The sequence below is a fragment of the Narcine bancroftii genome, chromosome 2 (genome assembly GCF_036971445.1).
Source record: "Narcine bancroftii isolate sNarBan1 chromosome 2, sNarBan1.hap1, whole genome shotgun sequence".
In the NCBI taxonomy this organism is placed as follows: domain Eukaryota; kingdom Metazoa; phylum Chordata; class Chondrichthyes; order Torpediniformes; family Narcinidae; genus Narcine; species Narcine bancroftii.
In genome coordinates, this window is record NC_091470.1 from 338,079,998 (window position 1) to 338,224,176 (window position 144,179).

Here is a 144,179-nt window from a genome sequence, read left to right on the forward strand (position 1 = left end):
TTTCTTGGATGGTAATGAAATAACTAATTGTTCTCAATGTCTCTTGCCATCTCATCAATTCTTCTAGAAACAGTGAAATTAATCAAAGGAATTGCCTGAACAGTTTATTTGGCATTTAAGTTCATGACATGGGATATTGAAGGCAAAATAAACGACTCAGTGACTCACTTAAGATCATTTCTGCTTTTAGCAGTCAATTCACTTGGCTTGTATGGTGCAAGAGGACCATTTTTTAATTTTTATGATGTTTCTGTAATCTTCTGTTTGAATATTGGCCTTCTCTCAAAATTCTCTCAAAGGGTTTTGAAGTAATCCAAGGGTTCATATTTCATCCCATTATGTGTGGTCTCTCGTCAAGTCAAGTTTATTGTCATCTGATTGTATAAGTACAACATGACAAAATAGTGCCTAAATGTGGTTTCAGTTTGCTTGGCCTCATGCTTTAATTTGAAAATGTATTCAAACATATAAAACACATGGACAGAGAATGGTTTTGCAGAGATGTAATGAAACCATAAGTATTCATTTGAATACTGCTGGCATTTTTATTGCCAAGGAACTCTTGGGTTGTTATTTCGGAAAGTAAAAGAAATAAACTGTTACAAAACAAAAGCACTTCTTACAAACGTTAGCTCAAAAGTTGACTTAAATGTTTTGGAAAATAATAAAAACCGGTACATACCTTCTTTAATAAAAGCTAGCAGAAGGAAACGTACGTTCACTTTCTGTCACAAAAAATCAAAGCAAAATAAGGGTGCTTGCGGAAGTGAGAAATATGGAGTAAAACTTTTTTGACTTCCATGCTTATTTCCTGGAATTGAAAGCAAAGAACAAAGAACAAAACTATGTGGAAGCCAATTCATAGCCAAGCTGGTTCCATGTCAGTCAAACCCAATCATGTCTAAGCAAGGAACGCTCTGAAAACATTGTTACTTTTCCGCATTCATCCTGGTCATTCCAAACCTTGAAAAAAAATCTCACAATTCTTGGCAACTATATAGCGAAGTCCAGCAGCAAAGTCCTTTCTTCTCCACAAAATGTTTCATCTGTTCAGTTTCCTATACACCTTGAGGCTGCTTATTAACAATTTCAGTGCATGGCCCTCTTAAATGTGCTGAGGCCCCCATGTAGCCCCTGTTAAGAATGGCTGCCTTAAACAGTACATCAAGAATGTATTTTCAAATACATATGTGCAGAATTTTGTTGCATTCTTTTGCTGTTGCTCTACTGTAAATTCATTAGAAATGCAGGTGTAAGCAGGGTTTCTATTACAGATCTAATGACATTGTGGTGCCACATTGAGAACAGATCCACTAAGATTCATGGACATTGTCTATTTTTTTTTCCAGGTTTGCTATGTTAACATCATTATATTGTATCCAGGGACATTGCAGGTGTTGGTTTTAATTTGAGCAATAAGATTATTTGCAGAACAGATACTGGGTCTTTGCCAAATGCCCTCAGGGAATGCCAGTCTTTCTCTTCCTCCCATTTGCCATTTATGAACATTCATTGTTTTCCATCCTGTAGCCAAATTTTCTATTGGATTTGAGATGAGAGAGTACTGAGGGCAAGAAGGGCCTTTTCTGATCAGGTCAGAGATTTGGATCTGGACCAATGAATTGAACAGGAGTGCAGGAGGCAAATCCAGGGAACACTAATGGTGACACTTTGTTTGCATTATGGCAGGCAGAAGATGATTTCATGTAATATTAGATGTTCTGTCCTATTACATGACAACAATGGAATCTTGAAATCTTGAAACCTATCCAAGCTGTCACTTAACCCATGACTTGATATTGTTATCAAGCCTTTTTATGTGGCTTCTCTGTCAAGTGGTTTCTAAAATTCCATCACTTTTCCTTCTTTCCTTCCATCTGCAGCTTCAGAAAAATTATTAGTTAAACGTGATCTGGACTTCACATTTCCTTGCAGGCTCTCCATAAATAACTTCAAATTCATCAAGGGGGCAGTACATTTTCTCAAATGCCCCCCATTGATTTTAAAATGAGCTTCTTACTTTCTTTCTTGAAGAGGAGGTGTCACGTTTGCCATTTTCCAATTCTTTGGCTCTTCCCTAGGGATGATCATGGCAGCTTCTTCCACTACTTTGGCATGGTTATCCAAGCAATTATGCAAAGCTATTACAGTACTATCTTCTCCCATCTGTCCATATCTAGCTGGATATAACTGAGAACACATGATTCATATTTTAAAGACTTAAATTTTTAAACTCACTGCATCAAACCCCATCTGATAAAACCTATTGTCCTGAATATCCTGCCAATCTATCTAACGCAGTGGTACTCAACTTTTTTCTTTCCACTCACATACCACTTTAACTTTTCCCTATGCCATAGATGCTCTGTGATCAGTAGGGATTGCTTAAGGTGGTATGTGGGTAGAAAGAGGCCGACAGCATCAAATCCACACTGCTGAAGATCAAACTGCGCTGGGTAGGTCACGTCTCCAGAATGGAGGGCCATCGCCTTCCCAAGATCGTGTTATATGGCGAGCTCTCCACTGGCCACCGAGACAGAGGTGCACCAAAGAAGAGGTACAAGGACTCCCTAAAGAAATCTCTTGGTGCCTGCCACATTGACCACTGCCAGTGGGCTGATATCGCCTCAAACTGTGCATCTTGGCGCCTCACAGTTTGGTGGGCAGCAACCTCCTTTGAAGAAGATCACAGAGCCCACCTCACTGACAAAAGACAAAGGAGGAAAAACCCAACACCCAACCCCAACCCACCAATTTTCCCTTGCAACCGCTGCAACCGTGTCTGCCTGTCACTTAACCCATGACTTGATATTGGACTTGTCAGCCACAAATGAGCCTGCAGCTGATGTGGTCATTACCCCTCCATAAACCTTCGTCTGCAAAGCCAAGCCAAAGAGAGAGAAGAAGAGGGTAGAAAGAAAAAGTTTGAAAACCACTGTTTTAATCGTACCTAATTGACTCATTATGTGCACAGTTTCATAACTCCAAAGGAAATGGGCCAATGACAATTTTTCTCAAGCAAAATATTTCAGTAATAATTGGGTCTAGAGCAATCTTCCCCTCTCACTCACATACCACCTTAAACAATCCGTTACTAATCACAGAGCACCGAGGGCATACAGATTACTTAAAGTGGTATGTCAGTGGTAAGAAAATGGTTGAGAACCACTGAATCTAGAGTTAAAGAGCCATGCAGCACAAAGATGTGTTCTTTGGCCCACTATGTTTATGCTGACCATCAAGTACCTAACCAATGCCTATCCCATTAACCAGCACAGCTCTACTCTTCTGTGTGATGGCAACTCAAATATTGGTCTACTTACTTTTTCGTGAGAGTACCTGCTTTCACCATCCACTCAGGCTGTGTATCCCAGATTTTAACTCCCTTCTTCATAAAAGAGTTGATTGCCAGATCCCCTCTAAACCTTTTACTTCCCTCGCTAAATCTATGCACTTCAGTTTTAGATACCTCTGCTGTGGGGAAAAATTCTTACCACCTGCCATTCCTGTGCCCTGCATAATTATGTCCACCCCAGCCCTGCCTCAGCCCATGTTTCAAGGAAAACAAATAGCCTGGGTTCAACAGCTTAATTTTTGTTGTACTTTGATATCTTTTTTTTGATGGAAAAGGCTTTTGGACTCTTTGTTTATTCTGTATCTTTTTATTATTAAGTACCTTTTTTATTCGAATGTTTTTCTTGCCAAAATCAATTTATTCCCACCTTTTTAGTTGTAGTCTTATTCAAATTAAGAACGCACTTTTGAAAACTTGACATGATTTTCTCAGAATATCAATTATACTCTCTCCTGATAACACTGCTAAGATTTCCATTTCGACAGCTAAGTGCTTTGATGTAAAACCACAGCAACCTATGCCAGTCCTTATTCACTTCTTGAGCCGAGATGTCAAGGCCGCCTTTAGGCGCCTGTGGAACTGCTCCACCAACCCATTGGCCTGATAGTGGTAAGCTGTGGTATGGTGGAACTGGGTTCCCAGAAACTTGGCCAGAGGCCTGAAGTGAACTGTATACTGGAGGTCATATGCTCCAGGACTCTGAACCTTGACACCCAGGTGTCAATCAGTGCCCTGGCACGTCTCGTGGTTGTATCGGCCAGCAGGACTGCCTCCGATCACCTCATGGAGTGGTCAATCTTGGTGACGAGATATATTGCCCCATGGGAGACTGGAAGTGGCCCTACAATGTCAATATGGATGTGGCTGAATGATGTCATGCTGGCTTGAAAGTCTGGAGGGGTGCTTACTTTGGACATCTGGCAGAGCTTGCAGGTCTTGGCCCACTAATTTACTTGCTTCTGAAGGCTGTGCCAGATGAATGCACTGGACACCATTTTAACAGAAGTCCTGTTAGCTGTGTGTGCTAGATTGTCAACCATGTCGAAGACCTGCCACCACCATTTTTTCAGCATGATGGGGCGGGATTTTCTGGTGGAGATATCACAGAGGAGCATCTGGTTGCCAGGAATGATGGTGACATCCTCCAGCCTGAGGCCAGAAGCTGCTGTTCTGCATGGAGGGATCTTAGGGTCCTCTTGCTGTGCCCTGGTTAGGTCAGAATAGACTATTCCCTGGGACATGGCCTGGATGGACTCGATCGTGGGACGGGACAGTGCATCGGCCCCAACATTGGTCTTACCCGCAGTGTGTTGGATATTCGTGGTGAACTCAGTCACATACGAGAGGTGTTATTGCTGTCTGGCCAACCACGGGTCTGAAATTTAATGGTTTATGGTCAGTGAAGACCTTGAATTCCCTGACTTCCAGTAAATACCAGATGTGTCTGACTGCCAGATACAACGCCAATAGCTCCCGGTCAAAGGCATCAGGTGGCCAGAGGTGCCTGCTAAAGAAAGCCAGGGGCTGCCATTGCCCTTAGATCAATTGTTCCAGTATGACCTCTACCGTGGTGCTGAAGGTATCTACAGTGAGGGCGGTTGGCGTATCTGGTCTGAGGTGAACTATAAGGATAGCATTGGCCAGAGCATCTTTGGCTTTCTGGAATGCCTCCGAGGTCTCATTCTTCTGAGAAAGGGGCACATGATGCGAGCTGCTGCCGGTATGAATCAGTGATAAAAGTTTATTATAGCTGTGCGCTACTTGAAAGAAGGCACACACACACATAGTGTAGTCAGGTTAAGCTGTGAGTTTTATTAGGGCTCAGGGACGACTTTTATCTTGCTCTGTTTCCGCCGTGACCACCCTTGGCTGACATCACAATATGCATAACAAATGCGGGTTTCCTGTGCACGGGTACTTTCTTACATAGCAATTCCCTTCTTCACCACGCGCTGTCCCTGTCTGTTGGCTTTGCAGCAAGGTTGGTGCCTTTTTGGGGTCACTGTCCTTTAAGCTGTCCTTGCCGTTCACCCGTTGGTTCACTTGTTGGGGCTGCTGGCCTTCGGTTGCGCTAGCTGCCTGGAGCGCTGGCTCGATCGCTGTGTCACCACATGATGCCCCCCACGGAACTGGCGGTATTGTCCTTGTTTTTGGACTTGTGCCAGGAGGCAAACTTTCTGCAGCCTTCGGTGGTCTGTCCCTTCAGTGTGGTGCTTGTGTCTCGACTGGGTTCAGGTGTGCTGGCTTCAGCCTGTCTGTGGTGAAGACCTCCATCTTGCCTTCGACCTTCAGCTTGAACGTGGCCCTTTTGTTGTGGATGACCCGGAATGGACCCTAGTATGGCCTCTGAAGGTGTGGAATCCTGTGAATGAAAATATACTCACAGTCCTGAGGTGAGGTAGTTCAGGTGTGAGGCAAGAGGAGAAACGCCAAGGAGGAGCGTGGAGTGAGTGACAAGGCCGGTAAGTGAAAAAGGGCACTCTTATTGGTCTCGTGCCTAGTTCGAGCGAGAAGCAGCACCGAGGAGGAGCATGGAGTGAGCGACAGGGCCAGTAAACAAAAAGGAGAGAGCAGGAGAGAGAGTGGGGTTTTAAAATAAAGAGCATGGTCAACAAAGGGTTAAGTTGAAAATTTTTTTTGGGAGTGAGTAGTTGGGGCAATTGAGTTAATTGGCAGGGGCCAATAAAAGGAGGGGGTGGGGGAGTCAGTGAGTGCAGAGGCAGATCATGTTAAGGTAAGGCTGGTTAGTTTATTATTATTATTATTATTATTATATATTTTTTCCATTGCATTTGAGGAAAGGGAGAGAGAGAAAGGATGAATATGAGAGCAATTTTCTGAACTCAGTGTTGAATGGCCAAATTGGCCTGTTTCTGTGCTGTAATTGTTAATGTGGGAGGTCCTGGAGTCTTTTAGCCTCCTGGATGTCCATATCTGTGCCAGGTATGCTGACTTATGGCTTCTCAGGGACTGGAGCTGCAGCTCAATGACCTCACTAGGGTTGGGGAAAGTGAGAATCTCATTGAGAGGGGTTACAGCCAGGTGGTCACACCAAGGCCATGGGAAGAGGAAAAGTGGGTCACAGGGAAGGGGAAGAGTAAGGTGCTAGGGAGGACCTCTGTGGCTATAATCCTCAATAATAAGTACTCCTCTTTGAGTACTGTTAGGGGTGGGAGGGGGGGAAGCAACAGTGGTTGTGCTTCTGGCATAGGGTTGGTCCCTGTGGCTCAGAAGAGTAGGGAAAGGATAAGGAGGACAGTAGTCATTGAGGACTCAATAGTTAGGAGGACAGATAGGTGATTCTGTGGATGCAGTAAGGAGAACTGGATGGTGGTTTGCCTCCATGGTGCCAGGGCAGACCCTGTTCCTGCTTGTGACCAAGATATCTTGGTCAGAGGGAGATGAGCCAGAGGCCATGATATCTATAGGTACCAATGACATAGGGAGGAATAGAGAAAAGTGAGTATAGGGAGTTGAAAAGAAAGACTGAAAATGGAGTAATCTCAGGTTTACTCCCTGTGACAGTGAGAGCAGGAATAGAATGAGATAGAGGATAAATACATAACTGATGGGGTGGAGCAAGGGGCAGGGATTCAAGTTTCTACATCACTGGGACTATTTTTGGGGTAGGTGTGACCTGGACAGAAATGACAGATTGCACTTGAATCCCAGGGAGACCAGAATCCTGGTGGGGACATTTGCTAAGGCTATTTAGGAGACTTTAAACTAGAATGGTTGGAGGGAGGGAATCCAATGGAAGAGAAAACCAAGGAGAAGGTTAGATTGCAACAGAAAAAGCTTGTAGACACTGTTTGTGTGGAAAGGCAGGTGAAAGAGAAAAGAGATGCTCTGTCTGAAGATGGAGGGGAGATGATAGAAAAAGAACATAATAGAGTTGTTTGTAAAGATAAGGGCAAATAGACTAAGAAGTGGAAATCTCTGAAATGCTAGAGTATTGTAAGAAAGGTGGATGAGCTGAGGGTATAGATTGATGTGGTAGCGATTAGTGAAACATGTTTGCAGGAGGGATGTGATTGGCAGCTAACTATTCCTGGATTTCGTTGCTTTAGGTGTGATAGAATCGGAGGTGTAAGAGTAGGTAGTGTTGCATTGTTTGTCAGAGAAAATATTACAGCGGTGCTTAGGCAGGATAGATTAGAGGGCTTGTCCAGAGAGTCTATTTGGGTGGAATTGAGGAATGGAAAAGGGGTAGTTACACTTTAGGGTTGCTAGACCACCTAAAGGAGAACAAAAACTGGAGGAGCAAATTTGTAGGGAGATGGCAGATATTTGTAATAAGCACATGGTTGTGATTATGGGAAATTTAAATTTTCCACATATAGTTTGTAATCCCATTTTGTGAAAGCATTGGATGGTTTAGAGTTTGTCAAATATGTGCAGGATAGTTTTTTTTTTTTACAGCGATATGCTCTAGTACCAACTAGAGAAGGGGCAATGTTGGATCTACTGTTGGAGAATGAGAGGTCAGGTGATGGAGGTATGTGTTGGGGAGCACTTTGGGTCCAGAGATCATAGTGCCATTTAGCTTCAATGTAATTATGGAAAGGGATAGGTCACGGTGTTGGGTTGAGGTTTTTGATTGGGGGAGAGCTAGATTTGAGATGAGAGAATTTGTGAGGAGTGGATTGGGACAATTTGTTTTTTGGGAAGGATGTAGTAGAGAAATGGAGGTCTTTTAAAGGTGAGATTTTGAGGGCAAGTTGAAAGGCAGGGTTAAAAGATTGAGAAAGCCATAGTTTTCAAGGGACATTGGAAACTTGGTTCAAAAAAGGTGAGAGACCTACAATAAATAAGAAACCAGGAATAAAAGAGATGTTTGGAGAATACATTGAATGTAAAAAGAATCTTAAAAAAAAAAATTAGAAAAACTAAAAGCAACCTTAAAAGAGAAAGGAGAAGAGCTAAGGGTACAAGGGTGAAAGTAAATCCAAAGGGTTTCTACAAATATGTTAATAGTAAAAGGAGAATGAGGGATAAAATTGGTCCCTTAGAGAATCAGAGCAGACAACTGTGTGGGGAGCCAAAAGAGATGGGGGAGATCTTGAACAATTTGAAGAGATGGGTCTTATCAGGAAGACACAACATTGATTTGTATGTGGAAGGTAATGTTTGACCAATCGTGTTGAATTTTATTTGAAGAGGTGACTAGGAATGTTGATAAGGGTAGAGCAGTGGATGTTGCCTATATGGACTTCAGTAAGGCCTTTGCTAAGGTTCTGCATGGAAGGTTAATTAGGAAGGCTCAGTCATTGGGTATTAATTTTGAGATGGTCAGATTGATTCAACAGTGGCTGGAAGGGAGATGCCAGAGAGTCATAGTTGATAACTGTCAGGTTGGAGGACCATGAGAAGTGGTGTGTCTCAGAGATCTGTATTGGGTCCATTATTGTTTGTCATGTACATTAATGACCTGGTTGATGGGTAGTAGATTGGATTAAATAAATATGCTGATGATACTAAAATAGGTGGAATTGTGGATGAAGGTTTTCAAAGATTTCAGAGGGATTTGGACGACTTAGAAGTGTGGGCTGAAAGATGCCAGATGGATTTAGCTGGTAAGTGTGAAGTGCTCATTTTGGTAGGAATGATCAAAACAGTACATGCGTAGTAAATGGGAGGACATTGAAAAATGCAGTGGAACAGAAAGATCTAGGAAGGTAGAATCCCTGAAGGTAGAATCTTGTGTGGATAGGGTGGTGAAGAAGGCTTTTGGTATGCTGGCCTTTATAAATTAAAGCATAGAATACAGGAGTTGGGAAGTGATGAGACTGCTCAATGCATTGGTAAGGCCAATGTGTGCAGTTCTGGTCACTGAATTTTAGGAAGGATATCAACAAGGTAGAGAGAGTGCAAAAATGTTACCTGGTTTCAGAACCTAGATTACAAAGAAAGTTTGAGCAAATTGGGTCTTTATTCTTTGGAGTGTAGAAGGTAGGGGATTTGATAGAGGTATTTAAGATTGAGGAGGATAGATAGAGTTGATGTGGAAAGGCTTTTTCTATTGAGAGTAGGAGCGATTGAAACAAGAGGTCATGAGTTAAGGAGCAAAAGTTTAGAAGTAATGTGAGCAGGGACTTCTTTAATCAAGAGTGGTGGCTGAGTGGAATGAGCTTCTGGGAGAAGTAGTGGTGGCATTTTTCATTTAAAGAAAAATTGGATAGGTATATGGATTGGGGGTGGGGAATGGGGGGTTATGGGCAGGGTGCAGGTAGGTGGGGCTAGAGGAGAGTGCTTAGTTCGGTGTGGACTAGAAGGGCCAAAATGGCCTGTTTCTATGCTGTAATTGTTATATGGTTATACTGGTGAATTCTTGCAACCTCTTTCACTGTTGGGCTTGGTGAAATACCAAACTGCCTCTATCTTTTTGGGCAGAGTTTTGCTCTGTACTAGTTGATTTGATGCTCCAGGAAGTCTATTATTTCCAACCTGAACTGGCATCTAGCAGGATTTTTAGTTTGAATACCTGTAGCCTGGCACACAATTGGCTCTTCCATTTTTAAAAAACTCTTCCTTGGCGAGGATGAGCTTCAGTGGGAGGAGGGAAGGAGGAAGGCAATGTGCCCTGGCATGGACCGGGGGGCACTTGGTGATTAATGCTTTATCCTGTGCTTTGGTTCAGCGGGATCGTGATCGAAGGGAACTCTGCTAGGATCCACGTGAATGCATTGTCAGATAGTGTAATGGAGTGGAGATGGGGTGGGCGGGAAGGTAACTTGGCTTACCCCAGTGGCATGGTTTGAAAAGTCCTGACATGCACCAATTGCTGCCCTTCCAGGTTCACCAGCAGGAAGTTTGCTCCCAGAAGTGGTTGCATCACTGCTTAATCATGAATGTCCATGTGAACTGGTTGCTGCCAAAGCAAAATGAGACCGTATGGGTGCTGTATGGTGGTGCTGTTCACTACATTCAGTGCTGGGCCTCGTTTTCCATTCTGCATGTCATAGGCTGAGGTGGGGGGGGGGGTGGGGGTGGGGGGGGTATGGGGGGTGGGAAAGGATGCTTATTTTTCTGGTATCCACCAGGAAGCACTTTCCAGACAGTCCCATACATGGAGGAGGTTGTCACATTGATCAACTGCTGCAGCCTTAATGACAGTTAGCTTTGGCATTTCCCTGAAACGAGCAGGATGGGCTGTATTGATGGGGCCCCAGCACGCCATCATTGGTGATAGTCGCAATACTATTGGGTGGGGTGGGGGTCCATTTGCCTCTCTGTTTGGTGTGACCTTGTTGCTAGCTGTGTGCAGGGCCTAGTGATCTACTCCCACTGATGTGCCGTTTTCTTTCTTTGCTCTCCAGAGCACAGGCTGCGACTTTCCTGGGGTCGCTGAAGTCCTCATCAGTGAGCACGAGTCAAATATCCTCAAGAAAATCTGCTCAAAAAGCAAGCAAGGCCTGTATCCCTCTGCAAGGCTCATTAGGGCAGATGGGGGGCCTGTCCCTCAAACCGTCTACATGCAGCAATTGGGCAGTGTGCTTGCACCATTAGAGCCCAAAAGTGCAGTAAATAGCTCCTTGAGGTCATTGTATTAATTGGCTTGCTCCAGAGGCTGCTGAATCAAGTTGATGACCCTTGCTGCTGTCTTTTGGTCGAGCAAGTTCACTAGGTAGTAGTAATATCGTCGGCATTAATCTTTGGCCTGTTCAAAGCACATGTGGTTGCAATGCCCAGAACATTGGCAGTTTCAATGAAACCACATGAGATTTTAGTTAGGTCATCTTTGGGTCCAACTGCCAGTTGGACCTGTTGGGGTCACCGATGTAGTATGTGCACTACTGCAAAGAGTGGAAAGAAGAGACATACATGAGGAGTCAGTCAAAGACTTATTTAATGTGCTGTCAGCTTGCTCTGCTTATATTCTCTCCTTGCTGCTGATATTGGGAGTGATGTCCTGCCATTGCTCGCTGCTTCCTGCCATGCAGGTGGTCATCCAGGATGAAGGTCATTGGCCCCTCTGGGGTCTGTGTGGTTGCTACGTTCATTGGCCATTTTGTGTACCACGTATTCCCGGTTAGTGGACTGCTACATTTAATAAATGTTGTGGCCTAATTATTCAATTCCGTAGTTGAATGTCATATGTACAACACAATAGAATTTTTTTGTCACTGGTGGTTAAAAATATTATGAATTTCCTTTCACTTTTGTGGTGCTGAGGTGTGAAGGCACCAGGATATATTCAGTAGCAAGGAAGGAGTTGGGATGTTATTGTACAGTTGTTTAAGATATTGGTGAGGCCAAATCTGGAATATTGTGTGCAATTTTGGTTGCCTAACTAAAGGAAGGATGTCAATAAGATTGAAAGAGTGCAGAGAAGTTTTACTAGTATGTTGCCAGGTCTTCAGGAGTTGAGTTACAGTGAAAGATTAAATAAGTTAGTGGAGATTTGATAGAGGTTTACAAGATTGAGAGGTATAGATAGAATGGATGCGAATAGGCTTTTTCCCCACTTAGATTTGGGAGATAAATATGAGAGGTCATAGCTTTTAAGTTGAAAGGGGAAATGTATGGGGGAACATTAGTGGAAAGTTCTTAATTCAAAATGATGGGAGCTGCCATCTGATGTGGTGAATGCTGGCTTGATCTTGAGTTGTAAGAAATTGGATAAATGCATGGAGGGGAGGTCTGGAGGGTTATGAAATGGTTCAGGTCAATGCGACTAGTAGAAAAATGGTTTACACAGACTAGAAGGGCTGAATGGGCTTTATTCTGTGCTGTAGCATTCAGTGGTTCTATGGTATCTATGATGTCACTTTCAGGGAATTATGTATTTGTATTCCCAGAACCCTCTGTTCTACCACACTCCTCAATGCCCTACCATTTACTTTGTATGTCTTACCTTGGTCCTTCCAAAAATGCAACACCTTGCACTTATCTGCATCAAATTCCATCTGCCATTTTTTCTGCCAATTTTTCTAGCTGGTCCAGATCCCTCTGCAAATCTTTGGAGGGGCAGTGAGGAAGGCTTTCAATCTTAGTGTCATCTGCAAATTCACCAATCCAATTTACCACATTATCACCCAGATCAATGATATAAATCACAAACAACAATTTTCCCAGCACTGATCCTTGAGGCACATCCCTAGTCTCAATCATAACACCACTACTCTCTGGCTTCTCCCACTTAGCCAATATTGAATCCAGTTTACTATCTCACCATGAATACCAAGTGCTTGAACCTTTCTGACTCACCACTCATGTGGAACCTTGTCTCCCTCCCCACTACTTATCATCGACTTCTAGTCCCCTTCTCTTGGACTTGTTCATGCTATGGCAAGAGATGCAACATCAGCTCTTTGACCTCCTCTTGCCAGCATCTAATAACATAAAAGGTCCTTTCAGGTGGTTTACTTGCCATCCCAATTACATCTGGTTCTCAATATGTCATCTCTACTTTTGAGAAGACCAATGCAGATCGATGACCCCCTTTGCAAGAAAACTTTCATTGAGTCCACAAATGTCACCTCGAGCTTTCAGTTTGTAATTCAATTCTACATCGCATTCCCACTCTAATTTCTGTCTTGGCCTGCTGCACTGAAACCCAAATGAGGCTGGGGTGGGGGGCAGCACTTCACCTGCTCACTGGGCATGTTGCAGCCTTTGGGATCTAATATTAATTTCAGATAGCCAGTTTTATTTGTTTCTGCAGTTGCTGCTCAATATTTGTTTCATTTTGCTCTGTTTCTTATCATTCTGGTCCATATCTACTATTATTTCCTTGGAAAAACTTGATCTTCCTCCCCTCTCTGAAACAAAAACATTTAGGAACTTTTCCTATTTTGATTAAGGGTTGTTGATCTGAAACATTGACTCTGATTCTCACTCCAGATTTTTATTTGGTGCTCTGTGTGTAAACAAGAGCAGAACTTATTTTCATTGAGTTCTTCTGTATATATTCCACAAGTTTATTAGTTTACTGATGACTGAGCATCATGGCAGCAGGACCCGACAATGTGTGGTTTTTAGATGTCCAAAAATGAGTCAGGAAATGTGGAGAATTCTTCAGTAAAGATTAAGCCTTTATTTGCAAACAAAAGCTGAGACAAATCAAAGCCTGGACTTTGACATGCCTGTTGCTATGAGACACTGCCCTTTTTGTACAGATTTTCAGTTACTTATCAATGTTTAACTTTGATGTTTTGAATCAATTAGCTTATCCTGGATTCATTTCTCACTCATGGTACTCTTATTTCTCCTTGTGTTACACTTATCTTGTAACTGGCCTGTTTCAGAATAAATCACTTGCCACTATAGTTCCCCTACCTTGTCCTGACTAACTTCTCCTATCTGATCTCCTGTTAATCCCCTGATCTCATTCTGTTTGAATGCTTGTTCTTCTGGTGTCTGTAACCACTATTTTCTCAGATTTGAATGCATGATTTTGATGTTTTCTCTCTTGTATTTTTAAAGTTAGGAGTTTTGTATAACCTTGGGGGATGAAAATATTTTCCCTCTGTTTTAAAGTTAGCAGGCTTTGGATTCAGTAAATTCTAAATGTACTATAATCAGTCAACTTTTCTACATACAGTGGCTGTTACTTGAATATTTTCCATAAACAATGTCGTTGAAGTAGATAGTAAATTGTTATATAGTTATGGATTAATGAATAGTACATAGGTATATTTTCAATATATTCCCCTTTGAGACCTAAATGGTCTCGCGTAGAAAGAGAAGATTAAAAAGCTGTACACGAAAGCTCAAACTACAATAGGAATCCCTAAAACTGTATTATTTGCAAAATTTTGTGCTCATTCTTCAAAGTATTCTCTTTCCCACTCATTGGGCCACTGATGAGCCAAAAACCTGTCCCTTCATGTCTGAGACGGGGGAAAAAACCCAGGAACCCTCAGCCATGGCGCACTCTTGTGTGTCTTGCATGTCGTGCAGATTATCACAGTACATCAGGCCTCCCTCCTTACTGCGCATTTACCAAGTATCTGCCAATGGGATTATCTGATAATCCCACTCCTCTCTTTCTCCCCCCCCCCTCCACCCCCCGAATCAAACCCTGGTCTCGCAGGGAATCTAAGCTAAGAACTTGTCATGTATTTCTTATCTGCACTGCTTGCATTCCAAAGCCATCTGTTGATGCTGTACCAGTCCACAACATTCATGGAACCTCTCCTCAATCCAGACATCAGACTTCCATTTTGTGTTTTAATTCACTTTTATACTTAAATTATTTTAATATTCACTTTAATACTACATTCCTTATATTTGTCTTTTGGTTTATAATTTTTAATTAGCTAATATCACAAATGCAAGATATATGACCCTCCAAATATTCAGGTTAGCCAAGCAAGCCAATCATTCTGCCTCTTGATCCCTGTCTAAAACAGTCTGATTATAGATATCTTGCATCATCTCTGAGATATTGAAGGATTCTTCTGTAACCTTTGTAATGCCCTTATCCCCTACAATCGAGCCTACCCCAGCCTGGGGAGCAAACTGATAACCCACCTCCCATTTGTTGTGAGAAAAGCCTCATTTCTACTAATTCTCAATTAACAGCCTCCAACCATGCCACTGTCTTATTGCCCAATGTTGTTAAGCCACTGATGAGATGATTGCGATTCACAGGAGTCACCCTCCCAGCTGATCTTCCAAGGGATATGGAGCTGAGGACGCCCTATCTGATGTCAGATCCTAGGGTAACAAGATTGTTATAGTCTACACAAATTCCTTTAACATTCCTTGGTGAAGATCCATCTTCTGACTTTAGCTTTCTTGGCATGAGATGACAAGAAGTCCTTGCATCCCAATGGCAAATAAGGCAGGGAGGCTGTTTCCTGCAATACATAGGCTTTCTTTAACTGATAACATGCAGTGGGGTCTCAGTACATTTGTTAGTACCAATGTCTGGGATCTATCAGCAAAATTGAGTGATATTTTTCCTCTCCCTACTTTATATTTTTCCCCATTGTTTTTCTTAGCAGCAACCCCACAAACCACCTGAGTTCCTAGAGTTAGATTCAAACATTCCTTCCTTAAGCAAGTGCATGAGAAGTGCACTTCTCCTTAATCCTACAATCATGTTCCCAGCAGTGTTCTTCTATACAAGGCAAATAATCTTTCAATTTTACTATCCCACATTCCCATCCCATCCCATCAAAACACACAAGGTAACTATTATTTAAGAAATATGTTGACTGTGCTAATTTAGAAGTAATTATGTTGTAAAAGTGAGTATCCTGGAACCCTCCTCTAGTCATGCTATCTATCTGATCAAATAAGTGTGGCTGGCTTTCTATACACCTTCCTTTAGCTGCTTGGAACCACTTAGTGAGTTGTTATCCAATAGCCCTAACTTCTGACTGGTGTAGCTCTTGTATGTGTGTAAAGGGAATCACATTTCAATTTTCAGAACCCCATCCAATTAGTAATGAGCCACGGATATGCTTTGTGTCAACATAAATGTCTAGTTGTATACACGAAGAGTCTTGCATCAACTTTCTCCCAGGTTTAGTATCACTATGACAGGAGATGCCATTTAATAAAAGCAGTCGTGTTATCTCCTGATGTCCTCCATGTTTATCTCCTTGTTTGTAGTCCATCCTGTCTCAAAATCTATTTTATCATTTTCTGTATGGGGTAGGGCTGGGTTTTGAGCAGATACCTCCTGTTGAGTTGGTTAGAATATGGGATTAGATTCAACAGCTTACAAAAAAAGTATTATGCTGTCACCAAATAATCCTCTTTTCAGTTACGACTCCAGTCTTCAGTTCAAATGACAGGGCAATAAGAGGCATAATAATAAAGTTCTCGTGTTGTGGGTGGGCCTCTTTTTCAGTCTGTTCTAATAAACGTCTTAATGTCTTAGCTGGGCCTTTTTTTCCCTTAAGTATGTTTGGCGTTTCTAGTAAGGCTGACCTCCATTTACTGCAGTCGGTGTTATTACCAGGACATGAAGTTGTCCTTTCCAGCAAGTTTTCAATTTTTTCTGATCCAATTCTTTACCAGAACATAATTCTCAGGGTTGACATTACGATATTCACCATTTTGATCTGTTGGATCACCCTCCTTTAGGTGTGTTTGCTGTACCCATGAATGCATTTCTCAAAAAATGTTTTAGTTGCATTACTCAAATATTTGCTTTTGACATCACCTAATGATAATAAATCCATTCCTAATGGTAGTGTGGGCCTTTTATCCCCAAGTTGGTTGTCTGTGGACTATTTCTGCAATAGATGGCCCTGACCTAGCCTGTGGTATCAGTAGCATTTAAAACAATGCTATGGGCAGCACTTTTTGGCCATTTTTAGGTGTTTCCTCAGTCAATTTGGCCAGTTCAGTTTTTTCATTTGAACATTCCACTTTTCCTGCTGCCTGGGGTTAATGGGAGTAGTGGAACCACTATAATCTCCAATTCCTTTATCCAATTCAACGATTAAAACAGTAACATTCTCTCAGGTGCAAAATGGTTAACAAACAGAACCTCGGGGACCTGATATGGGGATGAAGCACAAGTTCAGGGGGATGCTGAAAGTTCTGTAAACTGTAGGGGGTGTGCCAGAAATCAATGATTTACCCCTTCCGGACAATTTCTGTACCAAATGCAATTTCTTTTACTTGTACATTTAAATAACCCTGGTAAAGAAATTGAAAGCCTACCATTTGGATTAATTTTATAGAATTAAGTATGTAATGACAAGTATGGTCTTATTATTGATTTTTCTGGGTCCTTAAAGAATAAATTAAATTACTGCAGATAACGTTCAGTTCAAGCTTTTTAACCCCTTCCTCACTTATGCACAATCTTTCTACCATCAATGAAAGTGTGAGGTAAACTTTAAAGTTTTTTTTTCCAAAATGAGCAACAATTTTGCATCAAAGCTAAGTCGGAAATCACCTTCTTTATCCTAACTAGTGAGACACAGGTCTGGTCACTGTGGCTGCTAAGGTCTATATGGGGGTGGCCTTGCCCACAAGGAATCTTTTGATTTCCTCATTCTCATCCTTCTGCAAGAATAGTCGCCGTACCTGAAATTGGGTCCCCGAGGTTTTATTCTTTCACCTTCTGTTTGTTAACCATTTTGCACCTGAGAGAATGTTACTGTTTTAATCGTAATTATCATATCTTTAATCTGAAATGCTAAATCAGTTTAACATTCTGTAGTTGGTGCTGGTCTGTTCCTTATTTAAATGTAATTTTTATTCCACATCTTGTGTGGAGAAAATTTTAAGCCTTAAAAAATATACTACACAGATGTGGTGGGTGCTGCCCATCTTTATTAGGCTTTACTCTGATGACCAATCAATATTCCATACAATAATTGAGATCCCCAACATTCCCTCTCCTGTGGCTCCCATTATCTCTCCAGTTCTTATTTTTTATCCACATTGATGGTTTTTCCATGGCCATATTACTACCATTATAAATTATTCCTGCTGCTCTGTATAACTGGAACATGGATGGGACCGGTCCCTCTTCTGATATATCATTACCTTTTTAACTCGATCATAAATTTACCTGGCCAGCCCTTTTTCTGGCCTCCTGCTCAATTCCTACCTTTTTCTGAGTTGTGCAACTCTGTGTCCAATTAAAATTTTTACCATACTTCAGATATAAATAACACATTGGCTGTCCCAGGGTCCCCACATCACTCATTTCTGACATTTTACCCATAGGAGTGTTTACTCCTATTGATCACACACTGGTCCCATGTTGTCCTTTTGTTCCTCTGAGCCCACTTCAGGGTCCTGACCTTCACGTGGGGATTTCCCCTCTTAACAACCAGTCTAAGGCAGGGTGTCAGAACTAGGACAGTACATTTATCCCCTCACTGGGCAAATCCTCAAAGCCTTATCCTCTGTGTTCGGGATGTGACACTCTTAGTTCATCTGGGATCCATTGAGAGTAATTCTAAAAGGGAGGAGTCAATTGATCTAACACCTTTAGAGAATAACTGGGAAAGTGTCCTGTGGGCCCATTCTTCAGTCTTTAGATGCTAGTCCAGCCAGTCACTGACACCATCCAGTAAGCATTCCTCCATCTTGGATTCTTGGCTGGTTTGCCAAATGTATTGAAGCTGCCACTTCCCAATGCAAAGAACACAGCTCACAGAACTGGTACAGTTAACTCGTTTACTAGACATCAAGTTAACCTGAGAGAACCTTGACTTTAATACTACATGTCAACCCGAGAGAACCTTTTATACACTCAAACAAATTGAACTAAAAGATTACATCATTATTTTACATACAAGGTAAATCACACCCCTTGTAGCCCCCTCCCCTAATCCCTGTATAAAAGGTTGAATAATAACACTGAGTTGCATTTACTCCACCTAATGTCTCTTCCTGATTCTCCTCCTGTTCAGGTTGTTTCTTCAGTTTTTTAGCTTTCTTCTTTTGCTATCCTCGTTGCCTGACATGCTTTCTCCTAGTCCTGAAAAGCTTCAGTATCTCCACCTCCTGCTCTTTCATTCTCATATTTTGGATTTATTTTTAGGCTTATAATTTTTGATCAATACTTCCATTTCATTACACATGTTTATGGTAAAGGTACCTTTGGCCATTTAGTTGACATTTTTTTTGGTTCTTTCCTCATTTTTCAGAGGAAAAATGGTATGAGGAATTAGATTCGTATCCCAACAACTTGGGACGTTTTGTTGATGGGGTGACACTGGTGGAGCTCACACACAGGAGAGCTCTATTCTTGTATACTGCTGGAGCTGCAGTGTGGGAGATTTTCAAGACACTGGCTGACACGGGGAACAAAGCTGATTATAAAAGGGCTGTTTATGCCTTGAAAAAGCATCTTGTTGAATCAAATGCCACATTCCAACGTCTTGTCTTTCGACAGATCAAACAGAGGGATAGGGAAAGCATTGCTCAGTTTGTCACACGACTCAGGAAGGTGGCTGAAGGTTGCAATTATGGAGCAGATTTGGAAAACCAGATTTGAGATCAGGTGGTACAAAGTTGTACATCAAACCACTTGAGACACAAGTTGTTGGAGAAAGGTGCAACACTCACACTGGCAGAAACTTTGACAATAGCAGCATCATTTGAAGCAGTGGAAACTCCATTTCAGACTATGAAATTGGATGGTTCCCCAGCTGGACGTAATGGCGCAGTTTCTTGTCAAATTCATAAGATATTTACCACCACAAGCAAAGGATAGGAACATGGTAAACACACTAGTTATTTGGAGCGTCACGAACGTTACCGATGTGGCGATATCGGACATTTTAGCAGGATTTGTGCTGTCCAGCCAGGGGGTCAAGTGTGCAGAAGCTGTAGTAGAAAGGGCCATTTTGCTAACAAATGCAGAAGCTCACCCCAGGCAGGAGGTGAACCCAGACATACAAATAATTGTGGAGGAAGAAAGGGGATGAGGCGGATGAAGGCTGAGGGCGAACAAAATTTACATGTTGAAAAGGGTTCATGTGAATGCACACATGTTGACGATCAGGAAAAACAAACTGAGACTAGATATGCTTTTGCCATTAACAATAAACATGCAAATGCAAAGGTGCCAGTAGTGATTGGAGGTGTGTAGGTTGACATCATGGTGGACAGTGGGAGTGATACCAACATCATAGCATTGTGGGAGGAACTGAAAAAAGAAAGATAAAATGTGGAACCAGAAGCTGTGAGGAAAAAGTTTCTATACACCTCATTGAAGCTGCTTCAAACAATTGGATGTTTTACAACAGAGGTGCAGGTGGATATTGTTAGGTCTGCTTTGTTCATGAATGAGTGAGACAAACACCAGGCTGAGTCGAAATCAGGGTTCTTTGTTCTTTATTACCGGATTGTAACATCTACAATCTGATTAATAATGTTTGTGTTACAATCAATGTTATAATATTTGGGTTACAAGCAAGGTTAAAATTATATGTGTAACAATCTAATTCACAATCCCTCCTTCCCATCACATTCCCCTTCAGACTCCAGATCGATCTCAGCAACTTTCTCCGTCTCCTGTAATGTGAGATAGTCTTGCTCCACAGCCTGCACAGCTTGATATTTCGGAGGCAGTTCATCACGGTCAGCAAGGGCTGTCTCTATGGTCCTCGTGACCAGCGTTCGAATGCATGGAATACAACAACAGCCACTATAATGTCCAGCGCCTTGCAAATTTGACCAGGGACGTTGTTGAGGCAATACATCAACAACTGTCAGAAACTTCCCTTATGACACTTCAGAATAGGATAGCGATTGATATGGTCCTGGCAGAGAAAGGTGGAGTGTGTGCTATGTTTGGAGATCTATGCTGCACTTCTATCTCTAATAACACAGGGCCAGATGGATCACTCACTAAGGGGTTAACGAAACTTAGGGCATTGGCGAAAGAATTAAAAGCCCAGTCTGGAGTCTCCAATCCTGTTTTATCCTGGTTACAGGGAGTGTTTGGGAGATGGAGCACATTGTTAGGACAACTTTTGCTGGGTTTGTTCATTTCTGTATCAATTTTTATGTTAGGTCTGCATTGTTCATGAATGAGTGAGACAAACACCAGACTGAGTCGAAATCAGGGTTCTTTGTTCTTTATTACCGGATTGTAACACTTGCGACCAACAAAGTTAGTCGGAGAATGCATTCTGCCGTTATCAGCAAAATGGTGATTTTTTATACCCTTGGATACATGCTTAGAACATCATCATATCATTACTTGTCCAATGACTAAAACTGTTGCTATCCTTTCCCTGCTAGCTTCCTGCCTCTCAATCCATCAATGTCTCTCTTATCTTGTAAGAACAAGGATGCATTCTGTTACTCCTTAGTACTGGGTGACTCCTTCTCCGGTCCCATCTCATGATGTTTTACCTAACAGGAGTACAAGGACACCTCCCCTTCTTGTTACTGCCCTGTACAGGGTAACTCCCTACACATTCCCATCTCATGATGTTTTACCTTACAATATCCAGGGTAATCTTACACCACCTACAACGATGGCAGTTTGTTGTCAGAGGAACGAGGGCAACCCCTACTGAGTAGGGAGATGGCGCAGGTCTGTGGTAAATTAGAATTATGAAATGCAAAGATCTTTGAGGGACTCAAAGTAATCTCATCCTCTTTGAATACTGGTTCTTCTGGTGCCTGTAATCACTATTATTTTCTCAGATTTGAATGTATGACCATGATGTTTTCTCTCTGGACTTGTGTTTTAAAGTTAGGAGTTTTATGTAACCTTGGGGATGAAAATATTTTCCCTCTGTTTTAAAGTTAGCAGGCTTTGGTTTCAGCAAATTCTACACATACTTTTCTACATACTGTGGCTGTTACTTAATTATATGAATATTTTCCATAAACAGTGTAGATGAAGTACATAGTAAATTGTTGCATATTAATGGATTAATGAATACATAATGAACAGTACATAGGTATATTTTCTATAACAACATACCTGGATGGGTACTGAAAGACTGTGCAGACTAACTGATGGAAGTCTTTACAGAGTTCTTCAATGCATAATTGCAGCAATCCATCATTGCCATGGGTTTCAAGGAAGCCACCATCATCTCTGTACCAAAGAAGGTGACAGTTACAGGCTTCAATGGCTACCACTCAGTGGCAATGACCTCCACCATTATGAAATGCATCGAGCATCTGGTGATGGGACTTATCCACTTGAGTAATCAATCCTGTACCCGCAACATCTCCTCACTTGTCAGGAAGGCAGAACATTGACTGCACTTCCTTAGAAGGCTGAGGGAGGCAAAGCTACCAGCCACCAATCTGTCAACTTTCCACAGGAGCTCTGGCTTGATCTATCACAATATGGTACAGTTGCTGCAGAGCATTAGATTGCAGGTCAATCCACAGCAGAGACGGCGTCAGAAGAGATCTAATTGGAGGCCATTAGGGTTACTGCGGGGGGGGGGGGCGGCACATACTGCCATTCAAGAACTCAGTTGTGGGGGGAGCAGGTGCCATATCTGCCATGGATCTCCTCTGTCCGCCTCCCCATCACACTTTCCCCTCCTTCCAGCGTTTCAGACAAATGTGCGTGGAGACAAAACCACACGATTCATTTTGGTGACACCCCCTCTGATGGCATCCCCTAGTGATGCTAGTGTTGTGGGGGTCACAATTACTCATTTGGGGTGCATAGCTTGTAAATGTCCCCCCCCCCCCCCATAACGCTGAGCCTGATCCATAGGACCATAAAAGCAGAAGAGAAGATCACTGGGGTCCACCTGATTTACTGGGAAACTTTTTAAGAGGCTCACAAAATCCAGAAGGACCCCTACCACCCCTCACGCAGCATCTTCCAGCTGCCCCCATTGGGGGGAAAAAATGCAGAAGTGTTAGCGCCATAACCACCAGGCTGAGGAACAACTTCTTCCCATAGGCAGTGAGTCTGCTGAATGACTGCTACAACTCTGTGACTATTATTTATTAATAGTAGCTATTTTAACATGTGTATGTCTGTCTGTATGCACTGTTCTGAAATGTGGACTGGAGAATGCTTTCTTTTGGTTGTACTGGTACAATTGGATGACTAATAAACTAACTTAAACATGAAATTGTTTTTTTTCTAAGAGTAAGATGGTCTTAAAAAGGGCTGAATTCATCATGGTAGAGAATGCAGTGAGATATTATTCTGCTTGTTCAGGGCACTGAACCCACTTGCCAAGCAGAGGGTTTGCTTATTGCCTCTATATTGACACAGCTGCCTTGAAACTATGTTGATAATATTTCAATTTTCATGTCACTGTATAATTCTCTTTATCAGGACCAGCAGATTTATACATGGGAACCTTCAGGGTTATCAATGTCCACCACTACCTTGAATTCATGCTAATTTTTATTGCACATTTGCTTATAGCAACACTGGACAGCTTTGGTTCAACCTGAATTTGCTGGAGGAGTCCTGTGATGGAGTAATGACCGGTCGGGAAAACCAGCCCTCTCCAGAAAAATGGGAAAAAAGTTAGGAAAAGACAAAGCACAACAAAAATAAAATAAGAAATAGAAATAGAAGATAAAGCTACAGAGAAGAGAAAGAAGATGGCACCCAAGAAGGAGAAAGTAAAAATAACCAAAAAAAGTATAAAAGTTGCTGGAGAAGAAAGAAGGCCTTAGCTGCATGAAGGAACAGGGAGCTGTGGTGGCGAGGAGTGCCCGATCCCAGAGGTTAGTACCTGCCCTGCAGAGTCGTGTCCTCCCGATCGGTGGGCTTCAGAAATGGCTCTCGGAGCCAAGCAAAAGTGCGCAACTGCGCAATCCAAGGAAAGAGGATACCAACGGGAGGGGGCTCAGCAGAGGAGCAGGCAGCCACAGCACAAAACAGCTGATGAACGCCCGACACCATGGCGCTCAGCTGGAGGATGAGAAAGGCGGCAGAGGAGGGAGTGAGGAAACAGACGAGGGAGAAAGACTGAGGGGTGACCGACAAGAGGATCAACGACAGGAGGCCTGACAGATGAGCAGCCCAAGAGGGGAGGACCAACAACAAGAGGCTCAGCAAGACGAGGCCTGACAGATACAAGCAGCTCATCATGAAAAACACAGACACAAAGAAGAGGAAGAAGACGACCAAGATCTTCACAGAGAAATAGAAGGTAAAACTGATGGACAGAATATAGATAAACCCTTTTTTGAAGAACAAATGAGATCACTAAAAGAATCGTTGTCATGAGAATTTAGTGCAATTAAAAGAAAAATGAAAAGAGCAGAAGATAAAATGCAAAGTTTATAATTGGTCATGACAGAAATAGGGAAAAAGTAGAGAATGTGGAAGAGTTGGAAATGGAAGTAAATGACGAAATAAAAATTGGAAGAAAGTGACAAAAAAGTTAGAGACACAAGTTATCTCAGAAATTTGATATGTTGGAAAATTATAGTAGGCAAAACAACATAAAAATAGTGGGCCTGAAGTAGGATGAAGAAGGCACAGACATGAAGGAATTTATAAAAGGATGGATCCTGAAGGACCTGGGAATGACAGAAATGTAGGAAGAAATGGAAATAGAAAGGACACACAGAGCATTAGCTCTGAAACCACAGACACATCAAAAACCAAGATCCATCTTTGTAAAATTTTTGAGATATATGACAAGAGAAAATATACTGGAGCGGGCAGGAATAAAATTAGAGAAGATAATAAGCCACTGGAATACAAAGGGCAAAAAATATTTTTTTTACCCAGACATTAGTTTTGAACTCTTAAAGAAGTGGAAGGAGTTTAATAGCGTGAAAACTATTTTATGGAAAAAAGGTTACCAATTCTGTTAAGACATCCAGCCTTGCTTAAAATATTTATACCCACAGAACAAAACCGACTGTTCTAGGATCTGGAGGAAGCTCAAGAATTAATGGAATGCTTGCAGGCAGAAAAAAAGATTGAGATGTAACAAGAATGAAGAACAGGGATAAAGTATATATAAAGATGTAAAAACAATGCATATGTAAAGAACTAAAGAGGGAAAAGAGAAGGGAAGTAAGTAAGGGGGAAAAAGAAAGCTTTATGTGTGTTTATATAAATAGTGTTTTCTGGGGAGGGCTGGGGGGAGTGGGAATAACCGTCACTGCAAAATCAGTTGACACTTGCGAGCAAGATTGCAATCCAAATGGAAAGGTGAATTGTGGTTGCCCGGCAAGGGATAAGGGGCAACTCAGAGTGGGGGGGGGGAACATTTGGGGTTAAGGCATCAGTGGATGTGGGAACTGCAGGGGTACTTTGTCTTAAATGTGTTGTCATACATTGAGTTTAATAAGGGAAAACTAGGATGAAAATGGGGAAAAAGGAGAATGGAGGTGTCAAGGAGGTGAAAAAGAGGTGTATGCAAGATGTAAGATGGCCATGTTGAACTATATGACTAACCATTAATGGAATACATAACCAAATTAAAAGGAAGAGGGTACTAAATTTATTGAAGAAGGAAAAAATAGATATAGTATTTGTGCAGGAAATGCATCTAACTGAAATGGAACATAACAAATTAAAGAGAGACTGGGTAGAACATGTAACGGCAGCATCCTATAATTCAAAAACTAGAGGTGTAGCCATATTAGTTAACAAAAATGTACCAATCAAAGTAGAGGGGGAAATAATAGATCCAGCAGGGAGGTATGTAATGATAAAGTGTCAGATATACTCAGAATTTTGGAATTTGCTCAATATATTTGCACCTAATGAGGAGGATCAAATTTTATGCAGGATATTTTTTGAAGATTGCAGACACCAGGAAATATATTGATAGAAGGGAATTTTAACCTTAATTTGGATCCAATGTTGGATAAAACTGGACATAAGACCAACAAAAAGAATAAAGTAGCCAAATTTATGGTTAAATCAATGCCGGAAATGAAACTTAGATATTGAGTAGACACAAAACATACTCAAGGATTGATATGTTTTTTGTTGTTAGTCCATATTCAAGGGAGAGTTAGGAAAACTGAGTATAAAGCTAGATTACTATCAGATCATTCACCCCTGTTATTAGCAATAGAACTGGAGGACATCCTACCAAGAACATGGAGATGGAGGTTAAACTCCATGCTACTTAAAAGGCAGGAACTTAAACAGTTTATTGTGTGATAAACCAATTCTATCACCAATGTGTATATGTACCAATTGTAGGGTGACTGTGATTGGCTGAGAATGTAGCCACACCTACTGGCAGGTCTTAAAGGGTTGCTCCTAGCCAGACGAGGTCATTCTGGACTGGTCGATCTACTTGTGATATGCTCCAGTCTTAGTTAATAAAAGCCTTGGTTTGGATCAACGAATCTTTGGTTCTTTCAACGTGCTCAGTTTATTGAATGCCGAATTAAAAGATTTTTAATAAACACATGATCAGTGAAAGACAAATTTATATTATGGGACACAATGAAAGCCTTCATTAGAGGACAGATAATAAGTTATGTAACTAAGATGAAAAAGGTCTACAATTGGGAAATAGAGCAGTTGGAAAAGGAGATAGTAAATACAGAAAAGGAACTAGTAAAAAGGATGAAATAATGAAAAGGAGAGAATTGGCAGACAAAAAATAAAATATGAAACATTACAAACATACAAGGTGGAGAAGAACATAATGAAAACAAAGCAAAAGTATTACAAACTGGGAGAAAAAACACAAAATATTAGCCCAGCAACTTAAAAAAGAACTGTATTGGCATCAAGGAAAAAGGACAAACAAATTACATATAACCCACAGAGATTAATGAAAACTTTAAGGAATTTTATGAATAATTATACCAAACTGAGAACGAGGGGAAAGATGATAAAACAGAGGAATTTGTAGCTAAAAATTATCTGCCAAAATTGCAAGAAGAGGAACAAAACAAACTAATAAAACTGTTTGAAATAGAGGAAGTACAGGATATATTAAAAAAAGCTGCTGAACAATGAAACACCAGGAGAGGATGGATTTGCAATAGAATTTTATAAAACATTTAAAGAGTTATTAATTCCTCCTCTCCTGGAAGTAATGAACCAGATGGAAGAAACAAACCAGGTAGAAGAAACAAAAAACTTGCCAGATTCATGTAAGACAGTAATAATTACAGTAATACTAAAGCTGGGGAAGGGTCCATTAACACCAGCATCATATAGACCAATATCTCTACTTAACTCAGACTATAAGATAATAGCAAAATTATTAGGAAACAGATTGGCCGATTGTGTACCAAAAATAGTAAAACAAGATCAAACTTGATTTATAAGAAAAGACAAACAGCAGATAAAGTCTGTAAACTTGTTCATCTAATTCATGCAGTTCAAGGAAATAAGAAACCAACAGTGGCTGTTGCTTTAGATGCAAAAAAAAGCCTTTGACAGAGTAGAGTGGAACTACATATTTAAAGTATTACAGAAGTTCAATTTACCAGAAAAATATATAAATTGGATTAAAGCATTGTATAATGGACCATTGGCGAAGGTAGCAGTAAATGGATATGTATCGAACCAATTTAAATTAATAGGTCAACAAGACAGGGATGTCCATTATCACCCTCATTATTCACTATAGAACCTTTGGCAGAACTGATAAGAATAGAAAATAAAATAAAAGGGATAAAAATAATGGAGGAGTATAAAATCAGCTTATATGCAGATGACATCGTAGAATACCTAACAGAACCAGAGATATCAATAAAAGAATTACATAAGAAATTTAAGGAATGGGGTACAAGATCAATGCAAAGAAAAATGAAGTGATGCCAATGAGTAATGCGGACTATACAGAATTTAAAAAAAGAATCACCATTTAAATGGCAAGCACAAGCAATCCGTTACCTAGGGATCAGGTTAGATAATAACTTTAGTCACTTGTACAAACTAAATTATCAGCCACTAATAAAGAAATTGCAGGAAGACTTAGAACATTGGAAAGAATTACCGCTGATGTTGATAGTGAGGGTAATCTGCATTAAAATGAACGTGTTCCCAAGGATACAATACTTATTTCAAACGTTACCAATTCCTTTAACAGAAAAATTCTTTAATGAACTAGAAAGAATAATAAGGAAATTCTTGTGGAAAGGAAGGAAACCGAGGGTTGTGTTGGATAAATTAAGAGGTATAACCAAGGTGGCTTGCAGTTACCAAACTTTAGAAATTATTATAGATTTGCACAATTAAGGTACTTATCAGATTTTTACCAGACAAGGGAAAAACCAGACTGAACTAAGATAAAATAAGGGAGAAGGTACCGGAACATATACTTTATAAATGGGATGAAATGTTGGTGCAATATAAAAACTCACCAGTACTGCATCATTTACTTAATACATGGAAGAAGCTCCACTTAGAAAGGAAAAAACAAATTACCAAATACCAAAACTATTATTGACGCAAAATTCACTAATCCTTTTAGAATAGATATTCTTTCCTTTAGAGAATGGGAGAGAAAAGGAATTAAAAGAAAAGAAAATTGTTTTTTGGGAAATAATTCATTAACATTTGAACAGTTGAAGTACAAATATGGAATAACTCAAGGTACAATGTTTGCATATCATCAATTGAAAGCTTAAAGGATAAATTGGGAAACAGATTGAGATTACCTGAAGGGAGCAACTTTGAATATGTGATTACAGAAGCAATGATAATTAAATGATTTAAAACTAATATGTACATTAAGCTGCAAGATGAGGAAAATGATGAAATAAACTATAAACCTAAATAGAAGTGGGAAAAGGATGTAAACATAAAGATAAAAAATGATGTATGGGAAAAGTTGTGTTCTGGAACTATGAAGAATACAATAAACACAAGGTTACGCATGATACATTATAATTGATTACACAGGTTATGTATCACTCCTCAAAAATTAAAAGAATGAGATTCAACATTATCAGATACATGTTTTCGCTGTAAGAAGGTAATGGGAACATCAGTACATGCAATTTGGGCATGTACGAAAGTGAATATATTTTGGGAAGAACCAAATCAGATATTAAATAAAATTAAAAAGAATAACATATCAAAAAATCCAGAGACCTTTCTTTTAAGTAACATAAGAAGTAAAGATTTAAGATCAAGTGGATAAAGTGCAAAAAAAAGATTCATTATTATAGCCCTAGTGGTAGCAAAAAAAATGTATAATGTCTACTTGGAAAATGGAAGAGAGCATTAGAATACAGCAATGGTACATGGAAATGAATAAATGCATTGCATTGGAAAAAATAACATATAATTTAAAAAATAAAGTCGCATTGTTTGAACAAATTTGGGAACCGTACATGGAACATGGAGAGCTTGTCTAGGACCTCCACCACCTAAAATGAGAATGTTAAGAAGACAAAATGACTAGATTTAGTGTGTAACGAATAGATGATGCATTTTTCTTGTTTATTTTCCTTTGTGTGAAGATATTGTTTTATGGTTTTACTGTATTGTATATGTTGCATATTTATGGGTTTTGGAGGGGGGTAGGAAGGAAGGAAAGGGGGAAAAAAGGGAGAAAATACCACTGTAAATTTAATGAGTCATTTGTACATATTTTGGTTGATAGGGTTCACAGTGAAAAATAAAAAAAAATTAAAAATCTGAATTTGCTTCCACTTTAACAGGTGCTTCTTCCCTACAAAGAAACATTTTGATTCTATTCTTTCCTTCCAAGTGTTTGTGTTATTCATTCTTCTCCTCACCCTCCAATTTCCTTCCATTTCTCCCCTCTTTAAGGCGACTTGTACCTTCTTCAACAATGCACTTCAAACCTTAATTGTGTAATGATTCCTTCTTCTCTCATCAAACTTGTATTTTGTCATAAACCCATAGCTACAAAAATAGATTTGGAAAATTCTCATTCCTTAAAATCTTTGGTCTGCATCTATGTAAACATGCAGATATGCTTATGAATAAATTATTGCATTAATATAGTACCTGTCACATCACTTTCAGGGCATTCCAAAATGCCTTGCAGATAATAAAGCATTTTGGAAGGATTATATTGTTGTAAATGCATAAATGGTAGCAGCAAATTTAGAACATAGAGCAGTACAGGATAGTTCATGATACTCTGCCAATGTATATAAATCTACTCCACTTCAATCTAATCCTTTTCATCCCACAGCCCATAACCCTTTATTTTTCTTCAACCCACGGGCCTATCTAAGAGTCATTTAAATGTCCCTGTTGTACAAGCCTCCACCACTACCCTTGGCAAAGCTTTTCAGGCAGCCACCATTCTGTGTTTATTTAAAAAAAAATCTTTGACACCTATCTTTGAAGATTCTGCCTCTCTAAATCCTGTCCATAAGAATCCTCTGAATAGTTTGCTCTCCACTGACAAAAGACTCATTGACCTATAATTCCCAGGATTATCCCTGTTACCTTTCTTGAACAAGAGAACAATATTTGCCATCCTCTAATTCTCTGGTACCATTCTTGTGGCCAAGAAGGATGCAAAGATTGGCAGTACTCTACCAATCTCTTCCCTGATTTCCTATAGTAACATGTGTTGTATCACTTCCAGTCCTAGGGATCCAATCCAGAAATTTTCCACAACAGCGAAGTGATCATGACTTTTAATCTTTCAGTGAGAGTTAAATATCAATCCGTATGGAGTCCTGGAGGCATTCCCTAAGATCTTGTACATTCACCTAAGTTATCTAATTTTAACAAAGTGGCATCCTTTCAGTGCTGACTTCCAATGTATGACTTGAATAGTTTCCCATTGTTCAAATGTCAACTTCTCGCATCCAAGATCTCTCCAGCTGGCATTGAATTACAGGATGGAGTATGTACATGAATGGAGATTGATGTCCATGTCATTACTGGATGAAGACTTGCACTCCACTAAAAAGATGGTCCTCGATCAACCTGCCTTCACTGCACTGTACCAAGTTCAAGTTTTATCATCTGATTCTATGTGCAACCCAATGACACAATGCTTTCAGGTCCTCAGTGCAAAAATGTACAAAGATACATACAGACATAACACCCATACAAACAAGTGATATGAATATACATAACTAATATACATATGAATATACATAACAAAATAAATATTAAGTAAGTAGTCTCGTACAAAATGGTTTGTATGAGTAGTACAGCAGTCTCACTGCTGAAGCTTTTTCAGTCTGGAAGATAATTGGAAGATTCTGCTTGTGGGTGATCAGTGCTGGATTAAAATATTGTGGGGCCTGTATCATTTATTATAAAGGGGACCTAAATTGTGCCGGATGGCACATGTGCAGTGAGGGGGAAATGTGACTGATGCACACCACCACCCCCCCCATTCCCCAGTCACTCCCCACTCACCCCGCATTCCCCACTCACTTCCCACTCACCAACCCCCATTCGCCACTTACCCCCCCATTCCCCACTCACCCCCCATTCCCCACTCACCCCCCATTTCCCACTCACCCCCCATTCCCCACTCACCCCCCATTCCCCACTCACCCCCCCATTCCCCACTCACCCCCCCATTCCCCACTCACCCCCCCATTCCCCACTCACCCCCCATTCCCCACTCACCCCCCCCATTCCCCACTCACCCCCCATTCCCCACTCATCCCCCCATTCCCCACTCACCCCCCATTCCCCACTCACCCCCCCATTCCCCACTCACTCCCGACTCACCCCCCATTCCCCACTCACTTCCCACTCACCACCCCCCCATTCCCCACTCGCTCCCTACTCACCCCCCATTCCCCACTCACCCCCCATTCCCCACTCACTTCCCACTCACCACCCCCCATTCCCCACTCACTTCCCACTCACCACCCCCCATTCCCCACTCACCCCCCATTCCCCACTCACTTCCCACTCACCACCCCCCATTCCCCACTCACTTCCCACTCACCCCCCCATTCCCCACTCACCACCCCCATTCCCCACTCACTTCCCACTCACCACCCCATTCCCCACTCACCCCCCCATTCCCCACTCACCCCAATTCCCCACTCATTTCCCACTCACCACCCCCCATTCCCCACTCACTTCCCACTCACCACCCCCCATTCCCCACTCACCCCCCATTCCCCACTCACCCCCCCATTCCCCACTCACCCCCCCATTCCCCACTCACCCCCCATTCCCCACTCACCCCCCCATTCCCCACTCACCCCCCCATTCCCCACTCACCCCCCCATTCCCCACTCACTCCCGACTCACCCCCCATTCCCCACTCACTTCCCACTCACCACCCCCCCATTCCCCACTCACTCCCTACTCACCCCCCATTCCCCACTCACCCCCCATTCCCCACTCACTTCCCACTCACCACCCCCCATTCCTCACTCACCCCCCATTCCCCACTCACTTCCCACTCACCACCCCCCATTCCCCACTCACTTCCCACTCACCACCCCCCATTCCCCACTCACCCTCCATTCCCCACTCACCCCCCATTCCCCACTCACTTCCCACTCACCACCCCCCATTCCCCACTCACTTCCCACTCACCCCCCCATTCCCCACTCACCCCAAGAGAGTTTCTGATCCTGACTCTGCATATCCATTTTTGTAAGTTTGAAATGGTCTTAATTATTAACAAAGTGATGCTAGCTTTCGCAGATCACTATATACTCAGGATTACCAGTGGCGTAACTAGGGAACATAGTGTCTTCCCTCCCCATTAAAACTTAATTACACTGCAATTACAATTACACTGAAACTGCACCTCTGTCTCCCTTCCCCTTCTATACTTCTGAGGAAATCATTTCTTCTTTTTCATATGTGTTTCTGTTGATCCTTTTGGATATATTCTTTATTTGGATCTCAGAATTGACAGATAAACTGCAACTCCCAGCAACTACTGAGATCATAAATAAAACTTATTTATGGCAGCAATAACTCAGTGTGGGTGTTATATCTCTGTGTTACTTGGGGGGGGGGGGGGCTTCTTAAATAACCTGGAGATGGAAGATTCAAATAACAAAAGAGACTTTACTTACTGATGCCTTTCACCATCTCAGGAAACTGCTCACATGCTCACACATATGGCCCACAGTGGAGCACAACAATTTCTACAGTGAGAAGGGTGTATTCTCACACAGTTACAAAATAGTTCACATTATCCTGACTGTATAACATCCCTCCAAAATACAGAAAAATTTAGTGTTCTTTATCACTTTCCAGTGCAACTTGCGTAACTGAATTTGTACACTAGTTTATTTACACAACTATTTTTAAATAGTTCTTATCAATATCGCACTGGTGGCAGTATGTTCTTTCACCATCTTATATATTTGGCTGCAATCATTGGGCTCTGTGTTGCTGGTGCACGTGTAGGTGATGTAGCTTGTTGTGTTTCACCTGACAACTGCTGTGTTGATGTTTCAGTATTAGTGGTTGTGGTCTCTTCATTTGATACCTCACTTGATATTGGTGTTGCAGGCTTTTGCTGGTATTAAATCTTTCTGCTTCATCACATCATGAATTTTGGATGTGAATTCTATTCCTCATCAGCTGATTGCCAGAGTCTGTCTCAACATTGTATGATCTTGGTGTCTCAGCTTCTCTGATGACCTTTGCTGGGGTCCATATTTTCAATATCAGCTTTTGAATGTGCACTTGCATAATTCTGAAGAGTTCTGGCAAGGTTTGTGCATGTTTGTTATAATGCTGGTGTCCTTGCGTGTCAGCCAGTCTTCTAATTTCCTCCTGGTCTTCTCGAGGGTGTATTTTGCTTGGCAGAGCTGTTTTATATCTCCTCCCATTTAGAAGTTCTGCTGGGGACTTCATGTCAGCCCTTAAAGGTGTTGCTCGTAATGAGAGAAGAGCTAGATATGTTTCGTGACACTTAACTAGTGTGCATTTCACAGTCTGCACTTGTCTTTCAATGAACTCATGAATTTTAGGGTAGTATGGGGATGATGTAGTGATAACAAACCCATAGTCTACAGCCAGTTTCCTGAATTCTTGTGATGTGAGCTGTTCCATTGTCACATATTTACTTGCTTGGGTATTCCTTGTTCACCAAGGAGTGCTCTCATTTCTGAGGTGATAGTTGACATTCTCAGGTCTTTCACCCTTTTGACAAATGGAAACTTAGAATAGTAACAGGCTATTATTAAATACCAGTCTTGATTCTCGGTGAACAAGTCTGCTCCCACTGTGTGCCATGGCCTGGCAGGTATTTCTGTGGAAATCATTTCCTCTTTTTTATTTGTGTTTCTGTTGATCCTTTTGGATATATTCTTTATCTGGATATCAGAATTGACAGATAAACTCCAACTCCTGGCAACTATTGAGATCTAGAATTGCTGGTCCATCTGCATCTACCACATAGAATGTTCAGAGGATGTTCTTTCCCTTATGGTAGCCATTGATCCTAGCTACTTGATCATGGATCCACCATAGGCCATTAAAGTGACATTTGCTGGTTCCAGTGCACCGTCTTTTGGATACCCTTTTATTCTCTGGGAACATCTGGTGGAAGAGTCTGAGTGGAAGGACATTGCTTTGTGATCCAGTATCTAGCTTCACCTTTAGGCTTGTTCTGGATGGTCCTCTGTATTTGGATCCTTGTGTGCAACTCACTTCCTTCTTTCATCTTACCTGACATCTTGTGAAAATGTATGGATTCTATGTCCAATATCTGGGTGTCGGAGTCCTCACTGTTGTTTACTTTTATGTGGTGGATCATCTTGTCTTTTTTTTCTTCACTGGAATTATTGTTTTCTTCATACCAGGCTTGCATATCTTCACCCAGTGGTTTGCTTTACCATAGGCTCTACATTCAGAACCACATATGGGGCATTTGTTTCAGTCATCAAATGGGTTTTGTCTGCCACACTTCCTGCAGGTCTTGGGGGTTTGCACTTTTCTGATTGTGTTCTTTATAGCATCAACCCTTCCTTCTCTTTGCTGTGGGTGAGTCTGCATAGATAGGGATTTCATTTGCATCCTTGTGGCTTTGAAGGCTCTGGCTGTGTCTATAGTGTTGGCCTGCTTCAAGCTATCTTTCCTTATAAGACTTTTGTTCTTTGGGATGGACACTCCTCCATATTAGCTGATCAACTAAACTTTCCTCCATATCCTTAAATCTGCATTTTGAAGCAACAATTTTTAGTCTAATGCTGAAATTATCAACAGTTGCATCAGTCTCTTGCATTAAGCCTTGAAATTCATAGATAAGACTTGGGTTCAAGGTGAGAAGCAAGCTTTGTAAATGTCAGCTCTGGACCATTTTTCTCCACCTCTGTAAGCTCCCAGCAATTGCATAAGTCAAGGCCTCGCTCCCCAGTCCAGAGAAGTATAGAATTGACCTTCTCCTCTGCTGTTGCATTTTAAAAATAGGCTTTGAATGTTAAATTTCACTTCTACTGAAACTTTTTAAATGATTCAACAATGTCTTCAGCCTCCCCATCCATCACTGGGTAAACTACTGTTGCTCCAGCCATTTTTATTTTCAGTAATGTTTTTTCTCTTCTTTCCCCTTCATATTTCAGTGACTTACAATCAATTGTATGGCTTTATTCTTCTTCTCTTATACCGCTGCCATCATGTTATGTCTCTGGAGTTACTTGGGAGGCTTCTTAAATAATATAGAGATGGAAGATTCAAAAAACAAAAGAGACTTACTGATGTCTTCCACCATCTCAGGAAATTTCCACACACTCACACATATACCTATACATACACACCACAATGATGCACTTCAATTACTACAGTGAGAGGGTGCATTCTTCAGCATGATTATCATTACCCATGGTTTCCCATGCAGCTGAAACCACTGTTTACCTGGTGCTAGAAGAGCGATTCCAGCTGCATGGAGGATTATAGGTAACAAAGATGGGCATTGCTCCCGCATTGAGCCATCGGCGTGAGCTGCTGCGGTGGCACTGAAGTGGCCCGATCAGGCAGCAGGGCAACCCTGCTGCCGTATTGGGAGTTAGATGGGGAGGGGCAATGGGGGGGAAATGTAGTGACATGGAGGCGACAAACAGCTGGGACTAGGAGCGAGGTGGTCAGGCGAGGTGACAATGGTTCCTTCCTTTTAGGTTCACGATTTTAGCCAATTGCCACCTTTAATTGGGGTTATTAACACAGACAATCAGTGTGGTATCTCATAGCCGCATTACCAGGATGAATACGAAAATATTTCCCATAATACATAAACGTGGGGATCCTTGGAAATCAGGGGCCTGTAGCATATGCTACTTTCACTACTACATTAATCCGGCCCTGGGGGTGATAGAAGTTCACAATAATTTTGTAAGACATCTTCAAATGATGATTCCGATAGATCCCGTTGATGGAGGCAGAGAGACCCCACTGATCCTCTCTGCTGCTCTTATCTTCCTGTGGATTGACATCGGATCCAATGCTCTACAGCAACCATACCACATGGTGATGCAGCTGGCATGGACTCTCTTGATAGAGCTTCTGTGGACAGTTGACAGGATGGTGGCCAGTAGCCTTGCCTGCCTCAGTCACCTGAATTCCTCACTCATCTTCTTTCTCTGGTCCATGCTGAGACTCAGCTTGTCATGCTTGCACCATTTCATGAGATATTCCACCTCTTTGTAGTGCGATTCATTAATGTTGCTGATGACACCAATTACTGTCACATCATCAGCCAACTTGACTCGGTTAGAACTGGATCTGCTGTTGCAGTTGTGGGTCAGTAGCATGAACAGGAGTGGACTGATCACACAGCCCTGAGGTGCGCTTGTGCTCAGTGTGAAGGTGCTCAACGTTCTGCTGCCGACCTGGACAGACTATAGTCTTTCCATTAGGAAGTACAGAAACCACCTTCTGTAAATAAAGATCCATAATGAGACCTTAGAAAAATGGGCATCAATTTCCCTATCCCTATGGCTACCTCTCAATGAAGGCAGATAATGATGATGAAATTCGCTACTAACTTTGGTGATCTAATATGCACATTGCCTATTTGGGGGAATAAATATTTGATTATCAAAATCTCAAGTTCAGCGCAAAGCTTTTGCTCTGCTGGGGAGCAGTGATACTTGTCGTTTGGTATGATAAACAAAACAGAGGGCACCTCAGAGCACTGAAAACTTACCTCTAACACTGTGCTTACATCATCTTTCAAATCCATTCCCAGAAAAAGCAACCAAGCTCAGCTTCCCAACACAAACCTCAGTCAATGGCACTGACGCTTGACCAGCTGTTCATATACCAGCGCTAGGCCCCTGAAATCGTATGGGGACACCAATACCCCTGAGCATAAACCCTCCAAAAGGTAGTGGACACAGCCCAGAACATCACAGGCAAAACCTTCCCCACTATTGAGTACATCTTCAGGGAACGCTCCATCAGAAAGCAGCAGCAAACATCAAATACCCACACCACCCAGCACACACTGTAGCCATCGAGAAAGAGGTATGGGTGCCATAAGACTCGCACCATCAGGTTTAGGAACAGCTGTTACCCCTCCACCATCAGACTCCTCAATGATCTGAGAAGTCTCACAAGTGAAGTGGAAACAAATCACCCTCAACCAGTCTCAGGACTACTTAAGAAGAAAAAAATATTTGTACTTTAATTGTGACTAGAACCCGAAACATCCTTAATTAGCTGCAAGAGTGCATGCAGTTAACAGCTATCAGTGGTAAATGCTTGGAACAACAATCTGCTGGAGGAACTTAGCAGGTTGAGTAGCATGTATGCGGGAGGGGGTGGGGGGCATCAGGAATTGCCAAGATCACACCTCAAAGCTCTGCATAAGCCCAGGCTGTGACCATATTACAGATACTACAATAAGAAATACATCCAGGTTGGAAAAAAAAATGTTCGTTGCATGGCTCAGTGTGGGAGTGTTAGGATCATATCTGTTTTGCGGGACAGTGGCCAAAGCACTATATTGATCTGCACAGAGTTTCCTCACCTCAACTTTCGAAGCACCTGTCATCAGATTCAGTCCTGAATATATCATTAACTAAAAGAATGAACTGAGTGAGTTGGGATATGCTGACTTCAGAAGTGTAACTTTTACATATTATTCCTTTAAGATTGGCTTTGAAACCTCTCAGTAGGAACAACTTTTCCTAGAAATCCATTACCCATAGGTGCTGGTAATGCAATTAATTTTGAAAGGAAAGTGTATTGTTCGATTATGTTAAAGACAGAAGTAAACTTCTTTGGAATATATGAATAGACAAATCATTAAACTGATACATGAAGTAAGGGTTCCATTATTGTCACATAATACTACATTTAGAATGTTACGCACATGAAATTCTTTAACTTTTGTCCATCGTAAGGCAGACAGAGTTACCATTTTGTCCATGGCCCCTCACAGAAACCTGGTGTTCCTAGGCGGTCTCCCCTCAATTACTGACCAGGCCTGAGCCTGCTTAGCTTCAGAGATCAGACAATCTCAGGCTATTAGTCTTCATTTATTCAGGCTTCTGTTGGAGTGATCCACTTAAAAAGAATGTGCATGGCATACAGGTGTGGCATTTAGTTTTGCTTCTATACAACTCTAGCATCCCAAGATTGAATCTGACCTTGAATGCTATCGGTGTGGTCCCTGTAACTGTGATGTTTCCCCACTCAGTCACTCCAATTCCTTCCAGACTAATGGGCCACTGTATTTATCATAATGTTGGTGGATGGCAGGATAATTAGGAGAGATTCTTGTGCATAAGAGAGAGAGAGAACTTGACAAGGAAATAACAGTGTTTAAACATTATAAAAATGACTTGGAAATCACCATGGACTCAATGGGCTGAAGAGCCTCCTTCCAGTTAGAAGAAAAAGAGGAGTGTAGGGAAAATAAGAAAATGAAAATAGGTCCAGGAGAACACTAATCAATTCTACATCTGTTTCATCATATAATTATATAATGGCTAATATGTACTACAATTCCATTTACTTGATTTTACTAGATGTTGTTTGATACACTTACCTAACAAATAGTTACAAATTTCAGAATCTCAGTTGAGTAGTTGAGTCAACAGTCTTTTAGTAATAAATTTCTGGTAATAAGGAAAGATCAAGGGACTGGGCCTAACCAAGTGATTTTCAAAATGGTGGTACAGATATGACTGGCCCAAGGGCCTTCTTTAGATTGGTTTGAATTTAAAATGTTATTATTTACTGGTTTGCAGGGCAGGATTCATGATCCTTGGGAAAGCTGTGAAGGAAACATCAAATCACAAATTCTTCAGAATTCAATTATGATTATTTTATTCACATTCCTGCCCAGTGGTTTGTCAGATTGTTAGAAAAAGCAGCTGTTGGTGTAGGAATGTCAGTAGGAGGATATTAGAGTGGGAATTATATAAAATTAAAATTTTTAAAATTAGACATATAACATGGTAACAGGCCACCCAAATAGTCCACAATGGGAGTACTGGTGGAAAATGCTTGGAACCCAGGTATCAGAATATTAATTTAAAATTAAAATATTAAAATGATGCCCTTCCACTGTAAGATTGGACAATAGCACAGTATCTAACCTTCTGTGATTTTAAAAATGGCAACAGGCATTTTTCTATTTTTATATTTTACTCTCTATGCTTCTCTCACCCGACGATGACTTCTTTTACACCACTTATGTTTATTGAAGTTTTCCATCACTTTGTTCTGGATTGTAATGGTCAAAGATTCTGGCATCTGGGGAGCTCACAAAATTGTGGAAAACCTGGAATTATGTGACACGTAACTGTGTGTTGCTTTTTAACATAGCAAAGTATTAATATACAATCAATTTCCAGTGTATCATTAATCAGTGAAAAGTTATGTTTTGAGTACTATTTGGGCAAGTCAATCTGGCACAATGAAGAAATAAAATGCAGAGTATAGTTTTACATCAAGTTAATAAATGCAGGTTTAACTGAGATAAATAATATAGAGAAAAGTACAGTTAAACAGTGCAGGCATTACCAATGAGAAGTCCATTCAAGAGGCCACTAGAAGTGGGAAATAAACTGTCGTTGAATCTGGAGGTTTGTTTTCAAGCTTGTATATCTTTCCCAGACAGAAGAGTGGAACAAGGGAGTGGGTCCTTTAATATATTGGCATCTTTCCCAAAGCAGTGGAAGATGTGGAAGGAATTGATAGTGGGAGGTTGTTTTGTGTGATTGCCTGAGCTTTGGTCACAACTTTGTTATGGTCTTGAGCAGGACTGTACCCAGACTGTGATGTATCTAGACTGGATATTTTCTATGGTGTATCTATAAAAATTAGTCAGGGTCATTGGGACATGTTGAATTTCCTTTGGCTTATGAGAAAGTAGAGTTGTTGATTTGCTTTCTTGATCTTGGATAGGTTGCTGGTAATATTGAAGTTCTCCATCATCTCACCTGACCAGCTTTGACAGTGGGGTGTGGCTTGCTATCTCTTTCCTGTACTCCATCTCATCATTGTTTGAGCTACCAGAGATTACAGCTTTATGGTGAGAGGGGGAAATTTTGAAGGAGATGTGCAAGGCATTTTATTTTTACACTAAGCATTTTTTACATACATTAAGTGCCTGGAACATGTGGCCATGTGTGGGAAGGAGGCAAGCATATTTGTGACATATTTATAAAGCATTTAGACAGACACATGAACATGTAGGAATAGAGGGATATGGATCATGTGTAGGTGGATGGGATTCATTTAATTTGGCATTGGATTTGATGCAGACATTGTGGCCTGGGAGGTTGCTCCAGTATGATGCTGTTCTATGAGCAATACATCATGACATTAGTTTTTAGATTGGGAATCTAATGCCCACCCTCGTGAAGATTCTAGATTATGATGGCCCAGCAGTCATAATCTGGGTGCTGATTATAATTCCCTGCATGCATGGAAGCCTTTGCCATTGAGGAACACTTGGCTCATCCTGGGAGCTTTAATTTCCAGATATGTTCATGATTTCCCATGTCTGTGGGAAATCATAGAGTCACAAATCCCCTGTTTGCTTATTCCAATTGATTCCAGGTAGAAAAAGTTTCCAACTCTGGCAGACAAGTCCTCAATTAGCTACAGCTGTCTCGTGATGAATATGAAATTATGCAGTCTTTAAGCAGAACCTTTCAAGGATCGAGAGATAAAAATATTGGTGTTGGTTGTGTTCTTGCCAGCTCTTGCATCCAATAGGCCTTGATCCAATAAGGTACAAACTTCCCTCTAATTTACAAATTTGACTTACTTAAGACAAATGTGTTTGAATTATTTGGACTGTTTGTCCACAGTGAAGAGCTTTGATACTTTGTCAGATCTCATACAGTTCAACTTCTTACCTGGCCAGTGAGCACCAGACTGCTACTGGTGCACCTCCTACTCCTTAAGCTGAGAATGCAGATCCTGCTACCACTGGCAGTCTTCCTGATGTTCCGCTGAAGTTCAAAAGAACAGCATGTAACAAGCAGCAACCTCGCTGATTTGAAGATGTCAGAGCATTAATCTCCAGGGTGTAGAAGATTCTGCAATACATAACACACCTGACATAACACTGAAAACAATTCCTAGCCTGCAAACAGGTAATAAAACACCTATGCAGGCAGCCTATCAATGTTTTCTTTCTTTCTGGAAAAATTTCCTAAAATCCCTCTATTCCTACATATTCTTGTGTCTGTCTAAATGCCATATAAATGTCACAAATATGCTTGCCCCCTTCCCACACACGGCCACGTGTTCCAGGCACTTAATGTGTGTAAAAAAATTTCCTAAAATTGCTAAAAGGCTTTTCATGCTTGGAGCCTAAGTTGCATTGCAAATAGCCTGCTGGGTGATTAACATGCGGAAGTTAACCTCCTGTGGAGTGAAATGTGTAAAGTTGACAGGTTGGTATTATCTTCTCAATGTCCTCCCACCTCTCCCTTCAGTGCCCAAACTCATGGTCTCATTCATATTAGATTTCCACCCTCTTTGTCCGATGATTCCATTATCATCCCCACAGCTGATGTAAAAAAATTACAATCCCTGAAAGAGTGGCATTCACAGATTTCCAAGCCAATCATAAATTTGTGAATCTGGAGATTTTTGTAAAATTAGACCCAAGGTCTTTCCTCACTTTTTAAAAAATCTTAAATACTCTGAAGGAAACCAGCAGTTCTTGCAAATTTGGGACTTCTTTTTCATCAAAGCAAAGTATTGGTGAACAACCTGGTCTTAATTAATCATGAACTGGAAGAAATTAATCAGAAATAAAAGATAGAAGTGACGAGAAAAAGCTCAGGGTTTTTTTTACCATTAGATTTGCATGATTATCATCTAGCAAAGCAATGCCTTGATTTTAAAATTCTCAGTTTCTTAACGCATGGTGATACTGAACCTTCCACACAGGAATGCTTTAAATTTCATTCTCCTGCTTATCTTGCACTAGATAACTTGTCAAACTATCTGTAGCACATCTGACCTACTCCATTTCTGTCTTCTTAGCATCGCCAGTGTAATTGCTCTATCATCTAGAACGATAATTTGAATTCCCATGTCCAGCTAAATCATTCTTTGGTTGGATTCTTGGCCATTTGGTATGGCAATGTCAAGCAGCCCTCGGAAATCAGCTCCTTGGTTAGAAATGTAAATTAGAAACAAAATTAGACATTCAGCATGGTTAACAGGTCATTTTGACACACGAATCTGTTTCACCTAATTACACGCAATTAACCTGGACCCCAGTACATCTCGAACGATGGGTGGAAACTGGAACACCCCCCCCCCCCCGGAGGAAAACCCACATAGACACGGGGAAATGTACAAACTCCTTACAGACACCGTGGGATTAGAATTCTGGTCCCGATCACTGGCGTTGTTAAGGCATCGCGCAAACTACTACGCCAACTGTGCTGCCCCACGTTGCATTGAAAGTGAACTTGTTACTATACCATTCAGCCAAGTTTTCAATCTTCCTCCTGTGTGCTGATTCATCATCCCTTTTTTTTTATATAACCCACTATCATTTTATTGTCAGCAAATATGTAAATAGTGTTGACGCACCAAGCCGCAAAATCATAGATGTTCAGCAAGTAACGCAGGGGGCTAAGTATTCAGCCCTGTGGTACTCTGGTACTGATGGATTGATTTAATTGGAAACTGGATAGAAACAATATTTGAAAAAAATCTTTTATAGAGAAAAAAGCAACAAAACTTTGGACCAGACAAAATCTGTGCTACACCATGATTCCACAAACTATTCCACTAAAACATGGAGTGACCTTTGCAAAGCAAGTTACTATTGCTCTATTAATGGGCATTAATTTTAAGTGGATATCTAACTCAGAAACAAGGGTGATTTTTTTCATCATTGTTTATATTAAGCAGTTTGATCAATATATTCAATAGTCCTCACAATGTATAAAATTAAAACAGTATGACAGAATATTTGGAAATGTTTTTGGGAGATAAATTGGTAAAATTAGAGTAGGTTACATACATACACACACTAAAATATCTTATTTGAAATACTGAAGAATTCATATTCAATGATTTTACAGAAAATATGGAGAATGCTTTGCAAGGTGCTAATTGAAATGATGTCATGAAATGAATAGACCATTGTATTGGAAGACCAACCAGAGTCAGGTTGGTTGTGTTGGACATTTTTGCAAGACTTTTGACCTCTCTGCAAAGTGCTCAATCAAAGGTCATTGAGAGGTTTGTTTACCTAAAACAACAGATGGGAGCAGAAGACTGACTCCTATTGTTTTCTGGAGATGGAGAGAGATAGAGACTAAACAGTGTCAGCCAGGTGAAGCTTGTTGGAACTGAAACAGAAGCTCCAGAGTGGCGTATGGCTGGAAGTGCTATCTGTCTGATGTTTCTTTTGGAATAAGTGGAACAGAAAGAAACTCTGCAGTAGCCTGAAAGAAAGAGGTTATCATCTGGAGAACCCTGATGGAGCAAGTTTCATCAGCAAGACATTGAGGTGACTAATGGTGGTACCTCAGTTGTGGAAATCCTGGAAACCTACAAGAACCTTCCTGAGCGGTAACCATTTACCTTTCGAGCACCAAAGCCTGGTGAACTTTATACATGTTAAATTCTGTGCACAGTATAAGAATTGCCTGCAACCAGTGAACTTGGAAGAATGAAAAATGAGATTGATCTTTGAACCAAAGAACTTTTCTTAAATTTACACACACATTATATACACGTGTGCTTAGAATTAGAAGGGGGTTAAGTTAATATTGATAAGTTAAAGTTTGATTCTGTTTTCATGTTTAAAGATAATTAAAAACAACTTTTGTTTCAGTAACTACTTGTCGTGGTGAATATCTATTGCTGCTGGGTTTTGGGGTCATTTGGGCTTGTAACATTAGTTCATTGATGACATTAGACTTAATATCACAATGTGATTTAGGCAGAAGGAAGGGTAAAAGACTTTCAAACGCATTTCATGTGTTTGATTAGAAGTTTAATCAGTGTTAGGCCTTCATGACAGCAAGAAAGGAGTGGTCACATGAATCACAAGTAGTCAGGACCATTGTGCAAGTAATTGTTTTGGAAACCAAAGGGTAGTGACATGGATCCATTGCAATTTGCCTACCACAACCACAGGTCTATGACAGATGCCACCCCACTGGCTCTGTACAAAGTCAGCCAAGACATATACAGGTACTCTCCAACTTATGATCGACTCAACTTATATCCATCACACATATGTCCAAATTTAAAACAAAATTAAAAAATTATATGGTTTATGTTGTATTGACAAACTAATACAGGGATAAAGGGCATGTAAGAACCAAAATGTGCATACTTGTTAGTTGGCATTCAGGCTGCGTGTGGCCATCTTGATTCATGTGCGCATGCATGAGTCTTCGGTTGGTGCATGCGTGGTGGATTTGTTTACTGGAGTTTGGTTGGTGCATTCATGATGGGTTTGCATTCTGGTGTTCGGTTGGTGCATTGTGGTGGGTTTATGTTCTGGAGTTTGGTTGGCACATCGTGGGTTTATGTTCTGGAGTTCAGTTGACGCATCGTGGGTTTGTGTTCTGGAGTTCGGTTGGCGCATCGTGGGTTTGTGTTCTGGAGTTCGGTTGGCGCATCGTGGTGGGTTTGTGTTCTGGAGTTTGGTTGGCATATTCACGGTGGGTTTGCATATTGCAGTTCGGTTGGCATATTCATGATGGGTTTGCATATTGCAGTTTGGTTGGCACATGCGTGAGAGTTAAGTTCCATGACGATATTTCATTGGGATGCTTTTTATCAACTACAGTTTGGGATTCAAGACCATCATCCCCTTAAGGCTGATCAACAAACATCAAGACCTGGCCCTCAATCATTGTGTGATTGGATCCTTGATTTTCTCACCTCCAGACCCCAATCAGTGAGGATTGATAAGAATATCTCCATCAGGACCAGAACAACATAGGGCTGTGTAATTAGCTCCATGCTCTACTGGGTTTATACCTATGACAGTCTGGCTCAGTATGACATGAACACCATTTACAAATTTGCTGACGATAACACAGTAGTGGGTTGCATAGAAAGGACTGATGAATCAGCATACAGGAGGGAGATGGAAAACTTGGCTGAATGGTGTATTACCAACAAACTCTCACTCGATGTCACCATAACCAAGAAGCTGAATGTGAACTTTAGGAAGGGAAAACTAGAGATTAATGATCCAGTGATTATTGGGGATGAGAGGTGGAGAGAGTGAGCAAATTTAAATTTTTGGGAATTACTCTCTAAAGGACCTTTCCTAGATCCAACACACTGATGTCATCATGAAGAAAGTACATCTGTGCCTTTATTTCCTCTATCAAGAAAATCTACAGGGATCGCTGCAGTTGGAGAGCAGCGGCAATCATCAGATATCCACACCATCCAGTTCATATTCTGTTCTCACTGTGCCATCTCGAAAGATGTATCGGTGCCACAAGACTCATGCCACCAGGTTCAGGAACAGTTGCGATCCCTCCACTACCAAACAGCAAATCCAATCAGAGGCTCATTTAAGGACTTATATTTTGCCCATTATTTATTACTGAATATTTATTTTTCTATATTGCACACTCAATTGGCTTACATTTCTCTCTTTTGTATACATATCTTGAGCACTGCTGATAAGCAGAAATAATGCCTGGCCCACAGGAAAAAGATTCTCGAGGTTGTATGTGATGTCATTGTCTGTACCCTGGCAGTGAATCTGAATTTTGCTCTTTGAACAGTGACATTTCAAGTTATTGGTCCCTCTGATGATGAGTGATTGCAGGCACTATTCATCATTTTCCTAAGGCATATCCAATGCTTTTATGCATGGATATTTCAGGACCACCAACATTAGGAATTTGTTATTATATGGTGTAATTAACTAAATAAAATGAAACAAAATTGAGCAACATGTCAGACAAAATGACAAATCGGGATGTTCCAGGTTTGATCTGTGGTGTGTGCTCCATTGACTAATTGAATGAACCAGATTTTGTTTGGTTTCATTTGGGAAAATGGAAAAAACAGTTACTCTGTATGATGTCTTCGGATTGCCATCCCTGAATTCCTTAAGGACTGGATTTAATTTGATGGTGATGCCTAATAACCAAGCAAAATTATTCAATTATATTTTGACCAAGGGTTGTCAAACCATGGAATTGCAACAATCTTCCTTTATAATCACCTGGAGAGACTTGAATGCTATTGTTTATTGACTCATTCAAACAAATAGTCTGTACTAAAGTTGAGTTGAGTTTTCCACAGTTTATTAAACCTTATATCAGTTACTATATTATTACAACTTTGTTATATGGCACTAAAACGACAACAAAATAATTAAATGAAGCTTCAAACAATACTTAAAACAATGATTAATACGATGATTAAAATGGTTAATAAAAGTTTTCAGAACATCGGATGTTTACAGTACAGAAAAACAGACAATTTGACCCTTCTGGTCTATGCTGACCAGTAAAACTAGCTAGTCCCACTGACCTGCTCTTATTCCATAACCCTCCAGACCACTCCTATCCATGTATTTATCCAATTTATGTTTAAAACTCAGGATTGAATCTGAATTCACTGCATCAGCTAATTTCACACTCCTACCACTCACTGAGTGAAAAAACGTTTCCCTAATGTTCACCTTGCACCTCTCCCTTTTCAGTCTAAAGCTATAAACCTCTTGCATTTATCTCCCCCAATCGATTGGAAACATCCTATTCACATCAACTCTGTTTATACCCCTCATAATCTTAAAAACCTCTATCAAATATCCCCTCATTCTTTTTCATTCCAAAGAATATAGTCCTAACCTGTTTAATCTTTCCCATTTGAAGAGTAAATCTTCTCTGCACTCTTTCAATCTTATTGAAATCTTTGCTGCTGCTGGGCAGCCAGAACTGCACACAATATTCTAAGTGTGGCCTCACCAATAACTTGAATAACTTCAACATAACATTCCAACTTCTATGCAATGCCACCTTCAGGGAACAATGTACATGTATTCCCAGGTCTCTTTGCTCCTCAGCATTCTTCAAAGGCATACCATTTTACCCTGATTCACTCTTCCAAAGTGTAATGCCTCACATTTATTTGCATTAAATTCCATTAGCCATTTACTGGCCCAATTTCCCAGTTGATCCAGATCCCTCTGCAAGCTTTGAAAATCTTCCTCACAATCCACTACACCTCCTATCTTTGTGTCATCAGCAAACTTGTTGATCCAATTCACCACGTTATCATCTAGGTCTTTAATATAGATAATAAACAATAATGGTCCCAACACAAATCCAGGCACACCACTCCACACTGACCTCCAGTCTGAGAAGCAACCATCCACCACCACTCTGTTTTCTTCCACCAAGCCAATTTCGAATCTCTATATATACCTAGTGTCCTAACCTTCTGAACCAACCTCATGTGGAACCTTGTCATACAAGTCCATACAGACAACATCCAAGGCCTTTCCCTCATCAACCTTCTTGATAACTTCCTAAAAAATCTCTACAAGATTTGTTAAACATAACCCACCGTGCACAAATCCATGTTGACTGTCCTTAATCAGCTGTTGATGGTCTAAATAATTATATATCCTATCTCTCCAAAATCCTTCAAATAATTTGCATTCTATTGATGTCAGGCTATAATTCCCTGGTTTACTCTTGGAGCCCTTCTCAAATAGCGGGACAACATGAGCCATCCTCTAACCTCCGGCATCTCCCTGTGACTAAGGACATTTTCAATATATCTGACAGGTGCTCTACAATTTCAGCACTTGTCTCCCTCATGGTGCAGGGGATATCATATCCAGTATATATGGGATTTGTCTACCTTTGTTGTTTGCAAGGCAAGTACCTCTTTCTCCTTAAATTCCCTATGTTCCTTGACACTTCTATTTGTTTCCCTTCCATCCTTATTCACTATTCCAGTTTCCTGTGTATATACCAATGCAAAAAAAACAATTGTTTAAGCTCTCCCCCATTTCACAAGACTCCACACACCATCTCAAGTCTTTGCATCTTCACAGAACAAAGGAAAACCCAAAACTGACCAATATCTTAAACATGCAGAGAGAGAAAGAGAGAGAGAGACCTTGGTTCAGAATGTTTCTATGGAGACACTCAATGAATGTAAACATCTTGGCAGACTGCTTGAAGAATCTGCTTGTAACTTGCATTTTAACCCTTACAAATCTCTGATCCAGGATGAAAGGTTTAAAATCCTGGCACAACACAGCCTTCGCTCCTCGAGAATGCACATCAGGAAGTTAGGAGGCTTCCAGAATCCCCACAGTGTTTCCATGCATATTATGAAATCAGGAGGTGGGACGGGGTGGGTGGGGGAGGTGGATTTGGGAACCTGAATCCAAAAGACTATTGTACTTTTGCTAGCCTTATTTCTCATGTGCCTATGACAAAAATGCTGTTTTTCTTTCAGTCTTCATTGATTCAGCATTTGTACTGGTTATAAATTCAGAACACCATAAGTACTAACCTTTTTTGGATAAGATTTATTTTTTAAAAATAAACTTTATTGCAAAAAAAAACCTGTTCAAAGTCCCTTCACATTGTCCTCTAACAGCTGGTAACGAATTAGCAAAAACCATTGTCTCATGCTCACTCTCAAAGAATTGAAACTGATAATTTCCATAAAACACTTTCAACGCAGCAGGATAACAAAAATCAAATTTGTAACCTTTACGCCATAAAACATCTTTAACCAGATTAAATTCACATCATTGGAGTTTGTCTTTGTCTTGCATTTTGAACTGCAAGTCCGAAGGATTGTCTCTCTGTCCAAACAATTCAAACAATGAACTGTCACAGCTCTTGGCGGCTGACCAGATAAAGGTGGTCTTCTTAAAGCTCTATGTGCTCTTTCCAATACCAATCCATCAGGAAAAGACTCTTCCCCCAAAATCTGGGGAATCCAATTTTTAAAAAATTTGACGGGATCTTGACCTTCGATACCTTCTGGCAAACCCACAATTTTCACATTATTTCTTCTGCTTTGATTTTCCAAATAGTCCATTTTTTTAGTTAACTCTTTTTCCGGGCTCCTAAATCTTTAACTGAATTTTCCACCTTTACTATTGTTTCTGTATTGGATTGTACCTGTTGTTTACATTCAGAAAAAGAAGCTTCAAATTTTTAAAAGTTTTCCCGGTTTTCTTTAACTTTTGCCTTAACCACATTTAAGTCCGAAATTATATCCATATTCATTTGAACCACCTGGTTCAATTGACCAGTAATAACATCCAAATAGGAAGCAATACCTTCAAACATCATGTAAACAGGCTGGAGTGCAGTTTGAATTACAGGATCTGGTTCCATAATTTGTAACTCACTTTCTTCCAGCTCTTCTTCCATTCCAGCAGTAGTGTAAAGTAAGTCTTCTTCTTGTTGCTCTTCAAAAGGTAGCATTCTAGTTGTTTTGCTGCGAGTTTAGACACCCAACGACGACCCCCCGACTTCCTTAGGGGGTCATCGCTGCTGTCCCGCCGCAGACCATTTTTAAATAAAATTACGGAGTTCTCCGTAATTAACAGCGCCACCCAAGCGCATAGTCGCTGCAGACTGTGTGTCTGCCGTTGGAATCTTCTTCCTCCGCGCTCCCGTCTCTTCTAATGGGAGAGTTCTTTGTAGCAAGCCTCCAGGTTCATGCCCGACATCTCGGGAGCGCGCTCCTTCCTCCGCAGAATGGGTCGAACCAGCGCCATCTTGAGACTGGTGAGTAACTGTTACCTTTGCTTTTGTCCCCACTGGCGATCGTTGAAGCTTGGAGATTACTGAAAACGAATCAGAGGTTGTTCCAAGTTGTTTAGGCCTCAATTCTTCTGCACGTCGAAACTATATTTTCTTTTGTAACTGAGACTTAGTTTTGTATACATTAATAGCCATAATGGCTCACCAAAATATCAAACTAAAAATTAAAGTTTTAAAATTAATAATAAAGGGTTAAAAAACAGACATTTAAAAGTCTGACCAGAGAGGGCAGGGATTACACGTCTGATCTCTACGCCATCTTGCCACGCCCCCCCCTCAGCCCTCAATACCTGATAACAGAAGGACTCTGGATTGTGGTCCTTCCCCACAGTGCCCTCATGTTAGCTGCACCAAGCCTCAGCACCTACTCCTGCAGACTGGGATGTGGCAGTAGGCAGCATTCCGTCACCGACATTTCTGCGTGCTAATAGATCAACAAGTTTTAGACAGTCCAAAGGGCACCTTTCACTGAGTTGATGGATATCTGATTCTTTCTATGTCCCTGGGAACAGCCTGTAAATCAGAGAGTCCTCTGTATCCTGCTGCTGGGGTTGAACACCTTCATCAGGCACTTCCTGAGGAGATAAGCTGGGTCTCTGATGAGGTGCACAGGCATTTTCACTTCGTTGACATTTCTGGATTTCTATGGGCAGAGCAATGTAGATTTATAAATACTTCATAAAACCTCTGAAATCACAAACAATCAGTTCACTAATATTTTCTAGTACCTGCTTTACAATAACAGGATAGAACCAGACCCTGGAACTTGTCATACGTTTCATTCGAAGTAGAGTCAGTCACAGTCGTTCCTTCAGTTTAACATATAAACATTGTCATTACATCCTATATGGTTACAAGTGATGATAAAAACACGATATATTGCTTAATCCACACATAGATTACAGTGGAGTGGGGAATATAAACTTAACTTCACGTGGGAAGAGGTACCTGCCTTTATCTTCGGCCTTTCTGTAGATGGGTGAGTTGGCTAAAACTTGAGCATCATGCGTGAGGTCAGGCCAACCCACATACACATCTGTGAAGCTGGAGAAACAAAGGAATGATGGTATAGATCGACATATGAAACATATTGAAACTCAGGCTGAGATCCTTACCAGTAGTTGTGGTGAACAACAACTTGAAGAACATTCGAGTACACCTTTTCTGATTGTAGTAGGCTTGTGCGTTGCTATGGGGGCGGAATATGTGTCATCGATGGTACCAGCACTCATTGGATACCCTCATTCTACAAATCCATCCATTGTCTCTTGGAGATATGCACCACTTGACAATTCGACAATGTCCTCCTCAATGCTCCAGTAACTGGTGTAACAACATACACACGCACTGTGGCGAAACCAACACCAAAAATACAACTGATGGATTGATATTCACATAGGGTAGCATACCACCACAAAGCAACGGTGAGTCTAAGCTGAGGTTCCATAGGCTGTCACCATTTTGTTGTCTTGCACCTCACGTGAAAATCAATGATCTCCAAGACAAAATCAAAAGTGTTCTGAGACATATAAAAGTGATTTTGCCACTCGTCTTCATCAAAATTGTTGGGATCGTTAGACCAGAACATGGGCTCCTGTAGTTGCTCTCTCCTCCACATTCTTCTATCAGATGTCAGTGTGAATTGATTCAGAAGAACCAAATGTCTCTGTCTACAGTGTCTAAGGTTCGTGCCCCTTTCTGCCTCAAACTGCTCCCTGTTTTCTGATCACACGGACACGTTGTTCAGACAGTTGTGACATCATGTGCTTTATAAAGTTGATTGCAAAGTACAGAATATTTGCTTGCATTCTAAGATTGAACAAAATGTACATGGCTATCAAACGTACCTGCTGTTCCATCACCATTACTGTGTACAGAGCAATGTCACTTCCTGGTGCGTATGTTTTACATTTCACTAGATGCCAACGCTGCTGTGCTACACATCCCATCTCTTTTGGTCCAGGAAGCTGGCTTGCTGTGTAAATGGACTCACCGATCCAGCATTTCTTCTATTCTGTGTGAACAAGCAAGCTAGCTTTGCGAGATGGGTCTTGTATATGGAAAAAATACAGCATTTCAGAGTAAGAAGGGTAGTAGAGATGCTCCACTTAAAAAAAAAATACTTTAGGGATAAACGTTTTGCCCATCAACACTTAAGCTTAAGTTGTAACAACCTGCTACCCAGAAGGAGACCCCATACACGAAATGATGGACAAACGCGGTGATCTCGCAAGGCCTGCATGGGCTAATGTCCTTTCTCCCAGGTCGACTGCCTGCGTGGTGGGACCGCCAACAAATCAGTGGCCGGTACGCAATTAATGTCCTTTCTGCCATGAACAGAGGGAAAACTGGGCCTATACAAGCAGGAGCAGAGAGAGAAGTAAACGAGTCTTGACTATAACCACATCAAATGAGTGTAATTCTTCCACTCTCTGCTGTAGCGCCCGATACATTGGTGACCTCGAAGATGACCAACCAGACATTCCTACATGCAGCTTCCTTGAAGCTGCCAATGTTCTGGACCGTGCAGCCACTGATGTGGTTCGAGCAGGCCAAAGCCCAATTCTGGCACTGACAGATCTCCACTGATGCCATGAAGTACTACAACGTGGTGAGCTCGCTCAACCAGGACACAGCAGCATGGGTTGTTGATTTCCTGTGGCAGCCTCCAGGACAAGGCAAATATAATGCCCTCAAAGAGCTTTTAACCCAAACTTTTGGGATCTCACTTATACAGGATTTCACTGCAAACCTACAGAGGTGTGGATATTCTCAAATGTCAACCTCATCCGGGGCTATTATCAGATCCCAGTCCACCCCGATGACATCCCTAAATTGGCTATCATCACCCCTTTTGGGCTGTTTGTGTTCCTAAGAATGCCTTTCGGGCTTAAAAAAGCAGCCCAGACCTTCCAGAGGCTAATGGACGTAGTCGGCTTGGACCTCAGGTTGGTGATCATTTACCTAGATGACATCCTGATAGCCAGCCACAATCCCAAGGAACACGCAGCCCACCTAAGACAATTGTGCACCCGTCTGAGCAACTTTGGCTTCACAATCAACCTGGCCAAATGTCAGTTCAGGCCAGAAACAATAGACTTCCTGGGCCACAGAATCAACAAATATGGGGTGACACACCTGCCTGAAAAGGTAGAGACCATCAGGTGCTTCACCAAACTCCACAGGATGAAGGGCCTCTTAAGAATTTGCCAATATGATCAATTGTAATGGAAGATTTAAACTGTGTTTTTTTACTTTTGCAGCCTTTGCTTCTACAAGGCTGAGAACCTGCTTGTTTTTTAGAATTAGCAGACATAAGCTAAATTCCACCGAGGGGCCAGAGATGCAGTTATCTGACGGAAGGACATCTGTGTACCAAGAACATTTAATCTTCCTGCTTGTTTTGGTCACAGACTATTAGAGGCCTAGCCTTGATGCAAAATAAACCATTGTATTCAAAGTGATAAGCTGAAAATTATGTTATTCGATAGAAGCCTAGCATGCTAGCTTGCTCGCTTATCTTTCTTGCTGTGCTGGGAATAGGTGCTTGGGTAAGCAGTTTTTGGGTAATAAAAGCCATGGTCCTGCTGCTGAAGTTTGAGACTCTCCGAGAGGTGGCAACATCTCTCAGCAAGAAGAAGAACTTCTAGAGTCCAGCCAATGTCCTGGTCGGGGGAGGTGGAGAAGCTGCTACCGGCACCTTGACAACCTACTACAAGTGTGCAGTCGTTGCCTCGCTTCGGCAGTTGAGACCAGTCCAGGTGTTGATAAGTATAGTTGGGAAGGTCTTGTATATTGTAGTTTAAAATCAGCTTTTGAATTTGTAACAAACATATGTATAACTGAACTGCTCTCAGTGTGTGTGTTTATTTTCTTTCGGTAACTCAAACACTGTGACCAATCTAAAACGAACAAAGTGAGAGGTACAAGTTTACCCAAGACATCAATTTTTACCACTGTTTCATACTGGCAGCAGCCTGCATCGTGCGCTCCTGTTCACACTAATGGCAGGCAAGAGGTCACCTGAAACAGGGAAACATCAGAGGCATTTCAGAAAGCAAAAGATGCACCTGCCAATGCTATGCTTCTGGTGCACCCCAGGACGATGCCCTGACTGCCCTCACAGTACACACCTCCAACACAGCAGTTGAGGGTGTGGTTGAACACTTGATCGAGGGACAGTTGCAGCCCCTGGCTTTCTTTAGCAGAAACCTACAGCCACCTGAACATAAATACAGTGCCTTTGACCACGAGCTCTTGGATCTGTACCTTGCAGTCTGGCACTTTGGGTACTTTTTGGAGGGGAGGCAATTTAAGGTTTTCACAGACCACAAACCATTAACCTTTGCTTTCAATAAAATGTCGGACCTGTGGTCAGCCAGGCAGCAAGGATATCTGTCCAACATATCTGAGTTTGCCACGGACATTGAACACATCGCCAGAAAAGCCAAGGTAGTGCCCAATGCACTGTTACAACTAACGATTCAGACCGTCCAGACCCTGTCTCGGGATAGACTACACGACCCTGGCCAAGGCATAACAGATGGACCATGAGATTCCCATGTACACAACAGCGGTCTCAGGGCTCAGGCTAGAAGATGTCAACATCGGCCTTGGTACTCAGACACTCCTGTGCGACTTGTCCACCAGCAAACCCTGGCCTATCATACCAGCAACCCGGAGACAATAAGTTTTCAATGCAGTTCACAACCTGGCGCACCTATCCATCAGAATCACCATCAAGATGGTAGCCAGCAGGTTCATATAGCACGGGCTCTGAAAGCAGGTCAGCCATTTGGCCAAGATCTGCACACTCTTTCAGACATCAAGGGTGAAAACACACATCAAGGCAGTTCACTTAAACTTTCAAGCCAGCATGACAAAGGTTCAGTCATGTCCACATTGACATTGTAGGACCGCTGCCAGTCTGCTGGGGGACAAAATACCTTTTGATGATAATCGATCATTCCATGAGATCTCCAGAAGCAGTTCCACTGGCAGAAACACAACTGAGACCTGCACTAGAGCTTTGATCAACACCTGGGTGGCAAGATTTGGAGTCCCAGAGTATATGACCGGATAGGAGTATATAATTCACCTTGGGGTTCTGGGCAATGATGGGAAACCTTCTGGGAATGCAAGTCCATCACAAAATGGCATAGCACCCCCACGGGTTAGTAGAGCAGTTCCACAAACACCTGAAGGTAGCCCTGATGGCTTGACTCAAGGGACTGTATTGGACAGATGAACTACCAAGAGTCCTGGGCATCTGCACAGCACCAAAGGAGGATTTCAAAGCCTCAGTGGTGGAAATGGTATACCACACACCCTTGGTCATATCAGATGGGAGAGATATTAAATGATTTTTTCTCATCTGTGTTCACGAAGGAAAAAGACATTGAACTATGTATGATAAGTGAGGCAAATTACTTAGTTATGGAAAAGATAGGGATTAGTAAAGAGAGGGGTTTGGAGCTTCTAGGGTTAGTAAAAGTGGAAAAGTCTCCAGGACGTTAAGGGAGGTCAGGGAGCAAATAGCGGAGGCACTGTCAGTGATGTTTCAAAGATCACCTGAGGAGGGTGTGGTGCCGCGGGATTGGAGGGTTGCTAATGTAGTTCCATTGTTTAAATAAGGCACGAGGTGTCGGCCAAGTAATTATAAGCCTGTAAGCTTGACTTCAATGGTAGGGAAAGGTATTCTTAGAGATGGTGTGTATAAATATCTAGATAAGCAAGGATTGATCAGGAGCACCTAGCATGGGTTTGTGAAGGGGAAGTCATGATTGATGAACCTGGTTGGGTTTTTCAAAGAAGTGACAAGAAAGGTGGATGAAGGTAGGGCAGTTGATGTAGTCTATCTGGATTTTAGCAAAGCTTTTGATAAGGTTCCACATGAAAGGTTAGTAAGGAAGGTTCAGTCACTAGGGATTAATAGAGAAATAGTAAGATGGGTTCAGAGGTGGCTGGAGGAGGGACAGCAGAGGGTCATGGTGGACAACTGTCTGTCAGGTTGGAAGCCTGTGACGAGCGGCGTGCCTCAAGGATCGGTGCTAGGTCCCTGTTGTTCATAATTTATATTAATGATTTGGATGATGGAGTGATTAACTGGGTAAGTAAATACACAGACAATATGAAAATGGGGGAGTGGTGGATAGAGAGGAAGGTTTTTGGGGATTACAGAGGGATTTTGTTTGTCTGGAAAATTGGGCTGAAAGATGGCAGATAGAATTTAATGTAGAGAAGTGTGAGATGCTTCATTTCGGAAAAAAATAATCAAAATAGGACATATGTAGTAAAGGGGAGGACATTGGGGAATGCACAAGAACAAAGAAATCTTGGAGTTATGGTGCATCGTTCCTTGAAGGTGGATTCCCATGTTGACAGGGTGGTTAAAAAGGCATTTGGTATATTAGCCTTCATAAATCATAGCATAGACTATAGGAGTTGGGAAGTGATGCTGCGACTGTTTAAGGCGTTGGTGAGCCTAGGTTTGGAGTATCGTGTTCAGTTCTGGTCTCCAAATTATAGGAAGGATATAGATAAGGTGGAGAAGGTGCAGAGAAGATTTACAAGGATGTGGCCTGGCTTAAAATACCTCGAGTTCATAGGTAACATTATTGCATAATGGAGCTCTTAGCGAAATATCTATTTTGCTCCTGATACATTTCATTAAAAATCTCCTGCCATGTTTTTACTTTAAGTATAAAAATAGGGTTATTTGTCTTCCTCTTTATTGATTTAAGGCTCCACTTACAAAGTCTTTAGCTATTTCTTTATTCATTGAATGTAGCCCCTTATCAACCTAGTTTGGTGGGTGTTATATAGAGAATTTAGGTTAAAATGACTCAAGTTAAAATGTGATGATTAATCATAAAAAGGGAAGCCAGAACGGACAGGGAGCTTACTAGCAGCCAAGGACAAAAGCTGAATATGTTTTTTTAAAAACCTATCTTTTCATGGTCATAGTGAGAGACATGCAGGAGACAAAGGATTGATAAGAAGGGTGAGAAACAGAATTTAGTGTATGTAGAGTTCACAGCGTACGTAACGAACGTGATAATTAAAAATGCAGTTATACTTAGAATGCTTTTGCAATACTAACCAATTAAAACAGTATTAATAAGAAGGGGAAGGGCAAACAATAAGGGTATAAAAATCAATGCACTGTATGTATCGGGGCTTAACTGGTGAGAAACCAGTTGAGTCCAACTCTGCAGACTTGTAAATAAAGCTTGTCGTGTCATCAGTTTTAAAGAGACTCATGTGTGAGAAGTTTTATTTCTGACAAATGGGGGCTCGTCCGGGATCTACACTCCGGCCGTGAGGGGAGGCGAGAAGAGGGACATCGGAGGCGGTGCACCCCGCTGAGTTCAGCGGCTCCTAGTCCCTTGCTCGTCGCTTCGGGCGGCTTGAGCGAGTGGTATCCGGACAGGGTGACACGACAAGACGGAGAGGAGAAGGGTGACGGTTCAATCCCCGGGAAGACACCGGTAAGTGACGACTTACGATTGTGGTGTGGGGATTGGGTAACAGGTGTAACGGGATACACCTGTTTGGATAAAAAAACCTAACATAATAGATCAGGTATAGAGCTTTTGTCGTGGCATGAGGACCCTGTCGTGGGACTCTAGGATAGACCCCAGGGAAACCTCGGCGGTAACCGAAGGAGGGACAGCACCTCCGACGAAGTGCCGAGAAGAGAGGGGTCAACCCCAGGGAAACCTCAGCGGTAACCGAAGGAGGGACAGTACCTCCGACGAGGCGTCTGAGAAGAAGGGAGTAGGGTCCAGAACGAGAGGGTCCTCAGCAACGATAAACAGATCTAGGTGGGAAAATGGGAGGATCAAAATCTAAGGGCTCGTCTGAAAATTCAGGACAATTCCTGGGAGTACCCCTTGACAGCCCTTTGGGGAGAATGTTTGAAAATTGGGATAGTAATAGATATCGGGACAAAAACAAGGAAAAGATGGTCCAATATTGTCTCCTTTGGTCAAAACAACCTATTAAAGGTTCCTCGGTCTGGTGGCCGAAATTTGGATCTGATGAGGATTGGGTTAGACAAGCATTAAACATATATGTAAATTCGAGACCAAAGGTGAATCAAGAAGAGTCAGCATATGCATTTTGTTGGGTTCCCTGGCCAGGATCCTTAACAGAATGTTTTAAATTGAGAGTGGCAGGAGAAAAGAAATGGGAACCTCTGGACAACCTTCCCCCTCCTTATATTCCCCCTCCTTATATTCCCCCGGTGCCTACTGCGCCCGAGGAAAGCTTATTACCGGAGGGGAAAGGTGATGAATCTGATTGCCCCGAAGGGGGCCGGGATAAAAAGGATGAATTAAGGGAGTCGGACCCTAAACTTCCACCGGTAAACCGACCCTGGACAAGATCCCAGACTGGTCCAGGACCATCAAAATTTTCAATAAGCCTAAATCCCCTGAGGGAAGTTCCTATGGGAGGACCGGGAGGGGGAACGGGATATGTGAATGTTCCCCTAACTAGTACAGAGGTGCGGGGATTTAAGAAAGAAATGAAAAAGTTATTAGAAGATCCTATAGGACTGGCTGAACAGCTTGACCAATTCTTGGGACCAAACACATATACGTGGGAAGAGATGCAGGCAATAATGGGAACATTATTTTCACCCCAGGAGAGGCAGATGATTCGACGGGCTGCCCTCCTCATGTGGGAATATGAACAACCTGGGGACCCTAGACCCCATGAACAAAAATATCCCCTAAATGAACCCAGGTGGGACAAACGAACACCCGAGGGATTGGCAAGTATGAGACAATATAGAGAGTGGACAATTAAAGGGATACGGGAGGCTGTGCCAAAGGGTCACAATTTTACCAAGGCATTTGGGAACCACCAGGGGAAAGACGAGTCCCCTACTGATTTTTTGGAGAGGGTGAGAAAGAATGTCCAACAGTATGCTGGTGTGGACCCTAGTACACCAATGGGTGAACAGCTTATTCGAATTGAATTTGTTTCCAAATCATGGCAAGACATTAGAAAGAAACTAGAAAAGGAGGAGGACTGGAGCGAAAAACCCCTAAGTGACCTGTTAAAAAAGGCGCAAAAAGTATATGTGCAGAGAGAAGAAGAAGATCAAAAGAGGGCGACAAAGGTTATGGTACAGACTATCCGACAGATGAATGCTGAATCCAGAGGGGAAAGAAAACAAAACCTTCCTCTAAACAATCCAAGATATCCAAGAGAGGGAAGACCCCGGAGGTTCGTTAAGTGCTATTACTGCAATGAGGAAGGACACTTTAAGAGGGAATGCCCCCGATACAAGAGGGAACTGCGTGCCCTCGAACTTATGGAAGAAGATTAGGGGTGTCAGGGGTTCCAAATGTTAGGGACCAAATATAAGAGGGAACCCCTGGTAAAACTAAAAATTGGTCCCAAGGGAGAAGAGGTGGTGTTTATGGTGGACACAGGAGCGGAACGAAGTAGTGTAATAACTGTGCCAATCGGAACTGAGCCTATAAAAAGTAATTTGACAATTTCTGGGATAGAAGGAGCTCCCAGAATGGTATCAATAATTCCCCAAGTAACAGTGAAACTGGAAGAAAGAGAAGGGGTACAAGACCTCTTGTTATTACCTTCGGCTGGATTTAACCTCCTAGGAAGGGACTTACAGGCTCTCCTAGGTTTGGGTGCTCTCCCTGTGGACGGAGAAGTGCGAGTCCACCTTTGCGCTTTAAAGGAAGAGGATGAACGGCAGATTGACGAGAGAGTCTGGTATAAGGAGGGAAATCGAGGAGGTCTGGACATCCCACCTTTACATGTCACATTAATACCAGGTCATCAGCCGGTAAGGAAACGTCAGTATCCTATTTCTTTGGAAGGGAGAAAAGGGCTACAGCCGGTAATTGAGACTTTAATACGAGACGGACTATTAGAAGAATGCATGTCACCTTATAACACCCCTATACTCCCAGTAAAAAAGTCAGATGGATCCTATCGCCTAGTTCAGGATCTAAGAAGTTTGAATGCTATTGTTCAGACCCGCCACCCAGTGGTGCCTAATCCCTATACTATTATGAGTCGGATTCCCCCAGACCATGAGTGGTTTAGTGTTATCGACTTGAAGGATGCCTTCTGGACTTGTCCGTTAGAAGAGGAAAGTAGAGATATGTTTGCGTTTGAATGGGAAAATCCATGGACAGGTAGACGGAGACAGTTTCGGTGGACTGTATTGCCCCAAGGGTTCACTGAATCTCCAAACCTGTTTGGACAAATGCTAGAACAAATCCTGATGGACTATCCACAATCTGATGATTCCCAACTAATGCAGTATGTGGATGATTTACTATTATCAGGACCCAAGGAACAAGAAATGAGGAGAGAGACCATTAGACTCTTGAATTATCTGGGGAAAAAGGGTCTACGAGTGTCCAGAAACAAGTTACAGTTTGTTGAGAAAACTGTGATATATCTGGGACACCAGATAAGTAAAGGACAGAAACGGATTACCCCTGAACGGATTGCGGGAATCACTAGAATGCCGTTACCCCATAATAAGAAGGAAATAAGACAATTCCTGGGACTCTTAGGTTACTGTAGGTTATGGATAGAGGACTACTCAGCTTTGGTGAAGTTTATGTATGAAAAACTGACAAATGAAAATGAATATCCATTGAAATGGACCCAGGAGGAGGAGGGATGGTTCGAGGACTAGAAGCATCGCCTGACACGAGCCCCAGTACTCACTCTGCCCTCTTTAAAACAGCCCTTCCAGCTATTTGTCACTCATAACCAAGGAACAGCTGTGGGAGTTTTAACACAGGAAAAAGGCGGTCAGCGACACCCAGTGGCTTTCCTTTCCAAAATGATGGACCCAGTGTCTCGCGGATGGCCGACGTGTATCCAGGGAGTAGCGGCTGCTGCTCTGTTGGTAGAGGAAGCACGTAAACTTACTTTTGGAGGAAAGATGACTGTGTACACCTCCCATTCTGTGAGTGTTTTATTAACACAAACTGCCCATCGATGGCTGACTGATTCTCGCATATTAAAGTATGAAACCATTTTAATGGTCGGAGAAGATCTACAGTTTGCAAAGATTAATAGCTGCAACCCAGCTCAGTTTTTATACGGCAGTGAAACAGAGAGAGAGGTGGAGCACGACTGTGTCGAGTTGACAGATCTTCAGACCAAGACCCGAGAAGACCTTTGCGATACTCCGCTGGGAGAAGGATATGAATTCTACATTGATGGCTCCGCCAGATGTGTTGACGGAATGAGAAGAAATGGGTATGCTATAATAGAAGGAAATACTTGGAAAGTAGTAGAATCCACGAGACTACCCGGAAGCTGGTCAGCACAATCCTGTGAACTATATGCCTTGCAGAGAGCCCTCAAAATACTGGCAAAGAAAATTGGAACGATTTACACAGATTCCAAATACGCATACGGAGTAGTGCATACCTTTGGTAAGATCTGGAAGGAGCGTGGTCTAATTACATCAAGAGGAAAGGAATTGGCACACGAACAGATGATTACTCTGACTCTAGAAGCCTTAACATTACCCCAAGAAATAGCAGTGGTCTACATACCAAGCCATCAAAGGGGAGATAACCCGACAGCAATTGGAAACAGACTGGCTGATGAAGAAGCCAAAAGAGCAGCCATGCAACAAGAAGTCCGTTTGCTGACTTTAATCCCAATAAGGCAAGGCATAAAGACAGCTCCCATTTTCACTGCTAAAGAAGAAAAGAACATGGATCAGCTGGGCGCAAGCCAGTTACCTGATGGAACATGGAAAACACCAGATGGAAGAATTGTTCTAAATAAAGAAATAACTCGCAATATTTTAAAACACCTGCATCAACAGAGCCACTGGGGCACCCAAGCCTTATGTGACACAGTGCTTCGAGAATATGTGTGTAAGGGAATCTACACCTTGGCCCAACAAGAGGTGCAAAATTGTTACCTATGCACAAAAATTAATAAGAAGATAATGAGGACAGGGACCATGGGAGGTCAACCATTAGCCATACGCCCTTTTCAACGTATCCAGATCGACTTCACAGAGTTACCTCAAGTTCAAAGATGGAAATATCTGTTGGTGATAATAGATCACTTTACCCGATGGGTAGAAGCCTTCCCAACAATAAATACTACAGCCTCTACAGTAGCTCGCCTCCTCCTAGAGCAGATAATCCCCAGATATGGTATAATGGATTCTATAGACTCAGACAGGGGTCCACATTTTTCTTCAAAAATCCAACAATTGATTTGTGATGCATTACAGGTCTCTTGGAAATTACATACCCCTTGGCATCCACAAAGCTCAGGGAAGGTCGAGCGTATGAATGGAACACTAAAAATCCAATTGACAAAGTTAATGGTGGAAACTAAAATGCCTTGGATAAAGTGTCTGCCCCTAGCCTTATTGAGAATTCGTACTGCCCCACGAAAAGATGTAGGGCTGTCCCCTTATGAAATGATGTTTGGGCTTCCCTTCTGGAGTACAGTTGAGGGGTGTCCCACCTTGGGGGAAGGGGATATATTTGTTAGGAACTATTTACAGGCACTGTCACGCTCTCTTGCAGATTTACGAAAGAGAGGACTATTGGCACAAACACCGCCTTTAGACTTTTCTTTACACAAAGTGGAACCAGGAGACTGGATTCTCATCAAGACCTGGAAAACTGAAAAACTCCAGCCCCAGTGGGAAGGTCCATACCAAGTTCTCTTAACTACAGAAGCTGCAGCACGAACAAGAGAGAAGGGGTGGACACACGCATCCAGATTTAAGGGACCTGTAGAGGCGCCACAGGACCCTGATACGAACTCAGATTGGACTTGTATTCCTGGAGAAAAACCTCTTACCTTACGATTTCGCAAAAAGACTTAATTCACAATGTTATTGTTATGTTCTTTGATTTTTCTTAGTTTGCCTATGTCTTTATCAGGTGTGAAATGTAAGAAATGCAGAGATACAGTGGTCCTGTTTCAGGACCACATTTGGGGAAGAAAGGAAGGTAATTTCATTTCCCATACCTCAGTTCCTGAGAAATGTTGGGCAGAAAATACCACCCAACATCCATATACCCCTTGTGTGGAAAAAGAAGGAAATAATATGGGTCATTATATACAGATTCCTAATACCACTCCTTTCCCTCTTAACGGTTGGAAAGGTGACTCAAGCCCACCATGCCCTGATGGACTCTGGTTTTGCATACACCAACGTACTGTTCCAATGAGAAGTTACACTCCACACCCGAAATTGCCTGTCCCTTTAAGACAGCCGGACTTAGTTCGAGTCCATCCAAATAACCATGAAAGTTTCGGTCATGCAGTTGGGGGAAATAACCTTTTTGTAGATCTTGCAACTAAAATTGCAGGAACTTTTAATGTAACCAATTGTTGGGTCTGCGGGGGTCCACGGATGAATTCATATCTATATATATTACACACATTTTAAAGAGAGAAAGGGGTGGATTGTTATATAGAGAATTTAGGTTAAAATGACTCAAGTTAAAATGTGATGATTAATCATAAAAAGGGAAGCCAGAACGGACAGGGAGCTTACTAGCAGCCAAGGACAAAAGCTGAATATGTTTTTTTAAAAACCTATCTTTTCATGGTCATAGTGAGAGACATGCAGGAGACAAAGGATTGATAAGAAGGGTGAGAAACAGAATTTAGTGTATGTAGAGTTCACAGCGTACGTAACGAACGTGATAATTAAAAATGCAGTTATACTTAGAATGCTTTTGCAATACTAACCAATTAAAACAGTATTAATAAGAAGGGGAAGGGCAAACAATAAAGGTATAAAAATCAATGCACTGTATGTATCGGGGCTTAACTGGTGAGAAACCAGTTGAGTCCAACTCTGCAGACTTGTAAATAAAGCTTGTCGTGTCATCAGTTTTAAAGAGACTCATGTGTGAGAAGTTTTATTTCTGACAGTGGGTTCTGTTCAAAAAAAGATGCTAAAAATCTTGTTTGTGCAGCTAAATATTTTCAAAATCTGGAAGTCTCAGTCACCTACTTTATAATCCTAGGTTAGTTTTTACAATGCAATTCTGGGCACTTTGTTATTCCATAGGAATATTCTTTCTTTTTTAAATTAAAAAAAAAAATTCACACTATGAACCATATTAATCAAAATACACACAAATATTTCCCTCTTGAATATACACAGTGGCATTTACTCCCCTTTTTTTCCCCTCTCCCTTCCCTCCCTCCTTCCCACCCCCCTCCAAACCAGTTAAACATTCAACATATACAATACAATAAACCCATTAAACAATGTCATCACACAATGAAAATAAACAAGAAAATTGTGTCATCTACTTTTACACACTAGATCAGGACATTTCGTCTTCTTCTCATTCTATCATTTTAGGGGGTGGAGGTCAACGGTAGGGCCTCTCTATTGTGTTCCTTGTATGGTTCCAAAATTTATTCAAATAATGTGACTTTATTTTTTAAATTATATGCTATTTTTTCCAATGGAATACATTTATTCATTTCTATGTACCATTGCTGTACTCTCAGGCTCTCTTCTGATTTCCAAGTTGACATTATACATTTTTTTGCTACAGCTAAGGCTATCATAATAAATCTTTTTTGTGCTTCATCCAGTTTGAGTCCTAATTCTTTACTTCTTATATTACTTAGAAGAAAGATCTCTGGATTTTTTGGTATGTTGCTTTTTGTGATTTTATTTAAAACCTGATTTCGTTCTTCCCAAAAATTTTTCACTTTCTCACATGCCCAAATTGCATGTACTGTTGTTCCCATTTCCTTCTTACAGTGAAAATATCTATCGATAATGTTGGATCCCATTTATTTAACTTTTGGGATGTGATATATAGCCTGTGTAACCAATTATATTGTATCATGCGTAACCTCATATTTATTATATTTTTCATAGTTCTGGAGCATAACTTTTCCCATATTTCATTTTTTATCTTAATGTTTTAATCTTTTTCCCACTTTTGTTTGGGTTTATAGCTTATTCATCATTTTCTATCTCTTTCAGCTTGATGTACATGTTTGTTATAAATCTTTTTATTATCGTTGTTTCTGTAATCACATATTCAAAACTGCTTCCTTCTGGTAATCTCAGTCTGCTTCCCAATTTGTCCTTTAAGTAGGTTTTCAGCTGGTGTACAAATAAAAGTGAAGCGATACCAATGAATAATGCGGATTACACAGAGTTTAAAAAAGAATCATCATTTAAATGGCAAACACAATCAATCCAATACCTAGGTATTAGATTAGATAATAATTTAGGCCACCTATACAAATTAAATTATCAGCCATTAATGAAGAAATTGGAAAGAATTGCCACTAACACTGATAGGGAGGGTAAATTGCATTAAAATGAATCTTCCCAAGGATACAATACCTATTTCAATCATTACCAATTCCCTTAACAGAGAAATTCTTCAATGAACTAATAAGGACATTCTTATGGAAAGAGGGGAAACCAAGGATAGCGCTAGATAAATTAACAGAGTGGTAAATGCAAGGTGGTTTGCAGCTATAAAACTTTAAAAATTATTATAGAGCAGCACAATTAAGGTATCTATCAGGTTTTTATCAAACAAAGGAAAAACCAGATTGGACCAAGATAGAGCTAGATAAAATAGGGAAGAAGGTACTAGAATATATATTTTATGTTGGATGAAAAACTGGTGCAACATAGAAGTTCACCAGTACTGCACCATTTACTCAACATATGGAAGAAGATTCACGTAGAAAGGAAAAAAAAAACAAATTACCAAGTACCAAAATTATTATTGATGCAAAATCAACTAGTCCCTTTCACGATAGATAACCTTTCCTTTAGAGAATGGGAGAGAAAAGGAATTAAAAGAATAGAAAATTATTTTTTGGGAAATAATTTATTATTATTTGAACAAAAGAAATACAAATATGGAATAACTCATGGTACAATGTTTGCATAGGAATATTCTTTCTTGATTGTTTAACAATTAAAACAAAATTGGATACAGCTATAGGCAATGATCGGAACAAGTATTGAAGTCATGGCCATCACTTTCATCTTTACACAACTCACTCTTCTCCTTAATGTTAATGACAAATCCTTCCATTTTTCTTAGTCCTGTTCTATTTTACTAAGCAGAGGGATGTAGTTATACAAATGTTGTAAATTATTGTCATTACTAACCCCAAATATTTAATTCTCTGTTTTCTATTTAAACCTGCTACCTCTTTAATATCTCTCATAATTGTGGTTTGTTAAGGCCATTATTTCACTTTTATCCATATTAGTTTTGTAAGCAGACACTGTCATATTTTCTAACAATCTCCTGTAATTTTTCCAGGGATTCTTCTGGATCTGACGATTACAATAAATTTTGTGCTCATTCTGTCCGACCATGAAGCCTTTAATCTCAAGCACTGTTCTAATAATTTCGGCTAGAGATTCAATTGCCATTACAAACAGTGCTGGATTTGGAGGACATTCTTGCCTACTCGATCTACTCAAAGGGAATACAGTAAACATTTGATTATTCATAATTATCTTTGCCTTTGGGTTATAGCAGTGTGCCTTAAACCAATTAATAAATTCCCTTTCTATACCAAGATTCTCCAATGTTTTAAATAAAAACGGCCATTCTAATCAGTTAAATGCCTTTTCTGTATCTAGAGAAGTGGTTCTGAACCTTTTTCATTCCACTCATATAATTATCGTTAGAAATAACATGAGAGGGAGCTTCTTCACTTAGAGTGTGGTGGCTGAGTGGAATGACCTTCCATAAGAGGTAGTTGCAGCAGGGTCAATTTTGTCATTTAAGAGAAGGTTGGATAAGTGGATGGATGTGAGGGGTTTGGAGGGTTATGTACAGGGAGCAGGTAGGTGGGATGAGAGGAGATGACTTAAATCGTGTGGTCTAGAGGGAGTGAGATGGCCTGTTTCCATACTGTAATTGTTATATGATGTTATTTGGTATGTTTGTAAAGTATTATAATATATTTTTTTAATTCTTCATTGTTCTATATTTATCCTGTTCACCTGTTTTCTGATATTCTTTTTCTAGTTCTAGTATCTCTCTTTCTAACTTATTGAATTCTGCATTATATTCCCTCTTCACATTTTTCATAAATGAAATAATCTGTCCTCTCAAAAAAGTCTTAATTGTATCCCATATTAATAAGCATTTACCTGTTGAACCCAGATTTGTTATGTAAAAAAATTCTCTTTGACACCTAATAAATTGTTTAAAATCCTCCCATTTTAACATTGTAGGAATCAGACACCATCTATAAACACCTTCTCGTTTCTCCACTATTGAAATAGTCAACATATGCGCTGAGTGGCCAGAAAGTAACCTCAATAAATATTCTGATTTCATCACCCTGTTTTTGTATCTGGCTGACATTAAAAATAAATTGTTTCTTGTGTGTGCATCATGCACCCTTGAGTAAAAAGTAATCCCTCTCCGTTGGATTAAGATGCATCCATATATTAATCAATTTTAAATCCTTCATATAGGATAATGTCATTTTAGCCCTGGTTATTGTTCTTGCAGTTATATCCAATATTGGATCCAAACAGAGATTAAAGTCTCTTCCTATTAAAATATTTTGTCTTCCTTTTCAGCTTTCAAAAATATATCCTTCATAAAGGCTTCATCATCATAGTTTGGCACATAAATATTTATAAACATCTATAATTCTGAATAAATCTTGCAGTTTACTATCACATATCTCCCTGCTTGTTCTTTTGATATATTCACTACAGCAACCAGAACATTTTTGTTTGTGGGATTTGCAAACCCTCTTGCCTTAGAATTAAATGATGAAGAGAAAACCTGCACACCCATTCTTTATTTAACTTGTCGAGTTCCACCTTAGTAAGATGTGTTTCCAGCAATTTTTAAAAGTGAGATAAGACCTTCTTAAACCTGATTTTTCAATTTAAACCATTAACAATGGTATATAAAGTATATCAGGAATCCAGGATTCAATTTAACCACATCTCATCTTTCAACACCTTTTAAACCAATTATGCATATATTATTTTGTCTGCTGAAGTTCTCAAAATGGTCAAGGAGTGCTTTTTTATCAATCATCCACTGTTTTTCTTGGTCATGCAGTTCTTCCAGTTTCTTATCATGCTTTCCCAAGTCTCCCTCAGCATTGCTCATTCGTTCCATTAAATCAGTAATTGACTCGCCCATATCCTTGATTGAGTCTGTTAGCTCTTTTGTCTCTCCTTCAATGTTTTCAAGCCGTGTACGAATCCAAGGATTCCATCCCTCGGAGGATTTTCTGTAGTTCCTGGGCAGATGCTCCTGAAGTTCATGGCATCTCCTTTTCGACTATCAGGTGAACTCGGAGCCTCTTCTAACCTTTGTTTGGATGTTTCTTCTGTTGTCTTCGTTAATTATCAGTACAAATAAACTTTTGTAGAATATAAAAACTCAAATTACTTTTGAGTCATCTTTTAGAAACTCTTCACTGAGACCTCAGTCAAAATGCATCTGCTCAGTTTCATCACATGGCCGCGCCCCATGTCCTTAAATCTCCCCCCTCTCTCCTGAAACTTATGTCCTATATTCCTGTCCTGTCCCGCATCGGACTTGTCAGCCACAAACGAGCCTGCAGCTGACGTGGACATTTACCCCCTCCATAAATCTTCGTCCGCGAAGCCAAGCCAAAGAAAGAAGAAAATATTCCTTGAAATATGCCCTCCATTTCCATACTATGAGCATTAACTTGATCTCATTTATCATATTTATTTCTCGTGATTATGATTCACCCTTACCCTCCTTTTAAGTCCAAGCTATCCAACCTCTTCCTATAATTGAAGCTTTCTATTCCTGGTAATATCCTGATGAATTTAATCTGCAGCCTTTACAACTTATTCTTCCTGTTGCCTATTTCAGAATTTAGATTGGATTGGACAACATGCTGGCCACAGAGCCATGGGCTGGAGGGCCTGTGGCTGAGCTATACCCGTTCTATGGGCTATGCTGCACACAATATTCCAAGTGTGGACTCATCAACACCTTATTCAGGTGTATCATGAGGTCCTAACTTTGGCATTCACTACCTCACCTAGTGAAGGCGAGTGTGCCAAATGCCGTCTTCACCACCCCATCCAGCTGAGCTGACACATTCATGGAATTATGCACCTGTACTTCTCAGCCTCTCAAGGGTCTTGCCAGAAATGTTCCCAAGTCCAAGACCTCAAGAAGAGAAGGATACCAAAAGACACCCTTATATCCAGCATCCTCTCACAGGCCATCCTGACTTGGTCATGTACATCATTCCACCATGGTTACTGTGTCATAGACTTGGAATTTGAGGGCAAGTCTTCACCAAGGGCTTTGCTGCAGCTCAAAATGGCAGCTCATTATTTTCTTCTCAAATGCAATTATAGCCAGGAAAGGATGGCAATTGATAAAACAAAATTTTACCAAAAAAATGCTGATATCTTTGACAATGGATTATCCCACTAAATCTCCTCAACATTGTACTAAAGTAAGCTTTGAACTTGCAACCTTTGGATAGTGGTAATTAATTGTTGGTGTGGATTCTGAAAGTCTAGTCACTATGTATTTGGAAGGAAGTCATCTATTCCAAGTAACACTTGAAAGTCTCCTCTATCTCACAATTACTGCTCAGTTTGGTGTTACATCTTGGACTTAGGATCATAGAATTATTTAGAAGAGGGAGTCCATTTGGCCCATTATTTTTGGACTCATTCAAAGAAAGGTTGATCAATTAATCCCATACATAACCCACCCTCACCCTCCATGCTCTTCACAAACTGGCAATTTATTTTTGTGATGGGAGTGGAGTTTCACGTAAATTGGTGTGGACGAGAACGTCCAATATGGCCTGCTTCCTTACTGTAAATTGTTATATTGTTATATGGTTGTATATGGTTATAAAAATACCTCTAATATTCATTTGAAACATTGATATTAATTGAATAAGCTTTACTACTTTCTCAGACTGGATCATACAACTTCCCATCTTAAAGAATATTCCCATTTTAATTAGTAAACCATCTTAAATGTATGCTCTTTGTTATTAACTGTTCTCATTTATTTTATCAAAACTCTGCAAAGTTTTGAATCGTTTTAATAAACTTGCACTGAACCAGTTCAGTTCCAAAGAAAACAAGTAACCTTATTTTTTTTACTATCTCTTGTGGCTTCCGATGCAGTCCCTGGTGAAACCTTGCATTTTTTTCCTTTAGATGCCATCCATCACGAGCAGGGATAGGTTTTCATCTCTGCAGTTTTCCATTGTGTCTCAGTGATGAGAAATTTACATGTCAGTCATTGCAGTCAATTTCAATGTCAAATTGTTTGGGCCCTGATATCTAGCACTGGTTACACTTCAAAAGTCTTTCCAATACCAGCTTATTGAAACTCTCTGACAACAACGAGAAATAATTACAAAAATAACTAATGCAGGACAGGATTCTAGCAGATTTTGCGTGGAAAATTACAAATCTTTAAACTATTCAATCTGTTAAAATTATTATTTTAATTTCAGGACCTCGTGAGTCATTGGCTGCCTTTGTGTGTTTAATGGGGTGTAGTGCCTACACAGAATATTCACATCTATCTTCATTAATTATCTCTACCATTATACAATAATATGAGCCATACTTTACATTTTGTTATGCCAAAGGTTCAGGTAAGGGCTCTTTTGTTTTGCAGTTTAATTATCTTTAGCAAAAGATGTGCTGTGGCCCTTCATTTCACTCGAACATGTATAGAGTTATATTTATATTGGAAATGATATTGAAATGCAGTCTAGAAGAACGTTTATAGCAAACTCTGAGGAAAGAGTCATGAAGAAAGGAAGAAACACAGGTTTTTCCTGTATTGGCAACTCTGAATAGCAGTCCCCTCTGTCTTATTATTCCATTATCCGAACCATCTCAAATGGTAATATTTACCTGAGGGTGAATTTCAATCTTATATTATTTCATTTTCTGTCCTTTTCAAGGTATCAATAATGAAAAATTTAAGCTTAGAGGTAATATATCATGAAATTATTGGTTGATTTCACATGAAAAGAGCTTGCCCTGGAATCATACAAGTAACGGTGACAGATATTATTTATTCCATTCGACTATTTTTGGTGTCACAAAAGAACTTATTTTAATTCCACTTTCTCGCTAATATACTTAATGTTTGCAAGTGGTCACTTAGATCCACATTTTTTCTCAAAAGAAATATTGTGGCATTGCAGGTGCGACTAATTAAATTATACATACATCATGGTATCAGGCCCTTTCGGCCCATGAGGCCATACCACCCAATTACACCCGATTGACCTACAACTCCCAGTACGTTTTGAAGGCTGGGAGGAAGCTGGAGCCCCTTGGTAGGGGGGCCCACACAGACACTTGGTGGATGTACAAACTCCTTATGGATGGCGCTGGATTAGAACTCGGGTTGCTGGCGCAGTAACAGCATTGCTCTAACCACTACACTAACGATGCCACCTCCATTTTAGGTAGAAATTCTGGGGGTTATTCTATACTGAATCATCCTATACAATAGCAAATAATGCACTTGACTCAAGAAGGAATGGTAGGCCACTGTAGCAAAGTGCTAGGTTCTGTTATTATAGAGATTTTAGACAGTTGTATGTCACATTTAAGAAACAACTTCATGGATTTGCAATAGAACCACAGTACAGAAAACAAGCCCTTCTAGTCTGTGCCCAACTATTATTCTGCCTAGTTCCACTGACCTGCACCCAATGCACAGTCCTTCGTATCCTCTAAACATCTCTATCAAATCTCTCCTCATTCATGAATCTGGATCATAACACTGCATCTGGATCATTCTTCTATGCTCCAGGCAATAAAATCCTAACCTGATTAATCTTCCCCTCCAACTCAGTTCTTGAAGTCCTGGAAACATCCCAGTAAATCTTCTCCACACTCTTTCAATCTTATTGATATCTTTCCTGTAGTTAAGTGACCAAAACTGCACACAATACTCCCAACACGTCAGTTATGTTTATTCTTATCTTTGCTATATAAAGGACACTCTTTGACCAGCTGAGTTTCTCCAGCATTGAGTTTGTACAACACAATACTCCAAATTTGGCCTCTCCAACAAACGTCACAAAGATTAGATCAGGATGATAAGTAATACTTGTTCCACACATGACTATTTCATGGACTGGAAATAGTCTAATCATGCATTACCGTTTTCAATATCGGTTGACAGAGTCATAAGGTCATAGAGCAAAACAGACCTTTCATCCACTGTTGCCAGGATGTTTTTCTGAGATAGTCCCATTTGCCTTCTTTTGGCCCTTATGCTTCCAAACATTTTCTATCTAAATAGACCTCTAAACATCTTTTGTGCTTCCCTTTACAGCTTTCTCTGGCAGCTCATTCCATTACACACCACCACCCTCTGAGTGAAAGAGTTACCACTCAGGTCCTTATAAATTTTTCCCCTCTTATCTTAAACCCAGTGAACTCCCTACCTTTGCAAAAGGACTGTGACTATTCACTTTATCTGTGCATCTATGCCCCTCATTATTATTTATATCTTTAGAAGGTCACCCCTCATCCTGCTATGTTCCAAGGGTAATGGTCCCAGCCCATTCAACCTATCCTTGTAACTCAAACCTTCGAGTCTTTGGAACGTCCTTGTGAATTCTTTCTTCTGGTTTTTCTTAGGGTCCGGGATGCTTCAGATCGCATCCAAGATATCCTGTAGTGAGAGCAAAAACAGCCAGAGGTTATGATACATATTGGTTGCAATGACATAGGTAGAAAAAAGGGAAAAGGTCCTGAAAAAAAAACCACAGGGAGTTAGGAAGGAAGTTGAGAAGCAGGGCCGCAAAGGTAATAATCTCGGTATTACTGACTGTGCCAAGCGACAGAGTCTAGGAATAGAATGAGATGGAGGGACTGGAGCGGGTGCCAGGGGTTCAGATTTCTGGATTATTGGGACCTCTTTTGGGGCAGGTGTGTCCTATATAAAAAGGACAGGTTGCACTTGAATCCCAGTGGAACCAATATCCTGTTGGGGAGGTTTGCTAAGGCTACTGAGGAGAGTTTAAACTAGAATTGTTGGGGGGTGGAAAATGAACTGAAGAGGTGGCTGACTCACAAATAGAGAAAGCTTTGAGACCATGTGTGAGGGGGGATAGGCAGGTAATAGATAAGGGACGTGCTCAGATGGACAGTTTGAGATGTATCTATTTTAACACAAGGAGAATTGTGAACAAAGCGGATGAGCTGAGAACGTGGATCAGTACTTGGAGATATGATGTTGAGGCCATTACAAAGACTTGGGTGGTTCAGAGACAGGAATGGTTACTTAAAATGTTGGGTTTTAGATGTTTCAGAAAGGACAGAAAGGGAGGCAAAAGAGGTGGAGGCGTGGCAACGTTGATCAGAGATAGTCATGGCTGCAGAAAAGGTGGACATCATGGAGAGATTGTCTACAGAGTCTCTGTGGGTGGAAGTTAGGAACAGGATGGGATCAATAACTTTACTGAATATTTTTTATAGGCTGCACAGTAGTAACAGGGATATCGAGGAGCAGAAAGGGAAACAGATCCTGGAAAGGCGAAATAATAACAGAGTTGTCGTGATGGGAGATTTTAATTTCCCAAATATCGATTGGCATCAATAGAGGCAGGGGTTGAGATGGGGTAGAGTTTGTTAGGTATGTTCAGGAAGGATTCTTGACACAACATGTAGATAAGCTACAAGAGGAGAGACTCCTTTGGAGAGAGTTAGGAACAGACAAGATAGAAAAGCATTTAATTGGAGTAAGGGGAATTATGAGGCAATTCGGCAGGAAATTGGAAGCTTAAATTGGGAACAGATGTTCTCAGGGAAAATACGGAAGAATGTGGCAAATGTTATGGGGATATTGGTGTGGAGTTCTGCATAGGTGTGTTCCAATGAAACAGGGAATTTATGATTACAGGAAATGTGGTGTAAATCTAGTCAAGAAGAAAAGGAAAGTTTACAAAAGGATCAGAGAACTAGGTAATGCTAGCAATCTAGAATATTATAAGGCTAATAGGAAGGAATTTAAAAGGAAATTAGGAGAGCCAGAAGGGGCCATGAGAAGACCTCAGTGGGCAGGATTAAGAAAAACCCCAAGACATACAACAAGTATATGAAGAGCAAGAGGATAAGATGTGAAAGAATAGGACCAATCAAGTATGACAGTGGGAAAGGGTGCATAGAACCAGAGGAAATTGCAGAGGTACTTAATACTTTACTTCAGTATTCACTATGGAAAAGGATCTTGATGATTGTAGTGACTGAGAGGGGACTTGATAGAAGTATTTAAAATTATGAAAGGAATTGATAGACTAGACATAAACAGACTCTTTCCCCTGAGGGCAGGGGAGGTTGGAACAAGAGGCCATGAGTTAAGGGTAAGGGAGCAACACTTTAGGAGAAATATTAGAGGATGCTTTTTCACTCAGCAAGTGGTGCCAGAATGTAATGATCTTCCAAATGAGATAGTTGCAGCAGGGTCCCTTCTGTCATTTAAGAGAATGTTGGATGTGTACATGGAGGTGAAGGTGTTGGAGGGTTATGGGTGGAGAGCAGGAGGGTTGAGCTAGTGGAGTTGTTCTAGTGAACCAGTGCTGACTCGAAGGGCCGACATGGCCTGTTTCCATGCTGTAAGCTGTTATATGGTTATATTCTGCATGGAAGTTGCTGATCAGTGGCGCGCCTCAGGAATCTGTTCTGGGGCCCTTACTTTTCATGATTTTTTATAAATTTTCTGGATGAGGAAGTGGAGGGACGGATTAGTAAGTTTGTTGATGACACAAATGTTGAGGGTGCTGTGGATAGTATAGAGGGCTGTCAGAGGTTATAACAGGACACTGATGGGATGCAAAATTGAGCTGAGAAGTGGCAGATGGACCCAGATAAGTGTGAATTAGTTCACTTTGGAAGGTCAAATATGATGGCAGAATATAGTATTAATGAATAGACTCTTGGCTGTGTGAAGGATCTGAGGGATCTTAAGGTTTGAGTCCATAGGACACTCAAAGCAGCTGCGCAGGTTGACTCTGTGGTTAAGAAGGTATATGGTGTATTGGACTTCATTAATCATGGAAATGAATTTAGGAGCCTTTTAAATAAAGTTGCTGTGCTAGTTCTTGCTCTCACAATCTATGGGTTTTTATTACTGTGGTACATGGAAAATTTGACTTTAGTACAGACTGGTGTGAGAAGTTTCATATCTCAATATTTATTTCCAAGCAAAGTCATTATTCCCACTGACCTGTGATTATATTTTGCTGTTAAATTAGATAAGTTTCAACTTGCTTTTGTATATTTAGCTTTATCTGTAGCAAAAAAATGTATTGCTAGTACGTGGAAAGATACGAATAATAGATGGCATTTATGAGATGAAATATTGTTTAATAATGGAAAAAATTACATATGTTTCATGTGATAATTTTGATAATGTGATAGTTTTTTATTAATAAGTGGTTGTTATATTCAGAATATTTACATTTCAATTTAAATTGATTAGATCTTAATATGTATGCTTAATTTTTTAATTTTTTTTTCTTTCTTTATGACTCTCCTTAGGAGAGTTGGCTGGGGGGGGGGGGTTCTTTTCTTTTCTTTTTTTTTTCTCTTTTTTTCTCTATATATAAAAATTAATGTTCATGTTTAGAGTTAATTGTTGTATATGTTATGTACTAATTGTTTTTTGAACAACATAAATAAAGTTACAAAAAATATTTTGCTGTTAAATGCTTTAAGCTCTTTTGTTGAATAAAGGATGATAAAGCCAATTTTACTTTGGTGTAGAAATTCTCAATTATAGTTTTTTTTAATATAAATTTTGTTTCCATAATGTTCACCTTCTCTGATACCGACCACAATTCAGGCATGCCCAATCATAAAAATGAAATCTAAAGAGTTTTAAATATGGAAGCAGGAAAGACTTTTAATATTCATTTTCATAGCTATTTATTATTTTGCTTTGATGTACAGTAATATGTTTTATTCACAAGAAGAAAATGAAGTGGTGTCCTTGTTTCTGATTTGTCCATTCTATGAACTGTCAATAAATCATAATCCTAACTGATAAATACTAAGAAAAATTCACTTATTTATTGTTAATTTAAAGGGCAATTAATACAATACAGCGAAAGTTGGTGATGGTGGTTCTTAATATTTAGATAATTCAATCCTTCAACACATGAGAACATAGTATTGCATGATGAATGTTAATTGGTTATAGTGGTAGACTAAAAACGTTGGGCAAATAACTCTGAGCAAGAGTCTCAGTCCTTTCTTGCTAGTTTGAGTTTTTTAAGCTCCCAATGTAAAGTTTAAGTTCAAATTTATTGTCAGGGTACATAACATGACATTGCGTACAACCTGAAGATCCTTTTTGCTGAGGGTCAGGTAGAATTCATAATTGCAACCTGTATGCAAGAAAAAGTACATATACAAGAGAGAAATGTAAACAAACTAACTGTGCAATATACAAATAATGTATAAATAATGTGCAAAGTAAAATATTTAGATGAGTCTCTAATTGAGTCTGTTGTTTAAGAGACTGATAGTGTTCCCAATTTGTCCTTCAAGGAGGTTTTCAGTTGGTGGTATGCAAACATTGTATCGTGAGTTATATTATATTTGTCCTTCATTTGTTCAAAAGATAATAATTTATTTCCCAAAAATCAATTTTCTATTCTTTTGGTCCCTTTTCAATCCCATTCTCTAAAGCACACATGTCAAACTCAGGCCCGCGGGCCAAATTTGGCCCGTGATATAATTATATTTGGCCCGCAAGATCATATCAAATATGTATTAGAGCTGGCCCGCTGGCCGCCGCGCCAGTATAGTGCATGCACAGCTAATACTACAAATCCCAGAATGCTTTGCAAATGCATTGGCGCCGGCCCGTCAACCCGCTAATCGCTCCCACCTCCTCTCTTTACATTCATTATCAACTGCGACCTGTCGCCCAACTCACATGTAATAAACCCCTTACGATAAATGGCCAAACGAAAGACACAAAACAGGACCTTTCAAGACAGGTGGGAGGCAAACTCTGACCCCAGAGTTTGATGAACTTGCATCTAAGAAGAGATGCCAAGTATCTGGTTTAGACCCAGGTGCATCAGAGTAAATCACAGTGGAGCAAGCTAACCTTGGATTTATATTTTCTTTGGTTCACTTTGGACTGTTCATAGTTGAAAGATTGGATTTTCACTGAAGCAAGTTGTTCTTTTTTTGACTTGTTGGCTTATGAAAAAAAAACATTTAAAAGGAGCTTAAAGGCTATAGAGAAATATTATTTATTGAATATTTTATTTCTCATTTGTTAATGCTTCTCTGGAAAGATTTAACCAAAACTATTATGAAACATTTATTTTAATAAGAAAAAGTTTAACATTATATATGTTGAAAGAAGAGAAAACATGCAGATGTTGAAAATTTTCAATAAATATTTAGTTTGGCCCACGACTTAGTCCAAGTTTTTAATTTTGGCCCTCTGTGAATTTGAGTTTGACACCCCTGCTCTAAAGGAAAGGTTATCTATTGTGAAAGGGATTAGTTGATTTTGTGTCAATATTTATTTTGGTAGTTGATAATTTATTTTATTCCTTTCTATGTGAATCTTCTTCCAAATGTTGAGCACATGGTGCAGTACTGGTGAATTCCTATGTGGCACCAACTTTTCATTCCACTTATATGGTATATGTTCAGGTACCTTCTCCCCTATTTTATCTTGTTCTAATCTGGTCCAATCTGGTTTTTCCCTTGTTTTATTAAAATCTGATAGGTATCTTAATTGTGCTGATCTATAATAATTCTTAAAGTTTGGTAGCTGTAAGCCTCCTTGTTTGTAGCATTCTGTTAATTTATCTAGTGCTAACCTCAGTCTGAGGTTACCAGAAGGAAGTAATTTTGAATATGTGATTACAGACACAATGATAATTAAAACAATTATAACAAACATGTACATCAAACTGCAAGAAAAGGAGAACTAGGAAACAAGCTGTAAACCTAAACAAAAATGGGAACAAGATCTAAACATAAAGATGAAGTATGAAACATGGGAAAAGCTATGCTCAGAAACTATGAGAAATACAATAAACACGAGGTTACGCATGATACAATATAATTGGTTACACATGCTATACATCACACCCCAAAAGTTAAATAAATGGGACCCAACAGTATCAGGCAGATGTTTTCGCTGTAAGAAGGAAACGGGAACAACAATACATGCAATTTGGGCATGTGAGAAAGTGAAAAAATTTTGGGAAGGTCTAAACCAGGTATTAAATAAAATCACAAAAAGCAACATACCAAAAAACCCAGAGATCTTCCTTCTAAGTAATATAAGAAATAAAAAAACTTGGCCTCGATTTGGATGGAGCACAAAAAAGATTTATTATGATATCCTTAACTGTAGCAAAAAAATGTATTGTCAACCTGGAAATTAGAAGACAAGCTGAGAATACAGCAATAGTACATAGAAATAAATAAATGTATTCCATTGGAAAAAATAACATATAATTTAAGAAAAAACATCACAATATTCGAACAAATATGGGAACCATACATGAAACACTATAGAGAAATCCTACCACGGACCTCCACCACCTAAAATGACAGAAGGAGAAGACAACAAAATGCACTGACCCAGTATGTAAAAGTAGAAGACACAAATTTCTTGTTTATTTTTATTAAGTGACGACATTGTTTAACGGATTTAATATATCATATAGACTGAACTTTGAATAAATGGGGAGGGAGGGAAGGGAGTGGGGGAAAAAGGGGAGAAAATGACACTGTATATTCAAGAGAAAAATGTCCGTATGTATTTTGGTCAGTATGGTTCATAGTGTGAAAAATAAAAAAAAATTAAAAAAGAGACTGATAGTGGAGGGGTTGCAACTGTTCTTGAACTTTGTGATATGAGTTTTGCGGCACCTTGTGGATTGGGTTTGTGTGGGTCCCTCAGGTTAAGAACCAGACCAAAGTTGAGGTACAAAGCACACGTTTATTTCGGTGCTGATGAAGATTGTGGAAGAGATGTTCTTGTCAATCCACCAAGCTAAAACCCTGATACTGACAAGATTAATGAAAAGCCAGTTTGATTGATTAACTGATCGGCATGGTCTTTCAGAAGTTAGTACATTCTCCCTGTGCCCACGAGGGTTTCCTCTGATTGCCTTGGATTCCCCCACATTTAAAACATGAATGGAATTAGTAGGTTGATTAGCACATGGATGAAATTGGTCGGCAAAGGCTCGTGGGCTGCCAGGGCCTGTTTCCATGCTGTATCTCTAATTTTAAAAAAAGAAGGATAATCTGCCTCAATTGGCCTGGGCCATACATCACAGTTGTTAACTTTTAACTGGCAAGGGCTGTGGGACTAACTGGATTATTCCTGAATTTAATTTAAATTTAGACTGAAAGTATGGTAACAGGCCTTTTCGGCCCACGAGCCTATGCTGCCCAATCATACCCAATTGACCTACATCCCCTGAATATTTTGAACGGTGGGAGGAAACTGGAGAACCTGGAGGAAACCCATGGAGACATGGGGAGAATATACAAACTCCTTACAAACAGATTGGATTCAAATCCCAGTTGCTGGTTCTGTAACAGCATTGCGCTAACTGCTATACTAACTATGCTGTCCAAAGCCGACCTCTCTTTAGTGTTATATTGCTTCCTGCAATATTAGTTCAACATTTTGTGTTGAATGCCTTGTGTTGAGTTACCACTGAGCTGATGGTGATCAATAATAATTGCTAGCAGTCTGCATTGTGCATGCCAATATGTGTCGGATATCCATGCATTGCAGTACAGAACTCACTGTCGGTCACATGACAGAGCATTCAGCTTCCTGTTCTGCTCCTAGCCTCAGCGCTAGATATCTGGCCCTTTCATTTATCTCTTATCCCATTCATCGATGAGAGTCATGGACATCAACATCAACCATTTGGAAGGACATGTATGTTGAAACATCATTTGCAAGCTGCTTGACAAGTCACAGAACATACTGAAAATATATTAATGTTCCCTCAACACAGGGACATTGAAATCCTGTAACCCTTTGATCATTAATACTGACAAAGATACTTCACAGTAAAGACTAGGGAGAACTTAATGACAGTGACTCAACTCAAGCCTCACAAGAACAATGTGGATGGATGATGTATCCCATCACACAAGTAACTAAGTGAGCAAAATTACTGTATCAACATCTACTCATACTGAAATCAGTAAGCATTAGTATCGTGGAATTACTGTTGAATAAAAACATTACCACAAACATAGAGCATTACAGCACAGTACAGGCCCTTCAGCCTGAAATGTTGTGCAGACCTACCCTGCAAAAATATCCAAACCATTCCTACTTTGTAACCCTTTATTTTTCTTTCATCCTTGTGCTTGTCTAAGATTCTCTTAAATGCCCCCAGTGTTTCCACCTCCACTCTCATCCCTGGCAATACATTCCAGGCACCCACAACTCTTAGTAAAAAAACTTACCCCGATGTCTAAACTTTCCTCCCTTCACTTTGTAGAGATGTTCCCTGGTGTTTGCTGATTCTACCTTGTGAAAAAGATGCTGGCTGATTACCTTGTCTATGTCTCTCACAATCTGTGGACCTCTATAAGTCTCCTCTCATACTTCTATACTCCAAAGAGGCAAGTCCCAACTCTGCTAAACATGTCTCATAAGACTTATTTTCCAATTCAGGCAACATCCTAGGAAATCAGCTCTTCACCTTCTCCGAAACTTCCACATCCTTCCTATAATGAGGTGAACAGATCAGAACACATTACTCCAAGTGTGATCTCACCAGAGATTTGTAGAGTTGCAACATGACCTCTTAATTCTTGAACTCAATTTCCCTATTAATGAAGGCCACCATCCTACAAGCCTTCTAAACTATCCTATCAACCTGCATGACAACCTTGAGAGATGTATGGATTTTGATCCCAAGGTCCCTCTGTTCCTTCACAAAGTTAAGTATCTGACCAGTAACACTGTACTCAGCCTTCTGGTTTGACCTTCCAAAATGCATCACCTCACACTTATCCGGATTGAACTCCAACTATCACTTTTCTGCCAAACTCTGCATCCTGCCCATATCCTTTTGTTAAATCTGACAACCTTCAGCTCCATCCAACACTCCTCCAATATTCGTAACATGCACATACTAACCCATCTTTCTGCCTCTTCATCCAAGTCATTTATAAAAATGACAAAGAGCAAGAGTCTGAAACAGATCCTTGCGATACTCCTCTAGTCACTGACCTCCAGGAAGAATAATTTCCTTCCACCACTACTCTCTACTTTCTACATGCAAGACAATTTTTAATCCACACAGCCAAGGTTCTGTGGATCCCATGTCTCATGACTTTCTGAACGAGTCTCTCATGGGGAACCTTGTCAAATGTCCAACTAAAATCCATTTTGACCAGATCTATCACACTACCTTCATCAATTGCTTTTGTTCCTTTCTCAAAAAATCAATTAGGGTTGTGAGCCATGACCTTCCCCTCATAAAGCCATGCTGACTATCCTTGAGTAGACTACTCAAATAAATAGATTATACTGAAAGATATGGCCTGATCTGCATTTCCAGCATTTTCTATTTGTATTACGCTGTTCAAACTTTGAAATGAATAATTTGGGAGTTTGCCTAATACAACAAAAATATCAGAGCCCATTTCAACAAGAAAAACTCTTATAGCTGGGATCAAGCCCATGTAAATGTATTTCTCCCATGATATTTCCTCATGGAAAGGGCAAGCTCACAGTCCATCATCACCAATTTTTCATCGACCAGTTGAATATTAATTTGAAATCTGATGATTCACTCATAAAGTTTCTTGAGCATTTGCATCCTTTTTTTCTTACACCTATAAAAATATTACTCCTGTCAGTTCATTTCAAACTTTTGTTGAGTATCTTTCCCAGAAGGCTACATTCTGATCAAAATGCTTTGACAAGTGAACAAATTATTTGAGAGTATGAAATCTACTAACTATGTTGGAATAGAGTTCCATCAAGGCAAGGTCAACCAAAGATCATTGGATTTCATTGGGAAAATACTTAACCATTGCATTATTTTACAATGTGCAAAGAAATAGGAGCATGACTACTAAATTTAAATTAAACATTCTTAAATTAACATATACAGCACAGTAACGGGCTCTTCCTACCCTGGAGGTATATAATAACTTCACATTTGCTGCTGAAGGAGACAAAATGAAACTGGAAAAAATAATGGAACATTTGAGGCATGCTGCATACCTAAAGGTAACATGACGTTTGAGAGGCACAGATTTTTCACATGTACAGAAAACAGAAGACAGTGTTGATCAGCATGTGACTGAATTGAGAAACAGAAGCAAAACGTATGAATTTGGTGAACTGGCCGACTCGCTGATAAAAGACAGATTTTTGTGTGGTATTCCAGATATTAGTCTAAGGGAAAGACTGCTAAGAGAGCAAAGTCTAGACCTGGAAAAAAAAGCCATAGCACTCTGTAGAGCTGAAGAAACCATAAAAACGCAGGCAAAAGAGCTGTTCAGTGAAACTAGCTCCAACATGGATGCGGTGAGCAAGAACAGACATGAATCATTTAACAAATAGCATGCCAAAATGGAAAGAGTGGCGTGGCCAATGAACAAATATGAAACGGACAATTGAAAGTCATGCCGTCGATGCGTTACAAAACACCTAACAAAAAAGTGTCCAACATATGGCAAAACATGCTGTATGTGCAACAAAAGCAACCATTATGTCCATTGAAGTAGGAACCAATTGCAACAAAGCAAGGTTCATGCAGTAGATGAAAGGGAGATAGAGGAATTCTATGTAGATGTTGTGACTGAAAACTAGAAAGAAAACAGAGACTGGATGTTGAGATTAAAAGTGAATGACATATACATTTCAGTTAAATTGGATACTGGAGCACAAGTTAATGTAATATCAGAGACTGATTTTAAGATTAGACCCAGACCAAAGATGTATGGAACAAAACTGAAGGTGACAGGATATTCAGGTACCGATATACCAGTGCAAGGTCAAAGTGAAACACAAGGACAAAGAGCATATGCTAACATTCATTGTGGTGCCAAAGGCCATACTAGGTTAAATAGACTGTGAGAAACTGAACCTGGTAAAAAGAGTCCTCATTGTGGAAAGTGAAGGAAAGACAGTCTATGAAAGAGAACAATGACCTATTTCAGGGTCTAGGCTGCTTTCCAGGAGAACACACGATCAGAGTGGATAAACATGTGCCACCAATACTACATCCATGCAGAAAAGTTCCATTTGAACTTCAAAAGCAACTAGAAGCAGAATTGGACAGGATGGAAAGCCTAAATATAATTCAGAAGATAGATGAGCCAATGGAATGGATGAGTTCACTCATCTTTATGGACAAAAAGAATGGAAAGCTTAGAATTTGCTTGGATCCAAGAGATCTTATCTGAGCAATAGAGAGAGAACACTTTAAGCTTCCGACACCTGAAGAAATCATGTTATAGTTTGCAAATGCTAAGTTTTTCAGCAAATTAGATGCATCATCTGGATTTTGGCAGTTGAAATTGGATGAAGCAAGTTCAAGACTGTGCATGTTAAATAGTCCATTTGGCAGATACAGATTCCAAGGTGAGTATTCGGAATTGCCTCAGCTCCTGAAGTGGATCACAAAACTATCCATATGGTCTATGAGCACCTGGATGGAGTTGATACCTCATTGGATGACATAATAGTATGGGGAAACCACAAGAGTGAAGCATGATGAGAAACTAAGGAAAGTGCTGGAAGCAACAAGGAAAGCAAACCTGAAGCTGAATAGAGAGAAAAGCCAGCTCGGGGTGATAGAACTAACATTTGTAGGAGATATTATTGGCTCTGAGGGCATCAGACCAGATTCCAGGAAGGGATCATGGCAAGGCCACAATGCAAAAAGGACATACAGAGTTTTAATGGAATGGTCAACTATGTGGGTAAATTCATATCCAACCTCTCAGAAAAGATGGCTCCATTGAGGAGACTAACAGAAAAGAACATTGAATGGGAGTGAGATCACGAGCATGAACAGTTATGGAGGGAACTGAAGAAACTGCTCACAGAGGAATCTGTTCTGAGGTTTTTTCGACCCAGTGAGACCCATCAAGATATCATCAGACACATCAAATAGAGAGCTCGGTGCAATTCTTCTGCAAAAATATGATGACTGGCAACCCATTGCGCATGCATCACGCTCAATCATAGACATGAAGACACGATACACTCAAATTGAAAAGCAGCTTCTCAGCATCACATATGCCTGTGAAAGATTTCATCAGTTTGTGTCAGGACAAGCAATCAGTGTAGAGATTGACCATAAGCCCTTGATTGCATTGTTCCATTCATTAAATGAATGTCCACTTAGAATACAAAGAATGATGATTAGGCTGCAACGCTATACACTGAATGTTCCATACACTTGAAGTAAGCTCATGTACACAGCAGGCACGCTGTCAATAGCTTTTGACACGAGAGAACCCACAAACACCAAAATCGATGAGATGTGAATGCCTTGATGGAGATGATCACAAGTGCATTGCCCATATCAAATGCAAAATTGAGCTCATAAAGTCAGAGACAAACAAAGATGAAACACTGAGACAACTGAGAAAAAACATCTTGGATGGATGGTCCAACGTGAAGCAGGACTGCTCACCTGACATTGCAGAGAACTGGAACTGCAAAGTGGAACTATCAGTGGTTGAAGTCATCATCTCCAAAGGAAGTGAAATCCTTACCAAAAAGAGTCTGAGGAAAGAAATGCTAAAAAGGATCCATGGAGGACATCTCAGAATTGAAAAATGTAAGAAAAGAGCACGAGAGGTGATGTACTGGCCAAGAATCAACAATGATATAACAAGTGAAGTGTCAAACTGTACAATATGCCAGGAATATCAAGCAAGCAATCCTGCGGAACCACTAAAGCCACAACCAGCACCATACAGACCTTACCAGAAGGTAGGCACTGACCTTTTCAAACGTCAAGGGAAGGACTATCTGGTAGTCTCAGTCTATTACTTCCTGCAGCCAGAGGTGTGTAAACTGAACACCACCACTGCAGATGCTGTAATAACAGCTATAAAAGCCATGTTCTCCAGACATGCCATGACAAGTGAGGTCTTGACAGACAATGGACCCCAGTTTTATAAATTTCTGACAGTTTGCCAAAGAGTGGGACTTTGTACACACCATGTCAAGTCCTCATTTTCCACAATCCAATGGTCTAGTGAAAATGGGGATTTGGGAGGGGAGAGCAAGAACCAGGGATGGAGGAATGTGAACTGGGGAGTGAGGAGTGGGCACAGGGGACCAGGAAAGGAGGTGCGGGGATTGGTGGGGAATCTCCTTTGCTTCTCTTCCTCCTATTGTTGGGGAAACATTGTCTTATGGCAGACAAGAGATAAGATAGAACATATATATTACATTTTATGTATTATTATATGACAATAAAAGAAACCTTGATATTCTTCCTTCATTTTACTTCAGCTGATTGCAAAAGAAACACCATTTTAACATTAAACTTCAAGAAAAATAAAACCAATTTAACAGAAAGCAACACTAACAGGCAGAAATAAATTATAGCACTCATGCTTCTGCGGTGAAGTAGTTGAGAGGCTCATTTGTGGGATTGAAATGATAAGGGGACATACTTTTAGCATTTTCACACATCATCTGATTAATTACTACAATTATGTTAAAGGATAATAAAGAAATTATACCGTGGGAGGAAAGCCCAGGGTTAACAGGAATCATGTTACAGATGCTATCAGAAACAATGTTCAGAACTGTTTCTCTGGCTAACTTGGGAGGAAGAGAATGGAATGGGGAGGAGGTGAGAGAGCAAGCAAGCCATTTGATGTATAATTTGTATAATAAAGATCATTAGTTCAAACAACACCATATTTCATTGGAGAATAACTTTTACAGATTTTATAAACTGACTGAATTCTGTGATTGTGCCAATAGTTTTAATTCTAGCATATTTGTTAGTGCATTGCAATCTAACCCAATCTTTCATCAGTCATACTCATTTTCCAGTATAAGTGCTGGTGAATTTTATTCATTAATAAACTGCGACACACTGTGAGACTGAAAATAGTTCAGTGAGGGCAGGAACAGAACCTGGCAATTTTTGTTTCTGGGCTTGGAATTAGCCTTGGTGCCAGGGGCTCAGTGGTCATAGCACTAGGCTACCTCTCTCCAAATCCCATATTCCTGTCCCACTCCAACATATCATGACGTTGAATTATACCAGAATCAAACATAGGAATCTTGCGGTGGTTGTAATTAACAAACCCACTACAAATCATTGATGATTTCAGACCTAAAACACTGACCACTCTTTTTCTCCCACTGATGCTGCTCGAACCACTCAGTTCCTCCAGCAGGTTGGGTTTTTTTTGTGTGATACAGTACAGTGCTTCTTAAAATCTTCAATGTTATGCTAATAAATATGAACTACCTTGTGGTGACACCTACATCAAAATAGTTAATGCACTGAAAATGCGAGCAAAGGGAAATAGACCTAATGTTCCCGACTTTTTAATTAACTTATGATCTATCTTTCTCTGCATTATCCCATTAGCACCACATACCTATTAATGATCTTATTAATGCTCAGTATGGATCTAACTATGACACACTTAGTCCCAAACTCATTGCAGCCATGATACAAGCATGGAAAAAGAGTTATTTCCTCTCATGAGATTTGAATGAAAGCCCTATTTGACCAAATGTGGTGTTCTGAGTTCTTTGCAACTCAAAGAAGAGAAAAAGTAACCTGAGTTATTAGAATCATACCTCACCTAATGAATATGGTTGTGGGGGTATTGAGCTCAGCTCTAACCATGATATTGAGGCTGTCTGAATTCCATAGGGAGGAGAGTGTCCTTGACTCTACCACGTTAGCTACATTTCACTAACCTTTACACTGACTTGTGATGGCCAAGGATCACTCAGGGGTCACTTTAATTTACAACTTTTCAGATAATTAAATAAACACCTGGGAGCACACCATCAAGACGCGAGGTTATTATCATTCCTCCATTGTCCCCAAGTGATAATTATAGAACTTTCTTCCAAGCACACCTTCATCAAGTAGATTACAACTGTTCAAAAATAACAATGCAATGTCACCTCTCAAGAATTTAATGGAAATTTAAAATGGACCTTGTCATGGATGCTCAAATCATATGAATGAATTTAAAAAATCTAATTTTTCCTTCTTTACAATTCTACTTCTTGCCTTTAACCATGCATTTTAATACCCCATTCAATCTACTCACCTCACCCTATTCTAATCTCACTCCATTGTGCTCTCTCTCTGCCATTCTGCATCCTATACTGCACCATTATATCCTGCTCTTGTGCATGCATCCCACTCCTTTTGCCTACCTAAAGCTCAATCCCACAATCTGGTGGAACATTTTTCTCTATTTATTAATTTTTTGTAATTATGGGCATTGCTGGTAAAAATCCTGGATTCATTACCTGTTGCTAAATGCCCTTGAGGTGGTCAGCTGGCTTCTTGAATCACTGTAATTCTTCTGGTGAAGGTATACCTAAACTCTTGAGCATTGCTGGGTAAGGAGTTCCAGGATTTAGACCCAGAGACAATGAAGGTCCAGTGCTATATTTCCAAATCAGGAAAGTATGCAGCTTTGAGGGAAACATTCAGATGCGTGTGTGCCCAAATGCTTGCTACTTTTGTCTTGGTACAGATTATGGCATTAAAAAGTACTGACAGAATAGCCTTTCTGAACAGCCACAACAGAATGCACCAGTAGTATGGGAGTAAATATCTCTGGCAGTGAATGGTATCAAGCTTGCAGTTGCACTCATCCAGGCAAGTAGAGAATATTCTGCAAGGCTCCTGACTTGTTTCTTGTGGAGGTAGAACGGCATTGGGATGTAAACAAATCACTCAGGCACTCAGTTCTGATCCGCTCTTGTAATTATGTGACTAAATCAGTTGAGCTTCTTTGGTAAACCCCACACCAGGACGTTAATGGTTGGGTATTATGTACTGCAATGCTATTAAACATCAAAGGTTGGTGTTTAGAGTCCCTAATGTTGAGATGGCCTTTGACTGACACACGATGACTTTTTTTCTTCTTGAACAAAGAATGCAACCCTTTTTAAAATGTTTTCCGTGCTCTGTAAAAGGTTCTAATAAAAAGATGTCTTCTAAACTCTTCCTTTCAATTTTTTTTCAATGTCTGTGTAAATTCTCATTACTATGTCAGTGAAAACGTGAACAGAATTGGCCTTATAACCCAATTAAATCTTAAAGGACTTGATGCAGGTCTCAACCCAAAACATTAGGACCTTTTATAGAGAAAAAAAGTGAACATAAAGAGAGAGATTTTCCGTCTTTACATCGCTGCACTTACCTCCATAGAAGGTACAAAGGTGGATTGACTGTCCAAACTTGCTCCAGCTTAGGGGTGGGGGTACACAAAAGGAATGCCACTGAAAGCGGTTACAAAAAGAAGGGTTGATGGCATCTCGTTCATGCCGTCAGTTCACGAACAAGGAGTGTGAATTTTAAAAATACCCATATGGCTAATAGAGGCTATTAAATTGATCAGGAGATCTGCCTGAGTCCTAAGATTACTTGTACAGATCTCCACTAGCGCTCTTACCTGCTCTTCAGTCACCATTCATGAATATAGGCCGCTTTCCATTCTTGGTGTGTATGTTTTTTTTTAAAATTTTTATTTTTCACACTGTGAACCATACTGACCAAAATACACACAAACATTTCCTTCTTGAATATACACAGTGTCATTTTCTCCCCTTTTCCCCCCTTCCCTTCCCTCCCTCCTTCACCCCCCCCCTCCCCACTCACTCAACGTTCAACATATATGATACATTAAACCCATTAAACAATGTCATCAAACAATGAAAATAAACAAGAAATTTGTGTCTTTTACACACTGGGTCAGTTCATTTCGTCTTCTTCTCTTACTGTCATTTTAGGTGGTGGAGGGCCACGGTAGGACTTCTCTGTTGTGTTCCATGTACGGTTCCCAAATTTGTTCGAATACTGTGATGTTATTTCTTAAATTATATGTTATTTTTTCCAATTGATGTTATGGTGGCAGACAGCACTACTGCACCACTCGCCCCGCCTCCTTCAGCTCTGGAAGCTGGCTCCCAACACAGCTCTGCTTTATAGGTCATCACCATTAAAGGAAAAATATTTTTTTTAACTTGAGCTGGCGATAATGGAGAATTTCACCATCAAAAGGCCTACAGACTATCTTCTGCTCTTCACAGATGCTGCTTGACCCACAGACTTCCTCCAACAGCTTCTTTTAGGTCCAAAATCTCGCATTTGCAGGCCTCACGCCTCAAAAAATCTGAAAGACTTTGAGCTGCTTTCATCTCATATCTTTGAGCTGAATTTAATTTTCAGCCCATGTGTTTGATTTATTCAGAGTTGTACATTCTTCTTTAATATGCCCTGCAGATGTTTTTTTTTAAATGGAAATATAACAGTTAATTACCATTTTATCTCCATCGGTGAAATTATCTGTTTTCATCAATTTATTTCACACAATTTCTTCAAACTGGTGGGTACTCTCATTAAAAAAAAATCAAAAGTTAAATATCAATGGAGTCTGAATGTACCAGCGTGAATGGGACTCTCAAAGTCTTTTTTTTTCTTATTCTTCTTTGGCTTGGCTTCGCGGATGAAGATTTATGGAGGGGTATGTCCACGTCTGCTGCAGGCTCGTTGGTGACTGACAAGTCCGATGTGGGACAGGCAGGCACGGTTGTAGCGGTTGCAAGGGAAAATTGGTTGGTTGGGGTTGGGTGTTGGGCTTTTCCTCCTTTGTCTTTTGTCAGTGAGGTGGGCTCTGCGGTCTTCTTCAAAGGAGGTTGCTGCCCGCTGTTAGGTCTGCTTTGTTCGAGAATGAGTGAGTCAGACACCAGACTGAGTCGAAATCAAGGTTCTTTATTACCGGATTGTAACACTTGCAACTAACAGTGTTAGTTGGAGAAGGCGCATTCTCCCGATATCAGCAAGTGGTGTTTTTTTTATACCTCAGGACACGCACTTAGTAAATTATCATACCATTACATTGTCCAATGAATAAGCTGTTGCTACCCTTCTCTGTTAGTCTGCTGCTCATCAGCTTGTTATTGCCAAACCTATCTTGAGCGTACAAGGTTAAACCTGCATCCTGTTACTCCTTAGTACTGGGTGACTCCTTCTCTGATCCCAACTCATGATGTTTTTACCTTACAATCCATCCTTTGTCCTCTTTAGAGGACAATCTTGCCCTGGCTATGCTACCACCGCGTTACATTAGTTCGCCTATTATTGCCAAGCTCTATACGGGTTCTGTTTACGGGGCTTTTCGGCTGGTGGGCGAGGGCTCCCCCCAACCCTCTTTAGCGTATACCCCCCATCCATTTCCCCGATCCCATTGCCCATTTACAAGTTTCCTCCTCGTTTGCCCCCAAGCAAATAACTGGCTATCCCTTCTAAGCATTTGTAATTAGTTAAGATAAAAGTTAACATTTGTGCTACAATCTATTTTATAATCCCTCCTCCCCGTCACATTCTCCATCAGACTCCGGATCGATCTCAGCATTTTTTGACGCCTCCTGTGACGTGAGATAGTCCCGCTCCGTAGCTTATAGAGCTTGATATTTTGGAGGCAGCTCATCGCGGTTGGCAAAGGCTCTCTCAATGGCCCTCGTCGAATGCATGGAATACAACAACAGCCACAAGTGATAAAAATGGATACAGAAATGAACAATCCTAGGAAAAGTTGTCCCAACATTGTGCCCCATTTCCCAAACACTCCATGTAACCAGGACAAAACAGGGTTAGAGACTCCAGATTGGGCTTTTAATTCCTTCGCCCATGCCTTAAGTTTTGTCAGCCCCTTAGTGAGTGACCCATCTGGCCCTGTGTTATTAGAGATAGAAGTGCAGCATAGATCGAACTGGAAGGTGCTATCCTTGTCTTTATCTATCTTCAGAATAACTTTGGCCCCGCATGGATCCAAACTACTCTGTTGGCTTGTTTGGCAACCCATCAACAGGAATGCCCATAGGGCCCTTGGCATTGTCCACATGAGTCTCATCATATTTTCCAATACTCGCTACTTGTTGTTTTGCCTTGGAGCAAAAGGCAAAATGATGCCAATTATTATCCCCTGGTTTGTCAATTCTTACCGACCTATCTGTCACGGCGGTAACAGTGTATGGTCCAGTCCATCTAATTTCAGTCCAATGTACCTTCCCTGGTTTACGGATATACACCAGGTCTCCCTCCTTCACTGGAACTCCTTCAGTGTCCGGGTTCTCCTTATTTGCATTCGCCACCTGTTGTGAAACTAAAGCAACCATATTACCCAGCATCTGCATATAATGGTCCAGTTCCACTTCCCTTTCTTCCCAAATCTTTACCCAGGCTGGATCAGTCTTTGGACCGGGCATGGGTCGACCCGTTAGAATCTCCTGTGGTGACAGGAAGGTATCTTTGGCCTTCTCTTGTCGCATAGACATCAGTACTAATGGCAATGCCTCGACCCAATTCAACCTGGTCCCACCCAAAACCTTTCCTAATTTGGATTTTATCGTCCTGTTTGCCCTTACTACTAGCCCCTGGCTCTCAGGCCTATAGACACTACCGAAACGATGTTTGATCCCTAAGTATTCTTCAACCTGTCGGATCAGCTCATTCTTAAAGTGGGACCCATTATCAGAGCATATTCTGCTGGGGACCCCGTAGCGGGGTATCAACTCTCGCGTCAGCCAGCCTATTACACTATCCGCATCTTCCCTCTTCGTTGGGAAAGCCTCCACCCACCGTGAGAACCTATCTACCGCCACTAAGAGATATCGGTATCCTTCCTTTGTCCTAAGGTCAGTACCCATATCTGTATAGTCAATATAGATCTCTTTCCATGGGGCTGTCGGTACTGGAAATCGTAAAAGCGGGTGGGGTAAGGTAATCCTTTGGTTATGCCCATTGCAGATAGTACATTCAACTCTAAAGTTGTCAATGTGCTCGCGTAAGTGGGGATTCCACCAATGTTGTTTAAGCGTATTATAAGTTTTGGTGGCGCTAATGTGAAGTCGGCCCATGTGCTTCTTCAAATAATAGCGGAAGTAATAGGTGGGGGGCAATTATCGTACCTATCGGGGAGCGCCAGACATGTACTGTCCGATTGGCATAGATGATCTCCTGTCGTGTAGCACCGCGTTTCATCCATTCCTCTTTCTCACTTGGGCTAGCTTTTTCCTGTATTTCTATCAGGTGTTCAATATTTTGTGGGGGTCCCTCTCCCTCCTTCTCTTTTTGGTCACTCAACTTACTACTATTTTCTCTTCTCTCTAATTCCTCTTTTTTGCCATGGGACCTCAGAATCATCCCCTGTATAGGTTCTTGATATCCAGTAACCCGTTTGGCTGCTCTGTCAGCCGCCGTGTTTCCTTTCCCTTCCTTTGTGTTTTGTAGGGAATGGCCTGCCACCTTAATTAGGCTTAGAGCCCAGGGAAGCATGACTGCCCTGACAAGTCTCCGTAAAACCAGATCATGTCGGAGAGATTTATTGTCAGGGTACATACATGACATCACATACATCCAGAGACTGTGAGAGAGAGCGAGAGAGAGAGAGAGAGAGAGAGAGAGAGAGAGAGAGAGAGAGAGAGAGAGAGAGAGAGAGAGAGAGAGAGAGAGAGCATAGCGAGAGAAAGAGATAGAGAGGCAGATACACAGAGCACGAGAGATAGAGAGAGAAAATGCCTTGCACTGGCCCCACTGGGAGAAAAGTCTTCAGATTAACACTTCCGTTTCATGGTTACATCTTTAAAAGGTTCTCATCCTGTGATCACTGGTCTGGATCAGATTGGGTCTCCCACCACTGGGAACCACCACTCCTTCCTTCCCTCCCACCTCGAGTGAGCTACACGTCAGCCCACAACGTCTGCCCTGATCCCACAATGGTGGGGGTGCGGGAAAGAGGGAGGGAGAGAGGATAAAACGATCCCATCTGATGCGGAGCTGGAATTGTGGGCACAAAATTAAAACCAAGTTGTATTTCTCTGCCCTGCCCCACCTGGGGATTTCAGGGCAGCACTGCCACAGATTGGGATTGGGAGGGGGAGTGGGTGAGAGAGGAGGGGTGGGGGGAGAAGAGAGAGAGGGGGAGAGAAGAGAGAGTGGGGAGGGGGAAAGGAGGGAGGGAGAGAGCAAACCCGGACACTTCGTGGCTGGAAACCAGAAACAGGCACTTTTCCTTTCCCTTCTGTGTTTTGTTTCTTCCAACTTATCTAAGACCCTAAGCTTTAGAATTTTGTTTCCCTCACCTGTCAGGAACATCTCGGCGCTCCTGGGTAACCACCCCATCTTCCTCCAGCGATCTACACATTTTCGGAGAATTCTTTGTTTCTCCAATGCCTCTTTACTGGTATTTCGCTTCTCTAATTCCTGATTAATTTCCCTAATAACTTGGTCAAAGGTCTTAGCAGGCAACTGTGCAGCCATTGCTGTGGGGTCGCTTCCTAATGCCTCTCTTAATTTAGGTTCTTGTCCGTTTAGAGGATCTATGTTAACAAAAATCACCTTTAAAAATGTCTCCTTGCAGGCCGGATGACAAAAGTTTTTTAGTGAAACAGTCTCCAAGTCTGGTCCTCCGGTGGACCTCAGACTGTCCTGTGTACTCTGATTGCTCGTCTTCCACTCTCTGTTTTCCCAAAGAGGTCTGAAAGTTAGGTTACAACTAGGAAACCAAGTTTTTGGGCTATATTTTTGTCCAGTTTCCCTGTACCAATCTATAAATTTAGGTAACTTTATCTCCTTGGTGACGCTGGGAATACCTTCATTTAACTTGTCAAAAATATTTCGAATAAACCGTGTGTCTCTTAAGATTCTGTCAACTTTTTCATTGATATCTCCTACCTGATCCGGACACAGCTTTTGCAGTCTTTGGTTGTCGTCCTTGTTCACCAGGCAGGCATCTCTGAGTACTCTTTTTGTCGTCTCAAGGTCTCTAATGTCCGCTGTGGTATTCCTCCACGGTGAATTTGGGAAATAAATTCTTAAGTTTTCAAGTGTACAGGCATTATCATATCTACCGGACATTTATAAGCGAGTCTTATACAATTGAGACCAATAAGCCTGAACCTTCATTTTCTTTCAAAGCCCAACCTTCATGTGGGAGATTTCTCCTCTTAATAACCGGTTTAGGGCAGAAAACTCAGGTCCCCAATTGTTCTTAGACCACCTTCTCACTCTATTTGACTTTGCAACGTCACAATAAAGACTTTTTAAACTCTAGTAGTTTGTCGGCGAAGCACTTATCAAATGTCACTAAAACACCTTAAGGACTTTTATAGTTTTGTCTGTAAACACTTACGTGTTACAATCCTGGCAGGTGACGACCTTAAATTATGATCGTCTAATTTGTCCGATCTCCAGTTCTTACTGACAATCATAAAGATTTTAAGAGAGAGAATTTTGTTAAAACAGGCTTCTCTGGACCTTTTTGTCAGCCGGCTGAGATGATTGTCAAGAAAAACAGAAACCGTCGTCTAGTGTCCACTCACCCATCACGTCGGGGTCACCAAATTGTTAGGTCTGCTTTGTTCGAGAATGAGTGAGTCAGACACCAGACTGAGTCGAAATCAAGGTTCTTTATTACCGGATTGTAACACTTGCAACTAACAGTGTTAGTTGGAGAAGGCGCATTCTCCCGATATCAGCAAGTGGTGTTTTTTTTATACCTCAATCTGCTGCTCATCAGCTTGTTATTGCCAAACTTATCTTGAGCGTACAAGGTCACACCTGCATCCTGTTACTCCTTAGTACTGGGTGACTCCTTCTCTGGTCCCAACTCATGATGTTTTTATCTTACACCGCCGAACTGTGAGGTGCCAAGATGCACGGTCGGAGGCGATATCAGCTCACTGGCGGTGGTCAATGTGGCAGGCACCAAGAGATTTCTTTAAGCAGTCCTTGTACCTCTTCTTTGGTGCACCTCTGTCTCAGTGGCCAGTGGAGAGCTTGCCATATAACATGATCTTGGGAAGGCGATGATCCTCCATTCTGGAGACATGACCCACCCTGCACAGTTGTGTCTTCAGCAGCGTGGATTCGATGCTCGCGGACTCTGCCAGCTCGAGAACTTCGATATGGGTGATGAAATCACTCCAATGAATGTTGACGATGGAGCGGAGACAGTGCTGATGGAAGCGTTCTAGGAGCCATAGGTGATGCCGGTAGAGGACCCAGGAGCGTGGGTATGACAAAGGCTCTGTATACGCTTATCTTTGTGTGTTTCTTCAGGTGGTTGTTTTTCCAGACTCTTGTGTGTAGTCTTCCAAAGGCGCTATTTGCCTTGGGGAGTCTGTTGTCTATCTCTTTGTCGACCCTTGCATCAGATGAAATGGTAGGTAAACCGAGGTAGGTAAACTGGTTGACCATTTTGAGTTCTGTGTGCCTGATGGAAATGTGGGGGGGGTGGGTGGGGGCTGGTAGTCATGGTGGGAAGCTGGCTGATGGAGGACCTCAGTTTTCTTCAGGCTGACTTCCAGGCCAAACATTTTGGCAGTTTCCGCAAAACAGGACGTCAAGCGCTGGAGAGCTGGCTCTGAATGGGCAACTCTCGAAGTACAAATTCAAGAAAGGTCAATTTACCTCTTAAGCTCTGAACATCTTTAGACTTTTTAATGTGCTGAGTTAGCTAAGTCGTAAAACTATCATTTTAGTATTGCGAAAGTCAAAAGTCAAAGTCACACTCTATGATTCTCTGAATGAAACGTGTACAGATCATTTATATTGTTTTCAATTTTGTAAGTCGAAAGACTTTACCTTGCTGATTACACAATTCTCTACTTATTATGTTAGCCAGTCCTTCATGGAAACTGTTTATTTTTCTCAAGACCAGTTAATTGAATACATCTTCTTTAACAGTAAAATGTTAAATGGAATGTAGAACAGAAACAGTGCAAGAACAGGCCCTTCAGCCTATCATGTCTGGGCCAAATATCTTGTCAACTTGATCTATCCCACCTGCTTGCACTTGATCAAAGCCTCTCAATTTCTTGTATTATCCTTGTCTGTCTAAAGCCCTCTTAAAATGTCACTATTGCATCTGCTTCCACCTCCCCCTATCCCCACAAAGCCTCCAATCATGCTCCCCACTCTTGGCAACGTGCTTCAGGAAGCCCTCACTCTCTTTTCAGCCTGTTTGTTTAATTAGCGGTTTATTCTTCTCTAATGAATCTGCCCATTCATGCTTGCGTCGCATGGAATTGTCTTTGGTATGATTTGCTCATTCCTCTTTTTTTAAAATAAACTATTGTTATAGTGAACTTCCAACTTTTGATCTATTTGAGTTCTATTACCTGTTCTTCCATTAAAAATGTGCCCTTCTTTCTCCTTCCGAAAATCTTCCTGATTTTTTTTATCTTACCGTGTATAGTAGGTTAAAATCCAAGAGCCCAGATAAGCACTTTCATCTAATTTATGTTAATTTTATGTGAAGGGAGGGAAGTTTAGGGGAGACATCAAGGGTATTTTTTTTATATACAGAGAATTGTGGGTGCCTGTTATGCCTTACCAGGGATGGTGGTGGAGGATGAAACATCAGAGGCATTTAAGAGACTCTGGAGCGCATGAAAGAAAGAAAATACAGGGTTGCGAAGCAGGAAAGGTCTAGTTATATTTTTTGGGAGAGAGATCTATAGGTCAGCACAACATCAAAGGCTGAAGGACCTGTATTGTGCTGTAGTGTTTTATGTTCTACATTTCCCCAGCTGTCTTTTCATGGCCTATTGTCCTTTTGAGAAATTGGTTTGATTGTTAAGTCTTGGAAAAACAAGAAAGTCATGAGAATTACAGTCAAAGATAGCAAGAAATTGCTCTATATCTTCAATTACAAATTAAAAGACCACAAGAATTTATTGGTAATGCCTCATGTTGCATTTAATTTAACTGTAGGAAGGAAGAGATGATTTATTAAGCAACTGCCTTCATACTTATCTTGAACCTTGGCTACATTTAGTGCCAATAAAGATACATTCTAATATTAAGCAAATATTTTTAGGCACCCAGAGTGTACTTCATAAAATCAGTGAATCATCGCTCAATATCAAGAGGGACTAGTAGGCTTCTGTAGGGCTCGTCGAAAGAACCAAAGACTTGTTGAGCCAAACCAAGGCTTTTATTAGCAAAAGACAGAAGCTCTTCACAGGTGGCCGACCAGTCCGGTATGATCTGACCTGGCTAGGGACACAACCCTTTAAGGCCCAGACAGTAGGACTGGCTAAGCTCTCAGCCAATCGCTGTAATCACAGTCATTACATACTCTAGATACTGTAACTATATACATTGGTGATAGGTCTGTACTATCACAACTTCATGAGTTTGTTAATTAAATAATGGCATATTTTTCAAGACAACATTACTCTCATCAAATATTTCATCATTGCTAATTTTTCTCCACAAAGATTGTTTGCTAAATAGATCCTTGTACATCAACTAACACATCAATACGTTTAATCATGTTCCTTTTCAAGAGATTGTTATAGAATATTTTCATGCTGGAAGCAGCAAGAAAAACCAAATAATAAAATACAGAGTTTGCTTACAATTCCTTGAAAACCATTCCATGACTGAATTAGTCGAACGTACCACATTTCTTGAATGATTTGTACCTTTAACTTTTTAATTAAGATTTCCAAAACCCAATTATTCTTCATTAAAAAGAACACTTGTCCTCCATGACTCCCTTATCCTCTCATCCCTTACCCATCTATCCTGTTTCCTTGTTTTGTGATTTGTTGGTTCTTTCTCCTTTTGCTGGGGTAATCCCAGCACAATCTCCTTTTGCTGGGGTAATCCCAGCACAATTTTACAAAGTCACTATAATTGACACACACACACAAACTGCAGAACAAATGACTTATAAAAGGAAAATGAAGAATCAACTAAACATTCCATTGATATGTAAGTATCACATATGCTTTATCCTTAATTAGTGAAGCTTTTTTTCAATTGCACTGAGTAACCTCAGTGATAAATGCGCTGAAGAAAAGCCCTTTTGAAACAATTACCTCACAAAACCCAACATGTACAGAAATTCAAACACCGCAAATGCTGGAATCTTAAGCAAACAATGAGATGCTGGAGGAAACTGGGGACCCTTTTGAAATAAAGGGTCCAAACCTGAAATTGTCACTGGCCATTTCTACATATTGAGTCTATATGACCTGTTGAGTTCCTCCAGCATCTTGTTGTTTGCTATATTAAGTGGGCTGATTGCTTCTCAGGTTCATTGGTGAAGAGTGTCTATGCTCATTGACTTATCCTGTATTCTTGGTGAAGAATCAATATTTGATTAAACTAAATTATTTAATTAGCAATAGCCCTTTACTTTATAACTATTTCTTGATTTGCAAAAGCAATGTTCTCCTGGAAAACATTTCATTAAGCAACATTTCATCAATTGAAAATATGAGAGACATCTATTTTGGTTATACTGGATAATAAAGATTTTTTTCTTCCTGAAGGCGTTTGGATGCATTTTATAGGATTTGGGCTGCGGATCACGAAAATCACCTTAAAATATTTGTGTTATATACCATTTTTTAGATATAACCGGTTTTACATCTTTAAGCATACAAAACCATGAATGCAACATGTCATTGAAAATTCATTTTCTGCATTCGCACTTGATCTTCTTCCCGGCTGATCTTGGTGCAGTCAGTGACGAACATGGTGAAAGGTTTCACCAGGACATTGTGACCATGGAAAAGTGCAACCAGGGCAACTGCAATCCATCGATGTTGGCTGACAATTGTTGGACACTGACAGAAAAGGCATCAGATGCTGAGTACAAATGAAAATCAGCAGGAAAATATTTGTACTAACGCAATATGTCAGCATCATTATGCAATTAAACATGCTAAATTCAATAAAATTTAATTTAATATTTCTTCCACTTCCTACATGGTACAGCGAATCCGCAATTATCTTTGTGTTTGGCTTGAAGTTGTCTATTATAATCCCCAATTTTTCACGAAGCAAACCCTTTGAAAAATATTATTTTCCAATGTTATCTAGCTTTAGGTGGTGTGAGATGGTAATTATAATGAATTTGTTGTCATATACATTGTACAATGTACATATACACTGAAATTCTCTTGCAGCAGCTGAACAAGTAATTGTAAAAAAATAAACCACAAAACAACTCAAAAATAATTCCACACTAAATACTTCATTGAAATAAAAAGACAAAAAAGAGGAAGGTATTCTGAACTTTTGAGTTAGAGGTCTTTTATTAAGTTTTATTGAGACTCTAATACACTTATGAATTAATTTTTTTCACATGTTACACTATATTATCATAAATTTCCTCAAGACCTCAGTGAGTTTAAAAGGACTACGGGGAATGGGGCCCCGGTGAGTTGGAGGGAAGCATGAGAACTGGGGCTCCTTTGAATCAGAAGAGAGCGTGGGAACCAAGAGTAAGTCAAAGGTAATTGTAGAAGTTGAGTCCCACTGAATTGGAAGTCAAAGGTGATTGTGGAAATTGAGTCCCATTGAATTGGAAGTCAAAGGTGATTGTGGAAATTGAGTCCCATTGAATTGGAAGAAAACATGAGGTATTGTGGCCCAGCAAGTCAGATTGTAATGCGGCAAACATTACTTGGTGAGCCAGATGCAAAAACACTTGGAGTTCCAGATAGCTGGATAGTAGGTTATCAGAGCATATATATATTACAATATGCATATTTGACACTATAGTGATAAATAGGTTTGTAAAGCAAAGAGATGGATCAGAAGAATCAATGACATCATATAGTGACAATTGCACCTCTACAAATTTGCCGACGATACCACGGTAGTGGGTTGTATAAAGGAAGGGGGTGAGTCAGCACACAGGAAGGAGATTGAAAACTTGCCTAAATAGTGCACCAACAATAACATTGCACTGAATGTCACCAAAGTTAAGGAGCTGATTGTTGATATTAGGAAGGGAAAACCAGAGGAATACAATCCAGTGATCATTGGGGGAACAGAAGTGGAGAGGGTGAGCAATTTTAAGTTCTTGGGAGTCACTATCTCAGAGGATATTTCCTGGACCCAACACACCTATGGCATCAGGAAGAAAGCACATCAGCGGCTCTACTTCCTCAGGAGTTTGCGGAGGTTTGGTATGACACCTGGAAAATATTTACATATGTGTGGTGAGAAATGTGCTGACCGGCTGCAATACCCCTGAACATGAAGCCCTCCAAAAGGTAGAGGACACAGTCCAGGACATTACAGCCAAAACACTTTCCACTATTGAGAACATCTTCAGGGATCACTGCAGTTGGAGAGCAGCAGTGATCACCAAGGTCCTCACCACCCAGTACACACTCACAAAAGAGGTATAGATGCACAAGATTCACACCACCAGGTTGAGGAACAGCTGCTACCCCTCCACAATCAGACTCCTGTTATGAGCCCAGAGGACCCCAAAACCCAGCAGTAATAGATATTCATCAAGACAAATGGCTACTTAAACAAAGGTTGCTTTTAATTATTTTTAAACATGAAAACAGAATTACACTTTAACTTAACTAACCCAACTTAACCCCCTTCTAATTCTAAGCACACATGTATGTAATGTGTGTGTAAGCTCAGAAAAGTTCTTTGCTTCACAGTCCAATCTCACTTCTCATTCCTCCAATTTCACTGGTTGCAGGCAATTCTTATACTGTGCACAGAATTTAACATTTATAAAGTTCACCAGGCTTTGGTGCTTGAAAGGTAAATGATTACCACTCAGGAAGATTCTTGTCAGTTTTCAGAGAGAGATTTGTTGTTCCAGGACACCCACAACTGATTTATTTTTAATCAGCCACTCCAGTGTCTTGCTGATGAAACTTGTCCCCTTCAGGGTTCTCCAGATGATAACTTATTTATTTCAGGTCACCACAGAGTGCCTTTTTGTTTCTCTTATTTCAAGTGAAACATCAGATAGCTAGTCCTCTCCTCTTGTATGAACCACAAGGGATTTGACCAGGCTGAACAAAGCATTTACAAACCCATCTTCCAAATAGGGCTTTCCACAAGCTTGCCAGCTTGTCCTGTTCCAGTCCCAGCTGCTGTTGCTGACTGTAACACTGAAGAACTGATCTGTGTGTGTGTGTCTGTCTCTCTCTCTCTCTGAGAAAAATAGCCTGTTTGACTCTCTCTGCTTGCAAAACCACATCACCCTCTTAGAACAGCAAGTTCCCCTTCAGATTGTCTGTGGCTCCAACAAGTTCTTTCATCTGTTGCATTTTGTAAAAAAAAAAACAATCCATTAATGAAGTCTCTTGGGCACTCTCCAAAGCTCTTGCAAAAGCCATTGAGCCAATATGTCTAGCATTAGCAGAGCTCCAGTATTTCAAATAAGATCTGTTTTAAAGTGTTTGTATGTGACCTATTCTAACAAACCTTTCCCAATTTATCTCCCCAAAACATAGCTATATACTCTGTCACACTCCTCAACAACAAACTTAATCAAAGAGCCATTTAAGGACACTTACCTGTGCATTTTATTCATTGCTTTTATTCTCTCTGTACTGCACAGTCAGTTTGTTTACATGCTATCTATTTACAGTTCTTTATTTATTTACATGTATACACTGGTAAATTTTTTTAATGTACCACCAATAAGTAATAATTCTGCATCACCCACCAAAAAAGAATCCCAGGTTTGTATGTGATGTTATGTATTTACTCTGAAAATAAATCTGAAATATGACATCTGAAATCAGAAAATATACAAACAAATGATTATAAATTGAAGAAGATTTGTACTTTCTTAGCATTCAACCTGACTTAATTTTCATTTCTGAACACATTTAAAGCAATGTGCATGGTATGATCCTACAAGAATAGGCTTAAATAGGTTGGCACAAAAATCGTGTGCTTTAATGTCCTATGTCTATGTTCTAAGAAGTCATCAAGGGTAACATTCTAATGGACAAGTCATACATAAGTACAGGGGTTTTGCAGATCATGCTTTCATTTCAAGAGGAATAGTGTGTAAGAGTAAAGAGGTGTTGATGAGGCTCTATGGGGCACTGGTGAGACCTCATTTGGAGTACTGTGTGCAGTTTTGGGACCCCTAACTTTCAAAGGATGTGATGTTGTTGGAGAGGGTGCAGAAATTTACTAGGATGACTCCTGGAATGCAAGGGCTAACATATAGTGTTTGGCAGCTCTTGGGTTGTATTCATTGGAGGATAGGATAATGAGAGGAGATCTCATAGAGGCATTTCATAATTTGAAAGGTTTAGATAGGGTAGATGCGGATAAGATGTTTCCCTTGGTGGGTGAATCGAGGACAAGGGGTCATAGTCTGAAAATTAGAAGTTATCCATATAAAACAGAGATTAGGAAGAAATTCTTTAGCCAGAGGGTTGTGGATCTGTGGTGCTCACTGCCGCATACAGCAGTGGAAGCCAGATCACTGGGAGTATTTAAACATGAAATAGGCAAGTATCTCATTAGTGAGGGGATCAAGGGATATGGGGAAAAGGCCGAAAATTGGAACTAATGTAGAGTAGCTTAGTGCAGTTTTACAGAACAGACTCGATGGGCCTAATGGCCTGTTTCTGTTCCTTTGTCTTGTGATCTTGTGAATTGAATAATAATGGAGTCATAGAGTGAAACAATGCAGAAGCTTGCCCTTCGGCCCACTATGTCCATGAAGACTTTACAATATTCAACACATTACAGGCCCTTTGTCCCACAATGTTGTGCTGACTTATATAAACATTCAACAATCTAAACCCTCTCCATCTCACACCCATAACCCTCTATTTTATTTGCATCCATGGGCCTGTTCAAGGGTCTTTTAAATGTCTCTATTGTACTAGCCTCCACCACCACCCCTGCCAATTCATTCCAGGCATCCACTACTTTATGTGTAAAAAACTTACCCCTGATGTCTCCCTTAAATTTTCCTCTCCTCACCTTATACAGATGTCCTCTGGTATTTGCTACTGTCAACCTGGGAAAAGATGCTGTCTATGCCTCGCAAAATCTTATAGACTTCTATTAAGTCACCTCTCATCTCTCTGTTCCAAAAAGAAAAGACCTGGCTCTATTAAACTTTCCTCATAAGTCACGTTCTCCAATCCAGGCAACATCCTGGTAAATCTCCTCTGCACCCTCCCTAACGTTTCCACATCTTTCCTGTAATGAGGCAACCAGAACGGAACACAACATTCCAAGTGTGGAGTTGGAAAAAACTAATGAGAGTTTTATACATTTCCTCTTGACTCTTTACCTTTGAACTTAATCCCTCTATTAATGAAGGCCACCATACCACAAGCCTTCTTATATACCCTATCATCCTGCACAGTCATCTTGAAAGATCCATGGATCTGAATCCAAAGGTCCCTCTGTTCTTCCACAGTATTAAGTATCCTGCCATTGACCATATACTCTTCCTCAAGTTTGAGCTCCAGCTGCCATTTCTCTGCCCAGATCAGCTTTCTGTCTCTACCCTGTTGCAACTTATGGCAACCTTCTATACTATCCATAGTACCTCCAACCTTTCTGTCTTCTGCACACTTACTGACCCATCCTACTAATTCTTCATCCATGTGGTTTATAAAAATCACAAAGAGCAAGGGTCCCAGAACATATCCCTGCAGAGCTCCACTAGTCCCTGACCTCCAGGCAGAGTACATTACATCTACAATGTCCCTCTGCTTTCTGCAGACAAGACAATTCTGAATCGACAAAGCCAAGTTTCCATAGATCCCATGCTTCATAACTTTCTGAGTGAATTTACCATGGGGGACTTTGTCAAGACACTGCTAATCTTATATGTCAGCACTCACCAACTTTAAAATTGATTTACCTGCTCATCCAAATTCATCTTCAAAGGTTGTGAGAGTCTATGCCTCTCCCACCTGCTTGGGAGGTACTGTTCACATTCCAATCTCCCTTTGGATGAAAAATCTCGGATGTACTTTAAATCTCTTCACCTTAAATCTACACCTATGGTCTTAGACAGTTCTGATTTAGGAAGAAGTTTCTTGCTACTTACCTTATCAATGCCTCTCAACATTTAGTATGCCTTGATCAGTTTCACCACCTACCCTTTCCAGTCTCTCCTTGTTGCTGGAAAAAAACATCCAAGCAACATCTGGTGACTCTCCTCTGCACCTTCTTCTCCTCATTTTTATCGTTTGGCAAACAATGTTCCCTTTAATTTTTAGTAATCAGTGTGTACAAAAATCTTAAGTTGTGCAATTTTTTCCCCCTGTGACAAAAGTATGTGTGCACTGAATGCTTGTGCAAACGTAAACTTGAAATTGTTTTGTGATAATTTTGGCACAGCATATCTCTCATGGTTAATAAAATTGTATTGGCATGCTTTAACTACTTGTTTAATTGACTAACTAGTTAACAGAGACAGTTAGCTAAGAGATTATTTTCAATAAGTATAATTACTACATTATTTTAGGTTATTGACCATTCGTGCGCACTTTAATTTATTTTGTGCACTGGTTGCAAAACATGTGTGCATGTGCACACATGCACAGCTTAGAGGGAACAGTGGTGGCAAATGCATACAATCTTCCAGGAGGGGCCAAACCAGTTGTGTTAAGAACTCTCTGCTCTTACATGCTATGACCTGGTTAAAGCCTACTGTATCACCCTATCTACATGTGTTGCCATCTGCACAAAAATTTAGCCTTGTAATCAGTTAAATTACTTTAAATGATTCTGCTTAAAGCTAATACTATAGGAAAACCTCAACTTCAAAGATGCCCATGGGACATTAACATCCACGCATTTGCAAGTTGGGGTAATGTTTAATGTACTCAAGAGCTTAACCTCACAACTTCTGATAATGAGAATATATTTTGCTGATCCGGTCTGACATTGAGATGACACTATGATGGGATTTTATATAGGAGGCTGTGGCTTAATATTAGATGTTTCTTCCTAGATTGCCCTCTACATTAATCCTTTGCTTATTGCCCTTTACCTTCATTGGTCTTTCATTGCAGTTGCTAAGTTACAAGCCTTATTTATCTTCTATGAAATGGCTAAAGTTAAAAGGTAACCAAACATAGGTGAGTACTGTAATTGTTGATTCCTGAGATCCCATCATCTCAGAATTTCTTATGTCGCCAGAAGCAGATGCTTTAGGCTAAATCAACCTTGTGTTAAAGCATAAGGATTACAGATATCTGAATACAGGTATGTATCTGCCTGGATGTGAACCAAGGCTGATGATCCTCAGGCATTAAGTGTATCCTCATCAAAGTGCATTCTCAACCATGAATTAACTCTTCAAATAGCTAAAATGATCAGTTATTTAATTTTGATACCAAGGGCACTGGACATTCAGTTATACTTTCCATAGAGAATGATTGTTTGGTGTGAGCCAAACAATGGCAAGATGTTCTTATAAAATATGAATATTAAATAACAATTTTTATTATTTTTGTTTAAAGTTAATTAATTTTTTTTAAACACAGAGTACTTTTGAATTTTTTTAAAAAATTGCAACTAATGACCCTGGGGGGGTCAAATGCCAAGACTAATTGTGCCTTCACCTGACACATGCAGCAGTTGATATAATAGAAAATGGAAACTGTTCCCTAATGTTTCAGGCATGGGTCAAAAACCCATCTCTCAACTACTGATGAATTAAGTTACTTGGAAAAATTAATCCACAGAGTTTTCGTTGACAACATGAAATAAGATGATTTGAGAAACTAATTATATTTAACTGGCTAAAACCATGCAGCTTACTTGTTCAGGGCTTGATATCATGTCAAGAGATTCCCATCTGGAAGGACCAATGATCCTGCCAAGCCAAGGTGGGGAATCTCAACAGTAACCCTGCTTCAGTAAGGAATTCCTTGCTTGGATACTGAACCTGAGCCTCTCACAAAGTCCAGCTCTTTTATTATGTAAATAGCTGAGTCTCAATTTATTTTCCCTTTATCTTTCTCCAAAGAAGAAATCAAGATTATACATTATCTTTTCCAATGAAATGTATGATTTTAATTCCATATGCCATTGTTGCAAACTTAAATCAATCTCATTTTTCCAAGTAATCGCTATACATTGTCTTGCTATAGCCAAAGCTAATCTTAAAAACACAATTTGATACCTAGTTAATCTCAATTTCAAACCAAACATTTTAACATTATTTAATAAAAATAATGTTGGCTCCATCAACAATTTAATCCTAAAAACTCCTTAAGTCGTGTCCAAAAAGGTTTAACAGTGTCACATGACCAAGTAGAATATAAAACATAACCTACTTTTTTTTTTTAATTTTTATTTTTCACACTATGAACCATACTGACCAAAATACACACAAACCTACTTCTTTATGACACCTAAAACATAAATCTGAAGAAATTAAATTATATCTCTTTAATTTTTCAGGAGTTAAATATAACTGATGTATAAAATTATAATGAACTAATTATATCTAACAGTAATAAACTTAGTCATACTATCTTAACATACATTTCTCCAGCCTTCCTGATCAACTACTATTCCCACATCTTTTCCCACTTTAATCTGGATTTATGTAAATCTAAATTAGGCATTTTATTCTGTATTAACAAATACATTTCAGATAATATATAATTTACATGATAACTATCTTTTTTTATTACCCTAATCTGTGGCATTTAGTTATGTTATTGATGGCTAAATCTTCTTTCCTTCTTTCTTTCTTTCTTTCTTTCTTTCTTTCTTTCTTTCTTTCTTTCTTTCTTTCTTTCTTTTATCTTTGGGGTTGGGGTTAGCAAGGTGGGGGAGGTAGTGGAGAGATGGTTAGTGGGGTGGAGGGGAGGGATGGGGGGTAGGGGGGATTTGACGTATACCATATGTTTTCTTGCACACAAATTATCAATATTGAACATATTTGAATGTATTGTGGCTTAAAATTTTAAATAAAGTATTCAAAAAAAAAAGAAACCATTGAGAAAAAGCAAAACATTACAAAGGTTGTAATCGAGAGAAACTCATTTTGGATTCATATCACTTCAGTGAACCAACTGTATATTCTTTGACGTGGGATAAATTATGAAAGTTAACAGGAATCTAATAACCTGGTTGAACTCTGAGTCAGTCACTTTTTACAGGTGGCATGGCTGTCTCCCAGACTCTACTCAGTATTCCTTGCCCTACCACCAAAGCAATTGACTTGGAAATGATAATGGTTCAGGGTCCTCATTGATGCTGGGCCCAACGTTGCATGAGGAAGGAACAATAACTGCACAAAATACAGTCTGGTTTAAGGGCCAGAGTCCCAGTATATTTATGAACATCTAAACATTGGCCACAGCTAATGTGGCCCAAGATACTGCGACTTAATATACTGCAGTAATTATTGAAGCAAAAGCACCATGCTGGAGAAACTCAGCAGGTCAAACAGTGTACTGTATAGAGCAAAGATAAAGATACACAACCCATGTTTCGGGCTTGAGCCCTTTATCAAGGTATGACAAAAATATCGGCAGGGGCCTGAACAAATTGGTGGGGGGATTTGCACAGTTCCAAAGGCAGAAGATAATAGGTTTGCTTGAAAGTAAAATTCATTACCAACAGTACCAATATTTTATTCATTAAAATGTAATAAAATGTTTGACCAGAGGGGGAAAAAAGTTCTTTTTTTCCCATATTACATTCCCTGCAATTTATCTTTCAATTCATTTATTAAGCTTTTTATCACATGCTTAAAATTCAGGCACTTAAATCATTCTCATTTAAAAAAAAATGCTCTAGGTCATATACACAACTATAAATTATATTCTTCTTCCTTATTTTCACTCTTGGGAATCCTCCAATTTTGCACAGGAATCATCTGTGATTTCTTAGAACTGGTGCTTTTGCATCTTGGAAGCCATTCAACTTTAGTAGCAAGTGTGCCAGCCGACTTATTGCCAAAGATTCCCAGCATGGCAAGGGCAGAAAAACACAAATTCCTTCAAGAACTCGTCCCCTCTGGTGCAGGAGGTTCACAATATTGGCCTCTTTTTCCTATCTTGGTGTGGATTTAAAACTTAGAAAGATGCTGTTCGGCCCATCAAGTTAATGTCAGCTTTCAGAGCAATCCCATGAATCCCATTCTCTCAATGATTTATCTGTGACCAATTATCTCACAGATGCCCATTAACGCTACTTCCCCCATCTGATACTCCAACCAAACCTCTACACAGAATAATTTACAGCAGCTATTTAATCTAATAACCAGCTTATTTTAAGAATGAGGGAGGAAATTGGAGCACCTACTTGTCAAATGGGTGAATGTGCAGATTCCACACTAGAGTACATGCTTGAAGCACCACAGTGTCCGATTCTGGTAATTTATGGAGAAACTCACATTCCAGTACAGCTCTCCTTAAACAAGAGCAATGGTTCAATTTTCCCAGGGCACTCAATCTTCAAAAATTCCCAAGCACTCTCAAAGTCATAATATTTTCAATGAAGAACAACAGTTCAGGTAAGACAAGTATAGAGCATATTAACTCGCACTTGTACACATGCCTTGAGATGTTTAGGTCTTGCCCTTTACATTTCCGCTGCGTCACCTTCTTCTCCTCCTGTAAGATCCTGTTTAAAACTCAACTCTTCGCCCATGCTTTTTGTAACTGTCTCATTTGGGCTGAGTCAAGTTTTGTATATATGCAACTGTGGATCTTTTGTCCTGAAAAATTAATATATTAAGTGAAGAATAACTCTATGTTTTGGGTTATTCATTCTGTTGAATGAATAATTTCAATCAAACAGATGCCTGTCTTGATCTCTGATCTTCCCTAACTTAGCTGAATTCAGCAATAGTAATTATCCTGTTCAGCATACGGTACATCTAACCTGGGCTTTCATCCCTAGGAATACCAACACTCACATAAAAGGGTGAGTTTAATTCATATGCTGCATATTTTTTTTCTGCAGGTTTAAAAAAAAAGCATTTGCAATGATTTTGCTCATGACTTATGTGGCAATAGAAGATGCCTTTCAATTGGCCACAACACCTCTAATCAGGGAGAAAGAAAGACGTTTTTAAAAGATTCAAGATTCTTGATATGCAATAAAGTAGAAAATTTCATTTTGTGTACCATAGACAGACGATGATTTGCCATTGGCCAGTGCCGTATAGAGTAAGAGAAAGAGAAGCAAAATAGAATCCCCTCAGAGTCAGAGGGTTCATGGATTTGTCCCCAGCACTCCCGCAGCCTGACCCAGCCTTCAGTCCAAACCATCAGCCAGATCCAAATCTCTGACACGATTCGGAAGCCCTCAGCACCCTCTCACATCTCAGTTCCAATACGTGGTACCCCCTCAGCCAGTCTTGAGGCTTGGGTACCCTGAGCTGCTTTGACTATCAGATCCCACCTTTGTTTGGGTTGGGCAAGAAATGACTGTTCCCAATTTCTTTGAATATAGTCAGTGCTAAACTGAATCCTGAATCACATTTTAAAATATTTCTTAAATAGATGCCCAGTTTGTATCCATTCCTTTAACTTGTGTATATCCTTCCATTTGGTTGTCATTTTTCTAAATATATTAATCAACCAATTACAACCCTGCACTGTCAATTGGTGTGGGAAAATCATAGATTTATAATATTCAGAATATTGCAGAAAAAGAAGTAGATCTTTGAAGTTCCATACGGGTTGTCAATGCAAACCCTTCATTCAGGTAAGTGTATTATTCCATCTTTGCTCAACTCTTGCATGGTCACATAACTGCAGCAAACATTGTAGAGTAGAAACACAATGTGCGACGATAGAAGAGACTTCGTTGAAGTCTTAATTGCTGATTTTTTGTCTTTGTGTAACTAGGGGAATAGAATTTGTTCAGCTAATAGCCTGTCAAATTTTCACAGTCCTTTTGGTTTTTTTTCTATCACATCCAACTTTTCCCTGTAACTGCTTCAAAACTGATAACTTCCAAAAATAATGTTGTTCTCATCCCGATATTACAGTGTGTGTGGATGTGTGTGTGTGTGTGTGTGTGTGTGTGTGTGTGTGTGTATGTGTGTGTGTGTGTGTGTGTGGGTGTATGTGTGTGTGTGAGTGTGTGTGTGCATGTGGGTGTGTGTGTGTGCATGTGTGTGTGTGCATGTGTGTGTGTGCATGTGTGTGTGCATGCGCATGCGCATGTGTGTATGTGGATGTGTGTGTGTGCATGTGTGTGTGCATGTGTGTGTGCATGCGCGTGCGCGTGTGAGTGTGTATGTGGATGTGCGTGGGTGTGCGTGTGTGTGTGCATGTGTGTGTGTGCGTGTGTGTAGGTGTGTGTGTGTGTGTGGATGTGTGTGTGTGGGTGTGTGTGTGGGTATGTGGTGTGTGTGGTGTGTGTGTGAATATGTGGGTGCGTGTGTGTGTGCGTGTGTGTATGTGTGTGTGCGCGTGTGTGTATGTGTGTGTGCGTGCGTGTATATGTGTGTGCGTGCGTGTATGTGTGTGTGCGTGTGTGTGTGCGTGTGTGTGTGGACTCAATTGAATTATAAAGAGAAAATAAATACAAAAACAAAATAGATAATACATATTCCCAGCTATCTTTGCTCAAAACACAGTCCACGATTAGTGTAACAAGGGAAGGTTTACGAACCTGATAGCTGTAGAAAAGAAACTGTTCTTGAATTTTGAGGTGCTGGTATTCAAGCTTTTCCCTGAGAAGAGGTTGTGACCAGGGTGATGAGGGTCTTTTCTGATTTTGCTTGCCTTCTTGATGCAGTGTTTCATAGAGATACAGTCAATGGATAAGAGGTTGGAGCCTGTGATGGACCGGACTATGTTTGTTTTCTTCCTAAGTTTTCTGTGGCCCTGAGCAGTCGAATACACAAACCAAACTGTGAAGCAACGTCAGTATACTTTCCATAATAAAATATGCAACAAAATATCCTCAGTCTCCTTAAAGCCATTGGTGTTCCTACTTCACATTTGCTGGCTCCAGGACTTGCAAGAACTTTGTTCTTCTAACCCTCTTCACTTCTCTCTGATCAATGCAGGCAGGTGTGCGATCTCTCAGCAACCCCCCCCCCCGCCCCTTCCTCGTTAACACTGAGAGTGATATTACTGTTCTATTCAAATTCTTAATTTCCATTCTGTATTCTGACTAATTATTTCCAGTTATTTGGCCAACAATGGTGGTGTCATCAGTGAAGTTGAAGATCAAGTTGGAGATGAACTTGGTTGCATAGTCGTGAGTGTACAGGGAGTAGAGTAGGACAAAGCACACAGGCTGGGGTGCTCCAATGTTGATGGTCAGTGTGGAGGAGGTGCTGTAGCGAATGAAGAAGTTGTGGAGGGGTGATTCACAGGGACTGCAGGGGAGTGGGGTGGTGTGCCGGGACTGGAAGAGAATGGGGTCGGGCAGGGACTGGAGAGGACTGGAGTGAAGACAGGGAGTCGAGGGGTTTAGGGTTACTGCAGAGAAGCGGTGCAAAATCTTGTGATCTGATGCGAAAGGAACAATCTGAAACTCAATAAGGAGAAGATGAAGGAGATGATCATAGACTTCAGGACGGACCAGGAATGACACCCTCCCACTACACATCAACAAATCTGTAATGAAGAGAATGAACAGCACCAAGTTCCTCGGAGGTCACATCTCTAGTGAGCTATCATGGACATGCAACATCACTTGTCAAGAAGGTGGAACAGACTGCACTTGCTGAGAAGACTGTAGCAGACAAGGCTACCAGCCAACATGATGTCAACTTTCTATAGGATCTCTATCGAGAGTGTCAGGGCTGTGATACAGTTGCTGCAGAGAAATGAATTGGCAGTCTATCCACAGAACCATAAGAGTGGCAGAGAGGATCACGGGGGTCTCTCCCAGTGCATACACAGCCCCCTCCCCCGCATCAACATCATCTACCAGGATTGTTGTCTGAAGAGGAGTGAAAAATCATTGAGGACCCCTTCCACTCCACACACAGAATCTTTCAGCTGCTCATCTCGGGGAAGAGATACAGGAGTATCAGAATCAGCACCACCCGGCTGAGGAACAGCTTCTTCCTAAGGGCAGTGAGAATGTTAAAGGGCCAGAAGAATTGCTCACATTGACCATCCAGGACTCTTGTATTTAGAACAACACATTTATTTATTTGTATATATGAATACTTGTTCTGCATCTATAGCGCTTATCTATATGTGTGTTATGCCTGGTTGTGTGACTAACGACTGGAGAGCACTGTTTCATTGGATTATACTTGTGCAGTCAGATGACCATAAACTTGATTTAACTTGATCTGCATGGACTGGAGGGAGTGGGTTGGGGAAGGAACTGCAGGGAGTGGAATGAGGGCAGGGACCTGAAGGAATGAGGTTGTTTCCCATGATGGGAGACTCTAGGATAAGAAGGCACATCTTCAGGATTGAAAGGCATATGCTTAGTGCAGAAATGTGTCGGAATTTATTCAACCAGTGGATGATAAATCTGTGGAATTTATTGCCAGAGGTGGTTTTGGAGGGCAGGTAATTTGGTACATTTAAGTCAGAGATTCATAGGTTCTTGATTAGCCAGGGCATCAAAGGTTGTGGGGAGAAGGCCAGGCAGTGGGATTGTGGAGAGTGGATCAGGTCTTGATTGAATGGCAGGACAGACTTGATGGGCTGAATAGTCTATTTCTTTCTTGCTTTCCTGAATGGCCATCATTACTGTCTTGAGGGAAAACTTTCCCCCTTTTTCAGAGCTGGATGCCATCTTTGCAAAAGACAAAGGCCTGGTTGTTTCTTCAGTTAGCAATAAAACATCTTTCTTGCTTCTACGATTATGTTGCGACATGCACTAGTGGCAGATTAAATTTGTTTTGAAAGTTTTAAGAATGCAAAATAAATGATAACAATTGAGTTACTTTCCTTGATGCTGCCTCATGTGACCCCTCTGAACAGCCTATTTCTACTCCTATGTCATGTGATCTTGTAGTATCTTGTAGTGTCAGGGAATGAAGGCATGTGGAGTAATGGGCAGGGGCTAGAGATTAACAATGGAAAAGATGAACAAAAGGACCGAAAAATAAGGCAGGAGGAAAGGACATTGCAATGGGTTTGTGGAGAGTAAGGCGCTGTGAAGATCTGAATTTTGGGAGTTGCTCTTTGGCTACAGAGAAAAGACTGTTGTGGTGGACCCAGATGATGTTCCCTGTTGGAGGAAGCAGGGTCACGTCTTCACATAATGCATCCACCCTTTATTGAATCAATGCTTCTGTCATCAAAGGGAATCATTTGAAGATCTGAACATAAACTAAATAAAGTTTGTTAGAAACTTACCCTTAATCACAAGAGAGTGCCTAAGAAGACATCAAATTATGCCCGAGTCCTTGGTGTGTAAATGAGAGTCATGGTGTCATATGCAATATGATACTACTTCAATTAATCTGAAGGAACCCTGCAATAAAACAAAATGGGAGCAGGATTCCTGGAAGTCTGATTCATGCTGCACCATCTCAACATCTTCACAGCATAACCATCGCCACCAGCTACACAGTAGGGGGAAGAGGAGGAGGAGTTGCTTATTAGCATCTGACTGTACATATACAACCAAATGAAGCAGTGCTCCTCAGGACCATAGTTCACACACAACACAGCACATAATAATCACATGTACTGTATACATGAAGATATAATTTAAAATAAATTTATTTATAAATAGTATTAAAGAATACTGTTCAATTAATCTCATAATCTGCAAGAAGAAGCTATATCCCAGCCTGGCAGTCCTGATTTTGGTGCTCTTGCACCTCCTTATTAATAATAGTAGGCCAAAGATGTTATGTGCTGGATGGAAAGGGTCTCCTGTAATTTTTTTATCCTTGTTTAAGCAACACTCCCCATAAGTGCCATCAATAGAGGAAAGGGAGATTCAAATGATCAATCTTCTCAGCTCTTTTGGTGATCTTCTGCATTGACATCTTATATTTTTGTGCATCTAATCATTTTATACGTCTCCAGGTCACTTTTCAGCTGACATAACTCGAAGGAAAACTAATCCGGCCTTTCCAATCCTTCCCCACAACTAAAGTCCTCTAATTGAGGCAATATCCTGGTGAAGATACAAGAAACTGGAGATGCTAGAATCAGGAGCAAGAACTCAGGAGGTCATTCAACAGCCACGTTGGTGATTCGCCTCTGCCTCCGTTCCAGCATGATCACATCCAGACTGCAAACCACACTCCGAATGCAGTCTGACAGTATTTTGTAAAGTTGCAACATAACATCCCAATTTTTATCTTCTACATTCCAAACATGCCATATGCTTTATTTACCATAATTTCAATCTATGTTGCCACTTACAGGGAACTATGAATTTGAATCTCAAAGTCTCTCTGCTCATCAGTTTCCCTCGTGCCCGACCATTTACCATACAAGTCCTATCCCTAATTGACTTCTCAATATGCATTACTTCACTCTTCTCAGAATTAAATTCTGCCTGCCAAAGCTCTGCCCAATTTTCTATCTGATCTATATTCTACTGTAGCCTGAGACTGCCTTGTTACCATCCACAATATCACCAACTTTCATATCATCTACAAATTTACTAATTATGCTTCCTACAAATTCAAATTCATTGATGAATGTTAACATCAAAGGTCACAGCACCCATACTGTGATGTACAAGTGGTTAAAGAATTCAAATCAGAAAAGCATCCTTCCACCATCACATTCTGCTACCAATCACCATGCCAGTTTTGGATCGTGGTTGCTAGTTTGCCTGGGATCTCACATGTCTCACCCTTTTGAACCACCTTTCCATGTGGAACCTTTTCAAAAGGGAAGGTTGAATAGGTTAGTGTAGGTGACATTTCCAAGCTTTTAATATTTCTCAGTCTCAAAACGTGTCATCCTCGATATTCTGAATTGTATCTTATTCATCCAAATAAATCAAATTTCGTAATTGCAGCTGTAAATAGCTTTAATTTTGATAAAAGCGAATAAACATTTTCAAAGCTTCACACTGCATAACAATCATATTGTAAATAATAATGATATTCAACTCAAACAAATATAAACAAATTAAAATGATAATAAATGATTAATAATGAATAATAATGATAAATTCAAAGAAACATTTCTTGAGAGCTCACGTCTCTTCCATGGTCATTCCAAAAATGAGAAGAGAACTTCCAGTCCGCTCGGATATTACAGCATAAGACATCATAGTAACTATGGGAACTCTACAAAAACAATTAATCCTTAAAGGAAAAGTACAAAAAACAACCATAAATCATAAACACAAGGTTTTAACCTCTACATTCTGGCCCCTAATTATTATATAATAGACATGAATGACTATTACATAATAATTACTATTACAGATACAAAAGTAAATATGGTAAGTATCCAATTAAAAATCAAAACTTTCTGCATCTTGAAAAAGACAGATTTTAGTAATAGGTCAATTTAAGTAACCAATCTTGGTTTAAATCCGCACTTGCCAAACAAAACCTCTTTTGTCCGGAAATGTTTCCACAATTTTCCGCAGCAGGATCGTCCATGATAGTTACAATGTCTCCACATAGAAAATTGCATTTAGCTTTAGACCATTTTTGTCTTTCTTGTAATAATGAAAGATATTCTTTAACCCATCTTTTCCAGAATAAATCCGCAATAAACTGCACTTGTCTCCATCTGCATCTCGCATAAATATCTTCTTTCTGGAATTGACCCAGAAGGTTTAGACTTAAGAAATAAGAGATGATTTGGTGTGAGTGCCTCGATGTCATTTGAATTGATAGAAACTTTAGTTATTGGATGACTTTTTAAAATAGTTTCAATCTCACATAATATTGTCTGAAGATTGTCATCATTCAGCATTTGATTATTCAAAATAGAATTAAGAATTTTCTTGATTGATCTAATCATTTTTTCCCACACACTTCCATGATGTGATCCTGTGGGCAGGTTAAATATCCAATTAATTTCCTTTTGAAGTAATAAATCATGAATTTGATACTGATTTCAATTTTGAATTGCTTTACATAACTCTAGTTGAGCTCCTGTAAAGTTAAATCCATTAGTGTTTTGGATTTCTGGATCCTCTATAGAAATTTCCTTTTAGTCTTCTGGATTTTGAGGCCAATCTTCATGAGATTGCAAAAGAAATTGAGAAGCGCACACCCAGGTGTCCCATGCTAATCCTTTAGTCTCAGGGCTTGTTTCATGGTTGGTTGTATTGTTTTATGGATGAAATTACAAACAGAAACCCTGCCTGCACTCTAAGATGGATTCCATGCTGAATATTTTATTTTAAAAGACTTCAAGCAAATATATACAAACAATATATAATAATTATAATAAAAATAAAGTTCTCCATATATTAAATAAACCATAAAAGGAAAAAAACCCTAAAAAATAAAATTAAAAGCTAAAAATTAAAATACACATAATCTGTATCACAACCTGTCAGGATGGTTTGTATCTTAATTTTTTTTTTCTTAAGTGGGTATAGGTCATATTTATGAACCTATGTGCCTCAGGTACGGCTACCACACTTCAATGAACGTGGGAACATGTCATACTCCTTTCTCAGGTTATAAGTAATCTTCTCCAGGGGAATGCAACTTTGCATATCCGTACTCCACTGTAGAATACTCAAGTGAGAGTTGGACTTCCATGCAATCGCTATGCACCTCGTGGCTACCGACAAAGCGATCTTCATGAACTGAATTTGGTATTTGGATAACCTAAACTGTATCTCACTAACATCTCTCAGAAGGAGCAATTCTGGGTCTTGTGGAAACTCCACTTTTGTCATTTTTTTTAAGATGATCCCCAGGTCTACCCAGAAGGATCTCACCTTTGTACATAGTCAGGTGGAGTGGATAAAGGTTTCAATCTCTACTCTGCATCTGAAACACATATCCAAAATTTCTGACTTTGATTTATGTAATTTTTAACAGTGTGAGGTACAACTGATATAGGAAATTGTACTGCTCCACCATGTATCTAGCATTGATAATCACTATCATGCTGTTTAGACACAAGTTTTCCCACCTATTTTCATTAATTGTTGTACCTGAGTTCGATCCCCAACTCTCCCTCGACTGGTGCAATCCCAGTTTCCAGCCCTCACATTGGAGTACAAAATACTTTCTAGAAATAAATTTAAATGCATTCCCCTGTCGAATTAGAATTTTCATGGCCCTACACTTCAGCAGAGCCATTGTTCATCCTAATTTGTCTCAGAAGAAAGATCTCAATTGTAGGAAGCAGAAGAATGTTTTATTAGATAACCCAAATTTAATTCTCATTTGGTCCAATGACATTAGTTGCCCTTGATCGTAACATACCACGCAGATGTTTAAAGAAGACTGAAGAATTCACCTGATTAATGTCACTTATTTATTGAACCTTTCTCTATGTACATTTTGTTGCACATTCTGCATTGTGGTAATGACTATTTTTAAAGTATTTATTCTATGGAAACATTCCCAGGTCATAAAAGTGCAATGAAAATGCAACAAACAAAATGCTGGAGGAACTTAGTGGGACAGGCAACATCCATGGAAGCAAAGATAATTGATGTTTCAGGCTTAAACCCTTTGTTACCAAAAGCAAGAAGTGGGCAGAAATAAAATGACAATGGAGGGAGAGGAGCACAGATAGGTGAGTACAGGTGAAAGGGAGAAGAAAGAATCAAGAAGGTGATAGGAGGAAGATGCCCTCTTATAGGAGGGAGGAAAGAAAGGGGGTGCAATGATGGAGGAAGGAAACTGTAGGTTACAAGAAGATAGAAAGGGCATGGGTGGGGATTAAGAAGAAAATCAGAAGGAGGAATGGGGCCAGAGGGAGGAGGGGCTTGATTGAGAAAACAAGTGGGGATTTCAGCAATAATTGGAAAAGTCAATGTTGAAGCTATCTGGTTGGAGATCCTCAAAACAGAATATGAATGTGTAGCAGTGCTATGGCAGCACTGCAACTCCCAGGAGGCATCAAACCGGCCATGTGACGTTAGTGCGCGATGACATCAGCACATGTCAAGTGCATAATTCTGGCTTTTAAATGATTGCATGGGTTCTGAAGAGAAAATGTGTTTTATTCACTCTAAAAATGCCTTGTGTGCTTATTTCATCGTGTCCACTGTGATTCCAGTGGCCACAAATGGTGACCCCAATGAATCCAAAAATGTATTTTTGGACAAACATGGACTCTGCAGCCGTTGCTGTGAACCTACCACCTTTCTGGACAGCTGAGCCTGAACTGTGGTTCCAACAGGATGAAGCACAATTTCACCTTCGCAAAGTCGAATTGGACACCACTCATTATTAGCACCTTCTCAGTGCCCTGGACCAGGCTGTCAAACAACACATCATATTCCTTCAGGGTTGTCTTAAATCCAATGGCATGAACAATTTTTCCAATTTTAGACAACCTCCTCCTCTACCTGGTTCCACTGCTTCCACATTTGAAGGAAGGCTCAGGCCCAAGTTTTGGTAATGTATCTTTACCTCTTAAGTCTGCTGCGTTATCTGCTGAGTTACTCCAGCATTTTTGTGCTTTTTCCACTACTTCCATTTCTTCTTTAGCTATTTCCATTCTTACTTTTCTCTTTGACAGTGGTCTCCCCCTTCATCTCTCTTGACTTCTCACACCTTCTATCCAATATTTTATCACTTCAGCCCCTTCCCAGCTTCTCCCCCTTCCCTCCCTTGATATACTTGACATAACTCCTTTGCACAGTAGTCTTAAGAAAGGCACCCAGCTTGAATTGCTGATTGACCACTTCTACCCATGGATGCTATCTGACCCATTGAATTCCTCCAGTAGCTCCTTTGCTATAACATGTACCACTCTACGTAAAAATATGTGTTGTATATTCATCCACTAGAGGGCACTGATAACTATAAGATTACACACAATGATTATTCTATGTTTCACGTCAACTCTTATTCAACCATATAAAAACTTACCAGAGCAGTATATTCAAATTCACAATCTCCCTCTCTGTTCTCCTGTTAATATTCCACTGGGATCAACCAGTCCACGTAAAGATTTCTGAATTTTTCACCTACTTCTTTGAGATATTTCTTGGAACTTGCATCCCCTCAGCATTCTCTCTCTGCTGTTTTCTCATTTCCCACCTGTCTGATGGTCTCAGCACACAAACCATAGAACATTACACCACAGAAACAGGCCCTTCAGCCATTCTAGTCCACGTTGAACCATTTTGTTTGCCTAATCTCACTGTGACCTGAACCCAGTCCATATCCTTCCGTACCCCTCCCATCCATGTACCTGTCTTAATTTTTTTTAAATGTTAATATTGAACCCGCATTCATCAATTCAGCTGGCAGCTTGTTCCATCCTAATGTTAACATTTCACCTAATGTTCCTATTAAACTTTTCCCCTTTCATCCTTAATCCATGTCCTCTAGTTTTTGTCTCACCTAACCTCAGTGGAAAAAGACTACTTTAATTTTACTCCATCATAATTTGGTGTATCTTATATGATTGGAATATCTTCCATTTATAGTATGTGTTGTGAGATGTGCTTTGCCTTTCTTTCCGCTTCATATCCAGATTTGTCTTAATCTGAATCAGACACATTTCTGGAGGAGAGTAACTCCTCACAGATTCACCATGAATCTGTAGCTCAGATGAAATGTAGAGCTTTGGGGTTTACCTGGTCTGCCTTGTGAGATTGGCTTCTTCAGTGCCTCTTTCACTGCCCACAATAAACTTTCATCTTCTCTCTTTCAGGCTGGATGATAAAGAAGCTTCAAGCTTCAGCAATGAATGGACTTTATATTCTCATGAAAACATGAGCCTAATTGAGTGAACAAAGAGAAGTTGGAGATGCTCAATGTGCATTGATGCAACATTGATGCAGAGAATTAGACCCTCAGCATTTTGGGGTGGGACTCTTCATTGAAACTAAAGTAGGAAGGGGAGAGATCAAATATATACAATGGGTTGGGGTGGGGGAAGAGCCGAGAGGTGATATAGTATTGGACAGAAATGGAAGAAGAAACCACTGGGGATTATCTACAGTGATGGTGGTTACAGTTACTGAACATGAGAAACTGGTTACAGCATCTGATATTCTGGTTACAGTGTCTATCCAGAATTTGTCTTCAACTTTAGCACGCTTTTGTGGATTGCTGAACCTGTTGCTGTATAAACTTCTGTTATGGTTGAACATTCAGAGGCTGTATTGATATAGTGTTCTTTAATTTCTTTAATTTGAAGATTCTTGTACTTCCCATTATTACTGCTTAATGGTATACTTGCTGCTTAAGGATTGCTCTTCACAATAATGAGCTTCACCTTTATGGTTTTCCAATGTAATTATTGCTGTAATACGTAATTATGTGATTGACATTAGTTTGGCTGGCCACCCTGAGACTTTGTTTACATTTTGAAAATCTATGCGTTTTCTTTTTTGAATCTCACTGCTCTAACTCGTGATGGGGATCTCCACTACACTGATAGCAACTTTCACATTATGCCTATTCATATGACTCAGGCTCAGTATCCGATCTCTTGCATTCGATACTCCCTTTTCCTTGCTGTGGTATCTGGCAGATTCTCTGGATTACTGGATGAAATTCATAATAATACCCCAAACAACTTTAATTCACTTTATTTAAAAGATGTTGCATAATAGAGCTGCAGACCAAGGATGGAGAGAAGATTACTGAAACAAAGGTAGAAAGGGGTAGAATATATAAGAACATAGGAAATAGGAGCAGGAGCAGACTATTTGGCCCATCGAGCCTGCTCCATCATTCAATAAGATCATAGCTCATCTGATGACAGGCTCATCTCCAGCTATCTGCCTTTTCCCCATCGTCCTTAATTCCCCTACTATGCAAAAATATATCTTTTTCTTATTTAGACATACAGCACGGTAACAGGCCATTTCGGCCCAATGAGTCTGTGCCACCTAATTTAGACCCAATTATCCTACACCACTGGTACGCTTCTAAAGGTGGGAGGAATCCGGATCCCCAGGGAAAACCCACGCAGACATGGGGAGAGCATACAACTCCTTACCAACAGCGTGGGATTCGAACCCCAGTTCCAATCGCTGGCATTATAGAGGCATTGTGCTAACCACTACACCAACCGTGCCACCCTTAATTTTTTTTCTTAAATATGTTTACTGAGATATGTTTACTGCTTCCATGGACAGAGTACCATAGATTCACAACTCTCAGGGAAAAGCAGTTCCCACTCATCTCCCTTCTAATTCTGTTACTTTGAATCTTGAGGCTATGCCCACAACTTGTGAGGCTACAGTTGTCTTATGTGGCTGTCAAATCATCCACTAAATAGACATCAGTAATCTGCATTAACACACTGCGAGTCAATTCATGAAGTACCCTCAGCTGATATTTCTTCCAAAGGAAGAGCAGAGATAGGACAAAGTGAAATGAAGTTGTGCAGGCTGCAGCATCCTCTAATGAGGTGAAAGGAGCTGCTTTAAATGCACGTTGGAGATCTCTCTTGAGCTAAAAATGTGTAACAAACATTTCTCTCAACAAGCACTAATCAAAAGTACAGCAGCTGTAATGTGTATATTTCAATGTTGCCTCTAAGGAAGAGAATGTTATCTAATGCAGAAGTGGCTAAATCACAGTTCGTGAGCAACACGTGGCTCTTTACAGGTAATGTGCGACTCGCTGAGCATCTGACGCCCCAGACGCAGACTCTCACCTCAGCCCTGACTACCCGCCCATCCAAGCTCCTGATGCCCAAGTCGCCCCCCCATCTGAGCTTATATCTACATATTACAAAAAAAGCAAAAAGGAAACATCATTATAATTGGTTGAATGTTTTTTCTGCATCTAGGGGGATTGTTATACTTGGATTCAACTTTGATTTTGCCTTATATTAAATAGTCTACCCTGATTATTTGAGGAAAGTCTTCCTGGGGGGAGGGGGGCGTGCCACGTGATGACATGTGGCTAGAGACTTGAATTCTCTACTCCCTCCGAAAAAAGTTTTTAAATGGAGTCAAAAGGACTGAATTGATTGAAAGAAAATAGAAGAGAAAGCTATTGGAAGGTTTATAGAACAATATACAAGGCCACCTAAGAAATATAAAACAGCTGTTACTTTTCAAAAACTTGAACAAGAAAAAGAAGCTGATAAAGAAGAGAGGCCTAACTTGAAGAAGGAAGGTAGGTGCCTGTGGAGATAAGCCCAGAGCTGGTGAAACCTTGGACATTGCTGTAAAATGTCTCCCCCGACAATGGCCATCTACCACGGGTGCAGAGCACAGAAAAGAAATGGAGGCAATTTAAAAAAAGGCTCAAGAAGCCTCCAGCTCCAGCGATCAGGAAGAGGAACAGGAAGAAGAAAAAATGTACATTGAACAGAGAGTTTTGACCAAAAGACAGGAGAAAATAAAATAGTCTTATATATATATCCATAACTGAAATGAAGAAGTATATGGATGCTTTGCAGCTAACTTTGCTACAGTTAACAATGGAAGTTAAAAATGTAATGAGGATATAATTGAAAATAAGGGTTCTATAAAGAAGGTGGAGAGAATGTTGTTGCAAGTGGAATAAAAATTTGAAGTGATGGATGCAAAATTTGAAGGTAATGAATTTCAAATTCAAAATGTTAAAGAAAAAATGAAGAAAGTTCAAGCTGAAGTGGCTGCAACTAAAGATCAATTACCTCAAAAAAATTGATAAGTTAGAAAATTTCAGTCGCAGAAATAATATAAAAATTGTTGGACTTAAAGAAGGTGACGAAGGACAAGATATGAAGAGATTTTTACAACGTTGGATTCCGCAAACTTTGGGGACAACTGAATTTCAAGGAGATATTGAGATTGAAAAAGCTCATTGAGCATCATGACCTAAACCATAGCCAGATCAAAAGCTGCATTCAATACTTGTTGAGCTGTTTCGTTATGAAGTGAGGGAGAAGATCTTGGAGCTGGCAGCAAAGTAAGTGAAGGAAAAAACAGTCACCATTGATTTATAATGATAATAAGATTTTCTTTTACCCTGATATAAGTTTTGATTTGTTGAAAAAAGAAAAGAATTCAATGCTGTTAAAAATGTGCGCGTAGAAAAGGTTACACTTTTGTTTTAAGGTACCCAGCAGTGTTAAAGGTTTTTGTTCCTGGGAGAAAAACAGATTTTTTACGGAACACAATGAAGCAAAAATGTTTGCAGCTTCGCTGCCTGAGAAAATGAGATGAGAGTTGGGAGATACCTGAAGAGAGAGAGGAAGCAAAAAGATTGCAGTTGGGGATATATAATGAAATGATATATGTTTAGGAGGAGAGAAAATATTAAGGAGGACAGTTTTTATCCAATAGATCTGTTTAAAAAATGAATTGATAACTGTGAGATTGAGTAGATTTGAGGCATAAGAGACAGTATAATATTTTGGGGGAGTTAGATGGGATTATGAGCCTGGCCTCTTATGGAATTTAATGAGCGGGTGTGGTTTTTGATCACAACTTCTACTGATCGGGGCGTAAAGACATATTGTTAACAATGTACACCTTTGGTGGGGGTGAGTTAGGGTTTCTGTCCTTTTCTTTGTTTCTTTTCTTTTTCCTCTTTAATACATCTGAATTTAATAATTGCATTATGAAATATTTAGTTAGCATTTGGATGTAAGAGGAGTGGAGGCGGAAAGTTGGATTTTATTAGCATTAATATTAATCGGATTCAGAATCAATAAAGCAAAAAAAATATATTAGTTTATATGAAAAAAAATAAAACAGACAGCTTTTTTACAGGAAACATATTTGTCAGAAAAGGAACATCAAAAATTGAAAAGAGATTGGGTAGGGACAATAATAGCATCATCTTTTAACTCTAAGGCTAGGGGTACAGTAATTTTAATTAATAAAAAAATATCAGTTAAATTATTAGATATTAGCATAAATGTCACGGGGAGATATGTTACAGTAAATTGCCAGATTTATTTGGAACAATGGACCTTAATAAATGTATATGCACCAAATGCAGATTATGGTAAATTTATGCAAGATGTTTTTATGAAATTATCAAATGACAAGGGGAAAGTTATATTGGGAGGGGATTTTAATCTTGCTTTGGACCCTAAATTAGATAGATTGGGAGATGGAATGATGAAAAATAAGGAAGCAAAAAATGGTAGCAGATTTGATGAAAGATATGGATTTAATGGATACTTGGAGAAAATTACATCCAAATGAAAGAGATTATTCCTTTTATTCTTTTCAATTTAAAACATATTCACGAACAGATATGTTTTAAATTTCTGCACAATTTTAATACAGTGTATGAAGAGTGGAATATCAAGCACATGTTTTTATCAGATCATTCACCTTTAATTTTTTCTATTTCTTTGGAAGAAGAGGAGAAGGTAGTTTATAGATGGAGGTTAAATACAACTTTGATGAAGAAAAGGGAATTTTGTGATATAAGAAGCAACATATAATTGTTTTAGATACTAATAAAGATTCAGTTGTGAGTAAGTTTGTATTATGGAATTCAATGAAGGCATATTTGGGAGGTCAAATAATAAGTTTTACTTCAAAATTAAAGAAAGAATATATGAAAGTAGTAATTGAATTATATAAAGAGATAATGAAATTGGAGAAGGAATTTCAAGGGCATAAAGATGAGAAGAGAAAATTATTAGAGTTGAAGAAATTAATAATATTGTACAGACATAGAAATATAATGTGATCACGACAAAAATATTATGTGTTGGTGAAAGGGCTCATAAAGTTTTAGCATGGCAATTAAAAGCAGAACAAATTTCTAGAACAATAATTGCAACTAAAATCTCATCAGGACAGATATCTTATAAAACACAGGAAATAAATAATTTTGAAGAATTTTATGCTAAACTTTATCGTTTAGAATCTACGAAAAATAATAACATAATAAGAGATTATTTGAGACAATTTAAATTACCGGTGTTGAAGGAGGATGAAAATTTAAGACTGTCCTAGAATTTTTCAGAGATAGAAGTTTATGAGAATCTAATGTCTTTACACAATAATAAGGTGCCAGGTGAAGACATTTTTCCACCAGAATTTTATAAAGAATTAAAGGAGTTATTAATACCTGTATTAATGGATGTATTAGATCAAGTAAAAGAGGTTCATGATTTACTAGAATCTTTTAAAATTATTATGTAATTACATAATAAGGGCAAGATTTTCCACAACCTTCCTCATATAGACCTATATAATTATTGAATACAGACTATAAAATTGTATCAAGATTATTAACTAATAGATTAGTTGAATTTTTGCCAAAATTAATAAATTTAGATCAAACTGGTTTTATTAAAAATAGAAAAGCAGCAGATAATATAGTTAAATTTTTAAATTTTGATAAATATAGCACAAAATAGGAAGATTACCATGGGAGTGGAAGCATTAGATGTGGAGAAAGCATTTGATCGATTGGAACGGGATTTTTTAATTTGAGACACTTAATGATTTTGAGATTTCAAATACTATAATTTGGATAAAGGCATTGTATGATCATCTAAAAGCAAAAGTGATTATGAATAAACAAATCTCACAACCTTTTTTGCTAGAAAGATCTACTAGACAAGGCTGTCCATTATCACCCTTTTTATTTGCATTAGTGATTGAGCCATTGACAGAAGTAATTAGAACTGACAATGAAATTAAAGGATTTGAAGAAGGTTATAAGGAACTTAAAATTAGTTTATTTGTTGATGATGTTATAGTATATTTAACGAGATCAGAAATATCTTTAAATAAGTTGAATGAGAGAGTAAAAGAATATGGGTTAGTATCGGGTTATAAAGTTAATGTTGATAAAAGTGAAGTGATGCCCATGGTGGATATGGATTACTCTCAATGCAAAAGATTGGCAATATTTAAATGGCAAAATGAAGCAATCAAATATTTTAAAATTAACATTAATAGAAATATAAATAATTTGTTTAAGTTAAATAATTTGCCATTGTTAAAAAAATTGGAAGAGGATTTGAAAAGATGGAAAGACTTACCAATAGCATTAATAGGATGAGTGAATTGTATTAAAATGAATATGTTTTCAAGAATACAATATTTGTTTCAATCATTTCCCATTCATATACCAGAATTATTTTATCAAATTGTGAATAAAATAAAATGTGAGTTTCATTGGAAATGTAAGATGTCGGGAATTGGTTTAGAAAAAAATTAATGTAGAAATTTGATCAGGGTGGACTAAGACTACCAAATTTTAAGAATTATTTTAAAGCAGCTCAATTGAGATTTTTGTTCTCCTGTAATTAAAGGGGTGAAAAACCATCTTGGGTTCAAATAGAAATGAATAAAATTGGTGAAATTATTCTGGAGTAAATTCTGTATAAATGGAATAGTGAGTTGTTTAAAGGAATTAAATATTTATCAGTATTAAAGCATATATTAAAAATATTGAGAGTGGAATAAAAAATGATAAATTATCAAAAATATTGTTAAAACAAAAACAACTTCTGCCTTTTACTTTGAATGATTCTTTATTTGACAATTAGTATAGTAAAGGTTTACAGAGAATAAAAGATTTATTTAAGATTTAAAAGAAACTTTTGATCAATTAAAAGATAAATATAATATACATAATAATACAATTTTTGTATATTATCAATTAAAATGTATTTAAAAAAAGAGACCGGGAGGAGATTTGAGACTACCTAACAAAGTCAATTTTAAGATATAATAACAGATACATTTGTTGTTATGAAATTTATTACTAATATGTATATAAAATTACAAGAAACTACAAATAAAAAAGATTTATATAAATCAAAAATGCGATGGGAGAAAGATTTAAATATACAAATTTAGAAGGAGATTTGGTCAAAATTATGTCAAGAAAGTGTTACAAATACAGTAAAAATGTTAGATATCAAATGGTTCAATATAATTTTCTTAATCAATTATATTATATCAATATAAGTTAAATGGACTTAATTTTCATTATTCAACTAAGTGTTTTTGATGTATGAAAGAAATAGGGACGTTTTTGCAATCAGTGTGGTCTTGTGAAAAAGTGGAAAGGTTTTGGAATGAACTGAGTTTATTATGAAGATAAAGATACAAAAGGATCCAAGAATATTTTTACTTGGGGATAGAAATGAAAAGGATATAAAATTGAAATCGGATAAATATGAAGAAAATTTTTTAAAGTATTGCAATAGCAACTGCATCATGGATGTCATGGAAAGATGATAAGGAAGTGTTATTAAATAGATGGTATAGTGAGATGCAAAATTGTATACCTTTGGAAAAAATTGTATATAATTTAAAGAATCAAGTCGAAATCTTTTATCATATTTGAAAACCATATATGGATTTTATGATTATTTTTCTGTCCATGTCTTCTACCTTATCCACTCCACTTAATCAGAAATTTTAATAATAATTAATGATTGCATATGCTAGAATTATTGTATATTAAATGGTAGGTGTTTCTTTCCTTTCTTTTTCTTACTTTAGGGTGGGTGGGGTTTGGGAGAAAAAATATAGAAGTACTTTTTTTGTATCATTGGATTAATGTTTAATTCATTTTTTAATATAATGATACAAATAAATTTAGATCAAACTGGTTTTATTAAAAATAGAAAAGCAGCAGATAATATAGTTAAATTTTTAAATTTTGATAAATATAGCACAAAATAGGAAGATTACCATGGGAGTGGAAGCATTAGATGTGGAGAAAGCATTTGATCGATTAACAAATCCCACCTTTAACAAATCCCACCTGATCTGTATGTATTAATTTTCATACATATTGTTGCAATTTATTAGCTAATGCATTTGCCAATATTTTATAATCAGCGTTCAGAAGTGATAGAGTGATGAAGTATGATGAAGCTTTTAATGGTCCCTATTTTTCTTCGTTAATACTGTAATTATAGCAGTTGAGTAAGATTCCAGGAAGGTCTGAGTCTCCACCACCTGGTCCAATACATCCGTCATAAGAGGCATCAATGCATCTTTAAAATGTCTATAGAACCTGGAGTAAACCCATCCTCCCCCAGAGAATTGTTAACATGTAAAGTGCCCAAAGTTCTCTCAATTTTTTCTCATGTAAAAGGGGCATCCGAATCAGCCTGTTTTCTATATTCTAATTTTGCAAGTTTCATATTTGCCAAAAATTCATCCCTCTCATTTTTATCTCTAATAATTCTGATTTGTATAATTTCATATAATATTGTCTAAAAGTATTATTTATGTGTGGCACCTTTGGAGGCAGAGCTACAAAGGAAAATGTCGGACTCATTGAGATGAGCAGGAAAATTGTTTTATTTCCTTTCCAGCTATCTTTCATGTCACTTCCAGATCAGTCATCCCAAAACCGGAAGTGGCATCATCACGTCCCTCAACGTGTTTCTCAATTCACAGGCTTTATTCCTGTGGTAGAGGGGCTCCAGTATCAACTTAACACGGACCCATGGATGCGTGGTCAGTCGTCATTATGGGGATGATTCATGTGTGAAGCCCTGCCCCTGGCTGCTGCTACAATTTGTTTATTTTTAATTATATGTTATAATATCAGCCTCTGTTTTTATTGTATTTAACATCCTAGATGGCTCCTCTATCTGCAAAGATAAAACTTTGTTTGCCTGTTCTCTCATAATATTTTTGTTTAGTTTTTAACATAATTTTTTCTGTTCTATACATTTGTAATGTGTTATAGCTCAATTATTATTCTCTAATAATCTATATTTTTCTTGTAATCCTGTTCTTTAATATTCTTTTTCCCCTTTAAAAAAAAACAATGTCCCTCCCCTGATGATGACATAAACAGGAAACCCCAAAAGCCCGCGAAAAAGCCCACGGAATCCTTCAAGGAAGAAGTAACTCCTTAATTTAGCACAGTGGTTCTCAACCTTTTTCTTTCCACTCACATACCATTTTAAGCATTCCCTATGCTATGGGTGTTCTGTGATTAGTAAGAGATTGCTTAAGGTGGTATGTGGGCAGAAAAAAAAGTTTGAAAACCACTGTTTTAATCATACCTAATTGACTCATTATGTACACAGTTTCATAATTCCAAAGGAAATGGGCCAATGACAATTTTTCTCAAGCAAAATATTTCAGTAACAATTGGGTCGAGAGCAGTGATTCTCAATCTTCCCTTCCCACTCGCATACCACCTTAAGCAATCCCTTACTAATCACAGAGCACCGATGGCATAGGGATTACTTAAAGTGGTATGTGAGTGAAAAGAAAAATGTTGAGAACCACTAATTTAGTGCCATCGTTTATAGATTCTCTTCTCTGGGTGCCATTCTTCCCCTTAGACCAGAGTCTCCATCTTGCTACTACTTTTCCCAAGTTTTCACTCTTTTCTGTGCTCTTTAAACATTTCAATAAAATTTCCATTTTAACAATAAGTAGAAGATGGTTTTACAAATAAACAGCTTTTCTTTTGGCTCATTGTAAATATTCTTCAGAGTCTTCCTCTTTGGCAGCCTTAGCCTTTTCATAAATCTCGCAGGAAGTCTTTGTCTTAAAAAAAATCACTGATTACTTTGTAACTTCTACCCTCAGAGTCAAAGGGTATATCATCGAATATTTCAAGGTTTTGGAACACAATTTTCTTTTTACATCATCAAACTCCTTCCTTTGCTTAATCAAAGTAAGACAAAAATATTGAAAAAATAGTATTTTTTCATGGTCAATCTCAGGTGGGCCATTATTTTGTTTAGAGTATTCATATGCTGCTCCCAGAATTGTCTCCCATTCCCAGTAACTCAAAAGTCTCACCAGGACTAGTCATGGTCACTGACCGCCAGCTCTCCTAGGTCCGAGGGTCCGGTGAGCCCTTTCAATTTGTAATTTTTCTCTGAACTTGTCGTCTCTCAATACTCATGGGATCCATGTTTCAAAGAAGTTCACTGGATCTCTTCTTTCCATTTCTTCTTTCAGTCTGATAATTCAAACATTATTTTGTCTGCTAAAATTCTCCATGTATTTGATATTATCCAGCAGACCTTGTCTGTCCAACTCCCATTTTTTCACACCTTTTTCCAAAGATTTTAGCTAATCTTGTGTTTTTACTAAGTTTACTTCTGCTTGGGTCCTTCTTACCCTTAAGTTTTTAATGATTTCTTTAATTTCAGTCAGTCATGTCTCTCATTACAGTTTCAACATTTGCAAATCAATTGCTCAAGTTTTTCATTTTTTCCAGGATAATATTTAGTTCTTGTCCCAACTCTCCAGCTCTGCCGGTGTCTGCCAGTGCCAAGGCCTCTCTTATCTTGCTTCTTTTGGGCTTTTGCTCAATGCTCCTGGCTGAGTAGAAGCTTCTTCAATTTTTGTTCTCAGCTGCCTTAGTTTCTTAGTACTTGTTTTGGTGAAAAAATTCTTAATTTTAAGATTTTAACCATCTTTTTGATATTCTTCACTGAGAGCTCAATCAAAACATATCTGTCCAAGTCCTTCACATGGCCACACCCCCACCACCGGTCCATCTGAGCTCCTGATACCTCAGCTGCTTCCCATCCTAGCTCCTGATGCCCCAAATGCAGACTTTCACCTAGGCCCCAGCCGTCTGCCCATCCAAGCTCCCGGCACCCCAGCTGCCCTCCCTACCAAGTTCCTGATGTCCTGACTGCCTTCCCACTCAAGCTCCTGATGTCCTGTTTTTCTCCTGTCTATGCTCCTGATGCCCTGAATGATGCAGGTACTCAACGTGGTCAAAAGTAGAATGGATGTAGTAGTCAATCCCCCATATTTTATCATAAAAATTGGTCCTCAAAATTCAACTATTACATGTGTACAATATGTGTACTTTCTGATTATTGAAACTAATAGAATTAACAGTTTAAAAACTACATACATGAATAAATATTATTACGTACATGTATTTCTTAATATTTATATATTTTTTAAAACAGAATGTGCATGTAAGAGTAAAAATGTGTATGCAATATTTTTTCATGTCTTGCAGCTCTAAAACTTCTGAAATTTATGGTTCTTATGTTAAGCAAGTTTGGCTCCCCCAATCTTACGCAATGCTGAAAGAGAAATTACCAGTGCTGTCTGCTAAGGGGTTGGTTGTGCTATTAGCCAACCATTAGCAAATCTCTCTCTCTTGATGCTGAAATCAATAGGCATATCGGCAGAGTAGCATCGATCCTTGCTTGACTCTCTTTGCAGGTCTGAACCCAGCACATTGAGAGAACCATGAAAAAGACTCACCAACACAATTCCTTCCAAAGGAGTCTGAGATTTGGCATGTTATCAGATGCTCTATTGAACTTCTGATGCAATGTGGGAAGTATACTGGCTGACTGCATCACAGCCTGGTTTGGGAATTCAACTATTCTGGAGCAACGAAGGCTGCAGAAAGTAGTAAACATAGCCAGGTACATCACAGGTTTTAACCTCCCATCCATTATGAGGCACTGCCTCAAGAAGTCAGCCAACGTCATAAAAGACCTCCACCATCCAGGTCACAATCTCTTCATACAGCAATGTACAGAAGCAACTCCAGGTTCAAGAACAGAACCTTTCCAACACCTATCAGACTCTTGAACCTACAGTTCCATCCCGAAGAAAGAGTTGTAATCTGTCCATCTTTATGGCTACACCTCAAATTCAATTTACCACAGGAGCTGACAAATGGCAAACTAGCCATGAGCCAGTAGCTAAAACATTGCATTTTGGAAGTGGGATACTCAGCTGCGATCGAATGTCCTTTCACCACCCACTCTCCGGCCTCAGGCACGAAAAGTCATCAATCCAGTTGGCTCCCAATGATCAGAAGGCACCAAATTAACTTTACATTAGCATAGTGGAATGCAAGTCCTTCTTGCATTCTGCTGTTTCCATAAATTTGAACAATTCTTAAAAAATGAGGTACTAATGGTATCACATATGAGGATAATCTAAGGGGAGTTTGTAAGAGAAACACACCAATGAACTTCAGTAACATGATAAAAAATTCTTTAAGCCATCTCATTCTTGTACCATAAAAAATAGAGAATGTTGAAAACAGCAGAGAGTCAAAAGCAATCTGCAAGATAAATCTTATTCAGAGAAGAAAACAGAGCATTTTATTGATGAAGCCAGTTCCTGTACTTTTGTGCAAGCCAAATACAGATTATTCCTTGTTTGACCTTCTTATTTGAGAGGGATCTATGATTAATCACTTGTTATTTCTAAGCAGTCACTGTTGCCTATATCAACATTTCATTTTCAGACTGAAAAAAGTTCAGTGTGTTATCTAATCATCTATTGGTCACTCTAACACTGAAATGTTCTTGAGAGTATGCAACATTATAAGAGAAAGCATGATTTTTAAAATGGTTAATGGAAGATAAGGTACTGGTTGAATCTAGGAAGAACTGTAGGAGAGCTAAAAAATGTTTCAGCCCATTTATGCAGTGAAATAAAATACTTGTCATTATCTCAGGGAAGTTGGATACAGGAATGGAAGATGCATCAGCTGAGATTGCTTCTGCAGTCCTGCATTCAATTCTGCTGCTTGACTCAGGATATATTGGGCTTGGAGGAACAAATTCACTGAAATGGTTTTGTGCTGAAGATTTAGTGATGAGTTCAGAATGCTTTGACAGCGCTTGCATTACTTGAATATGGGATATAATGGTGCCTGAAGTGATTGGCAAAATATCTGGAGTGAAAACTGTTGAAGGAATTTGTTATATATGGAATTTTACTTGAAATTTAGAGTGGAACTTTTTTATTCTCACTGTATTGCACAGTCAGTTTGTTTACATTTCTTTATGTGTTTACATGTTGAGTGCAGTTTTTTTTTGCACTACCAATTAGTGGTAATTCTGCCTTGCCCACCGGAAAAAGAATCTCAGGTTGTATGTGATGTCATGTGTGTACACTGGCAATAAATCTGAACTTTGAACTACTGAGGTGTGAAATCAGGAAGAACTTTCCATATTACGTATTTTTCCGTTTATTTCCTCATGGCTTGAGAAGAGACCATTTGACTGATGGAATCTGTGTTACCTCTCAGTATAACCCTTCAATCCCTTTCCCCCACTTGTTTCCCTAGGTTCCCACTTGAGAACCTAGTGATTCTCCCATAATCATTATCTCAACCTGTTTTCACCCACATGAGTATTTACCAAAAAGAAATAAACCTATCAACCAGCATGTTTTTTATAGGCTAAGGGAGGAAATCAAGGCACCTGAAGGAAACCCATAGATGCTCAAATGCATAAATTTCATACCCATGACACAGGAGAATAGGAGTAGACCTCGGGTGCCTGAGCAGTGAGGTGTCAACATTACTCCCTGCACCACTGTGTCATTTCACATGTAGATTAAAGACTGAAACTATAAACGTCATTGAGGCGAGGTCAATTATAAAGTTCAAACCTGGAATTGATAGATATTTTTAAGAAGGAATATGGACATAGATGAGTCAATGGAACCGAGTTGCAGATCAATTAAGATCTGAGTCACAGAATATTTCTGAGCAGTTGATTAGATTAGAATGTTATAGGGCATCCAATACGTGGACTAAATTGTCTTAGGCAAAAGTATTAGCTTTCGATGTTTGGGCTGGGCATGAGAAGGTAAGCCTTCAGCACACAAGATAGAAGATATGAATTGAACATTATAAGACCAAGGATCAACATTATAATTAAGATCATACAGAGGTGACAATGATTCATTTACGATTTACTAACCACCAAGAATGTTATAATTGGTTATACAGGCTATACACCACGCCCCAAAAGTTAAATAAATGGGACCCAACAGTATCAGATAAATGTTTTCGCTGTAAGAAGGAAATGGGAACAACAGTACATGCAGTTTGGGCATGTGAGAAAGTGGAAATATTTTGGGAAGATCTAAATCAGGTATTAAATAAAATCACAAAAAGCAACATATCAAAAAATCCAGAGATCTTTCTTCTAAGTAATATAAGAAGTAAAGAACTAGGCCTCAATTTGGATGAAGCACAAAAAAGATTTATTATGATAGCCTTAGCTGTAGCAAAAAAATGTATAATGTCAACCTGGAAATCAGAAGAGAGCCTGAGAGTACAGCAATGGTACATGGAAATGAATAAATGTATTCCATTGGAAAAAATAACATATAATTTAAGAAATAACGTCACAGTATTCAAACAAATTTGGAAACCGTACATGGAACATAACAGAGAGGGCCTACCGCAGACCTCCACCCCCTAAAATGACAGAATGAGAAGAAGACGAAATGAACTGACCCAGTGTGTAAAAGTAGATGACGCAATTTTCTTGTTTATTTTCATTGTGTGATGACATTGTTTAATGGGTTTATTGTATTGTATATATTGAGTGTTTAGTGGGTAGGGAGGGGGGTGGGAAGGAGGGAGGGAAGGGAGGGGGAAAAAGAGGAGAAAATGACATTGTATATTCAAGAGGGAAATGTTTGTGTGTATTTTGGTGTGAAAAATAAAAAAAAATTAAAAAAAGAATGTAATTACTTCTTTCTGTGGAAACATGCCTATTGTTTTATTGAACAATACTCTGATAAATAGCTCCCATTGGTCAGTCATCTGATACGACAAATCTAGGAAGCAAAATCTGAAAAGGGATTATGAACAAAATATTCTTGTCAAAGGATGTAATCTTTTGAATTTTCAGCCTAGGTTTTCTGCTCTGAGGAAATGTGTCAACTTAGTTTTGAGTGATTTTTTTTTGTAAGCAAATTATAATCTTTACTAAAATACTTTTGTGCAAAATTTCCCTTTCCCATTACCAAGCATTATATTGCAATCCTGCATTTGACAGATAGGCTGTCTTCTGTCTGCTTGCAAGTTTATTTGCAGAAACTATAACTTTCATTAAAGTTAATGTAATATGCCCATTGTTCCTTCGCTGAGACATAATCAGACAAAACTGAATTTACAAGATTGATACAAATACAATAAAATGCTAGCTATCTGCAATAAGAGCAAAACAATTAAAAAGAACACTTGTTGGGTCAGGCAGCATTCTCTATGGAAACAGAAACAGTGAATAATTCAGGTTGGAGATTGAATTCTGACAAATGTTCTTTGACTGAAAAATTAATTGGTTCTCTTTCCACAGATCCTGTCTGCTCTACTGATTCTGTTCATGGAATGTTGTCCGGGATGTGGATTTATGTGCATCGCATTGATGTCTTGGCTGGCAGTTTTATTGAGAAGTACTATACATTAGGCCTAAGCTCTGTTGAAAGGTGACCTCATAGAAATGTTTTTTTTTAACCAGGCTTGGCATGGTAGATAAGATGTTTTCTTCGTCTTGGCTGCGTTGAGTTAGAGTTCAGTATCTCAAAATATGATATTTCTCATTCAACACAGAATTAGAAGATTTTTTTAAAATCACGTAGAGGATGGAATTCTCAGCTCAAGAGGGTTGTGGACAATCAGTCACTGGATATATTCAAGACAGAAATGGATAGATGTTTGAGATGAAGGGAAGGGGATATTTGGTTAGTTTGGGAAAGGAACAGTGAAGTAAAAGGTCAACAATGATCTGATTGAATGGCAGAGGAGACAAGAGGTGCAAAGCACTTTGATCTAGATTCTGGTACTTATTTTTCAATTGTCTCTTAAATAATGATTAAAACATTAGGCAGGAAAATCATTAAGCAAATTGATATGTTCTGAAAAATGCCTCAAAGCAGGATAACAAAAATTGAGATCTAGGTGTATAACAATTTACATGCTGCCAGATATTTGGTAGCAGAATTTGGGTGGACTGAGTAGACAGCTGTGCCTTTGATATATCTAAATCCGAGATCCTCAGATTACCTCCTCCAATGACCAAAGTTGTTTCAGTTTTCAAATTTATTGTCAGAGTACCCACATGATATCACATACAACCCGCAGATTCTTTTACCTGTGGGCAAAGCAGCATTACTACTTATTGGTAATGCAAAAAAAATGTACACAATGTTAACAGGTGAGCAAATAAAGAAATGTAAACAAACTGACTGTGCAGAAAGAATAAAAATAATCAATAAAGTGCAAAAGTTAGAGTCCTTCAATTAGTGATTCCCAAAGTGGGGGCTGTTGGCCCCTTGTGGGTAGTAGAAAGATCCAAGGGAGTGGTGAGGGAAAAGGGGGCAGTCAAGGGGCAGTGAGGAAAAAAAGCATGTTCCGAACCTTGAGTCTTGTTATTATTTGGTCTGCTGCAATGATTAATGAAGAAGCCAGTGCAGTAATTTTCTGGCCAGACTTGGGGTGGTAGTTGTGAGCAACATAAACGGCGAAAAGGCATTCTCGTGAGAACTGATCTCAGTGGCCACCATGTTGTACTCGCATCTCTATACCCTGCTGAGCACCACCACACCCCCTCTCAGCACCACCACCAACCCCCCTCTTAGTGCCACCACCATCCCTTCTCAGCACAGCCACCACCACCCTCTCAGTACTGCCACCTCTCCCCTCTCAGTGTCACCACTATTCCCTTCTCAGTGCCACCACTAAGTCCCCCCAGTACCACCACCACCTTCCTCTCAGTGCCACAACTAACCCCCCTACCCCGCTCAGTACTGCTACTAACTCCCCCCAAGCCATTGTATAGTGGGCACTTGGAAAGTTGCCTGGAGGCCAAGGGGGCAGCAGACTGAAAAAGTTAGGGAACCACTGCCTTAAATGAATCCCTGATTGAGTTTCTTGTTGAGGAATCTGATAGTGGAAGGGTAGCAGCTGATCCTGAACCTGGTGGTGTGAGTCTTATGGCACCTACACCTCTTTCCTGATGACAGCAGCGAGAACAGAGCGTGTGCTGGGCAGTGTAGATCTTTGATGATCTCTGCTACTCTCCGACGGCAGCGTTCCCCATGGATCTTTCTCAATGATGGGGAGGGTTTTGCCTGTGATGTCTGGGAATATGTCCACTGCATCTTGGAGGGCTTTACACTCATGGGTATTAGTGTCCCTATATCAGATCTTGATGCTGGTCAGCACACTTTCAAATTCCACTTTCAACTCAAGGAATTTGGGGTATTTTTTTTTCTCTCTAGTATTGTTCCTTTTTAAAAAAAACATTCAGAATTGTGGAGGACCAAAGACTAGAAAGATAAATTTTTGCCTTTGACAGATTTGTGCATCTACTACAAATAAAATGTTAAACAAAGATCTCCTGCTCTAAAATAAAAGCACAATATTGAAGAAACTCAGCAGGTCATACAGCATACTTTCTATAGCAGAGATAAGGACACATAATTAACATTGAAGGACTCAAGCCCTTCAGCTATAGAAAATATGGCGTTTGACCTGCTGAGTTTCTCCAGTGTTGTGTCTTTACTTCAACCACTGCGTTTGCAGGCTTTGAGTTCTACTCCACCTCTTCAGCTCTGTCAGGTAGAGTAGAACTCAAAAGCCTGCAAAGGCCGTGATTTTGAAGAATAGAATGGGAGTTATCTCCTGACTAATATTCATTTCTCATTCCTCATCACCAAATTAATATATTACTTGGTTGTTATCATGTTGTTATTTCTAGGAGCTTATAATGTTCAGGTTGACAGCCTCAGTTTTTATAAAGTAATAGTTAATGCACATCATTAATACTTTATTAAGTATTGGATTGCCATGGATTAGAAATACAGTGCATAAACATAAATTTAATTGTTTAACCAATGCAACCTCCAGCCCTTTCTAACTGTAAACATAGAAAATAGGTGCAAGAGCCTGCTCCACCATTCAATATGATCATAGCTGATCTTATAACTTCAGTACTCTATTTCTATTGTCTCTCCACACCCCTTCAACACTTTAGCCAATAGTACCACATCCAACTCCCCCTTGAATAGATCTAATGAACTCCCTTCAACAACTTTCTATGGCAGGGAGTTCCATAAATTCAAAGGGTCTGAGTAGAAAAAGTTCCTCCTCATTTCAGGCCAAAATGGCTCACCCCCTTATCCGTCAACTATGGGAAACATACCTTTCTTGCTCTTTCTGATTTGCCTGTAATTATCTGATTGACTAATGTGCCACCCCCTCAGTCACCCACACAGCAATCTATTAATTCATATGATGTACCAGAATAGACAGTTGTTTAAACAAATTACAATCATCCAACATGAACACTCATTAAAATAGTGTAGTCATTTCTTTTGCAAATACATCAAAAGAGGGACTAAAAATAGCATGCCACAAAAATAAATTGCTTTTTTATTGAACTGCCCCTGCATACACACCTACAATTAAACCTCGTCACATATTGATTCGCTTATGTCGTTGGTAACGTCATGTTTCATAAAATCAGTTACAATGACCCAGCTAGCCTGCTACACAATCCCCCACATGTAATTTTGTACCCGTAGAGTTATTTGGCCATTCATTCACCCACTTGCATAACTCAAGTATTGTGTTTCATATCAATTTGAATCCATTTGAATAATATTAGTCTTACTGCTAAAAATGAATCAGTCCAAAAGGTAAATCTATAAATGTAGCATTCAAAATGATTTGTTGTTCATTGTGTGCTTGTCCTTTTTGTAAATACAGAGTGAAAGCATCTCGCGTCTTGGTGTAAAATAGATGTTTAGGCCCTTTGCAAAGAGAAATTTAAATATTTGTTTATGAACCCTATCATAAAGGGTTCATATTATAATAATAAGCCCTACAATAAAATCTGACATGGAATCGTACATCACAGAAGCAGACATTTGGGCCACCATAATCGATCTTATCTATACGCATTTCATTTATCCATATTTGGTCAGTAGTTTGTAATTTGAGAAAAATGTAGCCTACCAGCAGGCCATCAATCCTCTTGGTTGTTAAACTGTGCAAGGACCCCAGCTGGTGTCTGCTGCTCACTAGTTTCATGTGGGTAAGGCCCAAGGCTTAGCATCAGATATGTTCTGAGCTTGCTGCTTTGGCTGTAGGGACTTGAAACTTTCACCACAGAAACTTGCAGATTGATGTAAGTGTCAAAAGATATGGAGCCTATGGCAGGTGAATGAAGTAGAGCACAAAACAGTCAGAATTTATAGGAGGATTGAGTTCTCTATTCCTGCTGCTCTGTTCCTATGAAAACGGAGAACTTTAAAAAAGTAAGTCTCACTTCTTGGCTGGCTTCGCTAATTAACAGCTGCCTGTAACAAGAAGGTAAGGTCAAGTGGAGTGGCCATTGTGAGATTGACCAGTGTAAGAGTGAGATTTTGAGGCTTTGGCTTGAGAGGCTTTGATGAGCAGAGGCTACAGGGCTACAGCAGAAAAGATAAAGATAAAGCTTGCCATTGGTTTTCTTTTCAGTGGTCAGTACAGGCAAGATGGCATTTATGTTGTCCAGTGCTGTTGCAGGATGTGGGAAGTCAGGGAATCTTCCAGTGTCCCTGACAACTAATCATGCAGCTCCCAACTGACTGGAACAAGGAGCTGCAGTTGCAGATGGACTTATGGCAGATATTCAGGAAGCTGAAGACATCATTGATGAGATCTTTAGTGAGGTTTAGTGATTTTCAATACGTCGGGTAAAATATCATTTTGCGTAACTCTATGTCCCAAAAATATCAGATCGACAGTGCCAAAAATGTTTTTACTTAGATTGCTCATCATGCCAAACTCATCAAGTCTTTGATGAGATAAGGTGTCGCTTGTACTCCTCTTCATCCACACTTGTGACCAGAATATCGACAATATAAACAAACACAAAATCAAGGCCGGCGAGTATGTAGTTCATAAACCTCTGGAATGTCTGAGCTGCATTCCATAGATGAAATGGCATTCGCAGAAACTCAAACGTGCCGAAAGGGGTAGTTACTGACATCTTCGTAACATCGCATGCTCAACTAGATCTATTTTTGCAAATACGTTTGCCATGGAGGCTTGATGAAAATCTTGTAAATTGGGAACGTTGTATTGGTCATGCACGGTAGAATTGTTCAGGGCATGATACTCACCCCAAGGCCACCAATCCTCAGCAGCTGTCAGATCTGTGGACTATGTCCAACTCTTGCATTTGGTCGGATTCTAATGTTAAGATGATAATCTACAATCCCCTGCTGTAACCGAAGGACTCTGAGTCTCTATATGATGGGTTACTTCATGTTAATGTCTGTATGGCAATACAATGGGGTCACTAGGTGAGGGAAACACTTAAGAAGGCAGGAGCCAGGTTGAAGGCTCGTCAGGAGAATGACAACATTGGAGGGATGACAGATGCAGCTCACTTGCACACAAGAGTTGTGGTCCAAGACACAGCAATTTTCAAATCCACCAACAAAGTAAAATGTGACAAGAAATCCACTCCCAAAACAGAATTTGCCACGTGAGTATTCCATAGAATAGCCGCCTTAAGCATGCCGTATGGGAGATTACCATCCAGATCCACTAAAATATCCTCCACTTCATGGGCAACCTGCTCTGGAAGATGCTCCACAAATAAACCATACTTCATCTTCTGATTTGTCACACTGAGGGCAGAGAAGCCGGAGTATATTTAATTAAAAGAGGGGGGGCTTCAGTTTTCTCTCCCCAACTACTCCTGTAGGGGGTTTATCCTTATCACTGTCCATTTTAAATGAGAAGGTGCTGTGAACTAACAGCTTACAAGCAAATAAAGAATACACTCACTCCATTCTTTTTCCACACCATGAAGATGACTTTCTTTTATTATTCACTAGACCAACACTGTATTCCTTAACTCCCCAAACACCACCCAGCCAAACTCCTCTGACCTTCTCATTGCCTCCCTGCCACACAGATGATCCTGACACTTTCATTCTCCTTCTCCTGCATCTGAGATCCATCACCCATATGCTATTACTCCCGCGCATCACTTTGCTTACATCATCATCAGTGACCGGCACAGCTTCCAACAAAGGTAAGTATGCGACCACGACAGTCTCGCTGAGGGTGCAGATGGAAAGTAGCTGGGTGACCACTCAGAAAGGTAGAGAGTGTACCTTGATGGCACAGAAAGCCAATGTTCTCCTCACTAAGAAGCATACAGTTTTGGATACTGTTCGAGGGATGACCTAGCAGGAAGAAGTTGCAGAAACCACATCTCTGCACTGAGCCTGGTTTCGAAGATCAGAAGGAAAGTGGAGAGAAAAGGAGACTGATATTAATAGGAGACTCAATAGTCAGAGAGACTTGACAAGATTTTGTGGACAAAAAAAAGACTCCCAGGTATGTATTGCCTCCTGCGTCCCTGGTTCAGGGATGTCTCAGATTGATTCCATAGAATTCTTAAAAGGGAGGGCAAGCAGACATCAGTCACGGTGGTGGTGAATGTGGGCTCAATTTTAACATTTAAGAAGAATTTCGACAGGTACATGGATGGGAATGGACTGGGAGCAGGTCAGTGGGACTAGGAAAAAAAATGGTTCAGCACAGACTAGAAGGGCTGAAGGGGCCTGTTTCTGTCCTGTAGTGTTTTATGGTTTACATTAATATTAATGATGTAGGTAGGAAATAGGATGAGGACCTGAAAAATAAACACAAGGAGTTAGGATGGAAGTTAAAGCGTAGGCCCTCTGAGGTAGTGATCTCATGTACCAGTGAGGGTAGGGATAGTAAGGTGGGGGCCACATGAACACATGTCTGAGCCGTTGATACAAAAGGGAGACTTTAAGAATTATCAAGTCAAGTCAAGTTGTTAAACAACTGTGATCTCTTCTAAAGGATACGTGACCTTTACAAGATTTCCACCTGAACTAGTGGGTGAACCAATAGTCAGTCTGGGAGGTCTGCTAGGTGTATCCTGGAGGCTTTAAACTAGTTCGGCAAGGTGTGAGGATACAAGATGGAGAGAGGTGGTCTAAAAAGGTTAAAGAGAACAAGAAAAGCAAGGGAAGTGCATTAAACCAGAACAGGATGGTGGAGGACAAGCCTCAAGGTATGACAAGTGAAATTTGTTCTGTTTATTTGAGTGCAAGAAGTCTGATGAGGAAAGTGGGTGAGTTCAGAGCATGGATAGGTACAGAATAATGGTATATTGTAGCCATAATGGAGATGTAGTTGAAGAGGACCCAAGACTGGCAGCTAAATGTTCTGGGACACCATAGTTATAGATGTGATAGTAACTGTGGGAAGAGAGGTGTGGGAGGGGTGGGAGTGCTGGATTATTAGTTCAAGAAAATATCACACTAGTCTTAAAAGCAGATGTTACCATTGCGTGAGGCAGTGTGGGTGGAAATCAGGAACCAAGATGAGGTGATGGGTGTGCACCTAAGACCACAAACAGTTAATGCGAGGATTAAGTATGTGGAAAGTTTAGTGATGCCTGTAAAAATATTAGAAGTATTGTTGTAGGTGATTTCAACTTCCCCAACATTAACTGGGAGTGCCAAAGTTTAGGGCTTTGATTGGAATTAATCTTCAATTTGTCCATGGAAATGACAGGCCTCTGCACCCCATCATTGATGATAGTAGCAGAATTGACCCGCGCTATTAACTTGCTTCTCCACTGGTCTTGGTCTCGCAGACAGCTGTTCGTGGGACTTGCTCGTGAGTCTATGATGACACTGGTATCCTTCTTCGCTCTCCAGAGCATATCCACCTGGGCTGCGACCATCTGAGGATCACTGAAGTCCTCATCCATGAGCAAGAGTTGGATGTCATTGGGCAGCTGCTCCAGAAAGATCTGCTCGAAGAGCAGGCAAGGCTTGTGGTCCTTGGTCAAAGCAAGCATCTCACTCATTAGGGTGGACAAGGCCCTGTCCCCCAATCCATCCATATGCAGCAATCAGGCAGTGAGCTTGTACCAAGAAAGCCCAGAAGTGTGGGTTAACAGCTCTTTGAGGGCCATGTATTTGCCTTGCTCCAGAGGCTGCCGTAGGAAGTCTACAACCCTTGCTGCCGTGTCTTAATGGAGAGTGCTCACAACATAGAAGTAGCGGGTGTCATCAGCGATGATATGTCGAAGCTGGAACTGAGCCTCAGCCTGCTCAAACAATGTGTGGCTGCAACACCTTAAACATTGGGAACTTAAGTGAGACTGAGTGGATGGCCGCTGGCTCTGCCTGGTCCGTCATCTTCAGGTCCAACTACTGTTTGACCTGTTGGGGTCACCAATGTAGTGTTTTCACTTCGCGGGTGTGGAGAAGAATGACACACACATCAAAGCCTTGATGTTGAGACTGGTTTATTGCATTTATATGGACCCCAGGCGCTGATGTCAAGGCCCCGTCATTGGACCGCCAACTTGGGATTGGCTGGCATTCCCGCCACAGTTCCTGTCTTCCTGCCATGTGGGAAGTCACCAGGGAAGATGGCTGATGTCAGCACCCCCCCACCCCCCACCAGGTCCATGCGGTCACCGCATTCATCTGACCTTCTGTGGGCCAGTCCGTGTCTCCATGCGTGGGCTGCTACACTAGAATAAAATCTGGAATGTGCACTTTAATTACATGAGAATTGTTTGATTACAAATTTAAAACTATGAAGCACAGGGGAAGATGTGTCTTTTTCCCCCCAAACATTACGGAGGGCACAGTATCTTGTATCACTATATCCTCATCTTGCATTTAAGGATAAACAATTTCAATGTTTGCTAATTATGTAAATTTGACAACATGGTGACAGTGAGTAAGATAGAAGCAGACTTCAGGAGGGCATAAAGTAATGAAGTAGGCAGTCACATAGCTGCTTTACCTTAATCTGCAATGTATGGTGCTGCATTTTGAGCAAAATTATGGGGGTGAGGAACATTTATAATTTAAATGGTACTGAATTAAAACCCCGGGCTCCCAGCCACCCAATCCCTGTCATGCATAGCCAAAGGTGACATCATTGCACTGCCCGAGACTTCCCGAGCCGGTTTGATTTCCTGGTAGGTGAGCCACCACATGGCACCACCCCAGAACTGGCTTTCAGAGGCACTAATGCTGGTGTCTCTGTGCTAAGGTGGTCTCCATCATTTGTTCATTGATGGTACTGCTACGGGCTTGTCCAGTTCTAGGTGCGCTGGTTTAAAGCAATCATTTGTGAAGGTCTCTGATCTCCAACCCATGTCCAGCACACAGGTTGTGCCATTCTGCCACAGTACTTTAAATGGACGTTGAAGGGACCTCTACCCATGAACACAAATGAAGATTGCCATGATGCTATAACACAGTGGGAACAAGGGCCAGTTTGCCGAGCCGATTCCTCAGTTTATTTAGGACTTTGGAGGGTGACTCTTCCTGTCCTTGGGTTGCTGGTATAAATTCTCCAGGCATGATGAGCAGGGCCCCGTCTACCAATTCCACCGATGCTGACTGGGAGATCATCCTTGGGTGCAGTCCGTATACCAAGGAGTTTCCAGAGCACCTCATCTGCCCAGTCCAGTCCCTGAAGGCAGGCCATCAATGTAGGTGCCTGTGGAATCGTTTGACCAGGCCATTGGACTGCGGATGTTAAGCGGTCATGTGATAGAGCTGTGTT

The 144,179-nt window shown here is 40.0% G+C and overlaps 2 long non-coding RNA genes across 2 annotated transcripts; both read right to left on the reverse strand.

Annotated features, from left to right (window-relative positions):
* Positions 1–20,852: 20,852 nt before the first annotated feature.
* On the reverse strand, positions 20,853–90,266 carry LOC138752788 (uncharacterized). The gene is made up of 2 exons (XR_011350932.1): positions 90,133–90,266; positions 20,853–21,235 (listed from the first exon to the last, which is right to left on the reverse strand). It is a non-coding gene; the product is annotated as an uncharacterized lncRNA (long non-coding RNA).
* LOC138752787 (uncharacterized) lies at positions 46,351–50,640 on the reverse strand. The gene is made up of 3 exons (XR_011350931.1): positions 50,557–50,640; positions 50,119–50,471; positions 46,351–49,851 (listed from the first exon to the last, which is right to left on the reverse strand). It is a non-coding gene; the product is annotated as an uncharacterized lncRNA (long non-coding RNA).
* Positions 90,267–144,179: the final 53,913 nt, after the last annotated feature.